At 42.6% G+C, this 144,179-nt stretch overlaps 2 protein-coding genes across 4 annotated transcripts in view; both read left to right on the forward strand.

The window, feature by feature from the left end:
• Window positions 1–21,638: 21,638 nt before the first annotated feature.
• Window positions 21,639–107,810, forward strand: RSPO3 (R-spondin 3). The gene is made up of 5 exons (XM_030556254.1): window positions 21,639–22,615; window positions 65,689–65,880; window positions 67,480–67,626; window positions 71,011–71,208; window positions 106,582–107,810. The coding sequence occupies exons 1-5, from the start codon at window positions 22,519–22,521 to the stop codon at window positions 106,773–106,775; spliced, it is 828 nt and encodes a 275-aa protein (XP_030412114.1). The 5' UTR covers window positions 21,639–22,518; the 3' UTR covers window positions 106,776–107,810.
• A 25,549-nt stretch (window positions 107,811–133,359) lies between these two features.
• RNF146 (ring finger protein 146) overlaps window positions 133,360–144,179 on the forward strand; it is a 13,968-nt gene continuing 3,148 nt past the window's right edge. Inside the window, exons 1-3 of one of the 3 annotated variants that reach the window (XM_030556252.1) lie at window positions 133,360–133,468; window positions 140,933–141,082; window positions 142,304–142,471. The gene's annotated coding sequence lies outside the window, so the exon portion shown is untranslated. The remainder of the gene's footprint in view (window positions 133,469–140,932; window positions 141,083–142,303; window positions 142,472–144,179) is intronic. The other 2 variants (XM_030556251.1, XM_030556253.1) reach the window with 2 other exon arrangements.

Here is a 144,179-nt window from a genome sequence, read left to right on the forward strand (position 1 = left end):
GTGACTTGTTAGTGAGATAAAATGAAGGGGAGGCAGCCTCCTGCCACTATGACAGTCCAGGCAGGACGTTAAGCGGTGCAGGGGAGAGGAGACCAGCATGCCGCTGCTATGACAGTCCAAGCAGAACAGAATCTTTTCTTTACACGGGAAAGGGAGAGGGCTGATGGAGCTCAGCCCCCAGTTGCTATGATGAAGACGGTTACCAGTCGTTCTGTACCATCTACTGGGAATGACCAGGAATCATTACTATTTTTACCCAGGCACCCCTGAGGCCAGCCAGGGGTATTCAGCAGTTATCAAGCATGGGCTGATGGTGACAACAGATAGCAATCATATTGTACCATCTGCCACCAGGAAGGGGAGAAGAGCAGATATTGCTCTTCACTGCTGCAACATCGCGTCTACCAGCAGCATTCAGTAGACATAGGGTGACATTGAAAAAAGTCAAGAAACGATTTCTTTCCCTTTTCTTTCACGTGGTGGGGGGAGGGAGTAAATTGACGAGCTATACCCTGAACCACGCTGGACAATGTGTTTGAACCTACAGGCATTGGGAGCTCAGCCAAGAATGCAAATACTTTTTAGAGACTGCTGGGGACTCTGGAATAGCTGGAGTCCTCAGTACCCACTCCCTCCCTCCATGAGTGTCCGTTTGAGTCTCTGGCTTCCCGTTATGCTTGTCACGCAGCACTGTGTAACCTGTAGATTTTTTTTTCAAACACTTTGGCATTTCGTCTTCTGTAACAGAGCTCTGATAGAACAGATTTGTTTCCCCATACAGTGATCAGATCCAGTATCTCCCATACAGTCCATGCTGGAGCTCTTTTTGGATTTGGGACTGCATTGCCACCTGTGCTGATCAGAGCTCCACACTGGGCAAACAGGAAATGAAAATCAAAATTTCGCAGGGCTTTTCCTGTTTACCTGGCCACTGCTTCTGAGTTGAGATTGCTGTCCAGAGCGGTCACAGTGGTGCACTGTGGGATACCGCCCAGAGGCCAATACCGTCAATTTGTGACCATACTATCCCTAATCCGATATGGTAATACTGATTTTAGCGCTACTCCCCTCATCGGGGAGGAGTACAGAAACCGATTTAAAGAGCCTTTTATATTGATATAAAGGGCCTCGTAGTGTGGACGGGTACAGCGTTAAATCAGTTTAACGCTGCTGTAATCAGTTTCAACACGTAGCGTAGACCAGGCCATAGTTACAGATGTTTCCAGGCCAAAACCAAGGATCTGAAGTTCTTCCTAATCTGAGCAAGTTTGAATATGGATGCAGATTCAAATCCATGCTGTTTCTTTCTACATTCTTGTTCTATTTATTTTATTATCCTTGAAATTTTACTTCTATGTCTTTTAGAACTTTCTTTCCATTTTTCCAAAAAAAACCCCACCTGCATTCAAAGATATGATGCACAGCAAATGTTTTCCTTACCTCACTTACTCTCAAATATAAAGGCCTTGGGATAGTCATTTTAAATATAAATTTCACACATAATGGTGTCCAAATGAAATATCTCGATTTCACCAGTTTCATTTATTACAAGTTTTTCTTCTTGTAAGATATCTTTTTATTTAAAAAAATCTGCAATAAATACAAGGTACCAGATCCTGCTCTGACACTGCTGTAAATCCAAAGTAACTCAGCTGATCTGAATGAAGTTACACTGGTATAAATCTGGAGTAAGTCAGATCAGACTCTGACCACACTCTCTGGGTAGAGGTGCCTGAATTTAATTTTGTCATGAGGATGACGGGTTCTCCTTTTGTTTGCTTTATACTTTTTTGCTGAGTGGAGTTGAATTTGGAGCTTTAGTTCAGACAATTAAAGACTGATAATATTAAGGCCATTTCCAAACAACTCTGTCAGTGCTCCTCATTTCTAGCCCACAACACCCTATCCTGAACTTCTCCTGAACAGATTCTGCCAATCATCATAAATTGTGCAAAATTTGTGATGGATTTGTGATGCAGAAAAAGAGTCCACGAGGGACTAATTTGGCACCATCAAACTCAATTTCCCTTTATTACCCTAAGGCAAGATTTAAACTAGTTTCCAGAGGTGAGAGGTCAGTACATTAACCCACAATGCTCGCCCCAGCAGGATTCTACTTATACAGTCTTGAGCACTTTTAAAGTGCGCTTCACTACACACTTCCTCTTGCTTTCTACATCCTTTTTTTAGTTTTATTGTAGGGTTACTGGTCTAGTCTTCTTTTTTTTTTTTAACCTACCCCCTCCTTTTATATTAGTACCTAACTTTCTTAGGGCACAATTCTGCAAACCATTTCTCATATAAGGCGGCCCACTGAGTTTGACTTATTTACTTTAGTGGCACTATTATTGATGTAAATGGTGCTCAACATGAGTTAGTGTGGCAGAATCAGGCCCACAATGATTTAGGACCTCCTCCCATTAAAGTCAATTGTAAAACTCTCAATAGCTTCAATCAGACTCGCTCTAGTAAGATAACTCTGGTTGAACACACACTCACTCCTCTTCTGAGTAGGCTTTGCAGTGGGCTAGTTTAGTTCATGGTCCTTGCGTTTCTATTTTGTTCATAAGGAATGACTATTTTTCGGCAACTATACACGTGAGATAGAGTTTGCTGCAATATAAGAATTGAAAGAGGAGATAACTAGAATAAACCACCTAGCAACGACAGGTGAGGTGTTACTTGTATGACATTTTGTAGTGGAAGTCTGAGTATTTCCAGTGACTAGTAAGACCGTGGCTCAATGCCATTTGGGGAGGTAATATTACTATGTTGCTAGAATGGGGGATTATCTCAGCGGGAGACAATTGTGAGTGTAGACACATGCATAAATAGGTTAAAGCCTTTAGTTTACAGAGTTTTGTCAACAAAAGGCAGCTTTTGTCAACAAAACAGTGAATGCATACACACTGTGATGTGACTTTTGGCACAAAAATTCCCTGTTTTGGCTACAAAATAAAACCAGCCCAATGAGAGACACAAGGCTTTTTGTACAAAGTTTTTGTCTACAAAGTGCCAGTGCAGACACCACCATGGGAGGTGTGTGAACCATCAGCTGGAGGAGGCTAGCCCCCAGCCCTGCCCATTCCATGCCCCAATTGGAGCCCAGAGCCTCCCCGCATCACAGCTGCCAGGCCCTGCCCCAGGCTAGATCCCCCAGCACTGGAGGACTGGGAAGGTGGGTGATGTGGTCCAAGCAGCCAGGGCCATCCCACAGGGAGATTGGAGCCATGTGGAGTGAGAAGCAGGAGGTGGGATCTAGGGGCAGAGCCATGCCTCCCTTAGCCTTTAATAGCCACCACTCATGGACACCACGCTTTATTTTATCTCTTTACTTGGCCTCCAGGAAGTGTCCCACAATACCCATCCTGACCACTCTGATCAGCAGTTTGAACTCCACTGCCCTGCAGCCAGTTAAACAACCATCCACCACTCCCATAGAATAATAAATGGAGATAGACCTATCTCATAGAACTGGAAGGGTCATTGAGTCTAGTCCCCTGCCTTCACTAGCAGGACCAAGTACTGATTTCGCCCCAGCTTCCTAAATAGGCCCCTCAAGGATCGAGCTCACAATCCTGGGTTTAGCAAGCCAGTGCTCAAACCACAGAACAATCCCTTCACCCAGAGAAGCCCATGCAATTTTTGAAATTCTATTTCCTGTTGGCTTGGCATGGCACAGTCTCATTTCATCTTTCAAGGTGACCATGGCAGGTTATTGCAGCAAACGCTCTCCTGCTTGGACCACTGCAGAGCTGCTGGAGCTGCTCAACATATGGGGAGAGGAGGCTGTGCAGTCCCAGCTGCACTTGAGGAGAAGAAATTTTGATATCTCTGGGCAGATTTCTTGAGGCTTGTGCGAAAAGGAGTCTGATCAGGACATGCTGCAGTGCAGAGCGAAGTTAAAGGAGCTGAGGCAGGCATGCCATAAGGTGAGGCAGGCAAACCATTGCTTCGGTGCTGCATCTAAGATCTGCTGGTTCTACAAGGAGCTGGATGCTATCCTCAGTGGTGACCCCGCATCCATCACCAAGAGCCCAGTGGATACTTTGGTGGGCCTGGAGGTGGAGAACGAAAAACCACAGACAAAGTCATTGATGAAGAGGTGGAGTTAGATGACAATGCAGAGCTCCCAAAAGGATCGCCCGGTGGGGCAGGCAGTCAGAAACCATTCACCACTCCAGAGGTGTCTAGCCAGTCTCAGCAGTTGCTCTCTGATGAGTAAGAAGCAGGAGAGGAGATGCCTGGTAAATGGCTGTGGTTTGTGTAGTGCGGAGTTGGGTTCTGGGTATAGAAATATAGAAGGCTGGCTGTGTTTCTGTGTGCTGGACATTCCCCTGTGCAGCTAATCAGTACTGCGGAACAGGGTCTTGATGCATGCTGAGATCTCATGAGAATCCTCCAGAGAGATCTTCAGGAAAGTTTCCTGGAGGTACTCGGCAATCTTCTGCCGAAGGTTCCTTGGCAGAGCAGCTTTGTTTCTTCTTCCATTGTAGGAAACTTTCCCATGCCATTTGGCAATCACTTGTGCAGGGACCAAAGCGGCAAACAGGCGAGTAGCATAGGGACCAAGGCGGAAGCTACAAGTGTGTAGTAGGTTTGCCCTTGCTTCTCTGCTTATTTTCAGCAGTGAGATATCTGCTAGAATGACCCCCACCTGTGGAAAAGTGTTGGAGAATTTTAATTTTTTTCCCCTAGTCGGTTGCAATGCAACCCTTGCGAGTGATCTTTTCCCCAAGTGGAACATCCCCCGCCACCCTCTGCAAACGCTCACCATGCTTTGGATGTTCACAGAGATGTGTGGTTGCTAAGGGTCAGTGAGAAAGTGATTAAGTTACCAGAGATGTATTTTACTGAAATGTTTCAGTGCTTCATGTGAATTTAACAATCATGCTTCTGTGCATTGTTCCTTGTTCTTCAGCAGATGTGGCCTTGAGGAACACCTCACATACACCAGCTGAGCGTCTCCACCAGATAAGAAAGTGCCCAAGATGGAGCAAGGAAGACATTGGAGGTACTGCACTCCAATGCAAAGAAAAGGGAAAGCAAGGAGTGGTAGGAAGCTGAAAGGCAGGACAGAAAAGAAAACAAAGAGTTTTTTAAGGACACTACCAAACAATGGTTAAAGTCATGAAGGAGCAAACGCTGCTGCTGAAGTCCTTAATAATGCTGCAGCCTGAGCAGATGCATGCCTGCCCTCCCCTGCAGCACATTCAGAACTTTTTTCCATGCTCCACCTCAAACTCCACCCACACAGTCCTTTCCGCTTTCCAGGACTTCTCCATTTCCCCTTCACGCCACTCCCTCGGACAACTTTCAAATGATAGATGGACCGACACACAGCTCTGAAAGTCTGCCCTTCCCTGGTACCTCCTTTCCCAACAAGCGTCTTCGTGTGTGTTGTTTCTCGTGTAATAAAAGCAACGTTTTTGAACGATAACTCAACTTTATTTGAGATAGCAGGAACTACCAATACATACACAGGCAGTTTATTCAGTTATTCATGGAATGTCAGGCCCCAGATTTCACCATTGCTTCTTAGGAAAACTACATGTAATGTAACATTGCAGCACCAATCACAGCGATATTCATTACTCGTTCTCATTTTCAAAGCGTTGCCTCAAAGCCTTCCTGATTTAACTTACCTCCTTCTGGGCCCCTCTGATAGCTCTGGTATCTGGATGCTCAAAATAAGCAGCCAAGAAGTCTGCCTCAGCACTCCACCCCATAGCAAATCTTTTACCCTTAGCTTCACAAAGATTGTGCAATGTACAACATGCAGCTATGACCATGGGAATATTATCTTTACTGAGGTCTAGCCTGCCATAAAGGCATCACCAGCGTGGCTTTAATCTGCCAAAGGCACATTCCACTGTCATCCAGCACCTACTCAGCCTGTTGTTGAATTGCTGTTTACCACTGTTCAGGTCTCCCATGTAAGGTTTCATCAGCCATGGCTGTAAGGGGTACACCAAGTCTCCCAGTATCACTATGGCGATTTCAACATCCCCCACTGTAATCTTCTGGTCTGGAAAGAAAATCCCTGCTTGTAAGGGCCAGTGTTGCTGAAGATGCATGTGTCATACACCTTCCCAGTCCACCCCACATTGATGTCAGTGAAACGCCCACGGTGATCCACAAGCTCCCGCAACACCATGGTGAAGTATCCCTTCCTATTGATGTACTCCGTCCCAAGGTAGTCTGGTGCCAAAACTGAAGCATTTGTGCCATCTATTGCCCTCCACAGTTAGGGAAACCCATTTCTGCAAAGCCATTCACTATTTCATGTACATTTCCCAGCGTCACGGTCCTTCATAGCAGAATGTGAGTAATTGCCTTGGACATTTGCATTAACACAGCCCCAACAGTCAACTTCCCAGCTCCAAATTGATTTGCGACCAACCTGTAACAGTGTGGAGTTCCCAGCTTCCACACAATGATTGCTAAGCTCTTCTTCACTGATAGGGCTGCTCTCATTCTAGTGTCCTCATGCCACAGTGCTGGGGTGAGCTCTGCACACAGTTCCAGGAAGGTGGTTTTCTGCATCCGAAAGTTCTGTAGCCACTGCTCATCAATCCAGCCCTGCATGCTGATACAATGCCACCAGTCTGTGCTTATTTCCCAAGCCCAAAAGTGATGGTCCACTGTCTGCAGCTGTTTCACGAATGCCAAAAGCAATCTAAAGTTGCTTCTATCCATATTACATAGCATGTCAGGTGACTGGGAGTCTTCTTCAGTTAGGAATTTCATGATTAACTGCACTGCCATCTGAGATGTCTTCATGACAGTTATCAGAGCATATGAGAGCAGTGCAGGATCCATCCCTTCACACAGAGATGGTGGGGTGAACAGCAAAAAAGGGCCATTGAAAAATGCCGTGAAAGAAAGCTGGAAGCCCATGGAATGCTGGGACAGAAATCAATGCATTCTGGGACATCGAGCCACATCCCAAGATGCACTGTGATCTGCTCTGCCTTCCCACAAGACCTAGCGGCAGAAGGTATCAAGCTGGACTGTGGCATAGGTACCCACACTGCATTGCTCATACTGCCGATGATAGTGCCCCACCTGTGGACATGCTCTGCCACCAGAGAGAGCGAGTGTGAACATGGAATACCAAGTTTTATTATAGCGCTTTTTGAGTGGCGACATCACTTTTGTCAATGACAAAGGACGAGACCTAAATAGAGATAATGTTTGTGTGGGATTCTGTGAGAAGTAATTAGTTAATGTTTGTAAAAGTTGTTCGAAGATTAAAAGTGCTAAGAGTTAAGACCTGAGGGTAGTTACATCTAGGGGAGCACTCAGCCATCTAAATCAAATAAAGTGCCTAGTCACAGTGTTCTAAAGATGCTGTTTCTTGGCTGTAGAAGAGGGCACATACAGTCCATAAATTACACATGATAACACACACAGACTTCAAAGCACTAGTTGTTCTTGGACTTTCAGAAACCTAATTTATCATTTTTAATAAAAAAGGTCTCTAAAAAAATACTTGCTGATCATATTTGCTGTTGGATTTAGGGACATGCTTCATATTAGCCCAATCCTGCTCTCCACCACTATCAGTGCTGATTATTTTGCAAGGCACATATATGGTCTTTCCAGCAGTCATAAGGCCTTACTTGTTCCTCAGTAAAACTCAGTATCGTGACTAGAAGGAGTTAAGAAGCCAAGTTCACTTAAGACTGTAACTAGTTCCCTAAAGGTATAAGAGGAGGGGGACAAGATCTGGTCGTCTTCCATTCCCACCACCCTCATCCAAATGCTAGACCAAACCTGATTACAATGGTCAGCATAAACAGGCTCTGTTTCCGGAATCACATTAGGATTAATTTCTCCAAGAGTGCAAACAGTTTGGTGACCTCCTTACCCAATATACGCCACTAGTAATAAAAATGTCCAGCCCATAATCACTGGGATATAAAGGTCTCATTTAATTATTTTAATAACTTTTATATTTTTTATACTTTAGTGCAACATTTCTCAAACTGAGGTCCTTCTCCAGGGGGTCTGCGGGCCTCACAGAACAACTCCTCTGCATCTTTCCCTCATCTACTCCCGCTCCCTTTCAGTGCCTCCTGCATGCCAGGAAACAGCTGTTCAGCAGCATGCAGGAAGTGAGGGGAGGGACAGGCAGGAGTGAGGATGGGGCGCACTCAGGGAAGGAGGAGGAAAGAAGTGGGGAAAAGTAGGGGTAGGGGTGGGGCCTCGGGGAAAGGGGTAGGGTCTGGGGCTGAGCATGAGGATTGGGGGTCTTCAAAAAAAATTAAATCAAAATGAGGGCCCTCGGGTTGCTAAAGTTTGAGAATCACTGTTTTAGTGCATCTAATTTAGATTACTAGTCTCTTCCCAATGGCACTTGTATGATTGTCCTGGTAAGATAATTTTTGAGGATTTTTTTTTTATATAACATTTCATACTCATCATATTTTGCTTTATAAAAGAAATAGGAAGATGCTAATGCAGTGACTGTGGGGCAAACTTGGGGACTGATCATATCCCTGAAATCCACGCAAGGAGAATCTCCCTCCTGTAGAGATACCTGTCACCTACACAGAATGAGAGCTTAGACACTTCTGTGGCCTCCCCCTCACCCGCCTTAGACCCAGAGTGTGTCAGAGGATCCATGTGTCTGGCAATGGGGCAGGCTGAAAAAGAGGCTGTGAGGGACATTCATTATTCCCCTGCAGCTCTAAAGAGATCAGAGAAAAAATGTAACACAGACTAGGGCTGTATTATTGTTCTCTGGCTCTCCCTCTGTGGAGAAGATCCTTTCTGGGAGGAGTCCACAGATATCCACCGGCTGCAGAAGCCCTGTGCTTGGAGCTCTGTTAGAACCATGGAGCTAAGGGAATCTATAGAGTTTCTGTGGGTTGATCATACAGCCTGTTCCACAGGCTGCCAAGCCCTATTTTCTCAGTGACTTGGGAGAAATCTCCATAAGGGGAACCTATGAGCATTGCCTGCCTTTAGTTCCCTGCTAATGAGCTTTTCTGCTGGATGAAAAATTGAGCCCGTAATTATTGTTAGAGACGGTTATTTCCTACAGTTGTTGAAGTGCAAGAGATCTTTAACTTCCACCTGCACAGCTACTAAACAGAAACGGAAAAGATTCCAGTCTAGTAACAGATGGTGTGGGTGTGCAAAGTGGGGAAAGCACAAGGAGCCATGGCTCTGCCCTCTCTAAGTCACATTCCCTCCTAAAGCTCCATCTAAGATGATGCAGTTCTTCATCAACTCCCGCATGGGCGTGGGTCTTAAAAACACAGTCAAGTGATCAATGTCTCAGGAACATCTAATGGTGCTGAGGCACTTTACTATGATCAGCATTAGTTACCAAGCCATGTTCTATTACAGGACTTGAATACATAGCTTCTGTTCAAGAGGTAAGTGTGTTTACTGACAAGATAATGTTGACAGTTTCTATCCAATGGTAAATTAGTATTACAAATGATTTGACATGTAATAGCTTGAGTAAATTGTAACATGGCCCTACATGGTTATGTGATCCCAGAGATTAATTTAGGCTTTGTCTACACTACCTCTTTTGTCAGTAAAACTTTTGTCAGTCAGGGGTGTGAACCCTTCTTCCCCAACCGACATAGATTTCACTGACAAAAGTGCTCATGTGGACATCGTTATGTCGGCAAAAGAGGCTCCCTTGCTAACATAGCTAGTGCTGCTCATTGGGGTTGGTTTCATTATTCCAGCAGAAGAGCTCTCTCCTGACAGCAAAGAGCAGCTACACTGGAGACCTTACTGCAGCACAGCTATAGTGGTACATCTGAGCTGCTGTAAGGTCCATAGTGTAATACAGGGATCAACAACCTCTGGCATGCGGCTCGCCAGGGTAAGCACCCTGGTGGGCTGGGCCAGTTTGTTTACCTGCTGTGTCTGCAGGTTGGGCCTATCGTGGCTCCCGCTGGCCACGGTTCACTGCTCCAGGCCAGTGGGGGCTGCAGGAAGTGACGCAGGCCGCAGGATGTGCTGGCCGCCGCTTCCCACAGCCCCCATTGGCCTGAAGCAGCGAACCGCAGCCAGTGGGAGCCGTGATCGGCTGAACCTGCAGATGTGCCAAGTAAACAAACCAGCCCATCCCACCAGGGTAAGCCGCATGCCAAGGGTTGCCAATCCCTGGTGTAAGACATAACCTGAGTGTCATCAGAGGACAATATAGTGACTGTTTCTACCTCGGGATTAGATGCACATGAATCAGTTTAGGGGGAAATATTTTTTTTAACTTTTATTATTTTTTAGGCTCTGTAAAACTTACCCAAAGTCTCCTCAAGAGCACCTGAAAAGTCTGTGGTTCAATGCTTCTCAGATACTAGAGGCATACAAAGCACTCAAAGAAATGATCTGACTCAGAAACAAGCTCTTTCTCAGTCTGTTTAGTTTATAAAACTTTAAATTTACTTTCGTTTCTTTTTTAGTCGCCAGAGTTCTGTTTAGTTAAAAGTTAAAACTGATACTTGCTGGTTTCAAAGAATATTTATTCTTAAGACAGTGACATATGTTAAATAATGCTTTCTAAGTGCCATTAGCACACATCTGATCTGAAAACGTACAAATATATACAAACAAAAGCTCTATATTAATAGGCATGCCTAAAATAGATAAACAGGAAGCAAATAGAATGTTTCCAAAGAAGAAACAATGATTGAAATGTATTAAACATAAATAAGCTTTCTTAGATTTGACTCCCTCTAGAGTATTTTTAAGGAAAAGACTTGATAACAGAGATTTCTTTTCTATTACAGAAACTCTCACACATTAGTCCACAACAGTGCAGTTCTTTCTAAATGCAATCTTTTTATGGTGAATAGATTCTCTTACACAGAGCGTTCCTCTCAGCACCATTCAGAGTCAGCCTCCCGCAGGAGGTCCTGCCATGAGGGCAGGGGACTGGACTCGATGACCTCTCGAGGTCCCTTCCAGTCCTAGAGTCTATGAGTCTATGAGGACTCAGAGCAAACAACAACACGGGAGCAAAATATGAAAAATAAAGCAATGTTCATTTTGAATAAAAATGTGAAATAACAGCAATGGTATATGTACCCATATTTACCAGCCAGGTAGGCCTAAGACTGCTTGTCTCAATTGTGTAAGTGGTCCTACTGAAGTCAGCGGGCTGCTTCCATGAGAAAAGGGAACAGCATTTGGCTGATAATGACTGCATTAGAATATAAAGGATGAGTTCTTATCAGTCCTTTATGTGCAAAACCCTCATTGACTTAAATGAGAGTGCCCTGGTAGAATGAGCTCCTGAAGCAACCTTTACCTAATCTTGGATAATAAAATGTTCCCAGTGGTTTCCATTCATGGTGCCTGACTTGTCAATTGTCAGGCAATGGTGCCCAACTTGTTAAACCACCAAAAAGGCCACTAGCTCTTCATGTAAATGCTAACAGGTAACCTCTCACTTTTCAAGGACCATCTGTTCAGGACATGTTTACATGACACAGTGATAAAAATGTCGTCTGCTAGTGGCACATCGTCTTTTTAATGCTGCTACTGTTGGTACCATTGGTGGAGCTGCCATGGATATGAGCAATGGTAACACATCTATCAGAAAAAGGCTAGTGTAGAAAAAGCCATTGATGCTGGGAAGTGGTGTTTAGCAAGTTGAGTTTTCTGTAGAATTCCTCTTTTTGTTTTTCTGGGTAGCAAAAAAAGACTCACGTAAACAAGGTGTAGGGTCTTTCAAGGCAGATTATATCTTAATTTATAATGTAAAAACAAGCAGAATAACACGTGACACTCTTGTCAAACTTCATACAGAAGCTAAAGAGGGCACAATTTATTCACACCACTACTCCTTTGCAGGTCACTTTGAAATGCGGTTAGGAAGGTACCCCAAGAAAAAATGCAAACATGCTATAGCTGTCTGGGTACTGAAATAAGAAATAGCATTTGAATGATGGAACGTAAGCACAATTGGTGCATGATTCACTGATTACTCCCCATCATAAGATGGATCCTTAGCTAGTACTTCCTTGAGATTGGTTAACACCCAGTCTTTGAGCACTAAAGCTCCTTTTAAGGAAACACTGGGAATCTCTAGACTGCCAGACAAATGATTACTTACAGGGATGTGTAGATAGATTAATTTCTGCTGCAACTGCATTGACTTCATGGTAGTCACTCCAGGAATAAATTTGGGCCATTATGCCTCAGTATCCAAAAGGTCAACATGACATATTGCATATCTCCCTACATTAAAAAAATATCCTTAATGAAGTATTTAAGTGCTCCTTTGTTCCCCTTTCATGTTATAGTTTCTTATGAAATATTTCAGTGAGTGATTTTGGTGGGTTTGCCATGTTCTGTGAAATCTATGTATGAATGTTTTGTTGAATAGAAGACAAGCTCTATGAGAGAAACCCTTTATAAACTGCATCTATTTTCATATAATACTTGAAATGAAACTGATTTTGTTTGTTTGTAAAAAACTTCACATCTTGGTGTATGCTGACACAGAACTGTTATGTTTTTTAAAATGTAAAACAAATTCAATAGAAATATAAACCAAGCATTTAAACCTAATCAATAAATAATAAATAAATAAATAATTGCTTACTTGTTTTATAATAGCATTAAAATACTATTATTTGATGAGCAGTCATGTGACTCTCAGATGTGCTTTAGGTGTTTAATTCATCTAGTCTATCTGTACCTCATGGGTAGCAGCCCTTCAGATCATTGTTATTTAATTATTAACCTGACTGAGTAGCATCCCACAGTACCACTGCAGAAATGCATGAAGATGATAATGGTGTATGAGATTATTTTTTTAAATCATGAATAAAACAAATGTTTCACATTTAAATGGCTAGATTATATCTTTTGCAGGTTTATTAAGAAAACACAACTCTTGTTTCCCACAAATTGCAAAATGTGACAGCTAATCTGAATGCTATTGCAGTGGATGGGTCCGTGTGATGTCTGCTAATGGACCCTTCCTATCCCACAAACTGGAGTTACTTGCCTTTTTGTTTATTTAAATGACACTGTTGTTTGAAAGGATGGGGGCTTCTTATCCTCTTGAGTCATGCATTCTTTGTCTGGGATCCTCTGTTTAGGCACTTTTAGCACCTCATTAATTACTAACTACAACAAAGTCATGCTGTTTTGCAACTCTAGTGCCCTTGTTAAGAAATCACAGTCCTGTGTTAAAATGTGAAAGGAGACTGTTAACTCCCATATACCCTGTGTGACTCCATATTCTAAAGTGGACCACTAATTCCTGTAAATGTGCATACATCTACACTATATAGTAATTTAGTATATTCTACTTGGGTTAAATAGCTTGCCAAGAGCATGAGGAGAAAACAAGATTCAATGCTTTGATTCCAGACATTATGAATAATGTTGTATCATAAGGATACAATTTCTTGATGACTATCCTGCAGTTCCATTATAAAACACACTCTGGTTGCCTTGTCATGAATCTGTGACCATCAAAACCCTCCAATTTAGTGAATTATTTACAGATTAAATAGCTGGAGACTTAATTTCAGTTTCAAAAGCAGTTTTAGAGGATAATATGACCTAAGAAACTGAGAGGCCCTTCACCTCTATGTCTCAGATAGTAGTAGTATTTTTGTATCTATTTTGTTTTGCTCCATGAGTATGTTAGGTTGGTAGTAACTAAACGTTGTAACTGTCTGACGACTGTGTTGTGGCATTTGTGAAATTAGTTTACTGATGCCAATGCAGCCCCAGTTGGTAGATATCCAACTCACAAAATGCTTCATCACCATTCAAGTATCAGAGGGTAGCCGTGTTAGTCTGGATCTGTAAAAGCAGCAAAGAATCCTGTGGCACCTTATAGACTAACAGACGTTTTGGAGCGTGAGCTTTCGTGGGTGAATACCCACTTCCTCACATGCATCTGAGGAAGTGGGTATTCACCCACGAAAGCTCATGCTCCAAAACGTCTGTTAGTCTATAAGGTGCCACAGGATTCTTTGCTGCTTGAGGAAGTGGGTATTCACCCACGAAAGCTCATGCTCCAAAACGTCTGTTAGTCTATAAGGTGCCACAGGATTCTTTGCTGCTTTTTCATCACCATTGGCAGGCTGAGAGGAAAGGCCAAGGACTGAATCAATGTGGAATATGAGTAACTCCTCTCCACATTAGAGGGGTTCCCTCCAAGTCATAAATTAAGGATCATGGGTAGGAAGTAGTGTCATAAAACTTCAGTAGGACATGCTGAGCCCTCGTCTACACTTAACATTTAGATTAACCTAACTATGTCCCTGAGGAGAGTGAAAAATTTACACCCCGGAGTACTGTTGTTAAGCCAACCTAACCCCTGTTGTAGATGCAGCCAAGTCAATGGAAGAATTCTTCTATTAACCTAGCTACTGCTGCTTGGGGAAGTGGATTAACTACATCGATGGAAAAAAACTCTTGTATTGATGTAAGAGGTATCTACACCACAGCGGCATAACAGCTACAGCACTGCAGCTGTGCCACGTAGCATCCATAGTGTAGACATGCAGTGAAATTTATAACATCTTTAAGGCACCGATTCAGGAAAGCATCCTTGCCTAGGAGACCACAAAGCACATACTTAAATCCCATTGACCTCAATGTGTTTAAGTGCTATCCAGCATAAGGATAGACTTAAGCAAGGAGTGCTTTCTTCAATAAGACCAAAGGGCTTTGTTGCATCAGAGCCACTCTTCAGATCTGCTATTCCAGAATCTTTCTTCAATTTACACCTTTAAAATAATGAAACGGGCCAGTTTAGTAAAATAAGTGTTAATTGATTATTAAAGGTATTCACTGAGGTATGCCATATGCATTGTATAATTACTAATGACTCTATGGGTAGTGATCAAAGACTCTATGTCTAGTTGGCAGTCAGTATCAACCAGAGTGCCCCAGGGGTCAGTCCTGGGTCAGGTTTTGTTCAACATTTTTATTAATGATCTGGATGATGGAATGAATGCACCCTCAGCAAGTTTGCAGATGACACTAAGCTGAGGGAAGAGGTAGATATTGTGGAGGGTAGGGATAGGGACTAGAGTGATCTAGACAAATTGGAGGATTGGGCCAAAAGAAATCTGATGAGGTTCAACAAGGACAAGTGCAGAGTCCTACATTTAGGAAGGAAGAATCCCATGCACTGCTACAGACTGGGGACCGACTGGCTAAGTAGCTGTTCTGCAGAAAAAGACCTGTGGATTATGATGGATGAGAAGCTGGATATGAGTCAGCAGTGTGCCATTGTTGCCAAGAAGGCCAATGGCATATTAGACTGTATTAATAGGAGCATTGCCAGCAGATTGAGGGAAGTGATTATTCCCCTCTATTTGGCACTGGTGAGGCCACACCTGGAGTACTGTGTCCAGTTTTGATCCCCCCACTACAAAAGGGATGTGGACAAATTGGAGAGAGACCAGCCAAGAGCAACGAAAATGATTAGGGGGCTGGGGCACATGACTTATGCGGAGAGGTTGAGGGAATTGGGGTTATTTAGTCTGCAGAAGAGAAGACTGAGTGGGGATTTGATAGCAACCTTCAACTACCTGAAGAGGGGTTCCAAAGAGGATGAAGCTTGGCTGTTCTTAGTGGTGGCAGATGACAGAACAAGGAGTAATGGTCTCAAGTTGCAGTGTGGGAGGTCTAGGTTGGATATTAGGAAACACTATTTCACTAGGAGAGTGGCGAAGTACTGGAATGGGTTACCTAGGGAGATGGTGGAATCTCCATCCTTAGAGCCTAGCTTAAAGACAAAGCCCTGGCTGGGATGATTTAGTTGGTGTTGGTCCTGCTTTGAGCAGGGGGTTGGACTAGATGACCTCCTGAGGTCTCTTCCAACCCTAATATTCTATGATTTATCTAAATTTAACAAAGCATCATCCCTAATGACATTTTAATAGTCATCTTCATTTAGCAATCAACACTATTTTACAAAATCCTAATTAAGGGCCAGATTGTGGCAGAGACCTTCCAATGTCTCTTTAAGTAGGGATCAGCCACTGTGTCTACAGAAAGGAGCCACTCTTACATTCTACTGTTGGCAGTAGAAAAGAATGGGGTGATGGTGGGATTATGGCATCAACACCCATGCATCAGTGAGCACAGTTTGCTGAGCAGAGGGTGGGAATGTGTGCTACACTTGTTTAAAGAGCAGTGGAGTTGCTTTTGCAGTATGTGCTTATAAGAAACCCAGCAGGAATTCTGGCTGAGTCAGCCAGAATTCTTGTTGAGGGCTCCCATTGCAGCACAGCTGCTCTAGCATGGGACATTGCTGAAAGGCCACAGTCCTGCCCTCTGTGTGCAGTTGAGTGCATTTAGGGACACAATTCCAAGTGTGTCCCATACACACACCAAAAAGCAGAGATGCCAACTTTCTGCTAAATGCTAAAGCATTTTGTCTACAAGCACTCAAATACTACAAGTGCTACAGAAAAGCAAATAAATAAGCAAACAGAGTCAGAGCCTGGGGTCCCCATGAAAACTTTTGCTCTATGTTAACCATATCCTGCAGTCTTACTCCTTCAAAACTCCCACTACCTTGGGGGCTTGCCAACATGGGAAAGTTATACCGGTATATAGCAAGGTGTGAATTTAATGCAGTCAAAGTATACTGGTGTGTCTCCCTGCATGGTCCCACTTATTCTGATATAAGAATGCCTTTTTTTGGTCTAGCTAATATAGCTTTGAAGGGATTTAAGAAAAGCCGCACACTCACAAAAAACCTGACTCTTGTTCTGGGATGTGTCCACGCAGGGAATTATAGTAGTATCATTACATCAGTTTATTTATTATTTATTATTTGTGTTATTGTAGCAACTGGGTGCCCCAGGCATGGACCAGACTGGGGCCCCCAGTTGCTACAATAACATAAATAATAAACATAGAAACAAACAAACAAACAAAGTCCCTGCCCCAAAAGAGTTTGCATCTAAGCATAAGAGGAGGCAGATGAGATACAGACAGATGGGGGAATACAAGGAAACAATGACTTAGCAATGGTTTAATCAGATATAACTAGTAAAACTTTCCCATGCAGACAAGCCCTCAGTTTTATTTAGGTACTGATAATGGGAGCTCACCTGCTTGCACTTTCTTAACTGGGCTGCTTACTAAGCATTCGCACTACAGAATCTGCCCACGTTTCCTACAAATACTCTTTTATTCTTACATACCATAAAATAGAAAGTCAGCTAATTTCCAAAGCATCTAGATGGCCTGACACCAAACCCACTGACACTGATGGAAAGACTTGCACTAACTTTAATGGGTTTTGGATCGGGTCCAAAGTGAGGGACACTCTGAGCTAACTTGCTAATTTAGGGCCCAGGGCTCCAGATTTTACACAGGCAAAACTGCCTTTGGCTTCAATGGGCTTTTATTACAATGACAGAATTGCGGACATTAGAGATGGGAAAAACCAATTAGGTCATCTAGTCTGTCTCCTGCCAATGTAGGATTGTTCCCTATTGTACATTTTTACTAATACCCTGTCATTACATCTGTTAAAATGTCTAAAGTATAAGTTGCTTCTCAAAGACTGCAGGACTGGAGTTTAAGGAACCAGTTAATTTAAAAAAGTGCAGCAAACAAACCATTGTAGCTCGAACTTACTTCAAGTAAATCATTTCTCATCACTCATTTCTTCCAGTTTATTTAAACTATGAGATCATAATTCCCTATTTGTGATATTAACAGCTATTGAGAATGCTTGCAATGTTACAGTAGATTAAACTTCTAAATTGAACATGACTCAAGAACAAATGGGTTATTTTAGGAAGCACACACACATATACACACACAATCCTAGTTATTCCCTTCTGTGTGCTTCCCAGCAGCATGTCCAGGCTGCTCTGTGTCTGTCTTGTTTAGTTTGTAAAAACTCTGGGACAAGTACTTTACTTTGGGTCTTATGTCACCAAGCATATTGTCAGTACTTAACAAATAGTAATAGCAGATATGCTGGATTGTGACTGGGAACTTACCCAAGGTGTCCTGCAGCCCTTCCTCTCTTTGGTGAGCATTACTCACTAAAGTAGATGTGGTCCTTCTGCGAGTAAATGCTCACCAATGTGAGTGTGGGTTGCACAGTCTTAGTGCAGTGAGCACACTTGAAAAGGAAAGAAGATGATGGTTCATACCGTAGGTTTTATTCCCCTTGGGACTAAGCATCAAAATTACTCTAACTCCTTCATTTCTTGTGCTCTCTTCTTCTAAAAGAAAAGACAAGTTGATGATCCTTTTGTTCACTTTTAGGCAAACTGTCTATTTCCAGTGTGGCGAGGAATGACAGAGGTTCGAAGTCAGCAACCTTTGTTCAAGTGGGTAGTTTTTGACCAAAATATTTTTAAAATGCAAAATATCAATTAGTAATGGATTTTTAAAAGAATATCATGATTTTAAACTCTTATTTTGGATGTAATCTGAAATTCTTGATACTGGCTCCTTTTTATTCCAAGATAATTTGAAAATCTAATCATGCGAATATTACATAAAATGGAGCAGTTAGCTCTTTTTAAGTCTAAATTTTTAATTCGTTTTATATCAATAGAAAATTCTTAAATAAATGTACAGTAATATTTGCAATTTGGAAACCAGGATGCTATTCCTCTTTTGATTGCAAGATTTATTTTGATAAAAAAAACAAAAACAAAAAAACCTACAATGCACAGCTGACGTTGGAATCCACTGCTGCTGGTTTTAATGATAGATCAATAACACAGCAAGCTAAGAAATCTTTCACTTTCCTGAAGCAATAGAGGTCCTCAGTCAGTTTTTTCTTTAATAAAGTCAAATGTACACACACATACACACACACACACACCCCTAGAAACTGCATCAGTTGGTTTCAGTTGCAAAGAAATATTACATTCAACTCTCTTTGCTGTGTATTCTTCTGGCTCTTCATTTCATAGGACCCTGGCAATAGCAGCCTTTTAAAAATGATTCGCCTCCATGCCTGCAGCCCCACCGGCTCTGACTCCTGCAAGCACCCTGTACGGCTGCATAGTTGAGCACCTAGACCGTGCATGTTGGATTTGTGATAGAATTGATGTCCGCATGAATTTTGCCATTGATAGCTCATCATGATGAGTGACATTAAGGTAAAATCTCATGCCAGACTTTCCCTCTGGCACAAACTCCTTCCACACGAGACAGCCTGAAACTAGCAATATACATCTTCTCATTTTAGCACAGAACTGCAGCAATTGGTAAAAATAGTCGGTCAGAGGAGTTGATTTGAAGCAGTAACCTGGGCTCTCTGCACATTGCACACTAGTTCAGCTTCCCTATCGCCTGGACTCCGGGCGATCTTTGCAAATCCCGTTTCTTTTCAAGTTAAGACCCAGCTTTTTCTCGCTGCCCTGTGACCCTGAGCCTCTTTTCCCACGGCCAATCATCAGACCTTGCTCCCTGCGACTCCTGGTTTACCTCTGATCACTCGTTCACCTCAAAACTAACCACTGAATCTCCCTTCTCTTTGGCCCTACATGAGGATGTTGTGTCTTGCTTTGCGTCCATCTGCACCTAGGGAGTGTGGTCCGCTGCGTAGGACTGTGGGATGCTTTGGCATGACACATACAGTATCTGAGAAATAAAGGGGAAGGGTGAATATTCTGGTAAATCTGTGTAATGCTTCTTCCATCGTATAACGGGAAGAAGAGGGAATCGGCTTGAGGCAGGCGAGCTCTGGTGAAAGAAGTTACTCTGACTGTCAGAGGAGAGCGGGAATGTACTCCCTGGGTGTTTAATGTTTTCCTTATGTTTCCCCGAGGATCGTTTATTTCTTGACATGCTTTCTCTGCCCAGTGGCACTAACGCCTCTGGAGCTGAGCTGTTCCTCTGGCTGCAGGTTAGCTCCAACGCGCATCCCCTCAATTCTTCCCAGGCGTGTTTATTTACATCTCACATCCCACCCGTCTGGCTCGTCCTGAAAGTTACACGCACAGGAAAGCTTGTATCACAAACAAACCAAAGCGAACAAAAAGCGAAGGCCCCTTTTTTCATGTGAGCGTATGTATCCCCTAGGCTGTCCATTGAATTGCTTTTTTAAAAATTTTATGTCTCTCTGGCAATCTCATCCTATCCGGCTCAAGTATCCTGGATTAGAAAGACTTTCCCTGGAGTTCTTTTCAAAGGGAGCCTCCCACAGACCTTGAAATCCCCCACCTTTTATGGGACAGATATTTAACAGCTCTCTGAGCGGGGGCAAAGGCAGACGGAGAAAAACAGTTAAAAATGGGACTTTTATAAAGATCCCTGATTGAATCAAGTTGTTGTAACTGGTTCTCCTTTTCAGAGACCTACAAATAGATAATTTGCAAAGCGAGAAAGGGAGTCGTATGTTTTAGCCTTTCACAGCCCTGATCTCACAGAAAAAATAATTCCCTGCAGTAGAAAGTAGATATTATTCTGCTAAATAATAAAATGAGATTTTAAAAAGATCTGTATAATCTTGGTTATGTTTGGACCTTTAGCCATCTAGTAAAGGTCCCAGCATATCTGATTGAAAGGCAAACGGGATACAAACATGCATGTTTAGTGGGAAATGGTCGTGGGTATGCAAAAACTAAGCAGAGAGTAACATGTTTTCCCGTTGAGAAAGCTTGCATCAAACCATACATATTCCATATGTTCTGTTCCCCCCCAAAGCTAGCAGTCAATCACAGCGCGTTCCCACTGGAGTTCAGACGCTGAGTGCCAGGTTATACCAATCAGTTAAATGGGCACATGAGGTTTTTAACTCTGAAGGTTTGTGGAAAGAGACTCCTCTGCGCCTCCTAATGATGATTGTTTATTGGACTAAACCTCAACATCATTAATAAGAAAGGCTCGTAAAGGGACGAGAGCTCAAAAAACTATTCCTAAAAAAACCCCAACCAACCAACCAACCAGTTACCTTTCCTAATCCTACAAGACCTCTGTTTTCGAGGTGGAGAAAACCGAGTGTGTAAATCAAGTCCCTTCTTCAAAGGGCCCTCTGGGGGGTAAAAAGTCTAATCCAATGTAAACTCAGTCGGATGGGGAGAGGCAGAAAATAACACTTAAATCTTGTAAAAGCAGCAAAGAATCCTGTGGCACCTTATAGACTAACAGACGTTTTGGAGCATGTAATGCATCTGAGGAAGTGGGTATTCACCCACGAAAGCTCATGCTCCAAAACGTCTGTTAGTCTATAAGGTGCCACAGGATTCTTTGCTGCTTTTACAGATCCAGACTAACACGGCTACCCTCTGATACTTAAATCTTGCAGGACATTTCTCTGCTACTGAAATCCTGCCAATGGGGTGCTCTGTTTTGTCGCTCTGCCAGTGTCCTCCTGGAACTGACAAAGCCAGACGCTCAGTATTTCCAGAGAGGGAAAAGTGGCATCTTTATTGCCCCCTCCCCCGCCCCAGTTATCTTCGTTTTGGGGCATCTTCTGAGGCAGTCTGTGGTGAGGGCTGGTCGCTCTGGGGAAGGAGGCAAGACACAATGGCATTTCCACAGAGAGGGTGCTGGGCGCACACCCACACCCGCGCGCATCTCTCCCTCCCTCTCTAATCTCAGGCAGAGCAGCCAGGCGGCGATTGGAGGCTCCGCTTAGGACTGCCCCACGGCCTATTGGAGTCCGCTTTCCACGCTCCATGTGGGCTTGAAAAATCCCACCGCGGAAGGGGGGGCGAGAGAGGGAGGCAGAGAGATTGCAGTCAGCCAGCCCAGCAGTGCTGCCAGGAAGGAGGCTGCAAGCAGGGCGAGTTCCCCTCACGGTGCAGCAGAGGGAGGAATTGCTGAGGCGAGCTGCAGCTGTTGCCTTTTGAACTCAGAGCCGCTGAAACGACCCAGGTTGTCCATATCCTTCAACCCCACTGTGCTCTGGGCGGGCAGTCCCGGAGCGCTCCTCATCCTCGCACCCCAGCCTGCGGCTGCTTCAGTTCCCTATTGCGCTCGCCCTCGCATGCCCCTGGAAGATGCTTCTGGTGCAGACTCCTCTGTGAGAGCCATAGGGGAATCCTTGACTCCATCATCCGATCTGCGTGGCTTATTCACTCCCGCCCCCCGACAGCTGTCTTGCACGGAACCCCCGCATCCTGTGCCACTCTCCCCGGGAGAACTTCAGCAGACTCAACCAGCAGCTCCTGCATGAGGCGTTGGGGGTTCAGTGGCAGCCAGGAGAAACGGCGGGTCCCCATCCCACCTGCCCATGGAGGCTGTAGCCGAGGTACTGAATGTGAGCTAAGCAATCCTTGGCTGTAGCGGAGTTTGAGTCCCCCCCCTTTCCCCCTCGACGCCGCACCCCCTAGAACCCTGCAACATGCTGCCTGCCTTTGCAACAGCATGGACCCTCGCAACTGCTTCAGGGCTCCTTCTCCTCGGTGACATCCCTCTGAAATTTGCAGAAGACAATTGTTCGGACAATTTGAAAGTGCAATAGAGGAGGAAGGACCTGGATCTCAGTGGGAGACATCAGTGCAGGTATCTCTACTGCGGTGTTATTCCCCACCCCCCAAAAAAGAAGAGAAGGCGAACTATCCCGGGGTTACTATGCAATTGCGACTAATTTCTTGGTTTTTTATCACTTTGAACTTGATGGAATACATTGGAACCCAGCACGCCTCCAGGGTACGGCGACAGGGAAGAAGTAAGTGCGCAGAGATTTATACCTGCTAACTTCTAGTCCCTTCCTCTGCTAGTCACCTGTTCGGTAGCCTCCTGTCTCCCCAGATTCTGCTGCCCTGGCAAAAGATATAGACAGGAACAGGAATTAAACTAACCCTCAGGTATTTCAGGTTAGATTTACTGAGACTGTAGTCCTTTCCTGTAGCTCATTATCATTATTATTGTTAATTATTAATTATTATTAATTAAGGCTGGTCTGGGAGGTGATGTAACGCGCTGGAATGTTTTCTTTCTAAAGGGAAAAAAAATCCCCCGAATATCCTCCCTTACAAGTGGATCAGATTAGCTCAGAATTAAATTGCAGTTACCTTTCTGGAGCAATCGCATTACCCCACCCGCTGCCATCACTCAGGGATGAGGAGAAGGACATTTTTCACTCCCGATATGGACTAACCCTGTTGCCTTCTCAGGCATCTTTAACATCACCGGTCCAGCGGTGAGTTACTGGTGCTGGGCTGCTGATACTTGTCTTTAGTCATCAAGATTTTTCACCTGAGTTCTTGCGAGTCCTGCCGAGAAAGACCCTAGGGGTTTTTGCACCACGATTTTTTCCTAGAGTACTGAGGAGACCGCTGGTTCTAGTGTTAAGCTCGCTATTGTGAAAACCCCTGGAATGAAGAAAGTTAATTTCTGCCTTCTTATCCCGACTCTAACAAATCAGACAGGAGCCACATGGCCTTGGGGTGGGGTGGATCTACAGGGAAAGTCATGGAAGAAACGCAGCTGACGAGAGTGAGTGCGCACTGCGCCGAGAGGGGATGGGTTTGAAATGCTGGGCGCAGGCAGGCGGATTTTGATCGCCGCATTGTTCGCCCGTCCAGGTTAAACTGTTCTCTTCTTTTGGTTTGGCCAGTGAGGAGCAGAGCAATTCGGGGTCACAATCCAGACTCAAGGCAGAAAAAACCAACCACCCAATCAACCAGAAACCCCCTTAGAAAGCAGCTCGCAAAGAGGGGCCTGCCCAAATCTTGGGCAGTGGTGGGGAGTTTTATAATTTTCTTGTATAGTCTTCTGGGCCAGACTTCTCCCAGTCTACACTGTAGGGACCTTAGGATCTGATCCAGAATCAAGGGAGCCTTTCGACTGACTTCTGTGGGCGTTGGATCAAGTGTCTGATTCCCCTCAGAATAAACTCCCACGAGAGGGGGAAGGAGGGTGTGACTGACAAGTCTGGAAAGGACGATGCTCGCAGAAGAGAGTCAATTAGCGTAGTAAGGACCGTTCTTCTCGTTCATTTCTGTCCAGGCCCCCTGATCAGGCCCCCTGATCTAGAGCGAACCCAGCTTCCTTTGACACTTTCTAGCCACGCTGCTTGAAAATGGGCTGTTTATTTCTGTTTGCCCCGACAGCTCCTGATATGAGCTGGGAAGTGTCCGAACACAACCGCCGCCTGTATTTCATCAAACAGTACTCGGGGTTATTTCCTAGCTCTTGCTCCGCTTTCCCCTCTCCACCTTGGCATAACTGGTCCTTGAAAGCTTCCATTGTATCACTGGCCTCTTGAATGCGAGCTTTGATTCACCTAAAGTGCCCTTGAAACGTAGCTCCGGAGTGACAGCCCCGGGGGCTGAAGTCTGCCCAGTCCCCAGGGCCGCTCAGAGAGGGAGCAGGGCGGGCAAAGTAAAACACATCAGGACGCTCGATTTATTATCCTTGGCGAGGGAACTGCTCGTGTTCTGATAACTCCCCACCCGCTCCTGGAGCTCCTAGCGGGCACAGTCCCAAAAGGAGAGGCTGCCCTCCACAAATCAACCAGCTTCAGGCCCGAAGCAGCCTCCCTCTGCCCCGCCAGACAAGAAAGGTGGAAAGAGCGATCGGTTTAGGCTGGGGTGGAAGGGAGAGGCAGAACACCCGCCCTGCTCAAACTGCCCCGACGGGCTCAAACCCTGGGATCTCACGCTGGCAAGCTCCCATGGAAACAAGCACTAACTCAGGGAAGGCCGCGGGATTTGGCCTATGAACACCCAACACTTGGTCCTTAGCACTGTCTCCTCGGCTCCGTGCATTTGAGCCTCCTGTGGGTCGCTCGATCTGTGCCAGCAGCTGTCAAGTGGGTGGGAGGCTGTGTGCAGGTGGGAACCTCCCTGAGGCTTAGACTGTAGCTGAGTCCTTAAACTCTCCGGGGGGAGGCCTGGCCTGGCAGGGGTAGGGTTGGCTGATGAGCACAGGGCATCACAGTCTGTTCTCTTTGCATGCACTCGCTACACCGTTTCCCCCTTTGTGAGGAGTGGGGGTGCTTAGCGGGCTGTCCCACAGAACCGAGGATCCGGGCTCATAGTTTCTTTCGCCTTTAGGGGTGGCGGGGGGAGAAGGTTGAAGGTGGGGGCAGTAGCCACCGGGCAGTCCCAAGGGTCTTTGCCTTTCTCCCTTTCTGTGCACCTTGCCTGCGTTTTCAGGCGCTCGTGCTAGGATCCAATGCCGGGGGAGGTGCGACCCCTTGTGTCCTCTGCAGAGACAGACCCTCTGCAGGTGCAGTTTTGAGCATGGGGCGTGGGGCCAGGTCTCGGCTACCGCCCCACAAGCTGCTGGCTCAACAGCTACCGAACAGGGAGGCGGTAGGGTCCACAGAGCGGCCCCAGTTCAAGGCCTCGATTTTGCTCCCATTGAAGTGTTGCTGCTGATTGCAATGGGGGCAGGATGGGTCCCTAAGTGCTTGTCTCTGGAAAGAATAAAGGAGAGTAAAGCGAGCAGGTGAGGTAGAACAGCTGTTTACCCCACATGGTGGAGATTCATTTCTTATCCTTTGGACAAACTAATCAGGGAAAGCAAATTGGGCAAAGGATTTGTATCAAAGGTGGCCAAGCCCACTGGGTCTTTGTGTTTCAGTAAGGGCCCAATATTCACCAAGACCCAAAGCCATAATTTTCAAAATCAAGTGCCTAAACTAGGCTACTAAATCTCTGCTTAGGCACCTAAGTTGGAGTGGTCTTCTTTATCAAGCACCTGTAGCTCCAAAGGGATTTGTGGGTGCTCAACACTGTTAAAAATTGGGCCATTTTTATCAGAAGTCTATGATAGATTCAGCTGCCTAACTAGGTAGCCAGGTTTGAAAATGTTGGTTCAGATGTTTAACTGACAGTAAAACACAAATTATTTTTTTTAAAGAATAGATTCATTTCTGCAATTTTTCATAGGTCTAAAATACCATAGTTAAACTAGAGACATGCTAGAGAGCTCTTTTACATAGCATAAAAAGATCAGATTGGTGGAAATGGAAGCTAGAAAAATTAATGCCAGAAAAAAGGCATACATTTTTGATAGTGAAGATAATTACCCTTGAAAGAGCTTACCTAAGGGATTCTCGTTCCCTTGAAGTCTCTAAATCAAGACTGAGCATCTCTCTGAAAAATCTGGTCTAGTTCCATGACCAATTATTGGGTATAAAGGAGGAGATACTGGGTGAATGTATAATTTATGTATTATGCAGGAGGTCAGACAGGATGATCACAATAGTTAACTAGCCTTGAGACCTATGGTTTGACACCAGTGAATCTTTGAACTCTAAAATGATTAAGTGTGCATAAGGAAAACAAATGAAAAACCAATCTGTCTGGTCCACAAAAGATTTGCTCTAGACTTGTCATCTGCTTTACACTTCAGGGAAGCCTGATCTTTAAATCTGTTATTAGGAAAGCACTTTCAAAATTCACTTCTTTTTTTTTTAACAAAGGACAGAATACTTACAAACTATCAATCAAACAATCAGTATTTTCTCCTTTTATTAAATATCCAAACCCCTTTATTAATTACATTTTAGATTTGCACTTTTTAAAAAACAGATAATTCAAAATATGTTCAGCCAGCTCCTCAGTTGGTATAAATTGAGGTAGCACCACCGGTGGCAACTGAGCTATGCTGCTTTAGAAACAGCAAGATCTGGCCCTGAAACTCTAACTTATTTTATTTAGTAAATACAAAGCTCTGTCAAGTGTTTTTACCAGCATAAAAGCTTGATCCTGCATTCCTTGCACAAGTAAAACTCCCACTGAAGTTAATGGAAATTGAGAGTGTTCAGTCTATTTCATGATCAAGTTAAATGCCCCGTCCTGCAGGACATAGAAAGACAAAACTCCCATTGAAGTCAACAACAGAGTGTGGACAAGGGGCCGGGTCCTAATTCAGACATTTGGCACACAGTGGATAACAGTTCAAACCCGAAGACACAGTTAGCAAAGGGATCAGTTGTTTTATTCTGATAACACTAACGGTTAACAAATTAAGTTGTTTATTCAGGCTCTGCAAGAGACATTAGATCAGAGTGTAGACTGACATAGATAATAAAATAACATTATAAACATGGCAGTAGATACAGAATTTGCACAAAAAAGAATAGGATTAGGCAAAGTGAGTTATAAATTCAATGATTGTTCCACGGACCCTACATATGGGACCAGGGATATTTGTTCTGTGTATAAGAGGCAGATAATGATGCACAACTAACATGCAGATGTGGATTAGTGGGACATCCCTTCGGCTTCCTTTTTTTCTTCACTGGTATGATTGTATGTTCACAAGAGCTAGTGGTCATGTAGAATTATAGATCTCCCTTCAGTGGACCATGGTAACCATTGTTAATTGAGGCCTCAGTCCTGCAAACGTATGCAAATGCTTAACTTTAAGTACATGAGTAGTCCCACTGAAATTAATGGTGCAAAGCACATGCATTAAGGGTTGGCAGGAGCAGAGCATGGCTGCATTTCTACACCAATAACAAAATGGTGACACATAAAGGAATTGCCATTTAAAACACTCCAGCATTTTGTTGTATATCTGCATTTTTAACTCCCTCACTAGAGGACACCATTCATGTGGAAGTAAAATGTACATTTTATGTTTTTGATAAGAAAAGGCACAGCTTCTACAAAGCACAGTATGATAAAAAATGTGCAGTTGCATATTGGAAGATTAATTTATTTGAATAGATATTTCCACCCATCAAATATTGAAATACATTTTTTTTTTTTAAAAAGCCAGGACGTATTGCAGTTGACATGGAAATTTGACATGGCCTTCACAGCTGTAATATGCCACATGTTCACTAGGCCATAGGTGCTGTCATTGTAGACGCTTTATGCTTATTAAAGAAAGAAAATAAAGATTGTCACACCATCATTTTTAAACAGCCATTTGATGAGCAAACAGCCATCAGGCAAGCTGAATCTGTCCTTGAGTGGGATTAAATTATCCATTGTGCATTTTCTTTCAAAGTATACTTTGTGTGCTGACCTGATGATGTTTTCTCCCTGAGGATTGTACCATTATACTGGCAGAGTAAATGATTTGCTGATGACAAGCCCATCTTTTTTTTTTTTCGGTAAAAGTACATTCCACATTTTGGGGGGTCAGATCCTATTCCTCTTGAGGCAGACAACAGAATTCCCATTGTGTTCATTAGAAGCAAAAGCCAACCCTCTGGGAAAGACCCATAGCAATGTTTCATCGTATTTTCATGAAACACAGCCATCTTCAGCAACAGCCGCATTTAAAACAATAGACTATATTGCTGAAGTCAGTAAAAATATTTCTTCCCCAGCATTCTAAGCATGATTTCTTTGGCTTGATTAGTTTCCTGTTTTATATATATACATATATAAATACGTTTTTAATATAGTTACACGTTGTGAAATTATATGCATTATAATACTGCTGCTTTTTAAATACCAACATCTATCCCAAGAACAGAGGTTCAGTATGAAGCAATCATAGTGTCAACATAATAGTATGTAGTTTAAAATTTAAGCTACTGAGGCAATCACTTTCTATAGTTAAAATTACAATTGAACTGAAAAAATATTTATATACTTACAAGTTCTTGATGCCCCTGAAATAAGATTGTGTACCAAGATTTTTAAAAAGCCTCCATCTTGCATCTGAAATGTATTAAATACTCTATTTACAATGGTTTTAGAGTTTGAACCTGCTTCCATTGAAGGCAACGGAAAAACTCGAATTGACTTCAGTGGAGCAGGACTGAGACCTTAGTATTCAAGATCTTAAGAAAGGATTTTGGGGTTAGGAGAAATCCTGTATTTGGGTACTTGCAGAGTTTCCCAACCCTTATGTGGGAGTTACCCATGTAGGAGGACATAAGGCTCTGTCCTTTTTGTATCTATGCTTGTAGTACATCTGGTAAGCTGAACTTTCTCACACATAAAAAAGAATAACGATTTTACCACCTTAGCCCATTGTACCAACTCATCCACTGAAATTTCCACTGATGTCAATTGATTTAGCTCAGTGATGAATTTGTCCCTTTAAGAATTGATATTAGTGTGGCAAATCCTGAAGTCCTCAATCAGTTTTTACTGACTGACTTCTTACTCTAGCAACATTCTCACTGAAGGCACTGGAAGTTTTGCCTAATAAAATAGAAGTAAGAACTTCAAGATCTGGCTATTCATTATCCATTGCTTAGCCTGTTTGGATCCTTTTATCGTGAATAATACAAACACTCTTTTCATTTCATCATAACTATCACCCAACCATTCACTGAGATTATTGAAACAAATTTTAGTTTTTAACATGTCAGGACCAATGGCCACTGGGAAATCTCATCGCTAATATCCAGGGATCTCATAAGAACTTTTTTCCATGCCCAATATTTGAGTAAATTGCCTTATCTTGGTCTTGAAATAAATGATAAAAACGTAATGGGCTGGTTAAAGATATCAAATAGCTGATAAAAGAAAAATTTATCTCATTTGCAATTTTGGAGTAAGAATGAAACAGCATCATTTTGCCATCTTTGTACCCATATTATCCATAACAAAATGCTCTTATCAGATAACAGGAGGCAGCTGAAACCATACACAGTTATATTAAAGTCTGTCTGCCTGCTGTTACCACAAGGAATGCCTCAGAAAAAAATTATTCTGAAGAAATTCCACCATGCAAAAACAGTCCAGTTTTCCAAGAAATGCTTTGTAGATAATTTAAAAAGTTGGACTTTTGGCAATGGGAAAACTTTTCATCCTGGGCATTGAAAATAATTAATTAATTATTAGACACTTTGTCAAAGTAGAAAATTCCAACAGGATTTATTTAAGATTCCCTTAACAACAACATTTTTGTAGCAAATAGTAATCAGAGTCATATATTGTGCTGTTGTTCAAAAATAAATAGATAGACAAACTTAATTGTATTCTATGATAAACTGGTTAATATATATATTTTCAGCTGGTACATTTCATTACTAATTTTTGTGATTAAAAATAACACACATCGAACTAAGGAAACTCATCATTTAAGCCCCTCCAGTCATGCAGCACAATATCACTACTAAGGAGACTGAGACTGCAGCACCAATGAAGTTAATCAGAATTTTGCTTTTGACTTTGGTTGAATGAACCCATCCTGGTCTCCACAGTAGCATTATGTTACCTTGGTATGTTACAGACTCACTGAACAAAATAATGATTGGTGACAACAGAAAAAAAGTATATATTTATATTTAAAAAATGAAAATAAAACCCTGAAAGATGTGTCTAAACTAAATAATGTTAACATATAGCTATAAACTTCACCCTCCCACCACCCAGCCTCACCCTGTTGTTTGTCACCGTCACCCCTTGTCATGATTTATATTTAGACTTGAAAGATCTCTTAGACAGGGGCCATGACTCTTGACATATTCTATGCGTGCATAGAAGATTCTTGGGCTTTTATGTAAAATAAAATAGCTTATAGGTTTGGTCTAGACTAGTGATGGGTGAATCCCTTCGGTCTATAAATTGGGCTGGAAATCTCATGAATACAGACTCATGATTTCCGTGGCTTCCCGGCATATGCCAGGTTAGAAACACCTAGAGAAGAGATCTCTCTAGGGCGTGGGGACTAGTGACTAAGAAAAGCTGTAATCATCTTCCATTGAGGCAGCTGCTGAGGACAGGAAAATGCTGGATGAGGATGTGACAAACATAAAGTAGGAACTTTGAAAACAGCACAAATCTTTTGTCAAGACATAGGGCATGTCTACACAGTGATTAAAAACCTGTGGCTAGCCCATGCCAGCTGACTCTAGCTTGCGCGGCTCAGGCTAAGGGGCTGTTTAATTCCAGTGTAGTTGTTTGGGCTTGTACTAGAGTCTGGCCCCTAGGATCCTGCGAGGTGGGAGTATCCCAGAGCTTGGGCTGCAGCCTGAGCTGGAACATCTACGCCTCAATTAAATAGACCCGCAGAGTCCAAGTCAGCTGGCATGGACAAGCCACAGTTGCAGTGCAGACCCTAAAAGTCTTTCTTTCATTTGCCCCTCTGTCACCAACACAAGGCCTTGCAAGCTTCATTATCATAATTCACCAGTGCTGCAGCTCTACTGGTGGTAGCAATGATGGGAAGCTGCAATATTGGTAGGACTGAAACATTTTTACAACAGTGTCATCTAAGCCAACCCTGCAAGATCAGGCCCTGTTTTAAGTGTATAGCTGTAACTGGATGAAAATGCAAACCAGAGATGTAGGAGTAACCAACTGGTATAGCAATACTTGTAGTACATCTGTTGATGCTCACATAAAATATCAACACAAAACAAAACTGGTAAAACATGACACATTAATACGTTTATAAAGTTTATGTCTGTTATCGGCACACCCAGTAATCCCAACCAGATTGATGATAGCTTACTTTAATAACAACATTTTTGATTCATACCAGTTCAGCCAAACAGAGGGAGGAAAATCAGCCAGTGTCTGCACAGTGTGCCTCCCACACACACTTGACTGCATTATTGCATTGCTTGTTCACTGCGGTTACAAAGATCAGTACTGGCATGTAGTTCCTTAACTTTTTCTAGGCTAGTGAAGAAAGGAGGTTTACTTATTTTTTTTCATCTTACATTGCTGAATAGAATATTAACCTACATACTCAATATAGAACTAAATGAGACCACAGGATATTCATTTCACATGAGAGTTGGAGGGAAATATTTGTATATGCATTTGCTAAACAGCAGCATTACTAGATCAGCATGACTATTGCAATAAATATTAATATTAGAGTAGTACCTAGAGGCCACAACTGAGATCATCCTTTTTTGTGCTAAGTGCTGTACACACACATATTAAGAGACTGTCCTCATCCTGAAAAACTTAAGATCTAAATAAACAAGACTGACAAAGGATGGGAAGGGAAACAAAGACTGTTTCTGCAAACATTTGCTTGAAATTTGAAATGAATTGGCTTTGTCTTTAGTCATGCCGGCTTTGTGTTTGTGTTCCATTAATGTTCTACCAAGCTAGCTTTGCTAGTGTTAATACTTGTGAAAAGTGAATTTTAAGCGCAGATGCTCCAATACAATCAGAAGTGAATATAGAATTCTATGTTGTAACATTTGTAATTCATGCTGTGTTACGGCCGAGTGTGTGTGAGACCTGGGGCCCTGGTAAGATATGTTACTTAAGTCATCCATATAGGGGACTAAAACAATACCACATGGTGTAAGTAATTAACCAATATGATGCACTTTTTAAATATTTGCAGCAAACCATTCATGAAGGATTTGAAGGCCACAAATGATTTGTTAAAGAAAGTGACAAACAATTTTGGCTAAAGAATAAATTAAGCAAATTGCTAACTATTCCTCAACAGAAAATGTCACAGGATAAATTGTCCATTCTGAATCATTCACCCAACTGTAATCATACATTCAACGCACTATATAATGTTGCTCTGTCTGTAGGAGTCACTACAATTACACTTTCAATTACATTATTCTTCTAGAGAAAACACTAAGGCCTGGTCTACACTACACGTTTAAACCGATTTTAGCAGTGTTAAACCGATTTAACGCTGTACCCGTCCACACAACGAGACCCTTTATATCGATATAAAGGGCTCTTTAAATCGGTTTCTGTACTCCTCCCCAACGAGAGGAGTAGCGCTAAAATCGGTATTACCATATTGGATTAGGGTTTATGTGGCCGCAAATCGACGGTATTGGCCTCCGGGCGATATCCCACAGTGCCCCACTGTGACCGCTCTGGACAGCAATCTGAACTCGGATGCAGTGGCCAGGTAGACAGGTAAAGCCCCACGAACTTTTGAATTTCATTTCCTGTTTGTCCAGTGTGAAGCTCTGATCAGCACAGGTGGTGATGCAGTCCCAAATCTAAAAAGAGCTCCAGCATGGACTGTACGGGAGATACTGGATCTGATCACTGTATGGGGAGACAAATCTGTTCTATCAGAGCTCCGTTACAGAAGACGAAATGCCAAAGCATTTGAAAAAAATCTCCAGGCTATGATACAGAGTCCACAGCACAGTGCTGCGTGACATGTGTAACGGAAAGCCAAAGAATCAAATGGACGCTCATGGAGGGACGGAGGGGATACCGAGGACTCCAGCTATCCCATAGTCCTTGCAGTCTCTGAAAATTATTTGCATTCTTGGCTGAGCTCCCAATGCCTGTAGGGTCAAACACATTGTCCGGGGTGGTTCAGGGTCTATCTTGTCAATTTACCACCCCTCCCCCTCCGTGATAGAAAAGGGGGAAAAATCGTTTCTTGACTTTTTTATATGTCACCCTATGTATACTGCATGCTGCTGGTAGATACAGTGCTGCAGCAGTAAACAGTAGTATCCTCTCTCCTCGCTTCCCTGGTGGCAGATGGTACAGTGCAGTAGGACTGATAGCCGTCCTGGCCATGAACCCATGAGTGCTCCTGGCTGGCCTCAGGTGAAGCCGGCCGGAGGTGCCTGGGTAAAAATAGGAGTGATTCCCGGTCATTCCCAGTAGATAGTACAGAACGGCTGGTAACCGTTCTCATCATAGCAACTGGGGGCTGAGCTCCATCAGCCCTCTCCCTTTCATGTGTAAAGAAAAGATTCTGTACTGCCTGGACTATCATAGCAGCGGGATGCTGGGCTCCTCTCCCCCACACCGCTTAATCTCCTGCTTGGACTATCATAGCAGCTGGAGGCTGCCTCCCCCTCATTTTATCTCACTGGCAAGTCAGTGTTTCTTATTCCTGCATTCTTTATTACTTCATCATACAAATGCCACAGTAGCCCAGGAAGGTTTGGGGAGGAGGGAAGCAACGGGTGGGGTTGTTGCAGGGACATCCCCTAGAATGGCATGCAGCTCATCATTTCTGCAGGATCTGACACAGAGCGGCTGTGCTCTCTGAGACACTGGTTCTCTAGTACGCTTGCCCCATATTCTAGGCAGGACATGACTCTATTTTTAGATACTATAAAGGAGAGATTGACTAGAGGAGTCATTCCCATTTTATCTTTGCGCTCCCGGTCGACCTCAGCCAGGGGCACCCATGACAGCAGCAGACGGTACAGAATGACAGATAACCGTCATCTCATTGCCAATTTACAATGGCGCAGCAGACAGTACAGAACAACTGATAACCGTCTCGGCTGTCATGCAAAGGCAAATGAATGCTGCTGTGTAGCACTGCAGTATCGCCTCTCTCAGCGGCATCCAGTACACATATGGTGACAGTAAAAAAAAAGCTGAACGGGCTCCATGGTTGCCGTGCTATGGTGTCTGCCAGGGCAATCCAGGGGAAAAGGGTGAGAAATGATTGTCTGCCGTTGCTTTCCCAGAGGAAGGAATGACTGACGACATTTACCCAGAACCACCCACGACAATGATTTTTGCCCCATCAGGCACTGGGATCTCAACCCAGAATTCCAAGGGGCGGGGGAGACTGCGGGAACTATGGGATAGCTACGGAATAGCTACCCACAGTGCAACGCTCCAGAAATCGACGCTAGCCTCGGACCATGGACGCACACCACCCAATTAATGTGCTTAGTGTGGCTGCGTGCACTCGACTTTATACAATCTGTTTTACAAAACCAGTTTATGTAAAATCGGAGCAATCCCGTAGTGTAGACGTACCCTAAGGGTCCAACACTGCTAAAAGCTGAGTGACCTCATTTCCCAGTAAAATTAATGGGATTTGAGAGTTTTTGACCCCTTCATTTCAGTTTATCATAGAGAAATGACCCTTTACATTTTTTTTCTTAAATATTGAATGTCTCAGAACAACATACCTTGTAACATAACAGAATGGATGAGCTGGGTTCTCAGCCAATAATGCAACAGAGACCCAAAATATATTTGATTATTTCATAGTTGTGTGATCTCTTCAAGGGCCAGATTGTGTCTGATCCCTTCACGGTTGCAAAAGGTAGAAGGAGGTCTCAGCGATTCTCCCTTCCTGTATCTCCTCCCTAGGCAAGGATTGGTCACACAGATGAGCACAAAAGTAACTAGAGTTGAAGGCCTGCACAAGTGGGCATGGCATGGCAGGGAAAAGATAGTCCTGTTCCCATTTGTATCAGCAGTGTTGACTGGCCATCTGTCAAGATGTGGTGCAAAGGCGAACACATTGCTTCCTGAAGCACAGTTCTTACCCTGGCTCCCACTGGAGCAGGGCTACTCACACCAGCTCACCAGCTTCAATGTAAGCCACAACAGAGCCCAAATTAAGTAGATTAATCTGAGATTCCTTTTTGTTTTCTTCATTTCTGTGGTTCATTTGTTACATAAAAGAGGCAGCTAACCAAAGTGAGAACCACCACTAAAGACCACAGCAGATCATGAATTTCCAGAGTTATTTCACAAACCATCAGTAAGTTATTGAAAAGGAGGCTGCAAGCCTTCCTTGATGAGTCTTCCTAGCTAATCCTACAGATGTCTGTAGTTGCTGCTGCATGCCATTCCTGCCAAACCGGTGCTTTCTAAGATGAAGAATTTATGACAGCCTGTTTTAGCACCATTTGCCGGTAAGTATTATATTGTTTATCCAGGAGACATTGAGGTCTGCCTTTTCCAGGGAGTAGTCCTCTCCAGAAGAGGTTGGTCATAGAAATTGCAGAACGGCCCCCAGGGAGGAGAGCTTATGCCGAATGAACTCTTTCAGCCCATACCCAATAATTCCTAATTCTCTGGGCTGTCTGTCTCTTTCAACCCCTAGGACCACTCCATTGACTATCAAAGGGACTGGATCAGGGTGAATTACTTCACAAAGCTGAAGAGTCTGATGCTGCTCTCAAATCCATGGAGCTATACCAGTAAAAAAAACCTGTGTGAGATCAGTGTCCTGCCCAAGTGCTCATACATTACCAATGACATGCACCCTCATAAAGCATGGTAGTTGCTGTGGGATTTTTGTTCACAGTCAGTGGTGGGAAGACCAGCAATATATTCAATCTGTATTTCCTTTGAGAAAAGTGCCAGTAAAGGGAGGAAGGGTATCCACCCACAACAATTGTTGTAAATATGACATCTGCAAATTGTCATTAAACAGGGTGGGAGCAACACTTATGTTGCTTTCCTCCTGCTATACTTTCTCACTTTCCTCACACAGCACAGTGTCGATGACTATAGCACGCTCTCTGATCTTTCATGCTTTCTCACTGTGCCACCTTCCCAGTCCTAATTAGCATCCAGCCTTTCCGCTGCCCCCAGGAATTTACATGTGTTGAATTTGGTGACTGTTTCAGGGCTGGTCTACACTACGGGGGAAAATCGATCTTAGATACGCAACTTCAGCTACGTGAATAACGTAGCTGAAGTCGAAGTATCTAAGATCGAATTACTCACCGTCCTCATGGCGCAGGATCAATGTCCACGGCTCCCCCTGTCGATTCCACAACTCCGTTCCGGTTGGTGGAGTTACGGAATCGATATAAGTGCGTTCGGGGATCGATATTTCACGTCTAGATGAGACGCGATATATCAATCCCTGAGCAATCGATTGCTACCCGCCGATACGGCAGGTAGTGAAGACGTACCCTCAGAGAGTGCTGATGTTCCCAGAGCAAGAAAAATCTTTTGACCTCTTGCCCTGGGATCTCCAAGCAGCTAAGCGTGTAAAGTTGCTCATGTGCATGTTTGATGGATGAGGCTGACTAAAGGACAAGGTGCAATGAGTGAATGTACCAAACAGGAGAAGTGGGGCAGGTGGGAGGGTGGGGGAAGCAATAATAGCATCACGCTGATACTTAGGCTAAATAATAATGTGCTCAGCTTGAGAGTTTTTGTTCCTTTAAACATTTTAAATTATTTAAAAAATTCCCTATCAAACCACTATTCTTTCTTAAATACCCATTACCGCCCTCCTCCCAGAACAAGTGATCCTGAGTTTGCTGCTGATTAGTTTCTGTTAACTAATATCCATTAGTGCCCTTCCCTCTGAGGTATTGTCCCATCATGGAGCATCATACCACTGAGCCCAGAAGGGACCACTGAGACAGAGACTACTGTCTCTGTTGCTGTCCAGGAGCAGGATGGAACATCCGTTGATTAATTATGGAGCACATGCACTGTAACTCAGAGCTCTGAAAATTGTCTTTAGGCCTGCCTGCTCCATAACCACTTCAAATTCCTGCACCTTCCCCCGCAAGTGCCACAGAACACCTCAGTGCCCAGAACTGCTGACCTCAATGTAGGTAGCCATCTTTTTTCCACACTTTGTGCACATCTCTATTCTCTATCATGACTGCAACTGAATAGCGTCCATTAAAGGAAAAAGCTACCTCCACTTCTTGGCCTGCTATGGAGCAGTAAAATATAACATAGTCAGTGCATGTGAATTTACTGGAGAAATGTGTTAGTTTGAAGCCACTGAAATAGTGGCTCACTAGTTCTCAGCAGGAAGTACTGTATTCAGTATATTCTGGCCAGTGTTTTTCCACTTTCTTCTAGGTAGCCTGTGCTGATGAGGGGGTAGTTGAGACTCCAACCCATTCAGTCTTTGTCCTCTTGCTGAGGCAGCCAGCAAGATTGCCAGTTCTCAGAGCAGTTTTTATAGTGTGGACACATCCAAACAAATATCAGATGACAGAAATCTTAAGTCAAAACCAGCCAGGGCTGGATTTCAATTGGTGATTTATTGGTAAAAGTCATCAGCTCCTATTACCTGTTCACTGAGTCATCTGGTCCTGTGGCTTTCAACAATTATAGGGAGTATTTTTATTCCTATTGGTGTTTTGTTGCTGGCGACAGTGGGAGCTGGGGAAGGCCTTTAGCTTTCCAACTTTCTGTCCATGTGCATCCAGGTTTCCATGAGTGTCTGTGGTTCGCCTTTTAAAGTAAGTTAGACATTAACAAATTGTCTGGGCCCACACCTTTGGATATAAAAAACTGCAATTCTGATTCTGCTCTCGCTTACACCAGTCTTTATAGCTTCAGTGGAGTTACTCCTGATTTACACTGGCCAGAGCAAGAGCAGAACCAGGTCCAATATTGCTTATGCCTGTGTCATTGCTGTAGAATCCTGAAAGCATTCATGCCATCCCAGCATTCATATGGATATATTGGAGTTGTCTGGATGCTTTTAAGTTATTAACCATTGAGACAGTCTTCAAAATTTCAAATTCTAAAGTTGAAATAACAAAGAAAAAGAAGGGATGGGAGGAGAAGGGAGCCAGCTGCCAGGTGAACCACCATTTTCACCAGTTCATGGGAATCTCTTGTATATATTTTACTACCTCTTGTGCACTTTCTTTGCTTCTTCAATAAATATATTCCCCATGATGTAAATGAATTGCCTGCAAGCACAGTAAAGTTAATATAGAAGAATAAATCTCAACTACCTAATGTCAGGTCAGAAATATAAATCTTATCTAATATGCCAGGTCAGAAAGGAAGAATACTTTCAGCTGAAAATAGCAAATACTTTCCAGTACAGAGCACTAACTTTTTTTCCTCTAAAAAATGTGCTGCTACTAATAAGACGAGTTGAACAGTCTCCTTTTAGAACCTCCAAAAGAAAAATAAACATGCAGAACAGAGTTAATTTATAAAATGCTCCAACATTTATCTTGGCAGCACAGTTTCAGGCAGTGAGATTTCTCTCTCTCACATATGCACACACATACATACACACACACACATATTTGCATACACTTCCTATAACAAGGGCAAATCCTACGAATAATGGATATTTGAGCAGGGCTCTCCTCTGCTTTGAGTTAACAGGACAAATCCCCAGATTCTTATTCAAGCAAAACTTCCAGTTTGAAATTAATGAAAATTTTACCCAAGCAAGGCCCTGACCCCACAAATACTTTTGCAAGGGACTGATCCAAAATCCACTGAAGTCTTTGTTTTGACTTCAGTGGGCTTTGTGTGTATCTTTACTCAGGCGAGTAGTCCCATTGACTCTCTGAGACTGTTCCTGGGAATAAAGTGAAGCATGTGCATAACTGTGTGCAGGATCGAGGCCAAAGACCCAAGGGCCCAATCCTGCAAAGTAGCGAGCACCATGGTAAATTCAGGGCACTAAGCACCCTGCAGGCCTGGGCACTAAGTAAACAACCACAATTGTCTGGAGTTCTCTCATCTCTTGCAGCAGCTGCCTTCCTTACATACAGTTTATTTACTCCAGGGTCTACAAAACAAACAATCACTTCCCTTAAGACTAGCAGTGAGAGCGAAGTTTTTACAAGGGTAAAATACAAAAGTGGTTCTCAACCACTGTACGTGAATGACTCTTATTCTAGAAGTACCTTTTTGTTATGCAATCCCATCGTGTTACAGAAGGCAGACCCTGAAATATTAAGATCAACATAAGAGTGTAGCAACAAAGCCGTATTTTTCCCCTTTCTTTTTTTTCCCTCTGGGAAAATGCCAGCAATTTCCAGCACTCATTCTGACAACTGTTCTGCTGTAAATATTTAGAAGAATCCTTTCCATTAGAGATTAAACAAAGTGTAAGTAACTGTTCCTAAGTGATAGCTCTTATTAATGTTTGTAGCTGTAGGCACTGTACAAACTTATATGTGGTGTACCTCAACACTCCACACAGAAAAAGACAAGATAGAAGGCAGGAGCCAGAACGAAGTGTAATTTGAGCTTCACTCTGTTATCATTATAAATAATCAGTGCAGAGACAGCATTCTGTAATGTGTGCACACAATGTTTGGAGATCTTCCTAGATAGTAACTGGCAGATCATGCTAAGGAAGTACACCAACCAGTACATTCTAAAATGATATATATCAAGCTGAAAATATACTCCTGTACAAAGATTTCACAGTCCCGGGTTGAATTTTTTCTTTATATGGTCAGCATCTGTGAAAAATAAAGGGCAAAAAAAGTCTTCGCATGAACAGAAATACCATATCTTAATGTCACACATTAAACCATAAAACAATTACTCTATCAGCAAGGTCTGTGCCTTAGGAGCTCTAATCTGGTGGAACACACCACGTGTATCATATTCCATGCTTTCCTGTTTGAACAGCGTTTGAAGTGTTTAAGGTGTGCTCTGATATCATAGACGGTGAAGTGGTAAATGGCATAAGTGGCCTCAGGATGCAAGTGAGGCACTGTAGTAGTAACATTCACAGAGTCTTCACCACACTGGAGCCAATTCGGAGGTGAGGGGAGAGACTTATTTACAGTGAGTGATTTGGCATTTGTGACGATCCATAGGCCCATTACACTGGGGAATTTCATAGGTGAAAATATATATAGGGCTCTGTGAAGAGGATGAACATCATGCATATTATATTTCTATCATTGCAGAATTTAGTTACCCCAAACAGTGAAAGGTTTTGATACCGATTCTGTGGTCTTTACTCAGTTTCTTACCTCAGTTTGAAAACAATGAGAGTTTGCCTAAGTAAAGACTAAGTAAAACACTGCATAAAGAAGGACGGTAGGATTGGGCCCCAGGTTTACAGTATTGCACTCCTCACTAGGTGGTTTTAGTTTTCATTGGGACCCCCCCCTTTCTCAGTTCCCTGCACTGTGTGACACTGCCATTCACTATTGGATCATAATTTTCTTGGTAGTGCTCCAGTCAGAGTAGATGTGCGTAGTAAAGCTCGCAGAAGGTGCAAGTGCTCTGTACAGTGTCTCAGGTCCCCAAGGCTGGAAGGCCTGCGGCTGACCGAGGTTATCTGCTTTTCGAGGTCAGGTATGCAGGAATCATCCATGTAAGGTATTTCTAGTGCTCCTATCATCATAGTATGTAGGTGTCAAAGAGGCAGGCTGCTCTCTCTTTTCATGGGACTCCTCTCTTTCTTAAGGAAATGTTCTTAAACATCCTCAGCAGGTCAAACTCAAAGGTGGGCTTTCAAAAGAAGTCCCTTGCCCTCCTCTCTGACAGAAGAAGGATGTCAAGAGGGTGTCAGGCAGTGGGGGCGAAGAGGAATACCACGGTTACTTCAGTTTTGTTTATGCTGGGCGATTAGTAAATGGGGCTAATGGAGCAAAAAAACCCACCAGTGAAGGACCTGCAGCAAGTTGCTTAAGCATGTAATTGACTTTAAGCATGTGAGTAATCTGACTTCATTGAAACCATTCACATGTTTAAAGATAGGCATGTGCTGTAAGTATCTTGTTGAATCAGGGCTGATGTCACAACTATGAAGTGTGGCTGAGGTATTGCAGGGTGCAATACCACCTGCTGCCATTGAGGGAATGCCTGGTGGGATTGGAGCTCCTTCTGGTGGGACTTCTGGCCCAGCCATTCCCAGACTTTAGGTGGCAGAGGGAAGAGGTCTACAGTAGCAAGGGTTTCCGTAGGGCCAGCTTCACATAGGAAGAGCACAGGGTTGTCTGATATGCTTCCTGCTGCCTCTGCTCCTGTATTATCATACTCAGCAACAAGTAAGGGAGATTTCTGAGCCTCATGGCAGTGGTGGGTATCAGGTAGGAGGGGAACAGTTTTGAGCTTGGAGATAGGTTTTCTAAGCTGAGTGGCCTGTATGTGGGTGGGTGGGTGGTGTATTTGGGGTCTGTGAGTGTCAGACAGGAAGGGTACAGAGCCCAGGGAGTGGTTCTGAATGTGAAGAAGTTACATGGGAAGAGGATGGGTTCTCAGTCTGGGGAATAGATACATTGGTGAGGATTGGGTTGAAAAATGCTAAGGAGAATTAGGGTCGCAGATAGCTAGTCAAAAAATATCAACATTAAAAATGTTGATGCAATTTTTGGCCAAAATTTTGGATTGTTGTCAGTGGAAATAGTTTCTTGTCTGAACTAGTGATCCAATGGAAATAAGGCGTATGTTTTTAACAGTAAGAGTAATTATCTATTGGAACAATTTATGAGGGGTCATGGTGGATTCTCCCTCAGTGACTATTTTAAAATCAAGATTGGATGTTTTTCTAAAATATCTGCTCTACGAATGATTTGGGGAAGTTCTATGGTCTGTGTTTTCCAGGAGGTCAGATTGGATGATCAGAATGGTCCCCTCTGGCCTGGGAATCTATCAAACTAAGGTGATCTTCCAGCAGCAAGTTAGGCAAAGACTACCTCATTCTAGAGAGATGTATTTTTTTTAATATATTATTTTTGTAGCATAGTCAAATTAATGTATTATTTAAGGTTGAATTTGGTAACACAGACATCCTCAGTGTTACTGGTAGTTTTATAATTTATAAAAATAATTTATAATAATAATTGGTACATATGTAGCATTTTATCTTTTCAAAATACCCTATCCAAATATCAGTTAATTATTTCTCTAATTATACTCATGGCAGATTGGTAAGAAGATATTATTGCCATTTGACAGATGGGAAAACTGAGGCAGGGAAGTTAACATCTAAGACCAACATTTACCAATGAGAGTGTCCTAATTTTCAGAGATGCTGAGTACTTACAATCCTTGCTGAAGTTAAGAAGAGCTGTAGTGCTCAGTGCTTCTGAGAATCAATGGTTTAGAGATGTGACTAAGGGCCTGTCTACACTGGCACTTTACAGTGCTGCAACTTTCTCGCTCAGGGGTTTGAAAAAACAGCCCCCTGAGCGCTGCAAGTTTCAGCGCTGTAAAGTGCCAGTGTAGGTGGGTTTTTTAGAACGCTGGGAGAGCTCTCTCCCAGTGCTGTGCCATGATTACACAAACCACATTAAAGCGCTGCCGTGGCAATGCTTTAACATTGCCAGTGAAGACGTGCTCTTAGGAACAAATTCACTATTGCTGTAATTTGGTGCGACTCCATTGACTTCAATGGAATTGTTCCAGTTTACACCATTGACTAATTTGGCCCTAAATATGGATTTTGGGCCCTAAAGTTGAAAATATGGGCCTAAGCAACTTGCTTAAGGTCCCAAAGTAAGGAAGAGGCAGAGAGGAGGTTTGAATTCTGGAGCACCTAATTCCCGGATGCTTGCCACTCAAGTTTGGCCCATCTGCCCTTCTGTAAATTGAAATAGAGGGACAGATGAGCCACACTTGAGTGGCACTGCACCCGCAATTGATTTGGGCGCCCTCTCAAATGAGGAAGCCTGGGGCAAACTGCCTTTCCCTCCCACCCCCTGGGCAGCCTTTAATGCAAGAAATGTTCTGCTGCAACAAAGATAGGGGGCTTTGAGGGGGGGTCAGAGTAGGATAGTCTCATGAAATGCAAGAATGTTGGGAGGTCTGTAATACCCATTCTTGCACTCATTCCTTTAGATCTTAAACCTTCTGATCATGTGGACCACATCTTAGTAGAGATTATCTGGTGGACCAGTACCCCTCCCAGTCATGATTCTGCAGTGAAAACTGAAGGAATTTTTTTCAGTGATTTTCTCTACCTCTGCCTTTTATCTTGTGCTTTTATTTACAACAGTTCAGAATGGTAGCCCTTTGCACTGGTGTAAATGACTTTGCGCAGGTGTAAATGACTACGCAAGGAACAGGGTAGCGAAGAATCCAGACCTGCATTTCCATTACAGTAGCAATAGCCTGAAAGAAATGCAAAAAACTATGAAAAGAAAGTCCAGAAAATTGAAGTTAGACCCATTGGAGGGATATGCTGATTTCTTGTTTGGACAAGTCAGCTGTGCATCAAACTCACTGACCTTTTCCCTACGCAAACACTACTTAGAAGAAAAAGATTTCTAGTGCCAAGGTGAAAAGGAACAACATATATGTGACTCAGAGAAGAAGGGATATATGTGAAAGATAGATGCTATGGCTTTTAGGCTCTTAACTAGAAAAAGTTGTTCCTTCTGCCTTTTGAAAGGACAGGAGGACTTTTGCTGTTTCCATTCCACCTATACAAATCAGCTTTACATTCCCTCAGTAAGACACTCATTAATTAATGCAGCAAACTTACATGGTTTGAAAAAAGGAGCAAAGGGCAGCGCAGATGTGTGATACTGAACAACTGTATGGACAGATGTTCAGTATCTGGAAAAAATACGTAGCTTTAACTTTTCTTTCATTGTGCCAATAATTTCATGCAACAGGAAGGAAAATCTGTTGAATTGCTTCAGAGCAGTTGGTTAGACACAATCAGAAAAATTTCGTGAAATCAAAAGGATGGTTTCTAATCTAATTTTTGAGATTCCCCCCTTGTTCTACACTAATGTATTGTGATAAAATCAACAAGCACCTTACCATTAGTTTGCCTATACTGAGTTTCAATCAGTGGGTATGCTACATTAAAACCCATGAAGATCCAATTTTGTTCATAAGGTAGCAAATGTGGAGTTGGTTTTAAAGAAACCGGAGTTTATTTATGACAGAAACCTCCTGTGAGGCAAGCAGTTCTCAAATTGCAGAGAAAATAGTGAATCATTATGCCATAGTAAAAGCATTAATTTTTTTGTATTTGCTTTTATCCACAATTATTTCTTTCTCTCTTTTCTATTGATCTTCAGAGTGAGACTGATGAGCATCATAAAGCTCACTGTTAGTGACGAGACCATAATACTGCTGATGCTATTCCATGAAAAGTGCTGATGCCATCCACTGACTCAACAGTGTATACTAGTTCCAGCCACATGAATTATGTTGGGGAACAACATCTAACTATCTGAAGGGACCATAAGGATTATGTTACTGAAAACAGAAATAACCCCATTGCTTTCAATATCTCCAGGTTATTCTGCATAGTGTCAAAGAGCTCATAGTTGTTCTATATATTTCATACATTTTAAGTCCCAAAGAGATCACTGTGATCATCTGGTCTGAACTCCTGCATAACACAGGCCATAGGATCTCGCCCAATGATTCTTGCATCTAGCTCAATAATTTATGGTTGAACTACAGCATACTTTTAGAAAGACATCCAGTCTTGAGTTAGAGACTCCGGGTGGTTGAGAAGTTACAGCTTCCTTTGGTAATCTGTTACAATGATTAATAACCTTCACTATTCAAAATTTGTATTTTATAAACATTTTGAACTTTGCTGACTCCAATTTCTGAACATTGGATTTTGTTATGCATTTTTTTTGCTTGATTGAATAGCCTTCTAGTAACCTATGTTTTCTCCTTGTGTAGGTACTTATAGACCTTGAGTTTTACACTGCCTAGAGTATAATAGGTTTAATGGCAAAGGAAAGGATGTGTGCAAGGGTTCATTTCATAGTGGAGTTGATTTTGGAGAAAACACAGAATATTAAACTGGGTCCACATTTTAATGTGCTCTACTTTTTTGGTACACATGGGGTATGAAGACAATTGACTTTAATGGAGTTGTTTCTGATACTGGTATAATTTAGAAAATAATCATGCTTATATTGTTTACACATAGAAGAAACTAATCCCAACATTTTCAAAGTATTGTGAGGCCTATCAGCCAAACAGTTACGTCTGATATAAATGGAACGTGCATGGCTCCCTGCTTTGGAAACGTAGAAAAAAAACAGCCTATTCTAACTTTCCAGCACACATCTATCATCCTAATGGCTATGCCACCTGCTGTTAGGTTCTTACATGTTAAGCAGGACCATACTGTCAGTACTCAGATGGAAGATCTTCAATGAATGTCAATGTGCTGAAAACAGTGATGCTGGTGATTCCATAAGTGTCAATTACCCTTCTGAGATGGGTCTTTAACTAGAAACACTGCTGTAACAGTTCACTATCACCATTCACAAAAGCAAGGAGAGGGGTTCTCCCATAGCTTTAGTTAATCCCCCTTCCTGAGAGGCTGTGGCTACATCAGCTGAAGAATTCTTCTATCAACTTAGCTGCATCTACACAGAGGGGATGGGTCGACCTGACTACAGCACTCAGAGCACAAAATTTTTCACAGCTCTCCCCCCCCCCCAACAACGTAAGTGGGTAGACTTAACTTTTTAGTGTACACCTGGCCTTAGTACTGATGTAATGTCTCTGCATGGGGCATTGTCCTGCTGGAGGTCTGTCTTTCAGTTGAGCTGTAAAAGTGAGTGATCACTGAGTGGTCAAAGCCTGATCACTTGTGGATGTTAACAATCTCATCATTTTTTAAATAAGAGTAGGAGTACTGGAAGAGCTGGTGCAAGGATATTTTGCGCCCTCCCTCCCCCCACTTCTGCACATCAGTTCATTGAGGGGCAAATCCCAATGAGCCTTTATAGACCCCAGGGGCCAGCTGCCCAGGGGCCAGCCATGCCCAGAGGCTGCTCCCCAGACCAGGTTCCCTCCTCTCCGCCCCCTGAACTCCCCTGGAGGGTGCACAGCTCCCCCACGAGCCCTCCCCACCCCACCCAGGCAGCTCCCGCCCTGAGTCCACTCACTGGGTTTGCCAAGCTTGGGCCATTGCAGCAGCTTAGCAGGGAGGAGCCACCTTCAGGAGGTACCAGAGAGCCAGAGTGTCCTGCTTGTGGCAGCAGTGAGCCCCAGCCATGGAAGAGCCGGCGCGGTGCAGGGGGGCAGCAGCCCTGCAAAGGCGGCAGCGTGGCTAGCGGGGAGCAGCAGCGCCCCCTGCTGCTCCTGCCTGGCACCACCCCCAGGGGCTCCTGCAGGCTGCAGCGGATGCATGCAGGCACCGACCTCCCATGAACCCCCTGACTGCCCCCTCACCATGCTCAGGTTCTGCAGCTCCCGGGAGTGTGAGCCACCACCACTGCCCCTCCCAGAGCAGGCTCAGGGCCCCAAGCCCTAGCAGCTCACATGCCCAGGAGCCGTACAGCCTGAGTGTGGTGAGGGGGCCGCCGGAGGCGCACAGGAGCTGGGGGGCAAATGCATCTGCTGCAGCCTGAAGGAGCCCCTGGGGCGGGGGTGCCAGGCCGCAGCCTGGGCAGGAGGGGTGGGGGGCATAGGTGGTCCCTGCTAGCCATGCCACCTCCTTTGCAGGGCTGCTGCCCCCTTGTACTGCGCCGGCTCCTCCATGGCTGGGGCTTGCCGCCCCTGCAACCTGACGCTCTGGCTCTCTGGTGCCTTCAGAAGGCGGTTCCTCCCTGCCGAGCCAGGGCACCGCTTTTTTAGGATTACCATATTTCAACAATCAAAAAAGAGCATGGGGAGAGACCCCCACCCAAGCCTTGCCCCCTTCCACTCCCTCCACTTCCTGCCCCCCTCAAAACCACAAACACCTCCACTCCTTGTCCCCAACTGTCCCCTCCTGGGACCCCTGCTCTAATTGCCCCCCAGGACCCTATCCCCCACCTAAGTCTCCCTGTTCCTTGTCCCCTGACTGTCCCCTCCTGAGACCCCCCACCCTAACTGCCCCACTAGGACCCTACCCTCTACCTGCCCCATTCACACCCCCACCCCCAGACAGACCCCCAGGACTCCTACTCCCCATCCAACCACTCCCCACCCCCTGACAGAGCCCCAGAACTCCCGACCCATCCAACCTCCCCTTGCTCCCTGTCTCCTGACTGCTCCAATCCCTCACCACACTCCGTCCCCCTGACAGGCCCCCCCAACACATCCAACCATCCCCTTGCTCACCCACGGGACTCCCCTTACCACCATGCTGCTCCAGCCGCTGGCTCCACATGGAGCCAAACTAAACAGGCTGCGGAGCACACAGCTCCTCCTCTGCAGAGTGCTGGTGATGCCACGCTGAGGCAGGGGGAGCGGAGGAGGGACTCTTCCTGCTGGAGGCCAGTGGGATCAGCTAAATCAGGCCCAGGTGCCCAATCAGCTGTGCCACACTGCATGAGGGAATGGAAGGGGAGGGAGGAAAAATCCTGGATGCCCCCAACCACTTGGCACCCTAGGTAGGGTGACCAGACAGCAAATGTGAAAAATTGGACAGGAGTGGGGGGTAATAGGAGCCTATATAAGAAAAAGATCCAAAAATCAGGACTGTCCCTATAAAATTGGTACATCTGGTCACCCTAACCCTCGGTGACTGCCTAGTTCGCCTAGTGTTTGCACCAGCCCTGAGTATTGGCCACAGTGGGCTGTGCAAAGTTCAATTCAATCTGGTTGCACTCATTCTCCCTAAAATTCCACCTGCAGTTTCAGCTGCATTCAGAGTTTACTTCCTCTCACAACCTAGTGTGCTGTTAAAGAGCTCATGCATTCACCGAAGAAGTAAGAGATACTTCACCTACCTCTTGGGTGAATGCAATAGGTCTTTAACAGTACACAAATTTGGGAGGAAGCACTTTGCAATGATGAATTATGCATCCCAGCTCTCAACATAATTGATCATTATAAAGTGCGTTGAAAACCTCCGCTAAAGGGTCCTATAGATTTGCATATTTTATCTGGAGTATTATTACTATTATTGGGTTATACCAGGGGTTGGCAACCTTTCAGAAGTGGTGTGCCGAGTCTTCATTTATTCACTCAAATTTAAAGTTTCATGTGCCGGTAATACATTTGAACGTTTTTAGAAGGTCTCTTTTCTATAAGTCTATAATATATAACTACACTATTGTTGTATGTAAAGTAAATAAGGTTTTTAAAATGTTTAAGAAGCTTTAGTTAAAATTAAATTAAAATGCAGAGCTCCCAGACGGGTGGCCAGGACCTGGGCACTGTGAGTGCCGCTGAAAATCAGCTCGCTTGCTGCCTTCGGCACCCGTGCCATAGGTTGCCTACCCCTGGGTTATATTGTACTGTAAATTTTTAAGCAGACTTTAGGTCACAATATGGATTATGATTATTAGACTCTTTTTCTTCAACTGAGAATTAAAAATATCTTCACATAAATTTTCCTGATTATTTAGCCTCAAATCTGTTTGATTTTCATTTAATCTGTGTTGTTAATTTTCAGACACCTTTTGTTGTTATCATGGGGAAAAAGCAAGATGATTGCCTCTGAAAATATTAATAAACAGTAAACACCAGTTATAAGGTAGAAGAGATAGTTCAGGGATGGTTTTAGGTCACCAGTTTGATTCTAGCTGAAACTGTGAGTAATCAAATTCTTTACCCCTCTGAATGTTGTTCAGTAACCCTTTAGTGAAATTAATTAGTTGTTTCAAGTAGGAAAGAATTTTGGTGTGTTTTTATGATATAAATAATCACGTGTTCTGTCTATTCAGCAACGAGGCCTAGGCATCAGTATTGCCAAACCAAAGCATTAAAAAAATTAAGAGTCAAGCCCTGCCCCTCTGCAACGAGTAAGGCTAGAAACCTATTTTTATAAAAAAGAAAGAAAGCTGAGATTTCCACATGGGAATCACATGGTTGTCTCTTACCACTGCTTGGTTCCATCCTTTGGCCTGAACAGGGGGCAGGGTCTCAAGGGGAAGAAGAGGAGCAGAGGCGGGGCCACGGAGGGGTCAGGGCTCTTGCATGTGTCCCCGTTTAGCATTTTAAAAAGATGGTCATTCTGCACAAAGCCCTTTTAAAAATACATTGTAATTGGGCTTTGAACTAGTTACAGGGCTTGGAAATTGTTTTTACATTTATATGCAGGCAAATTCAATGTAAGGATTTTTGTTTGTTTGTTTGTTTTACAGTTTAAGAAAATGTGTTGGTTTTAAGGACTGGGGCCCTTATTCAGGAAAGCACCTAGGCATGTGGTTAATTGTAAGCAAATATTTAAATTTCATGGAAATCAAGGGACTAGAACACATGCATGAAGTTAACCATATACTGAAGTACTTTTCTGAATAGGGATGGATTTAAGCATGTATGAATTGGGGCCAGAGTGAGTACTGGTAAATGTAAAAGGGAGAGTAGACATAAGGAAGTTTTTCATGATATCCCAGTAACTGCAGCATAAATTAATGCTGGGCTGGCTAATGTTGGTGCTCAACATAGGGAATGAGAGGGACCTTTTGATTATAAATTCCTCCTCTATCCCTGAAATTTCTGACCCTTTCTGTTATTTTTCTTCTTTCCTGCTGCTCTTGGCTCACCAGCCACAGTTCTAGTTTGCTGGAGACAATTCCCAAAGGGTACATTCCTTGTTGGAGTAATTCATCCATCCTTTTTGCTTAATTTACAGGAAATGCAGCACCCCTTATAGAGAGCAGAACAGATTCCTTTGTCTGTATGCCCAGTCATAACAGCCTCTTTTCCAATAGTCTAATCCAGTGGTTCTCTGTCTTTCCAGACTACTGTACCCCTTTCAGGAGCCTGAAGTCCAAGTCACGTCACCTGGGACTGAAGCATGTAACTCAGCTTTGTGGGGACCCCTATGGCATGGGGTCCCAGGCAATTGCCCGCTTACCACCCCCTCATGCATGTGAAAAATAGCGTGCGCCAAATTAGAGGCCACTTCTTGAAAATTTGGGTCAAAATTTTCAAATGAGACAGCCTAAAATTAAGCACCCAAATCCATATTGTAAACATTAGTGTATTAAGCGCACAACATTTGTATGAGACAGGTGTTATTCCTATTTTGAAGATGAAAAAATCTGAGAAGATAAAGGCAAAATTTTCAAACTTGGGTGCCTGAAGTTAGGCACCTAATCTCATAATTAGAGCAACCAAGAGGGAATGCCCACATAGCCAAACACAATTCAACTTTTCCTCTGTTTCTTTCCTCTTTCTTGTTCTTGGAGCTGACTGTGTCATCTAAACACAACTCGACTGCGGCAGCCCAGTGTTAGGAGTGGTGATGTTGCGGTCATTTCAAATACAAACTCTGGCTCATGGCAGCCCAATGTACTGCCGCAAGCTACTGGCCACCATTCAAGCTGCCAAACATTAATCATGTTGGACATTTAAAAAATAGCTGCTGTGATTTAATGTTTTTCTAATATCTGAGAGGTGGTTGGTCTTCACCAAACCCATTCTGCATTCTCTGAAAGTAAGTATTTGCAGCATGACAAATGTGCCAATTTTTCCAATACCATTGCTACTAGAAAAAATGCTCCTCCACAGAGCCCAGTTAGGATACTTCTGAAGTGCCAAGAATATTTTGTAAGTTGGCTGAGTATTATGTCAACTGAAAAGTCGTTATCTCACGCTATGAAATATCCAATTGACCATTCCATCTGACATGTTTTGGGCAGGGAGAGATGTTTTTGAAATGTGCACTTACCTAAATGAGCACTGTTAGATTATAACTCTCTGTTCTTAGTGACACTGGTGTAATTCTGGATAAATTATTTGACAAATATTGTTATTGTTGGTCAAATAATGTATTAAATGAATAGTTTTTAGCCAGCTAGTTGAATTGGCAAGAAAATTATTTGTCACATATATTATTCAGTGTACGACAGCAATATTCATTAGAGTATCTAACAAATAAAATTCAACCACCTTTAGGAAACCATGAGCCTAATACATAGAACAATGATCATGGTAATTAAGTGTTTATGGTCTGATTAACTTAAACTGATTTTTAAAGACACAATAGCTTTTTTCCCCTATTTTTCCTCCTCATGGTGTTACTATAAAGCAAAGTTAAAGTTATTTGGGTGCCTTAACTGTGCATTTCTTACCTTAAAATATTTTGATATCTTCAAGTATAATCTTAACACTGAATTTCCTGGGTTTGTAATGCTTGATTGTAGTAAGATTACAATATCCTTGTAATTTTTTTTTTAACCTCTGAGTTACCAATGAATACTCTCAATCTTAACTCCATTTTAATTTGTGCTAGGGGACGAAAGCTGACTTTGACTTTCCTTGTTTTTAAAAAAAGAATCACTGAAAATGTTATACATGAACTCTAAACGAGGAAACCAAGGAGAATTCTAGCTTGTGATACTTCTAATGATTTGAAGATACACCTCTACTGTGATATAACACTGTCTTCAGGAGCAAAAAAATCTGACCACATTATAGGTGAAACCATGTTATATCGAACTTGCTTTGATCTGCTGAAGCGCGCAGCCCCACCCCCTAGAGCACTGCTTTACTGCGTTATATCTGAATTTGTGTTATATCGGGTCACGTTATATTGGGGTAGAGGTGTATGTATTATCAATTTAAATCATGTAAAAAAATTTAATTAGAGCTGATCAGAGAAATTTTGATGGAACCATATTTTGTCAGAATATACGTTGGAATAAGATCAATTTTTCCAGAATTTCATTTTAGAAGAAAAATCGAAAGAATTCTGACAATAGCAAAATGAAATTTTTTCATTTTGAAAAGACTGTTTGTTTCATTTTTCTTTTGCATTATATATTATTACACAAATTTTCAAAAAGGTAGATAATGAAAACCAGAATATTTCAATCAACCTCAAACATTTTAAACAAAAATTCCTTCGTAGAGACTTTGTAATATCTTGGTTTGTTATAATTCAGAATAAAGCAAGATTTCAAAATCTCAAAATCCTTTGTGAACTGAAATGTCCATCCTCTGCACAGCTTTACTGTTCCCTCTTAAGGTCAGACTTAACCAATATACCAGAGTAGTGCAAAGCGACCAAAGCACACTAACCAATTAAATTGTATTTGCAGTTGCTTCACATTGCCAGAGTAGCACAAAAAACCTGAAGTATACTGGAGAATCTGGTTCTTAGTTTGTAGCTGATGTTGGTTCAGAGAGCTGTGCTGAAAGGGTAGGGGGAGGAGCCCCTTTTGAGTGTATGCTTTATGGTTCTTCCCAGCACTCATCCTTCAGTTGCCCTGGCAGTGCTATAACGGAGCCATCAAAAGTCAAGGAGTCTGTCAAGTACCAATGCCCAAGCTGACATGCCGCCACAAAACCTTTGAAGAATAGTGACAGTTGGGTTCAGTTGTCTACTAATGAGAATTTTTGATACTTGGGCCCAGTCCCCCTCACATCGCTGACTCACTACAACCAACAGAATTGTTGCATGCAAATTAGCTTTAAAGGAAGAGTGGTGGTGTAATTAGTAACCTCTGATGTTATAATGGCGCCACTTAAGAGTTGCCTGAGCTGTTTACTTGACTCTGTTGTCTCAATAATCATAATAATTAGATATATTAGCCATTAATAATTTAGTTTAATTGAAACTTAATTTCTCCCAATATAGCTTATGAATAATATTTCAATTAATGTTAACTACATTGAAAATTTGATGTCACCATCATTCTGTTATTAAGATCATTCAGAACAAAGAAAGAAGGACACAGCTGTTGAATTTCTCAAGACCCATTTTAAATCATTTTCATTAATAAACTAAATAAACAGAATTGATTATAAATTTTCAGAACAATGATTCTGGGCTCAAAGAGTAAATGCCATAAATTTGGGGAGGGCATGCCGTAATTTTTATACAAAACAAAGGATTTGAATCCTTGCCTTCCGTGCAAAATGGAACTCAGCTTTAACTATGGAATTGCAACTAGCGCCTCCAGAATTCAGCTCTGTTAAAAATGAATGTATTCCAAATGGTGTGTTTTAGCAAGATTGTAAACCATCTGGCATGGTTTTGTGCAGTGATAGATGTGTTACAATCATTTATGGGGAAATAAATGGTACTTCATGTACTAAATTTCTCTCATGTAGAGAATCTCACTTCTTCAGAAGCTCTTTACACCAATATTCCACATGAGGATGAACTACAAGCTGAGAAGAACAGTATCCCTGATGAGGCCATGGCACACCTGGTGGCTGAGCTTTGTGACTTTGTCCTTACACACAACCATTTCAGATTTGGAGATAACTTATACCTTCAAGTCAGCAGCACTGCTATGGGTACCCACATGGCCCCACAGTATGCCAACATTTTTATGGCTGACTTAGAACAAAGCTTCCTCAGCTTTCGTCCCCTAGCACACCTCCTCTACTTGCTCTACATTGATGACATATTCATCATATGGACCCACAGAAAGGAGACCCTTGAAGAATTCCACTGGATTTCAACAATTTCTACCCCACCATCAATCTCAGCCTGGACCAGTCCACACAAGAGATCCACTTCCTGGACACTACAGTGCAAATAAGTGATGGTCACATAAACACCACCCTATACCAGAAACCTACTGACAGCTATACTTACCTACATGCCTCCAGCTTCCATCCAGGACACATCACACAATCCATTGTCTACTGCCAAGCTCTAAGATACAACCGAATTTGCTCCAATCTCTCAGACAGAGACAAACACCTACAAGATCTTTATCAAGCATTCTTAAAACTACAATACCACCTGGGGAAGTGAGGAAACAGATTGACAGAGCGAGATGGGTACCCAGAAAGCACCTACTACAGGACAGGCCAAACAAGGAAAATAACAGAACACCACTGGCAGTACACACCCCAGCTAAAACCTCTCCAGCACATTATCAACGATCTACAACCTATCCTGGAAAACAATCCCTCACTCTCACAGACCTTGGGAGACAGGCCAGTCCTCATTTACAGACAGCTCCCCAGCTTGAAGCAAATACTCCCCAGCAACTACACACTACACCACATAAACACTAACCCAGCAACCAATCCCTGTAGAAAACCTTATTGCCTACTCTGTCCCCATATCTACTCTAGTGACACCATCAGAGGACCAAACTACATCAGCCACACCATCAAAGGCTCATTCACCTGCATGTCTACTAATGTTATATATGCCATCATGTGCCAGCAATGCCCCTCTGCCATGTACATTGGCCAAACTGGACAGTCCCTACGTAAAAGAATAAATGGACACAAATCGGACATCAGGAATGGTAACATACAAAAGCCAGTAGGGAGAACACTTCAATCTCCCTGGACATTCTACAACAGATTTAGAAGTAGCTATACTTGAACAAAAAAACTTCAGAAACAGACTTCAAAGAGAAACAGCAGAACTAAAATTCATTTGCAAATTTAACACCATTAATTTGGGCTTGAGTAGGGACTGGGAGTGGCTGGCTCATTACAAAAGCAGCTTTGCCTCTCCTGAAGTGGACACCTCCTCGTCTATTATTGGGAGTGGACTACATCCACCCTGATTGAATTGGCCCCGTCAACACTGGTTCTCCACTTGTGAGGTAACTCCCTTCTCTTCTTGTGTCATTATATAATGCTTGCATCTGTAATTTTCACTCCATGCATCTGAAGAAGTGAGGTCTTTTACCCATGAAAGCTTATATCCAAATACATCTGTTAGTCTTTAAGGTGCCACCAGACTCCTTCTTGTTTTTGAGAATACAGACTAACATGGCTACCCCCTGATACTCCTCATGTAGAGAAATATATGTCTGAGTGAGAGAGAGAGAGGGAAGGGCACATACCTCAAAGGCAAGAGATAATGCACAAAGAGTGATGGAAGAAGTCCCAAAGTGAATGCCAAACATATTTGCTCCACAAGAAGATCAAGACATTTGGAAAAACAGAACTGAGTACATTTAAGATGAGTAAGAAAATTATTTAAATCATATTCATAACATCACTAAAACCTAGCAAAATTGATTAGCTAATGGAGTTGGTATTTAAAGTCAAACACTTGTACTGGAAACCACTGGCTACTTTAAAATGGCTGATTTTAAAAAGAGGGTGAAATTCTGGCCCCATTGAAGTCAATGGGAGTCTTACAGTTAGCTGCCATGAGCAGTGGATCAAGCTCAGAATGAACAGCAATCAAGCACAAGACCAGAAGGTAGGTACATTACATAGAGCTTCAGTAGGACGTGTGTGTGGTTTTAAAAATAATAAACCCCACGCCTCTGGATGGGGGAGAAACCCTGTGATTGGCTTAATGGAAAAATGTATGTTGAAGAGTGATCTGAAGGAGGAAAGAGTGGGTTCCTACCAGAACAGGAAGCAAGAAAATTTTGCTTGTACAGTACTGTAAGGGGCAACACAGAAGTCCCAGAGAAGAGACTATGAGATTCATAGGTTCTAAGGCAAGAAGGGACCCACTGCATTAATCTAGTCTAACCTCCTGTATAATACTGGGCGTAGGATGTCCCTAAATTATTTCTTGTCTGAACTAGAGAATATTTCTTTTGGAAGAACATCCAGTCTTTGATACAAAGAGAGTAGGTATTTCAGATGAGTAGGCAGAGCAAATGGCAGAGTAGGAAGAGATGAAATCAGAGATGTATGCTGGGATAGATTTGCTCAGACCCTTGAATGTGAGGGCCTGGAGCTTAATCTAGATGTGGAATGTGAGGAGCCAATATGAGATACTGTATGTGTAGTGACTGGTAAAGATGTGACTGTGTAAAAAGTGAAGCAGCCATTACAACGCTTATGTTCAACAACACAGTAGAACACCCCGTTTACGAACTAATTGGGGAATGAGGCATTCATATTATCATGAACATCTCAAATTTACCATAGATAAAGTGCATAAATTGCAGTTTGGTGCACTGCACTGTTTTCTTGTCTTACAAAGCACTGCACAGAAATGTGAAGTGCATTGAAAACATTAGACTGTGAAGGGATTTCAACTTGTTCTTCATCAACATCACTTTTGTTATGTGATTTTTTTCCCCCAGCCCCAAAAAACTTGATTTTTATAACTGGTTGTTTGTAAGATTGGTGTTTGTAAAATCAAGGTTGTACTGTAGTTGAAATGAGGAATCTTGGTCACTAGAATTTATTCACTGGAAGATGGAATGTTGACTCAACATTTAGAATGTTCCCTGTGTCTTTTAGAAAAGTTTGATGAGATCTTAATTGCCCCCGAGACAGAAAGGAACTCAGTTTAACAGTATCTCTAATAATACAGTATCCCTTAGAATTACACTACCAGCATTGCATAGAACAGGGGAGGCCAAACTATCACTCGTGAGCCACATGTGGCTCTTTTACCGTTACCTCCATGCCCCCACCCTTTCTTCATCTACCAAAGGAGGGTGTGTGGGGGACCTTGGGACCTCTGCTTTGCAGCAGGGTAGCGGGGTAGGGGCTTCTGCCCAGCAGGGAGAGGAGGCTCAGGGCTTCAGCCCTGTGGGGAGGTCAGGCTCAGGGCTTGCAGCTTCAGCAGGAACATGGCTGAAGCTTCAAGCCCCATCAGACACCTCCTACAGTGCTGAAGCCTCGAGCCCCCGCCCCCAGCAGATGTACCCCAGCTACTGAACTTCTGAAGATTGTCGTATGTGGCTCAGATGGCCAGTAAGTTTGGCCACCCCGCACCCGTGACATAGAAGTTCAAAGGTTGATGTACTCATGAGGTAGATTCTGATTTAATATATACTGTGGTAAATCCAGGATAACTCCATTGAAGAAACAATAGATTTTGATTTACATTGATGTGAGTGAGATATGGATTTAACCCATAATCATAATCTTCTACTTCAGAGATGAGAGTGCTACTAACTGAGCCATACTCCTGATAGTTATTATGCAATATATTATACAATTAGATAATGTATGGAAATATACAGATGGTTTTACCTATATCCTATAAGGATGTTACTCCTGTAAGAATATTATTGCACAAGAAAACACTCTTCCATTCACTTTAAACATTTGATCCATGCCACCGATCAGAATTTACACACAGGATTGGGAAGAGGGTATTGATAGAAAACACGTCCATTGAGTAAAGCCAAAACAGTAGGCTGGCTGGTTACATGACTTATTAATTTTTTTTAACATTGCAAGCAGGGTGGTAGAAAATCATAATTTCTATATGGGGCTATGAGTTCTTGCTGTTTATGCCCTTCTCACTATTCCCCAGCATGTCAAGAAAAATCTGTTATTTCCTGCTGTTCTTTCTGTGGTTCCTGAAACAAACGGAGAGAGAAAAGCTCTGGTCTCAAAAGACCGTGTGGGAAACTTTCAAATGCTACTGTAATTGTGTAATGTTGACAGTCTGAGCTGAGTGATCCTTGTACAGCTTGCAAGTAAAGGAGCATCTCTTCAATATTCAACAATAAAAGTCTCTAGTGGCGTAAAGTCACTGACAAGGAAACAGAGCTCTGGGGCCAGGTTCTGCTTTCATTTCTTCCTGTGCAACCCCACTGACTTAAAGGTACTTTCTCAGAATTGGCAAAGAGTTCTGTAGCACCTTATAGACTAACAAACAGTAGGTACCCAACGAAGTGGATATTCACCCATGAAAGCTCATGCTCATGCTCCAATACGTTTGTTAGTCTATAAGGTGCCACAGAACTCTTTGCCGCTTTTACAGATCCAGACTAACACGGCTACCCCTCTGATATTTCTCAGAATTGCAGTCTTTAATACCAGGCATAATGTTAGTGGCACATAGAGAATCCTACAGTGTATTTATGATTCAGAGGTTCTAAGGCCAGAAGGAACCATTGTGATCAGCTCCTGTATAACACAGGCCATAAGATTTCCCTGTATGAATTCCAGTTTGAAATAGCATGTTTTTTTGAAAAACATTCAGTCTTGAGTATATATACAGTATGTTTAGGCATAGAGGAGGTAAATAAACCTTCTCTTTTGTCCGGGAAAGAAGGTGGGTTGATGGGGGACACATCTCCAAATGGCATTCCGTGGTCCAGTTTGAGTTTTATATGTGCACCTTTTAGGGTGACCAGACAGCAAGTGTGAAAAATCGGGAGAGGGGGTGGGGGATAATAGGAGCCTATATAAGAAAAAGACCCCAAAATTAGGACTGCCCCTATAAAATCGGGACATCTGGTCACCCTAGCACCTTTGAACTGTGTAAAGTGATTGGGTATCTTCATCTTGCAGGATTAGGCCATTAAAGGGAAACCCTGGGACTAGACAGTTTTCAGAGTAGCAGCCGTGTTAGTCTGTATCCACAAAAAGAACAAGAGTACTTGTGGCACTTTAGAGATTAACAAATTTATTTGAGCATAAGTTTTCGTGGGCTACAGCCCACTTAATCGGATAGACAGGCACCAAAATGACCACCTTCCAAGATTTATATTTTTCCCCGACCTGATGAAGGGCTCTGTGTAAGCTCGGAAGCTTATCTCTCTCACCAACAAAAGTTGGTCCAATACAAGATATTATTTCATCCACCATGTTTCTGTAATATCCTAGGACCAACATGGCTACAAACACATTGCATAAATTTTTCCCTTCCTCTTTTTTACTTCGCTTAGCATGAACACTTTCCCTACTAGTAGCTGAAAGAAATGAACTGGCTGGATTTTGGCTGGTGGTGACATTTGTCTTCCTTATTATAATAGCTTATAAATTCCACACTGCCTTTTCTATTATAGACCATCCTGTCTAGAAATAAGGGGAGGTAATAGACCAGCTGCAGTCTGTTATGCTCAGGAAAGATTTATGGACCTCTTCTCTTGAGGGATAGGGTCAGATAGGGATTTGGAAACAAATACAGCTACCTATGAAAGTGATATCTGTGGATGCTTTGAAGGACTTTTCTAATATTACTGCTTTATGTAGGGAAGATGGTTTTTGGCCTGGGTTTTCTGTTGTCAGAACAACCTTTTACTTAATCTAGTAATGTAGCTTTACCTTGTAGATCTACTTCAGCCCCTGCACTGCCTGAATTTCCCATAACCCTGAATTTTGATGGAGATATGCAGCCTGTATGGGAAAACAACAACTTTCATTCCATCTCCATGCAAAGAATTTTTCAGTTTATTTACAAAACTCCTTGGAATGAGAGTGAGCCATTTGTGGTTCCTGTGGCTGATTCGGGGGTTATTTCTGCTGTGCTGAAGATGCTAGTCAATAGAATTAAACTCTCTGCTCCCCCCTGGTGAGGTTTTACAGTCTGTTGATCCTGTTTCTAACCAAACTAAGGGGAAATGTTTCTGGCAGCTAGAGTATCTAATGATCAGGCTCATTGTGCCAGACGTGTTTAATAATGCTGAGGCATTCCCCGGTGAAATCTTGCCCTTGTGTGATGAAGGCCTGCTTGTTGGTTGATACCGCTATAAAATGGTCATGGATACTTTTTGAGGCTGCTGTCTAATCCCATACTTATGTTTCTGTTGCTCTTTGGGCCGGCTGACACTTGATGTGCAAAAGCGGTTGGTTTCTTTGCCTTCAGATGCAGAGTACCTCTCAGGGGAGGAAATGCTCTGTCAAGCCAGACAGGTATCTGAGGAGACTTTTTTCCATCCTTTTGGGATCTCATTGTAAAACTATTTTAGTAGTCTTGAGACTGTTCACCCTATGCTTTGTACCATGAAAGGCAGCAATGTTCTAAAGACCAAAGCTGCTTAGAGTTGGTTGGGCAACTCCCACGTTTTCATATTCTCTGTATGTATATATATCTCCTCACTATATGTTCTATTCTATGCATCCAGTGAAGTGGGCTGTAGCCCACAAAAGCTTATGCTCAAATAAATTTATTAGTCTCTAAGGTGTCACAAATACTCTTGTTCTTTTTGCGGATACAGACTAACTACTCTGAATCCTTTGACTCTGAGGAACAGACCCCTCGTATACCATCCTCTTTTGGAGGAAATCTTCAATTGCTTGTGGATTGTGGAGAGGAAGGAGAGAGTTTATCTTGAACAAGGAGACCTCCAGACATTCTATTTTTGTGACTACATTTCCTTTCCAAGTAAGAGTTACTAAGGTTTCTCCAAAAGTGGTCAAATATGAGGTTTGGTTTATATGAAGCTCATAGCTTCTCCAGAGAAGAGCTACATAGAGGATTCCAGATTCCAGAATCCTCTAGCTTGATGGGGGATCTGGTCCATTTTGGATCACTTGTGGCTGACCAAATTTAACATTTGCCTCACATGAGAGATTATTGGTCCAGGAAGCCATGAGTAACCATGTCTCCCTAGTGAGGATTGGGACTCACTTCTATAGCATGTCCATTTTGGGAGCTGGCCTCTACATTTACATCTTGGAGTTGAAGGTGATAGGCTCAGTAAACTGTAGGGCAGAGAGACTAACTGATTTGTCCTAGGCTACATTCCAAATCAACTCAGAGAACAGGAAAAGAATACAGAAATTCTAACTTCTGGCCTTTTGTTCTAATCACTAGGCCGCACTCCCACCCAAATTCTATCTATCTATCTATCTATCTATCTATCTATCTATCTATCTATCTATCTATCTATCTATCTAATTGTGTTTTTTTGTTACATTCCATATATCTACAAAATCAAATGGCAAATCAAATTATGGGCAAGATGTACAATTTTATTTGCAAATGTTGTCTGTCTAGTTTAAAAATCTTTTTTGTTTTTCAAGTTTTAGTTGCTGCACATTGTTGAAATCTCCACATATCATTTAAAATTAGGATTAAATAATTTCTTGTTCTTAACTCTCTATTTTTAATAGGCAGATTTCAACTCACTTTTTCCAGAGTATAGCTTTGGAAAATACTAAGAAAAAGGGAAATCCTAGTGATTTTATTTGCTTATAATACTCAAAATGATCATCTGAACAAACATCTTGCACTAAAAAAGCCTCCAACGCAAAAAGGCTCTAAACTAAGAAGAGAAGCTGAATAGTTCACAAGCAGTTCAGTTTCTTCTCTGGTTTGTTGTGGTTGAAGTTTCACAAAATTAAAAACAGAGGGCCAGATTCTGCCTCAATACACAAGCTGGTGGGCTTGAGGCACAATTTGAATCTCTATGGTGGATATTTCATCCTGTGTTCCTTCCTTGAGAGTGCAGGATTTTAGTAAAGGGTCAAATTAACCCATGTTCAGACTGAAGGGGAGATGAGAGTGTGCTCCTACCTCTAGTGGATAGACCCATCTCTGCCCTGGATTACTTTTATTCTGGTTCGTAAAGATAACTCAGAGGAGTGTGGGTTTTCTTTCTTTCTTTTTTGTTGTTGTTGTCTGTTTTGCCTTTGGAATGAATTAGATTGCTCCAGATGCCATGTGGTTTCACAAGAGAACATTTCTTGGACTGGTCTACAAGGCTAAAACCCAAATCTCTTAGCTCTGCAGCCAGTGCCTAACAAACTAGGCCACAGCACCTCTCAGGCAAGACAATGGACCTCTCTGTGCCTTAGACACCACAGCTCAACACAGTGGCTCCTAAGAATGCTTTGCACTTACCTAGCACTTTTTCACCTGTAGATCTCAAAGCACTTCCCAAGGCACGTATGCATTATTTGCTCATTTTCACAGCTGACCTAACTACAGACATAAGATTTGAAGCAATGTTTGTGTCAATGGCATTGTGATCAGGTTGTCCCACATTAGGATTCTGTTCCCAGCTTTCCTGTGGCAAGTCACTCTGCTATGCTGCAGCTACCCTGTCTGGACAAGAGATACCCAGTAAAAGTAATGGTGTGAGGTCTCACTAAGCATTCAACTGCAGCTTTAACACAGAGGCAGAGTAAGGGGCAGCGCTTAGCTTCACAGTCCCAGGAGCAGACCAGGAACTAGAGTGTGACTAAAGGGTCTAGTCCCTAGTTACCCTGTTGCTCCAGGGGAAAAGTAATTTCTGCCAGTTTTATACCTAGTGTAGATTATTTCCCCGCTCCCATGCCAGCTCGGCTATACTGGTCAGTGCTTTGGAGGAAAAGGGGTATACCAGAGCCTAAGCTTTGACAGCTTTCTGTCTGCTCACTCCCTACCCCAGTGTGCTTCTCCTTCGCGCATAGGCCATTGACCAGGGTAGCACATGCAGAGGAGTAAGGTGAATGGAGAGGAGGAGACCAAACTTTATCACATTCTGGACTCAGAGTGTCCTTTTAGTTTAGTTTTTTTAAAAAACTTTTTATTAAGGCAAAGCTACAATTAAATGTTAACATCCAACATAACTTGTTACTCATTCAGGATCACTTAATATTCAAAAAACCCAGATAAAGATTCTGGCTTGCTGGCTGGGGAACTCTCCTCTTCTGAGTACGCTAAACGGGGTGACCAAATTTCTAAATACCGAGCCTCTTTTTGGCACTTCTCTTGTGTACGTACTTGGCGTGAAAGCTTTTCCATCACAAGGATAGTCCATATTTTACCCTACCACAGCTCCACAGGAAGAGGAGTCACATTTTTCCAATAACATGCAATACAAAGTTTAGCCCCTAACAATAACAGATAAATGAATTTGTCATTCTGTTTTAAAAGATAGATCCTTTACTGGAGCATTAAGTCAGCAGGTCAGGGGATCTCATTTTTTCATAAGATGACTCTCTAATAATTTCCTCCCCAAACTGTCTAATTCCTGGACACAACCACCACATGTGCAAGTATGTGCCCCTTTCCTCACAATCCTTCCAACAGAGTACCTTGCTAGTAGCAAAAATATAACTGGAGTCAGATGTCATCTATACGGTAATTTATACAAATTATCTATGTGAGCAACGCAAATTGAAGATGTAAATCTCCTTTCCCATATAGACACCCACTCGTGCAGATCAATTTCTTTGTTCAAATCCCTCTCCCAGCTTCTCATCTGGGTTGTGTTCTTATCAACATCTTTTTCAATCAAAATTGTATATATCGAGAAATTAAACCTTTTGTTCCAGTTTGTTCCTGTGTCAATTCCTCAAATATTGTTAAAGGTCTAGATACAGACATGTTGTATCCAGCTATTTTTGACTTTAAAGGATTTGAAATACACAATCTTTGTATTATTTACTGTATTATGTATCTATTGGTGTGATTTCAAGTCAGGACCCAGGAACAGCTGTCCGAATTGAGTAATCTCAGCTCTTACCCACAATGAAGAGTTGCTTTGATAGTGTCAGTTTAGTTTTGAAAAGTATTCCAGACTAGTTTGGAGATCAATGACAAAAATAGCGTCCCGCCTACATTTCTTTTCTCCATCTGGTTCCATGGCAAAGCATAGTGTTGAGTTTTCAAGTAATATTAATTTCTGAAACACTTTACTGAACCTGCTCTTAAATACTGCCTCTTACATAAGCCATTAGAACAATCTACCTCTGGTTCTAATTTTGAAATGTAATGCAATTTCATTAGGTAGCTATAGGGAAGACAATAAAATTAAAAAAGGATCCATTTTAAGGTGTTTAAGCTAAAAAAAAAAGACTTCGTTTATTCAAAAACTTCCAAGCATCTTCTTTTCAATGGATTTAACACTGTATATTTGAAAGCAGGGGCGGTTTCTTTGTTTTTCTGTTGTGTACAGTTATATCAGGGTTCAAAATCGACATTATAAAGCAGCCTGAATTACAGCCTTAGGCTCTGTCTACACTTAAATGCCACAGAGGCACAGCTGCAGCTGCTGTAGACCCTAACTACAGCAACAGGAAGGGGTCTCCCATCGCTATATGTAATCCACCTCTATGAGAGGCAGTAGCTAGGTTGATGGAATTCTTTTCTTGTCATAGCACTGTCTACCCTGGGGATTAGGTTGGCTTAACTATGTCTCTGAGGAGTGGGGAGTTTCCACACCCCTGAGGGTTGTAGCCATGCTGATGTAACTTTTCAGTGTAGACCAACTCTTGGGAAAACTATTGGGGTCTCTTCATGCTAACAACAATATGATTACTTGTGCATGCTTTTATCATGCTGCTTGTATAGCTGGTACATATGAGAAAGAGGAAGAAAATGAGGAAGTGGCAATGCATATTTTCCATATTTGTAGTTAGTGGGGAGCTGAAAAATTGCCTTTGAACGGATCTTAATTATGGATAAATTATTATATCTGCATAATAAAACTTTTTCCCTGTCACAAGGGCTCATATATATAGGTTTCCCTAAGTGGAGCTGCACATAAGGCTTTCTCTGTCAAGATAACTTATTCATAAAGATCTACCTGTTACTAGTGTTCACACATATTTCCTGTCAGAAGTGCTCATGTATTTTAGACATTAGCTTTGATGACAAATATTTCATATCTCAGCTTCATTTTCTTCTCTTTGTTAGGTTCAGTGAAGGAAAATCATGGATAATTTTTAAACAATTTCAGTTTCTTAATCACTTGACTGTTCCTGCCTTTGAAAATGACCTCTTTATGAATAGTCACTTTTCAGAGTAGAATCTCATTTTAAGTATGTGCCTCAGAAAAAAATTGAAAACATGTAAGTACTTCTAAAGCAGGGGTTGGCAACCTTCGGCACGTGGCCCATCAGGGTAATCCGCTGGCAGGCCACAAGACATTTTGTTTATGTTGACCATCTGCAGGCACGGCCCCCCACAGCTTCCAGTGGACACGGTTCACTGTTCCCAGCCAATGGAAGCTGCGAGAAGCAGTGGCCAGCACATCCCTGCGGCAAGCTGCAGGGGGCCATGCCTGCGGACAGTCAATGTAAACAAAAGGTCTCACAGCCCACCAGCGGATTACCCGATGGGCCGCATGCCAAAGGTTACCGACTCTTATTCTAAACTGTTGAAGGATGCACAGTGCCGTGTTCTCCCCGCCCCATCACTGTTACCCTGTATCACACTGAGAAATATTTCACTGACCTCTCTCTATTACTGAAAGGTATGTTACAATATCTTCCTATTGTCTTCTTTAAAAACAACTGGTGCATGTAAGTACCACAAGAACCAAATATTTTTAAGCAGAGTAAACACGTATATGTCTCTATAGTGTGAGGCAATACAGTTTTTCTCTCTTTTTCCTGAAGAAATAGAATGATACACTTGAAAGTGGAGTAGAACGTCTACCTCTGTTCCATGCTGGAATGGGGGTAGTCTAAATGTCACAGTTAAGCCCAAACATCAGGTTGTAATTGCTAGAGAGTAAACATGCCAGAGTGAACATTCCAGTGTAAAAATGAAAGTGAGCAGGATGGTTCTTTGTGTCTGCTTATCAAGACAATTTTACATCAGATCTAACACTGCCATATTCCCGCACAGCAGAATTCAATTAAAAAAGATACTTAAACAATAAAGGAAATTACAGACTAGAGTGGGTTTTTTTTAATCATTTAACTATGAAATAAAAAGCACAAGTAAATTAATGCACAAAAACTATTTATTTTTGCTCTGCTGTCCAAACACATACAAGGCCTACACAAGCACAGTCAGTAAAGCCATTACTACTGAAGGAAAATCCTGATTATCCCCCAAGTTGCTGCTGTACCACAAAATCAATTTCAGATGTAATTTACTGTTAGTTATTCTTGCAAGATATGAACATATCATCTGAGCTTCCCATTTTAATGTGTATGAAGGCAACTAAGAATATCATTGAAACAAAATGTCAGGTCATAAGAGATGGAAGCAAAAATGAACCAGCCCTTGAAGGCTGTCACATAAGATTTTAACACAGCACTCAGAGTACAGAAGCATCATCATACCACCGGCTTGTCTAATCTCTTTTCTCCTTTTTAAAATAATTTGTCTTTTCAGTGCATCCCAATGTGAGCCAGGGTTGCCAAGGAGGGTGTGCCACATGTTCCGACTACAATGGATGCTTGTCATGCAAACCCAGACTCTTTTTTGTTCTGGAGAGGATCGGCATGAAACAGATCGGAGTATGTCTTTCTTCATGTCCAAGTGGATACTTTGGAACGCGGTATCCAGAAATAAATAAGTGTACAAGTAAGTGCTGGGGAAAACAATGCTGTACCTATATATTTTATATTTCTGATATGAGACTAAACCTCATATTGTGTATCCCTATGAATCAAGGAAGTTAAATATTAGATAGATAGATTCTTTAGTTTGTTCAGCCTTTTTATGCTGGTGCAATTAATATTCAACTGAGTGGAATTTTAGAGTGGCAAAGCTTAAGTAAAATATCTTTGTATGGATGACCTATCCAGGCACTGGGGATGGACTCCTCTCCTACATCCTTATTCAAAGGTAAAGGATACCATTATAGTCCACCAGTGCCACAGCTACAGATCAATGGCTGTAGCAGCAGACAGGGGCCACTGCAACTGCACAGAGTGGAACCTGTGACTATGAGATCCATACCATTTATACACTCATTGACAGTGCTCTTGTCAATCCCCCAGCCTGACCTCTGTTTCCCCATGAGATAGAGATTGATACTGAGGAGTACTGCTCCACATTGAGGTTTCCAGAGCTACTTTGCATGACCTCTCTGTAGCTATATACTATGCATAGCATAACCACAATGGTGCTTTTGCAATTTCGGCATGTTACTATATTCTGGTCAACTGTCAATTTATGGGGAAATGCTGAACTGTCATTGATTTTCTGTGGGGTTAGATGCCTAACTTCCTTCCTTCCTCCTACCCATCAATACTTTTTGAATTTTGACAAAATTTGACATTTTGAAATTTGAAACTAAAACCTGGAGAAAAACCCTTTTTTGACCAACTTTATTTACTAGTCACCTACGTGACTAAATAAAACATAGGAATTACAGCTAAGTAATTCTTCTTACTTATTGATGAGTGGATGCTGGAGCATAATCCTATATTCATGTAACCTCTGAGCCACTAAACAACTTCAACTAACTGTGCACTTTTCTCTAACAGTATCTCTAGAGTAAATGTAACCATGTCCTTTGTATATCACTTGCACAATAGTATACATACAAGTTTTATCCTATTGTTAAAAATCCATGTCTGGTAACTGGCTTCTGTCCTGTATGAATGATATAAACATAGTAATTATGGAAAATGCTGTGGGACTGCAACAAAAAGTAATGGAGCAGAAATCAGTCAATCAATCAATACAAAAAGAAAAAATAATAATTCTAAATTCTGAAATATGTTTTTAATTCTTCCAGAATGAATAGCGATATACTTGATGGACCTGATTCTCCACTGACTTGCATTTTAGCCAGGGCCAGCTCCATAGTTTTCGCCGCCCCAAGCAGCGCACCGAATTGCCGCCGTGGATGGTGGGGGCATTCCATGTGCCCTTAGGGCAGCAGGCGTGTTTCCACGGCGGCGGCAATTCAGCGGAGGGGCTTCTATGTTTAGCTGAAGCCGCCGCGGACAGTTAAACATAGAAGTTGCCACAGAATTCTCATTTCCCGCAGTGTAAAGGGGACTTCACATGGATATGAATAAAATGTACTCTCACTGGAAGGCCCTTATACATTGCCAGAGTGGCATAAAATATAAACCTAAACCTCGGCAAACATGTAAATCAGGGACTTAGTGTCTAACTGGGGTAAGTGAAAATGACACAGGATACAATTCTTCCCGTTTTGTATTACAGAATGTAAAGCTGACTGTGATACCTGCTTCACCAAAAATTTCTGCACAAAATGTAAAAGTGGGTTTTACTTACACAACGGAAAGTGCCTTGAAAACTGCCCTGAGGGGCTGGAACCCAACAATCACACGATGGAGTGCACCAGCATTGGTAAGTAGAGTCTCCAGCCTAAGCCCCAACCCAGCAAGTCCTACAAGTGTGGCACTCATATTAACCACATGGAGTCCGCGCAGGGGAGGACTTGCAGGAATAGGTTTAGAGTTAGGAACAGGAAACCCAACACGGTATCTGAATTATTTTAAAGAAAGGTTCAGTCACAAGAAGTGTTCTCCCTGCCATAACCTCAAGGTGTTTCCTGAATCTACCCTCTGACCCCTTCAGAACAATCCATTGCCCTCTGATGAGCAACTTCCAATTATTAGGGACTCTCCTGTGCCAGTTAAGCATAGGCCAATGTTTGGGATGATATGGAACACCTCAGGAATTCTACCTCAGGGATTCCTCCCCAAAATCTTCAGCATGCTGGTGAATATTGGTTGTACTACACCCCTTCAGGAAATGCAACATGCTTTCTCTTCCACACCGGGTCAGCTCTGCCAGCTGGTGCTTGGGAGTAGAGGGCAGAGCCATTGCTCCTTCCCCAACACTTTGAGGTGTCTTGCAGTATTGATAACTTCAGATGTTAAAAAATCATGAGTCAGCCCCTCTTCACCTTCCCCTCAATCATGAGATTTTTATACAGATGTTGGGTTTTTTATTTGTCTTCTGGTTTATGAGCCTTTCAGGTGCCTTCAGGACATATTTTTTAAGCTTTTGTTCACAGCCATGAGGAGTAGAAACTTACTTAAAAACTAATGGAAGCTGAGATTCTGATGTAATCACTTTACTCCAGGAGCTATGGCTTTAATTGAAACTTCAAATATTGTTGCAAAACAAGATAAATTCATGGAAATAGGCAACATTGATCCTGTTGCACTCAGAAAGTGCAAAGAGGGGAACAGTCCTTATGCTTCTTGTGCTGCCTATGTTGTGCAGCCACAGAGCTCTGTGCTACCACCTGGCACTGGTAGAAATCTGCTCACTCCATGAATGTGGATGTAAATCTCATGGTACCAGTGGAAATTGTGTGCATATTTTGAGAAGGAAGCAAAGCTTGAGCAGATTTGAAAGGAATTAAAATAATATACAATAGTTTTGCAGCTCTCTTCCCAAATATATATTTACCTCAGTGGTGGTGATGGTTTTCATAGTTTGATTTCCAAGCAAGGACTTTCATCACAGCAAAGAAACCTGAAGAATCATTTCTGCTTCTTTGGTGTGTGTTTCAAGCTGCCTAAGACTTAGCTGCTTTAACAATGAGTCAGTCTTGACTAGGAAAAGTCATTAAAAGCTGCAGAGAAAAAACAGACCTTTGCTGTGCATGTAAAGACCTATTATTTTAACAGGAGAGCCTCACATGTAATATGAAAAGCGAAGTGAGCCACATAACAATTAAGTGGAGATTTTTTGAGATCAGCAGTCTTCTAGGGTTTGTAAAATTTGGAAATAAGTTGCAGAGATGGAAAAATCTATTAGGCTATTAAATCCATCATCCTCATATTGTTGTAGGGTGTATTCCTCTACAACAGGGGTGACCAACCTGAGCTTGAGAAGGAACCAGAATTTACCAATGTACATTGCCAAAGAGCCACAGTAATATGCAGGGGTGACTCTATCTTTTTTGCCGCCCCAAGCACGGCAGGCAGGCTGCCTTTGGCTGCGCGCCTGTGGGAGGTCCCCGGTCCTGCATATTCGGTGGCATGCCTGCGGGAGGTCCACCGGTCCCATGACTTCAGTGTATCCACCACCGAATTGCTGCCAAATCCATGGGACCAGCAGACCTCCCGCAGGCATGCCGCCGAAGGCAGCCTGACTGCTGCCCTCATAGCGATGGGCAGGGTGCCCCCAGCGGCTTGCTGCCTCAGGCACGCTCTTGGAGAGCTGGTGCCTGGAGCCACCACTGGTAATATGTCAGCCGCCTCTCATCAGCTCCCCACCCCACTTCCAGCGCCTCCCACCTACCGGCAGCCTGCCAGTCAGTGCCTCTCCCTCCCTCTCTGCACCTCCCGATCAGCTGTTTTGTGGTGTGCAGGAGGCTCTCAGGGGGAGGAGTGAGGACATGGCAGGCTCAGAGGAGAGGGCAGGAAGAGGTAGAATGGGTACAGGGCCTGTAGAAGAGCCAAGGGTTGAGCAGTGAGCACCCCCTGGCACATTGGAAAGCTGGCGCCTGTAGCTCCAGCCCCGAGTCAATGCTTATACAAGGAGCTGCATGTTAACTTCTGAAGAGACACATGTGGCTCCAGAGCCACAGGTTGGCCACCCCTGCTCTAGACAGAGGATGTATATGGTATTAAACGTACACTACATTTAATCTGGAGGAGAAAAATTAGGAGATGGGCCAAACTAGGACAATTATTCAAAAGCACACTCCTAACCCTAACCCTAAACCTTCGCCTTTCCCTGCAGCGTGGGGCATGGGTCACTTGCTGGTGGATTCTCTGCAGCTTGAGGTCTTCAAACCACAATTTGAAGACTTCAATAACTCAGGCATAGGTTAGAGGTTTGTTATAGAAGTGGATGGGTAGGGTTCTGTGGCCTGCTTTGTGCAGGGGGTCGGACTAGATGATCACATTGGTCCCTTCTGACCCTAAAATCTATGAATCTATGAATAAACATTGAGAATTATCTACATAAGCATTACAGAAGCACACAAAATGCACTAGGTGATGTACAAGTCTAGGAAGGCACTCTTTGCTAAAGAATTTACAATAATAAGGGAGCTGGATCCAAATGTCCCTGGTCTGGGCTTTGCAAAAGCAAAACCCTACAAATGAAGTCCTCCAAACCCAACGTCTCTCCCAGTTTTCCCCACCTTTACCTGGTATGTGTTACAAATAGCATCCCTTTCATGGCTCTTGACTAAGTTGTTCAATACCAAGAGAGTGAACAACATGGACCTGATTCTCCTCTCACCTGGGTGTGAATCAAGTTTGATTCCACTGAAGTCTGAGGAATTATGCTTCTGTAAAAAGCAGTGTGAGATCAGAATCAGGCCTAATGTCTCATTTTGCCAAAACCTTTTTTTTTTTTTTTTGCTATAATTCTTGAATGGAATTGGCAAAAGCAGTGCAGCTAGTATGAAATAATCCTACTAGTACATAACTGATTAGCATTGTTTTACAGTTGCAAGCATTCTGGACAGGCCAAATTCTCCTCTCGGTTATACCTCGGTAGATCCAGAGTAACTCCATTTAGGTAAACAGAGTTACTCCCAATTTGGACCCGGGAAATTGAGAGCACTATTTGGCCCAGTTTCTCATCTGAGACTGGCCTTAGAAAGAAGATTTATTTGCTCAAGGCCAGCCTGCTTTTCAGTTTGAAGATGAATTCATTTTTCTTACATTTTGGTTGATGCATAATAAAATGAATATCCTGTATGCATTGTGTGCTCTTAAAGTTTCCAGTCTGGCTCAGCATGTTGTATGTTTGTTACAGTGCATTGTGAAGCTAGTGAGTGGAGTCCATGGAGCTCCTGCACAAAGAAAGGAAAAACATGTGGCTTCAAGAGAGGAAATGAAACAAGGGTCAGAGAAATTGTACAGCATCCTTCAGCACAGGGCAATCCGTGCCCAGCTACAAGTGAAAACAGAAAATGTATTGTACAAAGAAAGAGATGTCAGAAGGAAGGAAAAGGTACCATGTTATCACCATCATATGAGCTTGACATTGGGTTTGTTTAATAATTCACTTCTGAACTCCTGGGCCTGCATTTCTTAAGCCACCAAAACTCCCACTGGCATTAGTGTTTGTTTGGCCTGAGTGAGGAGATGTGGAATCGTGTCCTCGCACAGAGTAAAAACTGCACTGACTCCTTACGAAATCTGCCTTCTGTCTGATCAAACTCTAGAAGTATCTCCTCTCAATGGGTTCTGCAGGCAGAACTGCCATTGGCATTAGTGTAAGACCTAGGTGCGTAGTTAAAGGAAACCCATACAGATAAATAAGCTGAGGCCAAAAATGTTAGCCCCATTCTCTAAGCTGTGAATTCAGTGGGGAAGTGCACTGCACCAATCCCATACCTGGCACAGCATTCTTCCCCCAGTGCATTGCCACAGCTACTCTGGCTGTCACACGGGAGGGGATGGGAACCCATGCTCCTCCAGTTCCTGTTTCTTCCTGCCCACTCCTCAACCACATGCAAAGAAAGGATCACAGCCCCATGGAGACTGCTCTGCACTGCTACTCATGGTATGGGTAGAGCACTGGGAGTCAGAGAGGGTCTTACACCTCTCACTCTCTGCCTGGACACACAAAATGGGCCATGCTTTGAGTCCAAATTAGTTAATTAGTATTTAACCAGTAGCTGAAAACCTGTGCTGTCCCACAGGTATAACTTGTAGTCATGTCTGTAAAAAAGCCCAAAATGGCTGAGAAATGAAAAATTGGACATTAACAGACTGCAAAGTCCATGGAAGATTGAACCTGGTGATTTTCTGAACAAGAAGAGCCCTTATCGGGCTTGTAGCTGTTTCCATCGCTTCACACTAACTCAACAGACACTGTAAGCTTCAGAGTGATGTTTGGGGTGATTGTGTGCGCGAGTTGTGTGGTTGATTTGTGTCTGGGGAGCCAGTTATTGTGTGTGCTGTGAGATTTGCAGTGAGTTGTGCAGGTGCCAGTTGGTCACATGAGTACTCCACCAACTGGGCAGTTTCCCTCATGTAACCAATGAACTTGTTGCATGCAAATTAGCTGTAGAGTTAGGGTAGTGATTGGCTGAATTACCTCTGATATCACAACGCTCTAAGACTCTTAGTATGACATAGACACATGCTTACGGTCGCTGTACACCGCATGGGTGGAATTCGTAAAATCAAAATGGCTGAGAGTTTAAAAATTGGATGGTAATAGACGGTGAAATCCAGTGATGAATCAACCTGGTGATACTCTGAACAAAGAGAGCTCTCAGCCATGCTTGTAGCTGCTTTCCTCACTTCACATTAACTCTACAGACATTCTAGGCTTCAGAGTGACACACAGAGTGACATTCTCAGAATCCTGTGTAGGTTGTTATCAGTTACCAATCGTTTGTTGCAAGTTACTCATAGAAATGGACAAACTTTTTGCTACTACTAATATTTTTAGGGCTGGATTGTTTCATAAGGCCACAGGCAACAATAAAAGATGGGGTGTTCCTGCCCCACGCAGGATATGGCAGAGAAGGACTGATGACTCAGGGCACTACAATTTCCTTCCTGCATCCTCTTTGCTGCGGGAGGTAGTGTTCAGGGCTGGCCTATGGAAGCAGTAGATTGTACTTTCCCCCACCCTGTACTAGCTTAGCTTTGCTGGGCAGTGTACTGAAGGCAGTGGAGCCAAGGCTCCATCCATTCCCCATCCACACCCTATCCATCTTCTCTGGGGACAGCAAACAGCAAGAGCACAGCATTCATTTATTCCTATATACCAGCAATTCACAAACTGGGGTCCACGCATCCCTGGGGGTCCGCAAGGGCACTCCAGGGGATCTGCGAATCAACTGCACACCACGGAATACCTGTGGAGTTGGGGCGTGGTCCTGGGGCTGAGCACTTCTCTTGGAGCTAGCATCTGCACTGCTGCAAGAGGAGCAGGATCGTCCCACCCGAGCCTGCATGCAGAATTCACATTGTGTTTTCAGACACATCGGCTGGCTCTTCCTGTGTTTTCCCTCTGCTGCTGATTTTCACAGCTCCCAGGCCACCGGCCCTGCTGATCAACTCCACACTCAGCACCAGGACCTGCCCCCCCACTCCACAGCTGTTCCGCAGTGTGAAGTTGATTAGCAGGACCAGTGGCCCCAGGCATGACTCGCGGACCGCCTGGAACCATGAAAATCAGCAGCAAAGGAAAGCACAGGAGAAGCCAGAGCAAAGCAGCCTCTGCCAACCGGCGGGTGTGTCTGGAAGGCTGGTGTGAATTCTACAGGCAGCCCTGCTGGCTCGGGTGGGACAATCCTGCCCCTCTCGCAGCAGTGCTGATGCTAGCTCCAAGAGAGATGCTCAGCCCTTGGACCCGCCTCCACTCCACAGCTGTTCTGCAGCATGCAGTTGACTTGCATCCAGAGACATAAATAGGTTCTTACTTCCTCTGAATGCTGCTACGCAGTTGCACAGCTCGAGAGACAATCTAGCTAACCTTCAGTAACTAAGGATCATAATCAGTTTTTTGGTTTGGGGGTTTTTTTTTTGAAGAGGGGTAGGGGAATTGTTTTGTTTTGTTTTTTGCTGCCAAAGCTTGAGCAAACAACACAGGACTGAACATTAATGCTGAAACTGTAAATAACATTTTTCTCTGGGTGATGATGATATTGTGCATGCATATGGTATTTTGGCAGCATCTTCATATTGGTCAAGACATTTCATTTTGAAAAATGTCTGCTGTTCATGTGTAGTAAGTACTTTAAAAGAAACTCCTCACATATTTTACTGTCAATTCTTACTTTGTGCTTTATGGGACTTGTGCCAAACCATATTTGCAAAATATTGTATGCCACAAAAAGTCCTTTAAGGTAATAAATCTATTTTTGCAAAGTGCATAAAGTTGTTTCTTTTGAGCAAGTAATGGACCATAGTCTGCCCTGTTTTACACCCAGTGCTCAACCCCTTTGAAACTAGTGTGGTTGGATGAAGTATAAATTACAACAGCATCTTTCCCAGTGGGATTTGTATGTGTGTGTATGTCTGAAGGCAAAATGGAGCCCTTTGCTCTTTTAAAAGTTTTTAAATCCATGGCTACACCTAACTCCTGTAACAGTAGCCATGATTCTCTGTCATCTCCGCTATTATATACCTCCATAAAGAAGATGGATTATTTTTTAAAAAAAATCTTTAATAAAACCAAGGAAATTCACACAAAAAGCCAACTAGGTTAAAATAACATTAAGGACTGGATTATGGAGACACAAGCCAGGAAACTGAGACTTAAGGCTAAAAGTCTATACTTACTTTTCTACTGGAAAAGGGGAAATGAAGCTTTTCACCATAATCTCCAGGCCACTTCTGCCTCCTCACTCTGACCTCCCCCTCTTCCACAAAAAGAAAGTTTTGTTCCTTCGTGAGTGACACCTGAAATATACAAGAGCTCCACAGCGTAAATTCGTTCAGTGAGCTACACAGTAGAAAGCAGGGGGAAAGAAAGTTCTAGAAAAGAAAAGAAAAAAACAAGCAAAACTGGGTTCACTGTTAAGAAAAAATGAAAACCACACTTAAGTAACACAGAAAGCTATTTTGCAATGCATATGTTGTTACATCTATTATATTAAAGGTCACTGATAGATCTAGTAGTATCAGCACTGATGTTGGTCATTCCTCCATGGTCATAAGCAGATCATTAGCTAGTTCAGCAAGTGCTGTTTCCATGCAGAATCTAAGTCTGTATTCTGACTGTTAGGGATTTAGAGCATTGGCAAAGGACAAGTGATGATGAGTTTGTTTGCCACAATTGTCTCTGTGACTTGGCTCAGGAAGGTGAGATTAGAGACAGGGTGTTAGTCAGCTAAATTGCTGGTATCTCTCATAGGCATTTGCCTATGGTGAGTAGGCAGATTCAGATAAAGCGCATGGAAAGATTCTTTTGTTTCATTTGTCTATTGTGTCCTTTGGTCTGTCAAGATGGGTTGTAATTCTGCTTCTGCTTTTTTCTCACTGAAGTAGACTGAGAGATCTTCATGGGAGAAGGTGCTAGGTTCTGAGACAGAATGCAAGCAAACTGAAATAATTAGGTGAATCGAACCATAAATAGTTCTTCCAGCCTTGATTTAGCAGGCTACAGCTGCCCACATTAGCCTAGATGGACCATTGTTTAATCCAACATGGCAATTCCTATGCTCTTGTGTCCCAGGTAGGACACTCTAACACTTCTATCCTCACCTAAACCTTCTGAGGGTTTATTTCGGTATTTTCTACCCGTTCCAAGCCATGATGTCCAAATTCATCCAATCTGCAATATACTTGATCCTTTGCCCAGCAACTGATCCTGCTTCCCAACTGATCCCTTTCCTTTTTCTCCCTCATCTGTATTTTCTGTCTTGTAATCCATTCTCCAAGACACAAGCACCCTCCAGTTTAATAAGATGCTTCTTTTCCCTGCCCATGTTGAGATCCTTCTTTGATTTTGACCTTTGAATGAAAATCCCACTGCATGAGAGTCAACTGGTGCACTAGTTTGCTGCAATCACTGTCATGAGACTGATGATGATACCAAGTACTGCTGTGATTTCCTGAGGTGCAAAATGCATTATGGGACACAATGGAAAAAGAACTGAGCAAATACTGTGTATTATCCAGAAAGATTTGCTTACAGTTTTTTCATAAATGTGCTTTTGGCCATACTCGTGACCTTTCAGTGGTTGCTTTCTGCAAAGGTACGTGAGATTGGCTTTTACTGGCAGGAAACCAAACGTCAAAGTTGCATGCACAAATATTTGTGGAAAATGAATTTTAAGTTTTCATACATGAGTACCTGTATTTCTGTCAGAACAGCTCATCCAAATGTGGAAAAACTATACCATGTGATTTATCTGACTAATCACAACTAAACAATACACTTGGCCTTGCTAATATTGAATGCTATCAAAGGACATTTCATCATCAATCTGCCAAGATTAAAATAGTCACCAAAAATGGTCTAATAATTATGAATAAGGAATATATCATGGGAAACAGTGTTTATTATGCAAGAAAATATGCAGGCTAAAGTATCAAATATATGTATTTGTTGTGGAACATTAATTAATGTATTAATTATTATTATTTATTTGTATTACTGTAGTGGCTGGGAGCCCCAGTCATGGACCAGTAACCCGCTGTGCTCAGTTCTGTAAAAACACAGGAAAAAAAAGGACAGTCCTTGCTCCAACATGCTTACAATCTAAGTATAAGCTAATAGACGACAGCAGATACACTCAAACAGATGGGTTCAATTATTTCTAACAGCAGTTTAGTGACCATCAACTCAGGGCAGCCTGGAAGCATGGCACGACTGTGCTGAGAATTGCTTTTGACCAGGCGGAAGAGAGAGTGCTCCTTGGAAGCAGGTTAGCCCAGTGGGTTTGATAGGTAACACTTTGCTACAGAAAACCAAGTGGGTGCTTTGTGATTCTTCAATGCACCCCAGAAATGGGGAGGGAGAAATCTCCTTGGGCAGGGGGTGATCTCTAGGTGAAGAATGGAAGAGACAAAGGAGTAAGGGTGGGGGGAAGAGAAGGCTTTGGACAGGAGTAGTTTTAATGAAGACGGGATTATATTGAAATAAGTTGATGGAGCTAGAGAGATGGAAAATGTTGCTATTCTCCACTTTGTATATCTGAATCTAAAGGTTCATGTTTGGTTTGAATAGCCAGGAAGGCCAAGATTCAGGACAGTTCTGTTGTTTTATTAAACTAGTTCATCCATCCCTAATTAGTATGTGTGTGTCCAACATATTTCCAGACCAGATCTGATAAATATGCAGTTGGCTCCCATAGATATAGTTGGAGTCCTATCAGGCTTTCATTAGATTTCCAAAAACACTACTCAGCTAAAATTCCCAAAGCCATTCATCAAGGTTAGAGTAGCTGTTACTTTAGCTGAAGACAATGTAACATAATACCAACAGGCTTAAAATATTAAGTGATAAATTCCCCTTCCTTACACTCACTCACACGCCACAGAGTCACACACATCAATGGAACACAAAGTAAGCTGCTCATTTAGTAATTCTCTTGAAGAAAAAGTTGTGTAGCTGATCTCTGATCACTTTCTTTTGTCTATAAGCCTGGCTTTCATTAGCATTCAATTAAACTGTTCCAAGCAGAACTGACAGAAAAATCACATGAAGTTTGTAACAAAAGACAAACAAAACAGGAAATAAAAAGAATTATATTGTGTATTGAAAATACAGCTCTCTTGGAGTTAATGGCAAATTCTCTGACATCATTGGGGCCAGGAATTCATCCTTATTGTTTAGTAACCAAAGGGAGCACTGATGAGGGGCCCGATGCAAAATACACTAAGTTCAACATGAGTCCCACCAGTCATTTGATCCTATCAGTGTCAGTTTGCATGTACAAATGTAGTGTTGGGCCTGCATTGTGAGGACCTCACTTGTGGAACAGGATGTTGCAATTTTGGCCCCTAATGTCAGAATATCCCAGGTTGCACTGATTACACATAATCTTCTTTCTTATTAATGTAAAATAAAGAAACACGCAAATACGTTTTAAGGGGAGGTTTGCTGTTTGAGAAGTTAGCTCTATAAAAGGATATATTGGAATTTCTGGCTGGGTCTTCCTCTAGGCTTAGCAAGAGCACTTGGCTAGTAATGAAACCTTCTGCTAGTATCTAGGCCAGTGTTGCCTAAACTGTGAGACTGGCCTCCCTGGCAATACCGTAGCTTCTTTCAGGAGAGTCACAGGCAGCCCAACAAAAATTGACAGGAGAGGGAATGAAATAGTAGATTCTGTTCTCCTTAAGTCTTGACAAAGCAGTATTATGTATTAGTGCTATTGTATTTGTTATTGTAATGGACACCCTGCAGTACAGGAACACCTGCTTAGTCCAAAGTGGAAGCAACCCATGGGTAGGGCTCTGTGTCTGTCACAAAAGTTGTGGAAGTCACAGATTCTGTGACTTTCCATGACCTCCATGACTTCTGCAGGAACCAATGTGGCTAACTCCAGGGCTGCCCAAGCAGCTGGCTCTAGGGCCAGCTGCTCAGGTGGCCCCCAGAACAGCCACACCAGTCGCTGCTGGGTGGCCTCAGGGATAGGCACACTAGCCTCTGCTCTGGCGGCCCTGGCAGTGGTCCCTGGGCAGCCGGCCAGAGCAGTCACAGTCCGCGGCCTGAGCAGCTGGTGCTGCTGGCCACGAGTGCTCCCCTTCAGCAGCAGCCCTCCGCCATGTCCCTCCAGCGACCACCTCCCACAATTTAATCACAGGCATTTTTAGTAAAAGTCATAGACAGGTCATGGGCCGCGAATTTTTGTTTATTGCCCTTGACCTATCTATGACTTTTACTAAAAATACTCCTGACTAAAACTTAGCCTTACCCATGAGGAATGGGAAATTAAATAGGTTGGCTGTCCCTGTCCGTTCCAAAAGTTAAAAATGAAAGGCCTGGTCCAAAGTCTATTAAAATCAATGGGAGGCTTTTCATTGATGTTAGTGGGTTCTGGGTCAGGCCATAATTCTCAAATAACTGCCCTTCATCTAAAAAAAGAACAGTCCAGGAACTCTGGCCATGTTTGGTACTGACTGCTCAGCAAGGTTCCTTTTTTACTTACAGCGTTTTACCTAAAGGTACATGGGAAGGTGTGATAGTTCAATCAAAGATAATGTTAAACCCCTCCCACTGTCCCCTAGACATATATAGGCAAGTGACATTTAAAACAAGGACCAAAATGCTCAAAGCTGAGACATCACAGTAATACATTTCTCTGGTGCGACAGTAATGAAGCGCATTCTGTGTGAAAGAAACCAGTGTGGCTATGGTTAATGACCTTGCTGCATGATTAGTCACCAGGCTTCTGAAGCTTCAAAATTAACGTGAAGCTAATTACTGCATCCTTGTGTTTACATTGTGTATATGCCACTGGGTCATAGCTTTGGCCTCTCGCGAGTCCAAGCTACTATAATTGAGGAATCTGTTTTGTGAAGAGTTTGATTGTTTATTTTCTGTTTGTTTCTGCCAAGAAAGCCCTTTGTTTCCTTTCCTGGCTGGGGTTTTGACTCTTTAACTTTAACACATTTCTATCCTTCATTAGTAGCATTGCTGAGACTAAGGGTCCAGTTCTGTGTCCCTTTTACAGCAGCTCAGGGATTGCAAAACCAGTTTAAATGTCCTCCTGCGGTTTTCTCAAGCAGAGAGCAGTGTAGACTGCATTATGTTACCCCAACTCATAGCCCCAGGCACATACAAAGTTAGGCGGGGAAGGACTGGCCTGAGAACTTTGCGTTCTGGCTATTCGAGACTGCAGAGCAGCCTACAGATGGCTGAGTGGAGCTGGTGTAAGTTAGAGCAGTGGCTTGCACTGCTATAGCTTACAATCAGAGCTGCACTGGTCCCTGGACCAGCCCAGAATCTCAGAGGTGCAAAGCTAGCACAAAATCACCTGTGACCTGCCAAACCTGAAAGGTGTAGTATGGAATCTGACCCTTAAAGCCAGGAGTTGAATGCTCAGAAGGAGTTAAACACCTAAATCCTAATTCAGGGGTTTTAGTGCCCATTTTGGTTCCACTTAGATGCACAAAACTCTTGCCTAACCCTGGTAGGTGCCCAAACGGTCAAAATTTTCAGGGTAAAAGTTCCCTCCGTGCCTAAATTTCTGCCTCTGGGTATGCACACTGCTGCTTCACTCTAAGGGTGTCTGCACTGCAATAAAACACCCATGGCTGGCCCAAGACCTTCCCCACTCATGAGGTCCCAGAGTCCAGCAGCCAAAATCGGAAGGTGACCACCTTTTCAAAAGGCAAAAGCAGGACACATGCAGGACCCCATCCACTCTGAGGCCCCATCCCCTGCTCCACCTTTTCCCCCTGAGGACCCACCCCCTGGCCAGGCCAGAAGCCAGAGCCGGACCGTGGTATGAGCCGCCCAGGGAGCCTGGGCTGCTGTGGGAAGCTCTGGAACCTTCACCTGCCCTGGACGGTGGCCAGGGTGCTCAAGAGCAGCCCCCGTCCCATGTCCCTGCCTCTTGTGGTGTGCCACCCAGGGCAAGTGGCATGTCCAGGGCTCCCCACAGCAGTCCATGCTCCCTGGGCAGCTCTTATTACTTCTTGGCCAGGGGGAAGCACCTCAGGGGGAAAAGGAAGAGCCAGGGTGGGGCTTCGGGGAAGGAGGAGGAGCAGGTGGCTGGGGACTTGGGAGAAGAGCAGAAACAGGGACTGGGCCTCAGGGGAAGAGAAGGGTCAGGGGGCTGGGCCTCATGGCAAGGGGGAGGGCTAAGGCTCACCTCAACCAGCCCCTTCTACCAAGAAGAGGCTGGCGCCACCCTTGAGCCTCAGGCAGGTTCAGAGTGGTGCCACAGGGAATCAGGGACAAATGCTGTCCCGGAGTCATTCAGCCTAGATCAGGACTTGAATTCTGCATTTTCAGACTGTCCCACTCATTTCTGGATGGATGGTCACCTTAGCCCGAATGTCTATATTGCAATTTTATAGCCCTGTAGCTTGGTCCCTGCAAGCCAAAATCAGCTGACACGGGCCATCCAGGGGTCTTTTATTGCAGTGTAGACATACCCAAAATGTCTGGACACCTATGTCCCACCTAAGGCCCAGAGCAATTCAGGCAGACAGGCATTTAAGACACATACGTGGCCCAACCCAGCAGCCACCTATAGGATCAGGTTCCATTCAGAACTCAGCTGGAGGAGGAGGAGCAACAGCATGCCTTAACAGTTTTAGCCCACTGGTTACAGGAGTTGCCTGGGAAGTAGGAAATCCACGTTCAATTCCTCTGCTTAGGCAAAGAGGGAGAAAGGATTTGAACTCAGGTCTCCTGCCACTGACCTATGGGATTTTCTGACATCTGTCCTGTTGAAGCTGTTCCACTATGGCTTAAATACTTAAATAATCATTGGGCCAGAGAAAGAGAGCAAGCAAAAGACAGAATGACTTGGTAGCCTGGTGGGCCCTCTACTCTAATTGTTGTTTCGTTTTATTATTTAGCCACAGTAGAATAGCTTTAGCAAGAGAAATTAAGGAAGCCCTGTAGCAGAATATCCCATAGCTTCGAGGTTAGAGCCCGCACCTGTGAGATAAGAGATACCTGTTCAAATCCTTTCTCCCCCTCTGTCTGAGCAGTAACTGAACCTGAGTGCCCAACATCCTATGCAACTGCTCTAAAAGTTATAAGGTGCCTACCACCATGAACCTTGTGAATTGCTATGAAGAGATAGACACCCATCTGAAGTTAGTTGCCTATCTCCAAGAGAGAGAAGGGCCTTAGTATATAGCTTGCTTGTGGGTATCTTCCATTGCCTAGCTTAGGCAGCTTCTCACGTAACATGCTGGTGTCTGAGAATCCCAGTCTCATAGTGTATGGATCCTAGTTACCAAACTTAAGCTTTATGGATTGCAGGGTAGTTCCTGTGATTTTCCAGGTGCCTAAAAGTTAGGTGCTATGTCACAACACCAAGCTCCTTTTCATCATTCAGCCCCAGGTTTTTAAAAGCATTTAGGCACCCGAAGACGCAGATAGATGCCTAGTAGGATTTTCAAAATTGCAACTAGGTGCTATCTACATCTTTATGCACCAAAAAACCTAACCCTTAGAGCCCAATAAAGATTAAAACTATTTCTTATAACAACTAGACCTTTATGCTATCCCTTATTTTCTTATGTGAGCGTTAATTCCGCATTATGCCTAATAACTCCAAGAGGAAAGGAGACACAGGCCAGGATTGGGCAACTATATTACACACAAAGGCCCACATTATCAAAGACCCTTTGCATGTGAAGCTGAGCTATTCTGTATGCAGAAGATAACACATGCTATGCACCTAGGCAAGCTGAAAATGGCTGCTTGGCTGGCCGCTGCCTCTGTGCCTCTTTTGGAGACACTCACCTCTTCCAACTCCTCTCCTTTGCCTTCTTCCTCTCTTCCCTGTTCTGGCAGGACAGAGAGCAGTTGCCGGGGTCACTCAGTTGCCCTTAGCTCTTCTGGAACATGCTCTAAATTGTGCTGGACTCACTGCGAGTAAACAACCTTGATACTTGGTTAACGAGGACATAAACCATTTTGAAACTTAAAAACATGAAGTGCATGGTCAGCTGCTCCTGTGAAGGGAACAATTCAGAGAAAGCAGTTAGTGTTTGCATGTTGAAATGCTGACTGCACTCTAGCCACCCTCCCCACATTGCTAAGCCAAGTAAATGAACTCATTAAACTGTTTTTCTTACCATTAATGAGTCTTTATTGTGCCCCCTTATGTTCCCGGAGGACTTTATCCTAGATGCCTCATCTCCGCAAGGGAAAACAGAGGGTGAAAAATACAACAACCTGCTGTACCACAAACCTCTACCCCTCTGCCCCCTATAAGCTCCCTTCATCTTGTCTGCCATCCCATAATCACCAACACTTCTGAACTCCTCCTCCCTGCCACAAAAATAGAAAGGGCCAACTTGCCAATTTACTCACTCTCCACTCACTAGCAGAGCGCTGCAGACAGGTCAGTAGTGCCTGGGTAGCACTGCCACATAGCGGTAATGAAGGGAACTGGCTAAGCTGGCAGGAAGGTTAACTAGCACATCCTTTCTCCAAACCTGGGCCCTTCCCCATTTTGATCTTTGGGTCTTGGAAAGAAGCATGAGAGAGAGAAAATAAATTCATTAGTACATCTAACAAACAGGGTCAAAGAATGAAAAACGTTTGGAAAATGTTGGCCACAGAGTAAAAGAGGCCGTGGATGTTTTCAAGTTTAATGGTGACGCATACAGCACTGTTTAATCAGAGTTAAATCCTGGTCCATGGAATACTTCCATGTATAGCTATGCTGTTATGGCATTGTAAATCAGGGAAAGCTATAGTACTCACTCACTGGTGTATAATTTGCCATATTTGTGATGGGCCTGATCCAAAGCTCATAGAAGTCAGTGGGATTTGAATGAGGCTCTACAGGGTTATTTTCAAAATTCCTTTATTATAAAATGAAAACAAAGAAAGACTTTCCAGCTGCTGTTCCTACTCATCCTGCTGAATCATTGTCTATTCATCCCCACCCAGGCAGCTCCTCCTACTCCTTCACCCTCAGCTCTCTGCATCTCTGGTCCTGTATCTTCTCAATGAACTTCCCCAGCTACATCACCAGGACTTCCATCCGCTTTGCTCAAGCCAGCACCCCATCCCTCACTTCCCAGCACCTTCCCCACAGCTTTTAAAAAGAAAATACCTTCAGCTACCATTTTTATTACAAAGCTCTAAGAAGAGCTTTAGAATGCTCCTCATTAGGTGTCAACATCAAAAAATATTACTATAGATTCATAGGTCTTGCAGCCAGAAGGAAACATTATGGTCATTTAGTCTGTCTTGCTTCATAGCACAAGTTATCAATGTCATGCAGTCAGGGGAGGCTCTAGGCATTTTGCAGCTTGCCTGCGGAGGGTCCTCTGAAGCCACGGGACCAGCAGACTATATGCAGGCAAGCCACCGAAGGCAACCTGCCTGCCGCCCTCACGGCGATCAGCAGAGCGCCCCCAGTGGCTTGCCGCCCCAAGCACGCACTTGGAGTGCTGGGGCCTGAAGCCACCCCTGCATGCAGTGATTCCTGAAGCTTGCCAAACAACTTGTGATTGAATTTGAGCATACCTTTTAGAAAGACATCCACTCTTGAGATAAAGATTCCAAACAATGGAGAATCCACTACATACCTTGGTATTTAACCTACTGAAAGTCACAGCTGAGTAGCAGTTTAAATTTGGCTTGTGTGTGTGGCAGGGGGTCTGTGTGTGGGGGTGTGTGAGAGAGAGAGAGAAGTTTAGCACAGTTCATTTGACAATCAGGAATTTTATATTACACGCTTACAGTTCCTTAGAATATAATAGAGAGTGAAAAATATTTCTACAGATTTGTTAAGCCAACCTATGGAATTATATACAACAGTAGGGGCATAGTAGATGCTATAGATTGATTTCTATAAATATTGTATATATATATATATATATGTGAATATCAGTATAGATAAATAGATGTGTGTGTATAATATGCACACACACACATTCCTATGAAATACTATAAGCAATTATAATAATTTCTACAGAGTTCTATTAAATTTCCATAGAACTCTACTGTTTTCATCCCTAGTAAATTCTATAGGACTTCTCCGTAAGGACATGCTTGATCCACAAATAAATGTAGAGCCTGATCCTCTGCCCATTAAGGTCAATATCAAAACTCCTGTTCTCCCGGTCCAGCCAAACTTGCTCTTGGGCCAGACAGCCCTGAATCAGGGACCCACAACCAGCTCCCTGTATCTCACCCCCTCATTCCACTTTGTCCATGCAAATAGAGAAGCAAGTTATGTCTGGCTCAGTTTTCTACAGCTCTTCAGAAGCCCAGGATCGCTATGGTAGGAGGCATGCAGGACTTGGCTGTATGCCTGTATTTCACAAAAAGTTTCAATGAGGCTGGTGGGCCAGATCCCCAGATAGAATAAATTGGCATAGCTCCATGATCAGTTTACAGTAGCTGAGGGTCTGACCCACTGCGTTTGCATATTAATATATGTTAAGGCCATGGAGAATTTAATTACTTTTTAAATTAATTGCAACAAATAATATTAATGTTTAATTCTCAGTATTTTTTTTTTAGTTTGTTAACATAATTTTTTGCACTAGCAGGAACTTAATAAAAAACAACCCTAAGAACTAATTATTGATTAAAAATTCAGTGACTGCAGAAATCATGATTCATAATATATTCCAAAAAATCAGTGTTAATAATCATACCATTAGTTCCTTGCAATAGAGAATGACGGCAAAATAATGAGCCAGTTGTCTACAAGTGAAACATACAGTCCATGATTTTAATTCCCCCTCTCTGTAGATTTTAATTATTAACCATAGAAGGTTTTTTGTCCCATTGGTTTTTTGGGTAAAGAGTGAAATCAGCCATTAGTGACATTTCAGCCAATATCTACGGCAAACAGTAGCCCCAGTAGAAAGATTTACAGCTACATTCGTGTCTCTACTTTGTTCTTAAGCTTGTATTTACTTTTACCCATTTGCTTTCTGAAATTCTCACCCCCCATTTGTCATCTGAAGAACTTGGTTTAAAAGGAAAACAGGCTTCAGACATGAAACACAGCTACATTCCTGAAACACGAGATGCACAACCTTTAATTCATGCAACCTTTCATTTACAGTTATGTTCAAGGGATGGCATAGTGTCATTATGGACAATGCCTCTCCTTGTTATTAGCCTACATAAAGGTCTAAAATGTTTAAACATTTGAAGGAATACTCTCCTAGGCTTCATTTTCTTTCCCTTTCCCTTCCCCCATTTCCCATCACCCTTTCGGATTGCTCTTGTTCTAAGTGCATAATCTAAATGCTGTGCACTGCAAACTGCACTTATTGTTGGCTTCAAGCTTAGAAGGATCCTTCTGAACACTTTTTATACAAACTCTAATGAGGTCAGATTTGGAAAAATCTCAGCTGCTGGACTTGGATCCCATGCAATAGTGACCATTTATAATTAATATTAATGAATGGCAGATGTTTATTGCCTAAGTAGAAATGTGGATTGCTAAACCAGAAGGATTTAGTTTAAACCCAGAGGAACTGACTTTATTTCTTCAACAGTTTGGTGGGTGGGTGCATGGGGAGTATGCCAATGGGTAATCCAGCCACTGCTACCTTCAAGCATGAGCAAGCAATGACCCTCAGGAAAAGAGCACCATGAGTTTCCTACTCCGCTTAATAATGATACTTGTTTTCTTGTGGGGCCTGATACAACATTAATTGAAGTCAATGAGAGTCTTTTCATTGACTTCAATGGGCTTTGAATCACACCCAGTCATCTGTAGATCTCAAAGCACTTTACGAAGTAAGGGAAGTATTAATGTCTCTGTGTTAGAGATGGGGAACCAAGGCAGAGATGTGACGTGGATACTGTATTTTAACATGGTTCACACATGGCCAAGGCCATACTCCCTAATGTAATGCATATTTTTGTTACTTTCTAATGGTCTTAAACCAAACTGAAACCATCAAGCATATGACTCAGCAAAACCTGACACTGGCTCAGATGGTAGACCCCAGCCCTGCAAGGTGCACTGTGTCAATGGAGTCTGCCGTGCCTACATGGCTTTCCATTGACTTATATGGGTTTTCACATGAGTACAGGGGCCCACCTATATGAAGCACTTTGCAGGATTGTGGCCCCAGGGTGCCTACATTTTCTCACTGAAAATCACTCTCATCCCATCAGGTTTAACTGAACCCTTCACCCTTTCAAGATAGATACAGTCCATTTATTGTGTGTATGGGGGATTTCTCTAGAAAGACACCTAGGAAATGAAAGTCCTAGGTAAAATTTCAAAAGTGCATAAGTGTCATAGGAGCCTAAGTTCCATTTTCCAAAGTCACTTAGGTACTTCGGGCTAGACTTTTGAAGGTATTTAGGTGCCTAACTCCTACTGATTGTGGTTTCTAACTGACTTAGGAGCTTTTGAAAATGTTATTCTCGATCTGCTCTGCTTGTACTCCCATAGCACTTGCTGAAGAGTATGGAATTCTTGGCCAAAATGTCCCATTCCTCTTACTATCATAAAGTGTGCTGTGCATTAGATGGTTGGTGTATTCCTACTCAAGGGTCCCTACATATCAGGAGGGCTGTAGGCATACAGCTTACAAAGCACTATGGGGTGAAATCCATATGGAAAATATTATCATTCATTATTATCAGCCACTGGTGACTAAAGGAGTTAGACTGGTGAATAAAAGAATAATGTAAGTGTAGTGCCTGCCCCTAGCAAAAGCAGCTGTGTGACAGGGCATTATTGGTGGCACTCTGGTCACTAAGGTTGCTGCAGCACTGGGAAGAGTGCAGGCATAATTGAAGCCAATTAATCAATTACTGTTGGGGAAATGCTGACACTTGGGTTCAGTACACTGGGCAGCAGGCAGAGGCACCCTGCATAGGCGCTGACTTCACCTCTGCCTGGTGGGTGCTCGAACCCACCCTGGCCCTGCCTACACCTCTGCCCCACCCCCATTCCACCCCTTCCCCAAAGTCCTCGCCCCACCCCACTCCTGCCACCTTCCTGCCCCCATTCCACTCCCTTCTCCAAGTCCCTGCCCCTGCCCTGCCTCTTCTCCACCTCCTCCCCTGAGCGCTCTGCGTCCCCGCTCCATCCCCTCCCTCCTGGAAAGTTCTAAGCACCACCAAATAGCTGTTAGGCAGCGGGGGAGCGGGGGCGCTGGGAGGGAGGGGGAGGAGTGGGGATATGGCACGCTTGGTGGGGGGGGGGGAGGCAAGGAGGGAGGAGCTTGGCTGCCAGCGGGTGAAAAGCACCCACTAATTTTTCCCTGTGGATGATCCAGCCCTGGAGCACCCACAGAGTCGGTCCTTATGGCACCGTGTGAGATGCAGGAGCTCATCTGGGAGCATTAACTCTCTCAGCTTAGAGAAGAAGACTTGAGGGATGACCTGCACGAAGGCCAGGATCTGCACACAATGGGCAAGGTGTTGGGCTGGCTAGTGGAGCAACAAAAAGAGATGCAGAAAACCTAGCAAGTAGAGAGGCAAGCACTTCTGGGTTGACAGGTGGAACAGCATCAAACATTACAAGAGTTCACCAAAGAATAAGCCCAGGTACAGCAACAGCCTAGGGACTGAAAATCAAGTGGTGAGCCTAGATTATGTAAGATGGCCCCAGAGGATGACCTCGAAGCCTTTTTACTAACTTTTGAGTGGGTGGCTATTACTACCAGATGGGATAAAGTGTTTGAGAACTTCGGCTAGCCCCTTATCTGGCCAGCAAGGCTCAAGGGTCCTATGTGGCCCTGAGTGAGCACCAGACCAAAGATTATGATAATTGAAGGCTGCTATTTTACATCGGGTGGGCCTCTCAGCAGAGAAATACCACCAAAAATTCAAGGTGGCAAGGAGGAACTGCAGGATATATTCCTGGGTCTTTGCACAGAAATCGTCAGACTAGGCTACTGTATGGTTACAGCCAGATAGCCAGGACATTGAGGCCCTAGTGGACTCCATTATTCTAGAGTTTACAGAGAGCCTCCCTGAGACTACATGGCTCTGGGTCTGGAGACATCCATCAGAACCATTAGGGGCAGCAATAAAATTAACAGAGGAATATGTGGAGGCAGATTTCCCATGGAAAGAGCTCTGTACCCCTATGCTCAAGAACAGCGGGAAAGAGGTTGAAGAACCTCATGCAATAAAGCTTGGGAAGGAGATTCATAGGATGAACAAGGCTGCCCCAATTGCCCACACAGTAGTTTGCTACCAGTGTGAGGACAAAGGGCACATAAAGAGATACTGCCCCTGCATGGACTGAGGGTTTGCAGAGTTCTGTGGGTGAACAGATGTAAAAGAGGCAACCTGGGATTAGGACAATTCCTGTCAAAGTTGCCTGAAGAATGACAAGGGGTATTGTGGTTCAGTGGAAGCATGTTCCCTTGTACGAAGCATCCTGGTTAAACTTCAGTGGCCACAGGAGGGTGCGATGATAATGATTTATTGTATACAAGGGAAAAGAGCATTTACGCCCCCTGGCTGTCATCCTCTTGGAAGTAGAAGGAAAATTTAAGTGGCAGAGAGTAGGCGTAGCAAAGTTGCTGCCTTCCTCAGTAATTCTAGGAACTGACTGGACTCCCATCCCCTTATGAGAAAAGGAGAGCTCATGGGAGAAGAACCCCAGTCAATGGGTCCACATAAAAAACTCATGAGTGTAGACCCTCCAGGTAGTCCTCCAGGTGAAGTGTGTGATAACTGTAAATATATGGCAACAAGCTCAGAAAGATGCGACACATTGGAAAATTTGTGGGGAGGAGAAAAATACAAGGAGGAGGCGGTGGTGAGGCAGGGAATGCTAGATCAGGGACACTTAGAGGAAAAGGAAGGCAGCCGCTTGGCTGACTCCCAGGAAGAACAAGCCCTGGACAAGGCATAGGATCAAAAACAAGCCAAAGAGAGAGAGGGGTCCTGACAAAGAAGCCTCAGTGGGCAAACCTACCCAAACAGTCCTGAACAAGGGGCAAGATAAGTCAGGGAAAGAGAGGATCCCTAGACTGTGGCTCTAGAGGGACAATTCACGAGGGTAGAGATAAGCCAGAGTAAAGACCTGTGGGATATGATTGGTGTGATGATCAATGGGCCAAGATGGAGATGTGGAGAAACCTCCACCCTCTAGGTGTACCTTTTTCAGGTGGAATCCAGAAGCCCCTCACCAATGGTCAATAGAATGCCAGCCCCAAAGGGCAGGAGAACCCCCTGTAGAATCCAAACTCCGTAAAGAGGGCAGGGTTCTGGCAGCAAAGAACCCTGCCAGAGGCAAGAAATGACACAGTTGAAATAAAGGGAGGAGGAGGTGTGTGACAGGGCATTATTAGTAGCACCCTGAGTTCCTGAGCAGTAGCTGAGGTTGCTGTAGCACTGGGAAAAGAGCAGGCTTTATTGAAGACAATTAATCAATTGCTGTTGGGAATTACTGACCCTTGAGTGACGATTGCTAAACTATTGGGGCAGTTAGCTCAGTATTGGAAGGATATAAGTGGGAGGAATGGGAAGCAGCGGAGAAGCTCAGCGCGTGAGCTTGGGCTGAGTAGTGAAGGTTGTGGGGATACCTCCTTTTGTGGTAAGCTTTGTAAGGAAAGAATAAATGCACAGGCGGTGAAAGGGTAACAATGGGGTGTGTATTTGTGCCTCTGAGGCCACACAAACTGACCAGGCAGTGCAGTACACTGGGTAGTAATAGAGATACCAGGTAACAGGCTAATACACTCACATTTGGGGAAATTGTCAGTGATTTCTCTTTTTTAGTAGGCCTAAGGCCCATTCTATAGTGGGATGGGAAACAAATTACCCATATGTAGCCCAGTCTATAGATTACATATATATTATATTGATTACTTAAGAATTATCAGGGTTGACAGGTTCTTGTCCAAAGATCAGGCCCAGTATTATGCAAATTATTATATAGTTAAGAACACCGATGTGCACAGTTGCAAAACTCACACTATAGGAACTCCTCTGTATTTACAAATAGTTTATTAATAAGTTTAGCACACAAACACCCCAACTCAGTTAGGTAGATAGAGATACTACAGAATGTACATCTGCACATCCATATACCCACACTATTCCTTGCAGAACAACCTGATATGCTAGCCATCATCGTCCTCATCACCGTCACCTTCCCCCCATCACTAGTGGCCATCATTCTGGCCCCTTCCTTCCAAAGACTACATCTCCTCCTCCAACTGCCCCTAGGCTGGAATGCAACTTTTATAACATGATACGTTGACACCACTATGTTTGATGCATATTGAGTAGGCGTTTTTTTTCCCTTTCCCTATTTGTGTATCCTCACCTTACTAATGTTGCAGTGTCCTTCTCCTTCTCCATTAGCATATCAATGATTTCAACTTATTATTCTATACATCAGTTTGTTACCATGGCCCTCTTGTGGTTAGAAATCTGCAGATGTAGCTGTTTTGTTCGTCAATTTGTTGTTATGACATTTTTAGGGCTGGACTCTTGGACACTCTTGTGGTTGGTTGTTCTTGTGATCAGAAATTCCCCTTAACCACTCTGTTTTCAGCTCCCCAATACTTGGGGTTTCCTGTTGGGCCATTTATCTATTCCAAGTTCGTAGGCCTCAGCCTTACGTTAACTTGCTGAAGCTAATGTCTTACAGGATACAGGCCTGTAGTTTCCTTTCATTACTGCTGAATATAATGCATAACAGTGAATACAATAAAGCCAAGTGAGCCTTATGGGTTACACATAGCAGTTTCAAACCTGGTTTGAAAATGTTTTTGTTTATAGATGGACAGTGAGCAAACTTTGCTTAAAATTGAGTTATCTTGGCTTGGTTTTAAACTGGTTCAGGTAACAGTTTTTGGACAGGTGTACATGGGCTGCAAGAAGAATTCAGCAGTACAAAAACGTGGGTGACCTAATGAAATTAATAGGCAGCAGGATCAATACAAACAAGGAGCACATAAAGCGCACAACTAATCTGTGGAACTGGTTGTGATGGGATGTTGTGGTGGCCAAAAATATAACTGGGTTCAAAAAAGGACTGGATAAGTTCATGGATAGATCCATCTTGGCTAATAGTCAGGGATGCAACCTTATGCTCGGGGTAACTCTATACCTCTGACTACCAGAAGTCAGAAGTGGAAGATGGGTGGATCACTCCAACTGCCCTGTTCTGTACACTCTCCTTGAAGCTCTGGGATTAGCCATTTAATGGGGCAAGCTGTATCAGGGTCAGATCCGGTATAGCCATTCTTATGTTGCTGTGAACATTCTCACATTTCTTGCCCCATATACTCCTTCATTGTGCTTCTAAGGATAAGGACATAAAATAATAACAATAATTCATTTGTATTGCAATAATACCCTGAAGCCTCAATCAGGATCATGGTGCCCTACTGCTAGATAGTGGACAAACCCTTAGGCCTGACCTATAGACTTTGGAGGGAATCTCCGACCTTTGCACTGCCATCCACCATTCTACCACCCACTGGTGGCAGTGCGAGTGCTGATAGGCCATCAGCCATGTTTCAGCTCAGCCTGCTCTGAACAGGTCTAAGGGATATGATTTTAAATGACTAGTACAATATTAAATAAACTGGACTGGATTTTTATGTTATTATGTGGATTAATGAAAGTATTCATTCTTTACATTCCACTATGGTCTATTCATAAAAGCTTGCTGTTAATTACAGTGTACAAATGCTGCTATTACAAACAACTTTAGACCCAGTGCTTGTGCTTTTGGGAATTTAAATAGAATAAACTTGAAAAATCCTGGATAAAACCTACATATAGGAAATCCACTTAGTATCTTGGGTTCATTTTAGGTTGCAGACTTCCACCCCAGTGCAAAAAATCCTGATCCAAAGTTTCATGAATAATATCCCTCAGGATAGCATGGAACACTATTCCATTAGAGGGAGTGGGTAAAATGACTCTGACACTTAGGCTTGTAAGTGTTTTAGGTGTTTTCTAAAATTTTATCCCATAAGTCAATGAAGAATTTTGGCCCTAGAACATCTACTAATGTTGAATGCAGGAAGTAACAGTTGGGAGAAGAAAAGAGGAGTAAATGTGTAAAAGAGGATAGTATGAAAGGAGAGGTAGTAGAAGAAAGGGGAAGTAGAGTAGAATGGGGTGAGAAGATGAAGGCAGAGCGAAAAAGGAGAGGAAGAGAAAACTAGAGATCTAGAGACTTGAGAAAAGAAAGACAAAAGCTATTTATTACATAAGAAATATCACCTTTTGGGGGGCATAGACAAAAACCCCTGGTTTCAGAAAAGTCAGTCCAGATCAGGGTGACCAGATGTTCTGTTTTTATAGGGATAGTCCCAATATTTGGGGCTTTGTCTTATATAGGTGCCTATTACTCCCCCACTCCCTGTCCCGATTTTTCATCCTTGTTAGCTTGTCACTCTAATCCAGGTTTCAGGGAAGGCAGAAAAATCTGCCCCAAAACAAGAAAAAAAATATGGCGTATGATCCTTACTGTTAAAATGCTAGTCTCTCTATTTTATAGAGCTGTTTAGAAATTTCCCCATGGTGCAATTTTCCACTGGAAAATGCCTATTATTCAAAATCGAAACATTCCACAGGAACCTGTTGATTTTGATGAAATTCCAGCAGAAACCAGGCAAATTTCTAAACCTCCTTGCCAGGTAAGTTTCCATAAGAAGTCTGCCTGGTTTCCTGCCAGCTCTCCTGGTTCCATGGCAACCGGCCTGGTGAGCGGATGGGGAGCCAAGAGCCTGGGAACCCCAGTTACAGCTCCTCATCAGCCAGGACTCCCAAAGTCCCAGCCTATCAGGTGGACTGTCAAGGATCCAGCACTTCCAGGCTCCTGATCAGCAGTCTGGGAGCTCTGACTCCCTGGCTCCCCATGTTCCAGGCTCCCAGGTTCCCTGTGCTGCTCGGCTTCCTTTTGGGGCTCCAAACAGCTAAGAGAGCCTCATAAATGTTTTTGAAAATGTAGAAATAATGCATTGACTTTCTGAATTAAATCTCAGAATTCCTGTTCCAGAAGAAATTTCAACTTTCATTCCATTTTGGAATGCTTTTGTTTTATTTTGGAATCTCCCTCAAAACAGAAATGCCTGTTTCCAGCCAGGTCTAATATTTTACTCATTTTGGTGGAGGAGGGAGAGAGAGAAACTGTCCCACTTCAACCCATTTCTGAAAAGAACCACCAGGAAAAATCCTCATGTGTTTATACCAGTGACTTCATTGGGTTTGCACAAGTATAACAGAGGGAAGCATTTGGCTCCTTGTGGCTTTGAATAGTCTACTATTTAACAAAACCCAGGTGAGTCCTGAACTGATTATTTTGATGAAAATGTCCATCAGAGAACAGCTTTCCCAGAATCTATTAGGCACTGACTACTGGGTGACTAGTGAGAAATCAGTCAGATTGTATTGGTATACTGGAAGTCAGCCAGACACCAATCAGCACGTGCTACATTTGATATGAGAGAGCAAACAAATTAGCTTAGAAGACCAAATGAATGAACCAGAGACTTATCCTGATCAATCTGCTCTGTGGCACTCTAACATGGGCAACAGAGGTTCCCCTTTGGATAAGGAAAATGGCACAAAGGGCTTGTCTACACTTGAAACCCTACTGTGGAAAAAGCTGGGCTGCTGTAGCACTTCAGTGTAGACACTACCTCTGCCGACAAGAGGGGTTCTCCCATCAGTGTAAGTAGTCCACTTCCCCAGGAAGCGGTACCTAGTTGACAGAAGAATTCTTCTGTTGACCTAGTGCTGTCTACACCAGGGTTAGGTCGGCTTAACTATGTTGCTAGGGGTGTGGATTTTTCACACCCTGAGCAATATAGTTATGCTGAGGCTAGTTCGCAGTGTAGCCAAGCCGAAAGTCTCCAAGTGTCATAAAGCCAATGTAGCCAGCTCCACACTACGCATTCCCAGCCTCCTTGGTGTAGGGGGCATGTTGGGAGCAGAAAGGGGTGTGGCTGGAGTGTTTTTCATTCTGGAGAGTCTTTCTGCTCCCCTGTGTAGCAGCCTCAAACGAGCATTTCAAACAGGTACAACGTAGAGCAGACTTTAAGCTGCTCTAAATTTGCACTAGGAGCAGAAAGTTGGTGGAAAGCCACCTTCCCTCCCCCCTCCTGCCTTTGCACCAACTCTGGCACATCTGATGATCCGATATACAAATTTTATCAAAGTTTAATCATCACAAGCATATATACCATCAGTCCTAAATTAAGCCCCCACTCGTGCAACAGGATCTGATGACTTCTCTGGGATTGGAACAAGCTTAAGGGTCTGCATTAGCGACCTGCCTTCAAGATCAGGTCCTCCATCAACTAAGGGCACTTGACACATGCCCATGCCAGACCCATAGTCAATTAGGGAAATAGCATACAGTTGGTGCTATAGCACTCCATGTTTACAGATGCATTGGAAATTTTTGGCTGTATGGATATTCCAAGAATTTACACACTGGTTTATTGCAATTATTTTAAGTCAAAGTTTTTTTTAAAAAGCTGCCATTGTTCATCCCTCACTTAAAAATAATTTGATTACAAATCTGATAAATCTAAATGAACAAAAGTTTCTTTGTTCATTTCTCCTTTTTAGTATTGTACTAGAAAGAGTTCAAATATCTGCCGAGGCAGTAGCATCTGTCTCTTATCATGTATAACTTTTCCTGATTATTTCTAGAAAGGCAGACTAAACATGCAGTTCTGACATAATGCAGCATCACATTTTCATTTCTGGTTTGCTCAAATGCCTGCACCAGCTGAACTAAGTCTCTGAAAAGGGCAATATCCATGACCTCAAGCAAGGCTAATGGGAGGCTTGGATTATTCTTGCCTGAAACAATAGAATAAGCTATTACAGATTCCTGCTAATACTTTGAAACCACATTAGGGTGAGGAGTTTTGTGCCAATAACACATATCTCTATTTAAAAAAAAAAGTTGTGTTTTCATATAATTCCATTAGTCTTAAAAATGGTTATGCAGTGGATCCACCCTAAATGAACTTATGTCTAATTTATGCCACCTTTTATGTAAATATAAAATTGCTATTGTCGTCATACCATTAGTCATGAGCCAAAAAAGGAGGACTAACACATTCACTTGTCTCAGCATACATGTCTCATGCAAAATAAAATAGGCCCCCAAATGCACTAGTGTGCAGATCAACGTACGGAAATAAAATGTAGATAGAGGAAAATACAAATAGACAGAGAAATCTGCCACTACTAATTGAGTACTTGACAAGAAGTTACTATTTATTATTTTTTAAACTCTGACAGTGTGTGTGTGCGATTTCACAAGACAGAAATATCCAGACAGTCTACTTTAGGATTAGATTGTGACTTTGCAGCGAACCCTGTCCATGAAGAGGGTATATAGCTGCGCCAGCCCACAAGCAGCATAGGGAAGGAATTATGCCTGAGAAAAACACAATTCTTTCCCTGCATCCCAGTCACTCGAGCACTATAGAAACTTGCTGCTTGCTTATAGCAGCAGCAAATTGACACCCCATGCAATGGCTCAGCTAAGCCAAGGTTCCCCCCACTCCCTGCCCCTTTCTGCCCACCTGCTTGAGGTAAAAAGAACAGGAGTACTTGTGGCACCTTAAAGACTAACAAATTTATTTGAGCATAAGCTTTGCCACATGTACTCCTGTTCTTTTTGCGGATACAGACTAACACGGCTGCTACTTTGAAACCTGCTTGAGGTAGTGAGTAGTTGGGGTGCAGTGTCTGATGATTCCTGCCTGCTCACTCCCAATGTCTTTATTCTTCCTAATATCCCTGCATGGCCATGCAGTCAAAGGGATGATTTAGCCCAAAAGCTAGACAAGGAAGACAAGGGGCAAATTATTCAAACGCAAATAAGATACTTAGAAGCCTAAGTCCCATTTTCACAAATGCCTAAGTAATTTAGGAGCCTAAGTCTCATTGAAAGTCAATGTGACTTAGGCTTCTAAGTCACATAGGCACTTTTAAATTTTTGCCCAAGAGTCACTTCAGCAATAAGTGCAGCTTTAAGAGTGATTTAAATAAGTGTGAGAAACGCACAACATGCTGAACCATTTAATATCTGGGTAATTCATAAACTGTGACATTCATGCGTTCTCTGCCCATCAACATTTCTAGTGGTTATGTTGACCTGTGACTCTTTCACACCTTTGGTAATAACACTATAGGGACATAATATTGATAGGTTTGAACTGCTTGAAACATGCTGGGGATAGGGTGACCAGACACCCCAATATTATCGTGACTCTCTCGATATTATGGGCTTTATTTTATATACACAATTATGCCCCTCCCCCTCCTGAAAAAAAAAGTATCCCAATTTTTCATACTTGCTATCTGGTCACCCTAGCTGGGGGGAAGCAGGCAAACACAACTCATTGGGTTGTTAGGCTTTGCTATGACAAAGGCCTATTTTATTAGTCTGAGGCCTAGTGTGATATGCTCATGCTAAGGATTTATTTTAAGTGAACCAAGCAAGGCCCAAGAGCTTATCCCTAGTATATGAAGTATGCCTTCTCATTCTGTGTAACAAGCAAGTGACTGCAGAAGGACAGGTACACCACAAACTTGCAAGAGGTTATCTTGAAATAGGGGGACAGTTGGGAGCAGACGATTTTGCAATACTGTAACAAGGCAGTTAGACCATGTTCTTATATATGATGTATTAAGAAACTGATGGATGCAAATGCTTAGGTTAGTGATCAGAAGCATGATTATGGATACCTGGAATGTCACTTATGGATAATGGACCGGTACAAACCTTATTATTGCCACAGAACATCGGCACGTATGGTTATGTTTCTGAATAATTACGTATTTTTATATATATATATAAGATCTGATTTAGTTCCCTAAATTTGGGGTACATTGGGCTCCTGAAATGATGTCAACTGATTCATGGCCTTCAGAGGTGCTCCATTGACTGTTATTTCTATCTTTGTTTTCTCATTAATCTTGTGTGAGTATATTATGCTAACAATCTCAAGAGCAATTGCTTTGTTTATTACTTTTTTTTGTGGATTATTATAATAAGTAGACATTTTGTTTTTATGTAAAGACCTTATTGAGAGCATACAGCTCTGTCACAAATCACATCAATCCAACAATAAGCAAGAAACTTCTGTGTAGCCAATCTGAGAAGAACCTGTGATAATCAATAATTATGAATGTGGTGAATTAACACTCATTATTTTACAAGTAATAACCCATAACTTGGAATAAAATGATCACTGAAGAGAAATTTGAGCTGTTTAAACTTTGAAGGGGCTGAATAGATGAGTCATTTGCTAATGGGTTGTGAATGAAAAGATGATCTCTTTTGGATTGCACAGGATCATTTGGACAGGAGTCCTTAATATTGTTTTTTTGGCAGACATTTGTGAAGTTCAGTGGGTGTATATTTTAAAGTTTCACTGTTACAGAAAATGGGTCATGCTTCTTGGAAATGAGAAGGGTCCTAGGAATTTACATAATATTGCATTAATGGATTGTAGGTGACTTGAAACAGACCCAGGAACAAGCAATAATTGGCAGCAAAGATTTTTGAGAGGTTGGCTCTTCCAGTCTCAACTTTCTCCATTGGGAATTCCTGATCGAATTTATAGCACACATTCTTTCTCCTATCCTTATGATATTTTTCATGATTATTTTTTTTAACTCCTTCTATGAAGGTAGAAGGATTCAACATAAGTTAAAATGGAGTTACAAGTTTAACAACTGTGCTCATGGACAAACATGAAAGAATGGTTTGTGCTATTCTATGATTAATTGGCAAATGTTACACAAATTAAAGTGTCATTCAAATGACTGAGATCCTGCACTCCAGTAACTTTGGAGATATCAAGCAACAGCATCTTGAAACAGTTCTACCTCTGATCCAGCCAATTACTTAGGTATGTGTGTAACTTTACGTCCATGAGCAGTCCCACTAAAGTAAATGAGGTTATTTATTCACTTGCTTAAAGTTACCAATGTGCTTCAGTGCTCTGTTGAACAATGCTTTGCTGTATCTTGCATGAATTCCCCCTGTGTGACATGAAATATCCTGTGAAGAGGTCTTCTAGGACAACCACAGTCAGGGAACTCCTAGCAGCAGTTCTTGCAGGAACTGTATAGACCAGGACCTACAGGAAGCTAGGAAAAGGGGGATGGGGCATCAGTGCAAAAGTAAATGCCTGTGCTCAGATGTCCTTGCCTGTGATGAATCTCCCCAGGTTTGCACAGGTTGCAGGAGATCTACAGGCATAGAGGATGGACTATCCAAGTCTCATCATTAAAGGATAGAACTTTATCCCCAACACAGAGGACATTCCATAGAAACTCAAGTCAGTTGAAATTCATAGGCCCAGGTCCTCCAGCTGAGGGTCCAGCCCCTGGAGTTTCCATAACCTTACAGAAGAATAACCCTGATAGTGGAGATCTAGATCTGTGATGCAATCATCAAAGCAAGGCAGTTCAAAGGATGAAACTCTATTCCTAATGCTTCCTGTTGTGTTTAGGTATTTCAGCCCATACTTTAGGAATATGTAAACAGACAAGTGCTCTGAGTCACCTGCAGTAATTACAGGTGAGTACAACAGGACTGAAATAGATAGGATAGTCAAGTTTTCATCTTTGGAACCTGCATTGCTTAGTTTGCTTGTGTCAGCCTTGATGTTTTTGGTGTGGTGCATTTTCTTAAATAGTATTTAAAATACCAGTTATACTCACTTCCCCCTCAGGAAATGAAAATATTTATCACCCGAAAGCACAACAGTGGATGTAATAATGTAAATGCTTCTCTGGAACAATCTATGATGTGGCTACATATTTAAAGATGTTTTCAAATGTGGATTATATAAATATATGTTTGAGGGATTTCTTAAAACATGGATTACAAATGAGATTTACAAAAACACAACACCTTCAAGCAGTAAAATCTGTTGTGTAAGCAGATACACTAGTGTACGCTAAATTTCATCATCAGAATTCGATTTGAAGTATTTCTCAAATTGGTAGCTTATCTGTAGACTTACTTACTTCACTATATAAAGTCATTTATTATTAGTAATAATAATCTACACGGGGAAATGGACCAGAGTAGCTATTTTGAAATAAACTATTCTGGAGTAAAACTCCTTTTAGTCCATAATAGCTACTCTGCAGAACTTTTTTAGATTTTGGTGAACTGGCATTTTCAGATGGAAAAATGTCTTTAGAAAATTTTCAACCAGCTCTAATTACAATTATTTATTCTCCTTGTTTTCATCACATGGATTTATTAACCAATAAGACATACTAAGCTATGTTGTGTTAAGGCCTCACTACAGCAGCATGCTGCAACTAGCTGGGAAGTGGTGATATCAGTATGTCCCAGCACAATACACCACCGCCTCATATCCTCCTGCTGGAGTTGTAGACTGTCCCAATAGACATACAGTACTAAATAGGAAAGGAAATATAATAGTGAATATAATGCTGGGGAAGGGTTCTGGATTGGAAGCATTTGAAACTGAAGTCTTCAGTTTAATCCAAGAACAGATATAGCTGAGGCAAAGAAGCTTCCTCTACACTACCATGCCTACTTGCTTCAACTCTGGTCTGGAGGGATCCCCCTCTAGGAGTAACAGGATTATACTCCTTTTTACAATGTAAATTCCTCTTTTTACAACCTAAAAACTCTTCCTTTCAGCAGCCAGAAGAATGACCTAGGAAAGCTCAAAAGTGCCCCCAAGTGGAATTTTACTTGTAGTTCACCAAAACAAAGTGTAATACAACTACTTGATTAATCAAAGCAGTTCTCTATTGAACAGAAAATTATTATTTTCTCTCTCTCTCTGTCACACACACACACACACACACACACACATTTGAGCCCTAGCAGTTTGGGGTGGATGCTGCTTTTATTTCACTCTATCTTCCTTCCACAATTTGTATATATATGCAAACATGCATATGTAATTTTGAAAGAGCTGTGAAAACTTTTTTGAAGGGAGAGTTTCTATTTAAGTTACTAATGCAAAATGAGCCAATAGGCAGATACAGGCATGCCGTTCATCAGGAAATTTCTGCTTACTGGAGCAATCAATCTGTCAGATGATACACCAGCTCCTTGCGGGAACCAGTGTAACTTCCTAAAGAGATAATATTATTTAGCATATGTATACTACTACTTATCCCTAGATCTTAAGTGCTTTACAAAGGTGCTAAGCATTATTATCCCCATCTTATAAACAGGAAAAGAAAGGCACAAAAAGGTTAAATGATTCATCTAGGGCCTCACAGTAAGTTTAGGGGAGAGCCAGGAAAAGAACTGCATTCTACTGATTACTAGTGTAATGTCCTGTCCTCTAGACCACTGTTTGTTAATGCATCATGGGAGTTTCTGTACAATGAAATAATCTGCATACCAGAAATTGAACATTTTCTTATGGGTTTTCTTATTCATTCTAATGTACATCATGATTCAACATTAACTTTTCTTTTTCCCCTGCCTTTTGGTTTTCTTTAGATGCAAATACTGTGCATGTCATCTATAAAGACAATATATCTATAAAGACAATATATTTCATGTAGCACCTTTCGTTTTATAGAATCCCTTAAGCACTTTGCAGCTATAGATACAAAGCTCTAATGCAATGCCACCACTTCTGGTCTGGAGGACGGTGCATAGTACACTACATAATATCTGGGGAGGAATTTTTTTTCTTGGGCATAAAAGCCTTGTTTTCACCAAAAGTGTCACAGGATGTTCACACAGAACAGAGAAGCTATTGTTCTTGTTCCTTGTCACCGTGAGAATGCAGCAAAAAGCATCAACTTGTGTTTTCTACTAAATAAGTGTCCAAATATCAATACCAGCTGTTGCCCATGTGACTAGGTGGGGGTGGGGGTTAGGGAGGGAGTGGAAGGGTTAGGGAGGCAAAGAGAAGGGCAGCAAGCAGCAAGAGGCATTCACAGTAGAATTCAGCTACTGCTAGTGGAAAACTAAGAGAGGAGTAACTTTCCCCTTCTCCCCCTAACCTTTAATTGCCACAAGAATCTATACCGCAGAGAGGATGGAAACAAAGTAACACAATTATATACATGTTTATAAAAAGAGTAGTTAAAGGAGCTAATGAACCAGCACTTCATGATGAAAGACTAATGCCTGCTTTACAAAAACTGCAAAGATTAGTCATTTTGGTTGAATTGTTTTTCTAGAGTAGCAGAATGCAACATTCTAGTGCAGAGGCTCCTTCACAAAAGATTGCAATATGTGGGCATATGTGGTAGGCTGTGTTAAGAGCTTCACATGAAGAACTATGCAGAGGAAGCCATTTGCAGTGCAAAACAAGTTTAAGGGTCCTACAGAGTTAGGGTGACCAGATGTCTCGATTTTATAGGGACAGTCCCGATTTTGGGGGCTTTTTCTTATATAAGTACCTATTACGCTCCACCCCCTGTCCTGATTTTTTATACTTGCTGTCTGGTCACCCTATACAGAGTCCAGGAATCTCTTGCTGTCCGAAGCATGGAAATTTTATTTTGTGAAGGATTTCCAAATTTGCCTCTGTTCTGAATCAGGGTAAAACCTGAAAACTTCCAAAAAAAAAATTTGGTTTGGGTTGATTTCAATGTTTTTTGTTTTGACAAAATTGTTTCATTTTGATTTTGACTTTTGATTTTGTATTTTAAAATATATAATAGAATGCAAAAGAAATAAAAAACATTCAAAAGAAAGTAATTTTAAAGCAAAAAGTCAAAACATTTTGTTCCAAATATGTTCAAAGAGACTGGTTAGACATTGGTGGAACTTTTTTTCAAATTTTCTTCTGAAAAGAAATTCCAGTGAAAATGACTCAGTTTCACAAAGTGTTATGATTTTGATGGAATTGTGAATTCTGATGTGTTATGTTTCCACTGAAATTTCTCTGACAAGCTCTATCCAGGAATGATGGCTTAGTTGCTAAAGCACTGCTCTAGCCAGCTTGATTTAGATCAACTCTTACATTACACTGGGAATTGCTGCAACTCCTAGTCAGGCCAATGACTGGGGAACAGGAAGTTATCTTAGATCCACCCTCTCCCTTACCCTGGGTCCTACACCAAGTGCAGGGTGACTGGGCCCAGCAATCTGCCGCACTGTGTGCTAAGGGGCACCAATGCAGGTTTTTCTCAGTCATTACCAACACTGGCTTTGGTGTAACGCATTAAGCGTTGATTGTAGCTTTTAAGCAATTTCCCTCTCTGGAAGGGTGAGCGGAGTGGCTGGGCTGCAGAAGGACCCTCCAGGTATAACTGGCTGACTCAGCCTGATTTTTCTCCTAGTGCTCCTACAGAGTGCATGTTGACACAGCAGCTCTACCACCCTTTCAATAGATTCCCCTCCACATCCAGCCAGCTTTAGGCTCTATCTACACTAGAAATGCTACCGCTGCTGTAGTAAATCCATCCCCTTGAGAGGCGATAGCTAGGTCAAGGGAAGAATTCTTCCATTAACCTAGCACTGTCTACACTAGGGCTTAGGTCAGCTTAACTACATCTCCCAGGCATGTGATTTTTTTTCATACTCCTGAGCAACATAGCTGTATCAACCTAACTTTCTAGTGTAGACCAGCCTATAGGGTAGTGAAGCATTCTCCACTGGGATTGTGCCAAGCCCTTCCACAGCAGCACAAAAAGGAAGACGCTCCATGTGCCCCTTACTCCTCTTGTGCATCCTACATGGCCAGTCACAAGGGACGCCCCCCACCCCCTTGATTTTTGTTTAATGCTATGTTGTGCAGGACTAATATGTTTCACAGTAAACTCATGCTGTTACTTTAGAGCACTTCTCAGACCAAATCCTCATTCTTTGGGTAACAGGAATATTACTGAGTTTCAAGCTCTTTCCAAAAATATCTCTGCCTGTCGTAAGTAATAATTACATCAGTTCACTTTAAAAAAAAATCCCAGGGCTAAATCACTGAGTTGCCATGAGCAGCTAAAAAAAATCCAAATCAATCAGCGACTGAAGAGGAGGGGAGGGAGTGCCTTTCCAATGTGTCCAAAGCATTGCGGTTAGGAGGTCACAGCTGTGCAATATTGGACCATCACCAAGTGAACAATGTCAAACATTGAACGTCTGGATGATTTCCACCAAAACAACATTTAATTTGGGATCACTAGTCTTCACAGAGGTTTGGAACTGAATTAAAAATGGTCACTGACACATAGATATATAATATTAGAACTGGGCTTGATGCATGTTCACCTCCAGAAAGGAACTCAGCATGGAAATGGTATGTAACTCAACACTTTCAGACTTCTCTCTCTGAGACCTGGGTGCACATTCCACAAGTCACCATTTCATTTCTGCTGTCCTTCACACTGTGTGCTGATCTGCCATTCAGGGAGCACCCGGTGCTGCTAACAGGGTTGTATATTTGTTTTGTTGGGCTATCTGAAATCATTTGAAGTAATTTTGGATATTTCGAGTTTCTGAAGTAATAGAAGAGAAACTCAGTTATTCATCCATATTTAACTTAGGAAGTGTAAATATCTTAACTTTCATCGGAATCTTTTATCAGCTAGAACCTATCACGAATGGACTGATTGGGAAACAAGCCAGGAAACTTTGCATAAAGCTGTGTGACTTTCCACGACTTCCGTGACTTCTGTAGTGGCCCCGCAGCCAGCCAGACCGGCTGCTGTTGGAGCAGCCTGTGGCCAGCTGTACCAGCTGCTACTTGAGTGGCCCCAGGCAGCTGGCCCCGTGGACTTCCTGAGCAGTTGCCAGTGGGGCTATCCCCGGGGACCACCTCAGCAGTGGCCAGTGGGGGCTGGCCCCAGGCCTCCTCAGAGCAGCGGCACCCCAGATGGTGTCTACAGCAGCATCCCCCTGGAAGCTCCCCAAGCATTGCCACCCGAGGGCCACCCAGATAAGACTTAGTCATGGTATTTATAGTAAAGATCATGGACAGGTCACAGGCCATGAATTTTTGTTTATTGCCTGTGACCTCTCCATGACTTTTACTAAAAATACCCCTGACCAGCGGGGTATTATCACCTAGGCCAACAAGTCCTAGGCCTAGGGCAGCAGATTTGCAGGTTCAGCAAATTTGCTTGCACTCCCTCCCCAACTCTTCCCCTTCCCCAAATCCCTGGCCCGCCTCCTCCCTCAGGCGCACCACACTTCTCTCCTTCCACCTCCCTCCCAGGCTTGCCACGCGAAAGCACTGGGAGGGAGGGAGAAGCGAGTAGCATGCTCAGAGGAGGCGGAGCAGAGGTGAGCTGGGGCCCGCGGGCACAGGGAGTAACCCAGTGGGGGGGGGGACCGGTCCCAACTCACCTCCACTCCATCGCCAACATCCCCCAAGCACGCCACAACTCCCCTTCTCCCTCCCAGGCTTGCAGCACAAAAGCGCTGGGAGGGAGGGAGGAAAAACGATAGCGGCACACTCAGGTTGTAGCGGAGGTGATCTGGGACCGGCAGGTGCTGGGAGTAACTCTTGGGAGCGGGGGAAGGAAGTGCTCCCTGCCCCAGCTCACCTCCACGCCACCTCCACCATCCCATGAGCACACCACTACTCTCCTTCTCCCCGCTCCCTCCCAGGCTTGACATGGGGGAGAAGAGGTGAGCTGGCATGGGGTGGGGGCGGCAATTTTTTGAGGGCCTGGGGCAGCAAATTTGTTAATCCGCCACTGCCCCTGGCTTAACTATGTTAAGGCTATGTATCAAGCATGGGCTACAACATACCCCTCCTCCTTCATTCTCTAGCCTTACTCCTTGCCTCTCTCCCTAACCTCCAAAAAACCTTTCATGCTGTTCTGTCTCCTCCTCCCTTAGTCTGACACTGCTGACCTGTTCTCTCATCTTTCCTTAGACTGAAACTACTCCTTCCCTCCATCCTGAACTGGCTTTCAATCCCACACAAGTTACCAGAGACACCTTTATTTTCATGCCTGGGCTGTACTTAGTTCCCTGTATTGGTCACCCTCTCCATTGCAGACAACACACAGATCTATAACCTAGTAACCGGGTTTGGTTGACTCTGTTTTCCAGATACTGATGTCAGGAAACCCAGAGTATTTCTAATGATATACAATTATGAGACCTGGACCAAAGTATTTTTTGCTGTAATAAGCAGTGATTGTTGTTCTCAGCATACAATATTTGCTATGATGCCATAAAACAGAGTTAACTAGGTGTTTTTCAATACTGCACAAACAGTGACATTCTCCCCTGTGTAGGCAGCTAGCACAAGACTCATATGTTACTTACACCTCAGTTAAAATACTCTTTTGAAGCATATGTGGGATTCTTCTGCATATGGGTAAATTTAACTCTCAGGACTCAGTATATGGACCAATTCTCACATACAAAGAAAACACTCAGCTTTAAGTTAGTGTGTAAAGCCAAGTTTAACTGTCAGTATTTCATATGTGGAGCAGTTTCTAATGTAAACGTAAGAAATAGAAGAATAAATGCATTGCACATCTAATTCACAGCAGTAGCAATCTTTTAATATTCTTTAAGGGAACAAAAACTTTACTCATGAGACCCTTGATGGTAACAAAAGCCTCAGAGTTCTACCCTCAGAGATATTTAAGGAAATAAAGCAAAGTGATTGAATTCATCAGGTTTGTATCAACGGGTGAAAGGTTCAGCACTTAAGACGTTAATATTTTGTCTTATTATGGTCACATACCAGTGCTGGAGTCAATATTATTCAAGGGAGTTCTCCCTGCAGGGAAGGAAATCCTCTGCAGGAGAGGGAGAATTTTAAGACTGTGGATCCCAGATCTTCTCCTGTGCTGAGCAGAGCTCTGGGACAGAGATGGGGAATAAGCAGGGAGCCAGTTACAGCTCCGTGATTTACTAGCCACATTTGCTCAGGTTCCCGGCTCAGGCATAAGTTACAGCATCCTAGGGAGTACTTTAATTTACATCAGCTGGAGCACACACCAAATGAGAATTGTGGGAGTGCAGGTCATTCTGCCATGCTCACAATGACCTCTGTTGGGGGGCAGTTGGTATAGAAACCAACTATGCCGGCTTTGTACCAGCTAAGAACTTCCCCTACACAAGAGGAATTCTCAGCTGTCTGGTTATGGCCAGACTCCAGGCACTTTGTTCAACTCAGGGATAGAGAATCTGGCCCTAGGCCAGGACGTTACCCGATGACTTGATTCACAGATGGATACCTATGATTGCTCTCCAGACGACTGGGTTAATGTTTGGTTTTAACCCTCAGTATCATGAGCTTGTAATAAAGGGTGATTTTTCAGGCTGTGGCAAACTGACGGGATTCAAAGACTGGGATGGTCTGAGTATTGCTTATAATGTGCCATTTATTTTTATTTCAGGGAAAAAAAATAGAGATGAGAAAGGGAAAAGGCCAAACAAAGAAGAAAGTAGGGAGACAAGGCAGGAAAACAAAGGCCGAGAATCCCGAAGACAAAACCGAGAACAGCGGGAAAACAAAAACAAAATGCAGCCGAAGAAAAGAAAAGCCCAAGATAAACAACAGAACCCAGTACCCATCAGCACTGTTCACTAATGGCCTTACCTGATTGTTTTAGACTTATGATGCTGCTATCTCAACCAGATCCCCGTGACAGATGCTCAAGCCATTCAAACCACAAACGGACAATGCTATCAGTGATTGTTAAACCTTAAACAACATTCCAAATAGTTCCTATATTCTCCAGGCAATCATAGTTTATTAAAAAGACTGACATGAGCCAAGAATTAAAAAAAAAAAATCTAAAAAAGGGATACTTTAAAACTGTTACATTATATGCTGCCATGCATCTGTAAAAGGCAATTAAGAAATTTTGTATATACTTATTAATAGGATATAAAATATAGCAATATAATGAATGACATCTGGATGAACAACCTGCTTCCTCTGTAAAATATTTGTCAAGCTATTGTTTAAGCAAAGTATGAGACAAGAGAGATGTCTCAATCAGAGACAAAGTATCCCATTGTATATCGTACATAAATATTCAGAGAGGGGCAGGGTGGAAACCATTTTTCAAGAGCCAGTAGGAATCTAAGGTTTTGCACCCTGTGGTGGATCTGAACTGGATTACCCTGGGGTTCCCCAGTACTTGTTCCAGACTCATGTGAGAAATACCAGGGGGAATGCCTGCAGGGTGCTGAAAGTTAAAGAAGGAAAAGAAGTGGAAGCAACTGCAATTTCAGAGACTGACGTTCCTAAAGGAGAAGTGGTGGCGCTTTGCTCATATAGCATTCTTAGCTATGGGACAACACAATGTTTTCTGGTTTAAACAGTGGTACAGTGCGTGCTGTTCTATGCTTTTTATAACTATGTGTAATTTAAATCTACATTTCAAATCTTCCAGTGAATGACAAATCATATTTGTAGGAGACAATGCTGAGTTAATAAAGAACAGAAAATAGACCACGGAAATATGTGTCTTTCACAGTCGTGGGGGTTTTCTTCTTCTTTTTTACTGGAAGAATCTACTGCTTTATAATCAGATTTATGAAAGTCATGGAGAGAAAGGGATACTACATCTTTAACAATGTATATGTAGTGAAAGAGAAGCCACTACAATAAATATATTTGTGGATAAAGTGGATAAAGTTTGGTCCATTTTTGTTTGCTTGAAAATCATGATACAGATGCTCCACTTATTCCCTTTGACATAGCCAAAGTGAAATTCACCACTTGTCAGAAGGCCAGAAAAGGCCCAAGCACCACTTGTGTCCTGCTTACGCCCTAGTTTGAAGGCTATCTGTAAGTGGCGGGTAGGCTTTGTGCTGGATCTCTGCTCAGGGATGGATTTTATCCTTACAGAATAACATAAAGATGGAAAATACCTAACAGGACATTAGTGAAATCCTTACCCCATCAAAATCAATGACAAAACTCTCCTTGATTTCAGCAGAACCAGATTTCACCCCGAGAGTCCAATCCAAAAGCATATTGAAGTTAATAGAAAGATGTCAGTGGCATTTGGATAAGGACCTTGGTAATGCAGGATTATTTCCTACATTTTCTTTGGGGCAGGGACCACTCTTTTAATTCATGAAGAGTCCCAACCACAAAGAGGCTGTAATTCCCGACTGGGGCCTGTGGGTGCTAATACAATGCAAATATTTAATAATAATATTTTCCCATGCTTTGTCCAGTTCTTCAAGTGTCCCAGCTGCTGGCACTTCCGCCATTAATTTGGGAGGTTATTACGCAGATTATAGAAGTCTATATTAGGAAATGTTCTCTGATATTCAGCCTGAGTAAAGCATGATGCCTTAAGAGATCCCACTGGAGCAGTGCATCTCCATAAACCTCTACCTTGAGCAGCGGCTAATGAGGCACAAGTTAACCGATTGGGTATTGTTGCCTTTGTATCTGATGTCAAGCTCCTATATACTCCCTGTTCACTTATATTCCAAGGGTTATCTTGGCGCTACCACTTTCCCAGTGTCTCCCTTTCATCAAATATCTATTTCATATTATTATTCCCCAAGTGTGCTAGCTTCCATTTTTCAGATGCAGGCTATTCCTGTTATTTCAGTTAGACTTTTCTAACCACTGTGGGTGCCAAATTCTGCCCCCTTCTCTGTAGCCAGTGCAGAATGGGAGTCAGGATTTGGAAAGCACATGTGGGATGTACGTGTGTGTGCCAGTCATTCTCTCCTAGACAGAGGAGCACACAAAACACAGAGGCTAGCTCTGTGGCTTGGGAGGGAGGATTCCTTCCCCCATAGCCAGTCATTGTGGATACCCTCAGATAACAGCCTGACTAGTTAGGTAACATAATTGTTCTGAGATTTGACCATAAGCCCCTCTGTATTATTCTCTGTTTCCACTGGTATTTGGCTCACTTCCTAATATAATGGCGACTGGAATAAACATGTGGTTTAGCTTTTCTTCCAAAATACTAATGACAACGTTAACTAAGGCTGAGCCACTTACCATTCCCTGTGACTCTATACCTAGCACTTCCCCGGTCTTGACACATCCCCTTTATAGTATGTTTCATTCACAGCCCTTCAGATAATTTTCATGCAAGCTAATACTCTACTTTATGTGGGTTCTTATATCATGCTCATCACCATTGTATCTGAGCTCCTTCCAGGAGTGCATTAAACGTCATAACTAATATCTATCATGTGTGGTTTGTTCTCATTCTCTCTCTAGACATATTACATTTGCTGCTTAGATGGAAAGAGAAGAGAGAACCTAGTACATTCCTCCTTTAGAAATTCTATTCAACAGGCAAATCAATGCTTTGTTTTGTTTAAAGAGGGAAATTACCAAGTAAGCCAAGTTCAAGCAGTTAAGAAAAGAATGGCATTTTAAAAGTAAGAGTTAAAAAAAGTCAGGTGGGCACCATAAGCCAAGACTATTGTTCAGGGGTCGGCAACCTTCAACATGCAGCCCATCAGGGTAATCCGCTGGTGGGCCTTGAGACATTTTGTTTACATTGATGTCCGCAGGCTCAACCCCCCATAGCTTCCAGTGACAGCAGTTCCCCGTTCCCAGCCAACAGGAGCTGCAGGAAGTTCCACACATATCTTTGTATATCAGTTAGACACAGCATCAATCGTTATCAGGCAACAGCTTCTGTTGAGCCAGCAGAGGGAGCACAAAACATGCTTGAGCAGTTTTCCCAAAAGTTAGTTCATTTTATTTACATATTTCTCAGTGATGGAATGAGAGATTTTAGACACCAGAGATATTGAGAAGCCTGAGTATTTTCCATTTTGGGAAAGCAGCTCAAATTTTGAGCTGAAATCTGTTGACAATGCCCCTTTAAAAAATAATTGAAAAATTAAGAAAACAATTGGATTTTTTCTTTTACAAGATCAGTCAAAACTTTGGTTTCAAAGCTGTATTGTTTTCAAATTACTAGCTTAATTTGAGCAGGGTACAGTGTGCTACCATGCTTTCATGAGTCATTCAGTCAGGGATGAGGAAACGGAAAGATTTATACCTTTGAGCAATAACTGACCTGCCATAGCATGGTTTCACCTCAGCCATCTAAAATATCCAAATGCCTCTATCAGCACTAAGTCCCAGATGATACACCCTCTGCTAAAAAATGAGCTCCTTGAAATAAGACCATAGAATATGAATTGTAGAAGAGATCATATCATACACTAGTCATTTAATATATATCTGGTTGGAAAGCATACTTTAGTACGATATTAAATAGAGTTGGTCAGGAATTTTCCAATGAAGTAATTTTTTCCATCAGAAAATGCTGATTTGTTGAAACCGAAACTGTTCACAGGAAAGAGTCAGTTTCAATAACAATCCTGATTTTAAAAAAATCAGTGTGTCCCATTTTGACATTTTATTAATGCAAAGTGTCATTTTTTTCATTTGACTTTTTAGTTAATTTATACTAAAAAGGGCAATTTCTTTTTTAAAAAAAGGCTGAAATTTAAATTAAATGTTTTGAAATGCTCAACATGAAATGTTTCAATTGACCGATCTGCATAGTTTTCCAGATTATTGGTGTGTGAAAAGTTTTTGACTTTCTTGTTCTGATTCAGAAAAGGAAATGTTTTTTGAAATCTCAAAACTTTCTCACATGTTGGGAAACCCATTTTCCATCTAATATTTAAAGGAGAACTTCACTGTTAGAGTGTTCTCATTCAATTGAGATGTTAAACCAAGTGTTTCTTATCTTTTCTCAAGTGGTTACCCCAGTGGAAGTTAAAGATCCCATGAGTGTTTTGAAAAGAGAAGATAGGTAAAATTTTCAAGAGCACCTAATTTTGGAGCCTAAATCCCATTTTCAAAAGTGACATGCGCACTTAGGAGCCAAAATCTCATTGAAAGTCAATGGAAGTAAAATTTTTAAGTGCCTAGTCATTTCTGAAAATGGGACTAAGGCTCCCAAGTCACTTTGACACATGTAAAAATGTTACCCTAGAACTACATAGTAGTACTCTAGTAGTCAACATTACAGCCCATTGATTAAACAGACTCTAATGTCTAAGGCTGAATGTGTTATAACAGTGGTTGTGCATACAATGCCTAACCATGTTTGTCTACACAGCCATTGCACTACCAGTATTATGGGAGATAACAGAATATAGTGAAGAACTGTCAGTAGCAGGGGCAGCTCTATGTTTTTTGCCGCCCCAAGCATGGCAGGCAGGGAGCTTCCGCCGCTGAAGTTCCCCCGAAGCCGCAGGACAGGCGGATCTCCCGCAGAAACGCTGCCAAAGGCTCCTGGACTGCCGCCCTCCCAATGACTGGCATGCCTCCCCCCCAGGCTTGCCACCCCAGGAACGCGCTTGCTGCACTGGTGCCTGGAGCCGCCCCTGGTCAGTAGCCCTGGATGCATCCTGTGAGGAATGGGGTGAAGAATCACCGCTGTTCTGGTCTCCACACTCCTCAATTGGAAAGGAGGGGTGAATAAGTTCAGTAACCCTGGCCCTGGAACTAACATGTGGTACAGCGGCATAGACTGCTGCCCAGAGGAGAGATGCAGCCAATAAAAGGGCAGCTTGAGCTGGGGAGGAGGGCATGGAATCTGCCCAAAGAGGGTAGTTAGAGAAAGCTGTGAGAGAAGGAGGGAAAGAGAAGAGGCTGGATGTTGAGCTAGTGGATGAACCAAAGCTGGGATAAGAGGCAAGGGGTTAAAATAAAAGACGAACAGGAGAATGAAAATAGGGGACTGGGAAGTGAGGAGGAGAAAAGAAGGAAAATAGGAAAGGTTTCAGGTCAGGAGAAGCAGAAAAAAAACTGACCTGGGTATGTGAGCAGGCACTATTAGAGAAGAGAAATAGTAGTGAGAAATAAAATCTACAGATGTGCTGGAGAGAGAGTATCAATGGGAAAAAATAAAAGGAAATGTAATCAGTGAAAAAGGCAATTGATCAAAAGCTGTGTTAGAGGAAAACAGATCCTGAAAACAGTAACGAGATACCCGCCCACAAAGGACCTAAAGTACATGGACCAAGAGAATGACTGTTTGAACATCTATTGAAGGAATACATTTCAAAGGTATCTAATAGACATGTGAGGGCCCACTAGGAGAAGAAACCCCACTTGTGAATAAACTCAGTGCAAAGATGTCAGCCACAGGAACATCGAAGCTAAGGAGCACTTCAAGCCAAAGAGAAGCAAAGAACAGGACACCAAGAGTGGAGCAGGACTTACAGCCAAGGAAAGGAAATGTTGATTCTTCTGTGAAGTGACACAATATATTGTTGAGTAATCTCTTTTGCGCTTGTTTATAACAATGCATTTGGTATTAACTGCACAGAGTGAGGAAGAGTAGCATGTACAAGTTTGTAAAGGTTATCCTATAGTTTATTATTATAAGTAATAAGAACTTGGTAACATATATTATTTATGCATCTGTTACAATTGAGGTTTTCCCTTATAAAGTTTAAAAAACGTAAAATTATTCTTTCTGTCTTGGTTTGCCTCTGTCTCTCCTCTCAGTTAGCATAGCCTAGCCTAGCTGAGTCAGTGCATAAGGACCTGATCAGGAGGAATGGAGGACCAGGAAGAAGTACATGCCACAGGCAGGATAGAAAATTTGGTGTGAGCAACACAGATGAGACTTTTTTTAATGTGGAATTTTATTAACATTTAACATGGCTGATGGTATTTTTTTCCTGAAAATTTCTATTGCAAAAAGAAAATCCTAGCCATCACGCTTGACTCTAACCCCCAACACCCTGCTATGATTTTGACAGAATCACTCTTAGCTTTAAATCCAGGCCTGGTATCTGAGCAAGTAATTATAAATTATGAGTGTTATACATTTTTTTTCCTGACACAAAACTAGTGGGCTTTTATTGTTTGGTTTTGGCTTTTTTCTTTAGTGGTCAGACATGTTAGTGTGTGACACTGAATTCCTTAGCTACATATCTCTCAGATTTTTTTCCTTGGGTCGTCCATTGAAGGAGTTGAAAAGATGCTGAAGTCTCATCACTGAACTTCTGCCTAGCTTCTGAAATCTTTTGTGGAACCCACTCATCCTAAAAATGCCTTGTTTTCCAGTTTCATGACAGAATCATGTCATATAGAAAATGAAGGCTGTAAACTTTTGATATTTATAAGGATTAGAGTAATCAAATTTTGATCCATTTGTGGCAGGGTAGATAACTCTTCAAGGGCTGTCCAGTCACATACAGTCAGCAGGGAGCTTACACCCCAACTGCTACAGTCTCTCTGACATCTAACCCACAAAAGAAGTTTTGTCAGAGTCCTTTGGGCTACCCTGGCTCCCAGGGCAGTTGGTTGGGCTGCCACTCAAGATCTAAGGCCCTCAAGCAGGGTACAGCAATAAATCAACAGTCTGCGGTGCCCCAGCCCTCAGGCAGGGCAAAGAAGCAAACAAACAGTCTGGGGTGCTCAGGCCTTCAGACAGGGCAGAGAAGCAGCAAACAGTCTGGGTTGCTCAGGCCTGCAGATGAGGCAGAACAGCAAACTCACAGTCTCAATAGTGTAGCATTCTGACTCAGGTGAATCGTAAACAACCACAAGCCTCTAGGCCTAAAGTAGGGAGAAGCTGCCACGCTGGTGTGAAGTTGGCAGCAGGGGAAGACGGGCCCAGGCCCGCCCGCTCCACCAGGTCCCAACCCAGGGCCCTAACAGTGGCACTGGGGTCCCATCACTGGGTCAGCAGGGATCCCACTGAAACATGCTGACGAGTCTCCTGGTCCTACAACCAGACTAACATCTATTTCCCCTTTCCCTGGGCTGCTTCCTACCCAGTCTCCCAGTACAGCAGTCCATGGGATTTCTGGGGTCATCTGGAGGTGAAGTCCACCGTGGCCCAGTCTCTTCCCAGGTCTCTACCAGCCGGTGTCCATATGGGGTGCAGTGTGACTGGCCTCTGTGAACTGGGGCTCCCGCAGCTTGGGTTGGGGGGGCTAACAATATGCATCCACCCTCCTCAGTGGTCCGGCCCAACTGAGCTGGGCTGCTTCCCTTTATACCTTGTCTCCAGGCTGAGCATGCCCAGCAAGGATGGATGGCCATGGCTTCCTCTGTCTGCAAGGCACAGTTAACCCCTGTGGGGCCAGTGCAGGATAAACACACCCTTTCACACCATGTGACAATACAAATATACGAAAATCTTATATAATGTGTCAAATATATCAAATTGGAGATGGACATTTAATTATCAGAAAAGCTAAAATTACTGCACATGGATACACACAACTACGATCAGCAGTACGCAACTATATTCGCAGGTCAAATCTTGAGCTCCTTACTATGCAGACTCCTAATGGAATTAATGCCTTAGTGAGGACTGAGGAAGAACTCAAGGTAGATCACTACCCCCATGGGGAAAAAATGCAGCTGATGAGGAGGAGGATGAAAACTCCATGAAATTCCTCTCATGAGTTCACATCAAAATATTCCATTATGGGTTGGGGGTGCCCTACTCATCCAATGGTATGGGCAGGCCCCAGAATCTGAAATCACTGTGGATATGGGTGGATCTGACATAGACCAGTCAACAAACACATTTTCTCTCTAGTGTAAGCCAATTTTTGTAGGTGTAACGGATTGTACCAGATCTTTGTGACCCCCTATTGGATGCCCTGCTGCCCCCTGCCTCAGAAAACAGTTATCTGTGAAGAAAAGAGAAACCATTTTGGAAACCAGCGAGATCTGGTCTTCTAGCAGCCGGAAGGGCTGCAGACCAGCAATGGTGAATCAAGGCCCAGTATGCTGAAATAAAAGCAGCTGCCTGGTTGCAGCAAATCAGTTCCTAGCTGGAGCCAAAGGAGAGAGGAGGGGCCAGGCCTGTTACTGGCCCAAATCAGTGGCAGGGACTAAGAAAGAACCCTGCTCATTCAGTCCCAGAAAGGGAAGTTAAACCAGAAAGGATAAGAAACTATTTTGTTTAGAATTGGCCCTGAAGAGCAAGATCCTGTTTCTATTTTTTGTTTGTTTTTCCCTGGAATGGGTTTGGAGTGTATGACCTGACTGGAGGGCCAAGTCGCAGAAGACCCATAGAGGCCAGATGACAGCCCCCAGGGATTGCTGCTAGCTGAAGAGAATGGCAGCACCATGAGTCAAGGGCCAGGGGTGCTCAAGAGGTGAGTACAACTCACCACAACATGCTAGCAAACGCAATTTCTGTTGTGCTTTGTTGACTTCCTGTATGCTCAATAATATTATTGGCAACTTGGCCCATCTTTTCGCAACAGGTACAGAGGATTGAACTTGAAGGGACAAATTAAAAGGCAAAGAGCAAATGGAAGTGAAAACAGTAGTACATACAAGCCATGTCCCCTAATAGTCAAGGAAACAGAGCTCAGCCCACCCCAAAAGCATTTTTTTCTCACCACGGGGCACAATCTGTCTATCTGCAAGATGGCTAATATATCTTGAAAACATTAAGCATCTTGTTCTGTCATTAAATAAGGGCTAGACCCTGCTCCCACTGAAGATGCAATGGATCAGAGTTTCAGCTGAGGCCAAGAGATGCACAGTGCAACTCAGGAGAAGGGTGCAAATTTGGCTTTAAACCATTTTTATTGAGCCCCCAAAACCTGGGACCACTGTGCACCAGGCTGACAGCTGCTTTAAAATACCCTAACTGCCAATATCACCAACAAGGCAACTGAGGACCTTTGTGATGGAGAAGAGTCTCAAGCATGTTCCCTCTCCCCCAACCATGCCTCTTACATGGGAAGGGAGTGATGTAAGAACTATTACAAAGGCTTCATACCGCTCACTACACTGGGGCCTCGTCCAGACTAGGGGAGGAAAATCGATCTTAGATACGCAACTTCAGCTACGTGAATAACGTAGCTGAAGTCGAATATCTAAGATCGAATTACTCACCCATCCAGATGGCGCGGGATCGATGTCCGCGGCTCTCCGTGTCGATTCCGGAACTCCGTTCGGGTTGATGGAGTTCCGGAATCGATGTAAGTGCGCTCGGGATCGATATATCGCGACTAGACTAGATGCGATATATCAATCCCTGAGCAATCGATTTTAACCCGCCGATATGGCGGGGTAGTCTGGACGTGATATTCCCATGGCCAGTGGAGCTGTGCAAAGCAACCGTAACATGGGGAAAAGGTGGACTATTGATTTAGCGGGTACAAGACTTGGCCCTGAGACACCGAGCTAAATCATGGCAGTAGAAGGACTGACACTTTGTTTCGTGAATCCATAATAGTGTTTTAATTAGATTTTTAATTTTGGAAATACAGATGATTGCTCTCCAATGCATAGGCCAGACAGATAATGATTTCTTTGTTGCAAGTCTGCCAGGACACAATGCTTTTTGTTTTATAATAGCGACTAGATAATTTATTTGCACAGAGGGAGGTAGTTTCACTGGCTAGTTTCCTATTGTTTGGAAACAGCATCATATAGATATTACAATAAGCCTTCTATTACTGGATAAATCAGTTTAATCAGGCGTGAACGTGGCTCATGCACAGCTACAATTACCTATTAAGTTATGGGCACTGGCAGTTCACAATAATGCCCTTTCATTTTGTTTTGAGAAACTGAATTCCTTAATTTAAATACATTCAGCCATCAACAAGCCTTCTATTGTTAGAGAATATTATGGTAATTATTCTATTACTGTGTTATTCCACCTTATTGCACTAAGAGAGACAGTGGCCAGATGGAAATTTTAATGTCCCTTCTGTACATTGGAGAATGTATGAATTCCCCTCATCTTCAAGGAATTTTCATGTGTAGTTCTCATTAACTCTAAGGGACATCTCAGACATGTAAATGCACAGGACCTGATCCTCCACTAGGTACAAACTTAGTAAGCAGCACCAAAGGGTCTTAGCAGGGGAGGCTCTAGGCATTTTGCCGCCCCAAGCATGGCAGGCAGGCTCCCTTTGGCAGCATGCCTGCGGAGGGTCCGCTGGTCCCGCAACTTCAGCGGACCATCCACAGGCACGCCTGCGGGAGGTCTGCTGAAGCCGCAGGACCAGCGGACCCTCCACAGGCAAGCTGCCGAAGGCAGCCTGCCTGCTGCCCTCGCGGCGACTGGCAGAGTGCCCCCAGTGGCTTGCTGCCCCAAGCATGCGCTTGACGTGCTGGGGCCTGGAGCCACCCCTGGATCTTAGCAGCCCTGTACAGTGCATAGCAGTAACAGACCCTATTATCAGCAGCATCTCTGTTGCTTACAAATACTTTGAAAGAGTATTGTCCCTTCTCACTCCTTACCCCCTAACAGTTTTCTGATGTGTAAGCATCATTCCCACTAGGAAATTACATTAAAATATTATCAGATCACTTCCATCATCCTACTCCTCTGGCTTCATATTTATTTCAGGGTCCCATTCAATTAAATTACTTTCTTGTTTTTCAGACTGGTCATGGATTCACCCCAGTTTAGCTCAATTACCCTCTTTCTTTCTGCTGCTCCTGCTGCCAGGGCTGGCCTTAATCAAAACTAAGACCAATCAGGACTTCAGGCTCCAACAGTAGACTCAGTAACTCTTCATCCAATCTTCTTCCTCCAGCAGCAGGACAGAAGAGGGTAGCCTCATGCCTTTGGGACATCAGGATAAGCTGTTGATTTGATTTAACCCCCTAGTGTAAATTATGAGTGGAAGATTATTTTAGCTCGCTGAGCTCTCTCCTCCCCATCCATACAGCACACATGTACATGAACGCCAACAAGGTTGTGGAATTATAGGGAGGTAGCATCTGTTAAGAATGATTCAAATGATTTGTTTAGAGGCCACAAAGTGACAATTACAAGTTCTGGCAGATGCCAGGCGGGAAGGAGAAGGAATGTTCATTCCTCCCCTGCAACTAGACCTGTAACAGTCTGAAACTCTGCCTCCACTCAGTGAAAACAACTTCCAACTCTATTAATGTTGTACATTTCTATAGCATCTCCCACACAAAGGGTTTTACACACACTAATTTATTAGTCCCCACAATATCCTGGTGAAGTAGATAGATATACCTATTTATTAGATGAGGCAACAGGCACAAAGAGGACAGAAAACTTGTTCAAGTTCATAGCTAGGAACAGAACCCAGATTTCATGATGCCTAATCTTGTGCCTTACTCACAAAACCATCCTTCCTGTCCGAGTCATTCTAACAAGGATAATGGAAGCTTTGCCAAGTTCTTATGTGTAACTTGGTTAATGAAGATGCTTGACAAAATTTGGCAGTTGTTTGCAGTGTTAGTCAAGTATGTCTGGTAAGAAATTTGCCTGCTGAAGCTACTGTCACCTCCATTTCTTCCTTTTGATGATGCTGGCTTGTGCCCAATGCATTATGGAGGAGAGGAACTAACATGGAGCCCTCAGCAGCTCTGTGCTGGGAGGCAAGGCTCTGGGCATACAGGCAGCTGTCTTGAGGCTGTCAGACCTCTTGCTGTTCATTTACTGAGGAGTACATTTATCTTCAGGCTCTGACTGCAGAACACTGAGGATGAGTATATGTGTCCTCAATGTGTTAAGAATGAAACGACTGTGCTTTAAAAATAAAGCATATTATTTAAATATTGGACTTTAACGGTCTGCTGTAAACATTGATTTAGTTTTCCAATAAACTCCAGTGTAGTGGCCACTTGATCCTATTACATGGTGCTCCAGTTTCATTTATCCATTCTGGATAGTGCGATCAATGGAAGCCCTTTAACCAGGTTTATAAATTGTCTTGTCATTTTTTACTGCTTGGCAGCAGTTCAGTTCTTCAATTAGAATTTTAATGTCAATACCTTTTCTTGGCTGATCTATCTATAGAAATATGCTTTTCCGGCATGTTATCCCAAAGCCTGTACAAGTATTCTTATAGTGCCAAATTTAACATAGTTATTCTTCTTTCCTGTTTATTCTAATAAGAAAATATTATGGCCTGAGCCCATGTGTTCTGCAATTCTGCAGCCACATAATGTGCAGCAGATTCCACATTTTGTTGCAAAAATGTGTTCTAGAATGGAAGCTTTAAATAAAAAAAAAAGAAAAGAACAAAAAATCATGTAAACCACTTCAGTGGTGTCTGGCTAAGTCTGTGGACAGTCTGAAACATAAGAACATAAGTTACCTGTTCTGTTCATTCCCTCTGGGGCACCTGGCATTGGCCACAGTCAGAAGACAGGATACTGGGCAAGATGGACCTTGATCTGACCTAGTATGGCCGTTCTTATGTTCTTATGTTTAATTCTAGGCCATGGCTACACTGGCGCTTTACAGCACTGCAACTTTTGCACTCAGGGGTGTGGAAAAAAAAAACCCCTGAGCGCTGCAAGATACAGCACTGTAAAGCCTCAGTGTAAACAGTGCCACAGCGCTGGGAGCGCGGCTCCCAGCGCTGCAAGCTACACCTGTAGAGGATGTGGAGTATGCGCAGCGCTGGGAGAGCTTTCTCCCAGCGCTGGCACTGTGACCGCACTCGCACTAAAAAATGTTGATGTTTCAAGTGTAGCCATAGCCCTAGTGTAACCTGGTGTAATTGCATTGAATTTAGTGGAGCTACAGTTAGTTACACTAACACTATATCTAGTCCATATTCAATAGAACTACCCATGTAATAAGATACTGCTCAACATGAGTGATGGTGACAGAATTGAGCTTGTATGTAAACAGATAACATCAATTGAGTCCTAGTCTATATCCATGAGTTTAGAGCGAGGATGATTTTGGCCCAATCAGCTTGCTGTTCACAAAGTCTGTAATTTACAGACTTCACACTAGTGCATGTGGATGCAGCTCTGTTAAATTCAGTGGAAATACAATGTGGTATGCCAACAGTGAATGCATCCCTATGGCTTTACCCAAGACATGGTTATGGTCAACTATATTGAACATTGACATAAAATTGGATAGACATACAGGTGAGATCTTCAAATCCCATTTCACAACGGAAACTGCATCCAAATCTATTAACTGAATTTAAAAAATAAAAATCCCACCACAATTGTCCTGAAAAGAAAAGAATAGAGATAGAAGGAATTGTGATAAATGAGAATGAATTAATTGAAATCAATAAGACTACTCATGGAGTAATATGCTCCTCAGTATGAGTAAAAGTACCAGAATAAGGCCTGAAATATTGTATTATTCATGCAGAATGAGGCCCCTAATCTATTTCTAATACTCTCCCACCAGTGCACTAGCTAGGCACCAACAACAGGCAAGAAATGAAAAACATATTACTTAATTTCTTTTTTCCATTACTTTTCATATTCCATTTAATCTGAAATCTTTTCTATTAAAATTCATGTGATTATTTAAAAAAATTATAAAATACATATTGTTTAAGTTAGCTCTTTTTAAAAAAAAATAGAGAGCGTGCCAAATCATGCGTCTTGCCGTATTATTGAAAGGGATTTAAAAAACAATGGCTCTTCAAGTTACCTAATCTACAAAACAAGCACTTTAGCAGAGTTCACTCTCACTTTAATTCCATAAGGACCAAGAATGATTCATTGATATACAGACTCACGCTGAGAATCATTGTAATGATTTCCCAGAGTAACACCCCACAAACTGGGCAAATCAATTTCAGTTTTAGCTTCAATCAACCAGTTTTGGGGAAAAAAAGTTAAGTCATGTACATATAGATTTATATGCATAGGGTAGATAACAAATGATAAGCAACTGTGGTTGAGGAATAAATATATATCTCAGAGGGTCCTCTGGTGACATTATAAACCTCAAGAGGATTAGGATGTCACCATAATAATGCTACTTTGCACTTTTCATCTTCAGAGAGCTTTAATTAATTAATCATCACAAGGCTACTGTGAGACAGTAAGTACTATTATCCCTCTTGTAGATGGCGAAGTTGAGGCAGAGAGATTAATCAGTGACCTGGAAAGTCAAGGTCAGAGCAGAGATTAGAACTCAAGAGTTCCTGGCCCTGAAACCCATCTCTCTCGAGAATCACAAGGTATCTTTTGTCCTGTTGTGTACTGTTCTTCAGCATAATTTCTTTCCCTGACACTCCTATTTCTTTTACTTGAGCACTTATTTACATTCTTTCCTGTTTCTCCATTGCACCCACTCAGAAATTTAAAAAACAACATTTTAAACTGGAAAAATAGATTCCTAAAACTCCCAAGCAACTACAGATCTCCAGAGTAATTCACCAAGAGAAGGCTCAGATTTCCCTTGACCTCTCATTGCAAAACCTTTGCTAAAAATCACCCAGACTCCTGATTACCAGTTCACTTTTGCCCATTGAGAAGTGGAATTACATGCCCTACCATGTCCCTTGTAATTCCAGCTAGAGTACGTGTGTGTGCCAACATGGGAGCTGGTTTTCGAAGATCTTGAACAACGTGTGGTGGGTCTGAGAAGGCTGGGTCAAGCTCTACAACAAAAAATGTCTGCCTCCAAAATGCCAATCCCAGCAACTGTGGCTTTTGTTTCATGGTGAGCTGGTTAATCAAAACTTTGGACTATAATTTACATAAAGGGACCTCACAAGGTGAAGAACGACCTCAACTCCCTTTGACTTCAGTAGGCAATGACTGAGGGTTCTTAGAACCTTTGAAGAGGTACTCAGCTCATGTCAGAATTGGGCCCAAAGAGGGCAACCTTTAGAGAAATTAAAATGGATGCTGAACTGTAGGCCAGGCCAGCTGCTGAAACACTGCCCTAATTGATTCTAAATGCAGCAGAGAACCTGCCTCTTAAGGGCTAATAGTCCATTGCTTGGAGAATTGCTTTACCCCACCAGCATTGCTCTTTGTCAGGCTTCACTCACCTTTCCTCCCACAAGCTGCTGCAAATGTAGTCTAGACTTATCTTGTTAACTAGGCACATGCAGGAGGAAAATCAGTGGGAAAGTTATTTGGTGCTGCAGCTGCCAAGAAAGGGAACAGTATGTGAAAAGAAGAGCTCTCTATTAAGCAGGTGTATTCCATAGAGCCTACAGTGGTGGCAACATATGATGTCACAAGTTCAAGCTCTCCTCCACATGCAACCAGATCCATGTCCAGTTCTCCCAAACATGCTCACTAATGCATCTTAATGTCTCCTGTGCACCTTCACTCTTATGCATCCACGTATACTCACTGTTGTGCAGACATACATACATGATGATGTATATTCCTTTTTCCCCCATACATGCATGCTACTGCTTAAAGTATCCGTTCTCTTCTACATTGATGTACACACCCTCCATTTCTCTCTCACAGGTACTGAGACACAGTACTGATGGGCACAATGGAAAAAGACATTAGCTAGATGGAAGCTTATTCATTTCTCCCTCACATGTATTTCTTGATGCCTATTAACGTCCCTCCATAGATTTGCTCCTTTGTAGATTCACTGATGCATGCCCAGTTCTCCCACACACTTGTTTACACATTTCCAGTTCTTCTATATACACACTCGCTTATACTTATCCATGACTCCTCCATAGACTCACTGCTGAATATCCAGTTCTCATAGCCTTGCAGAGGCATATCTAGTTTTCTACAGGGTCACTGGTACATTACATATACAGTGCCGCTAGCTTTAAATAGTGAGTCTGCAAACTAGACGTGAAAACTAATGCATGACCAGCTCCTCGCAGAGCACCAGTACCCAACCTATGGATAGGGGGCCCCTTGTGGGTCTCAGTGGTGGCCCTCAAGGGGCAACTGTGTTAAGAAGAAAATGCTTATTTGATTATTAATTCAAAATGCACTCCTTGAGCGATGCCCTGTGGTTTTTACACTGAAGTGTTTGAACGAGTGCCAAGTTCTATTTGTTTGTTTTTACTCACTGCTGTAAGTCCTTGGAAATATGAAACTGAATTTTCTTTATTGCTTTCATCAACTTCCATTGTGTGCACTCACTGGTATGATGCAGGGTTACTCAGAGATGCTAGTGGTAGTAATGAACAATTTGTTCTGGGAAAAAAAAACATGTAAGGTGTACACGAGGGCCTGATCCCTGACATACAAAAAGAGGACCCTGCAAGTGTGGATCTCTCTATCCACATGTGACGAAGGAATTGGATCAGTCACCTCATGGCACTGTTCTCTCTTTCCCCATGGTGGGAAAGTACAGCTCTTTCCAGCCTCCTGGAACTATCCAGAATGGACTGGAATTGATGAACTAAGAAACATATTCACCTGCCTTTCAGCAACCATGCAGGGGATCTGCAGAAGGGTTAAAATGGCCAGAGGCCATGTTACTCTTTCTGTGGAGCTGCCCCTTTGCTATAGGCACCTCTGTCAGAGGGTTTCTGGGACACTAGCTTAGTGAAGATTCCCTAGCTGTACAGCTGCAATAGAACCAGTGGGAATGCAGCCCTCACCCAGATTCATCCAGATCTCTATGGAGCCATGAATTCTGGACCCCTCCTGTGTTCCCATTCTGGGGGAGGAAGCAGGAAAACTCATCCCTGCCCTCCATTGAATAATCTGGAGGAAAATGGCACAAGAGGAATCTCACTGAGTTTTCCTGGCCCTTTCCTATGAGGTTTTGTTTTTCCCATGAGAGGGGTGATAAGGTCCAGAAACTTTGGTAGGTAATATATATATATTTGAATGTTTGCTTTGTTTTTTTCCTTCACTCAACTTTCCTTCTGTATTTTCTATATGATCTAATTAGTATTTCCTATCCTTACTTTGGTGTCTGATTCTGCTCTCTTTGAAACCAATGGAAGTTTTGCCTTTGGCTTCATGGGAACTGGATAGATTGAGCTGCTGGGCCGCAATCCTACGAGTATGAAGCATGTGCTTCACTTTATGCAGGCGAGCTGTCCCATTGTTACCAATGGAACTATTCACCTGTGTAAAGTTAACCATGAGCTTACGTTCTTGCAGGATCAGGGCCATGGTAGGTAACTATAATCATTAACGTTCAAATTTTTAAAAAAGTGTATAGCTACTTTGCAAGTTGTCCTGCACATCACAATATCGCCTGATGGATGCTATTTCCCCTCACTGAATTTGTTAATTAAAGAGTAAGATATAACAGACGGTGCAGCACTGCTGATTAATGCATGCCTTGGGTGCATAGCAAAATCCTATAATCTCATAGAGTCAGTGCCACTGTGAAGTTCATTATTCTGCACTGTAGAGCAGCACCATCTGGAGTGACTCATTATGATTAGAAAATGGACATCAAAGCAGAAAATGGTATATATTTTTAATTTTCAGAATTGTTCTTCTGTAAAGTATCTTGCACTCTGTAGTCCTTAAGGAATGCATTCATAAAAATTACAATTATAATATTTAAAATTGAGTTATGGAAGTTTTTTCAGGTTTTTGTGAGACCAACCTTGTCTTCCCTCCATACCCTATGGGGAAAAGACCAGACAAGCAGTTAAAATGTATTTTTTTCCTCACTGACTTAAATTATTTTGCCACACTGGTTTATGTATTTTATGATTCACATGAGGTTAAAATCTACTACTGCACGGTAGTGCTAATTATTGCATTGTTGTTAAATGCACTAAACCAATGGGCTGATGCAGTATTCCATGCACACTGCAAAGTCTTCTGAACATAAAAATGTCTGACCAATGGTCTGACCAATGGTCCATCTAGCCCAGTATCCTGTCTTCAGACAGTGGCCAATGCCAGGTGCTTCAGAGGAAATGAACAGAACAAGCAACCATAGAGTGATCCATCCCCTATGATCCACTCCCAGCTTCTGGCAATCAGAGGCTAGGGACTCCAAGAACATGGGGTTGCATCCCACATCACCTTCGCTAATAGCCATTGATGGATCTATCCTCCATGAATATATGTAATTCTTTTTTGAACCCTGTTATAGTTTTGGCCTCCACAACATCCCCTGGCAATGAGTTCCACAGGTTGACTGTGCATTGTGTGAAGTACTTCCTTTAGTTTGTTTTAAACCTTCTACCTATTAATTTCCTTGGATGACCCCTAGTTATTGTGTTATGAGGAGTAAATAACATTTCCTTATTCACTTTCTCCGCACCAGTCATGATTTTATAGACCTCTATCATATCCCTCCTTAGTCACCTCTTTTCCAAACTGGAAAAGTTCTTCATTTTAATCTCTTCTGATACAGAAGCTGTTCCATACCCCTAATCATTTTTGTTGCCGTTTTCTGTACTTTTCCAATTCTAATGTATTTTATTTTGAGATGGGTTGACCACATCTGCACACAGTATTCAAGGTGTGGGCATACAATAGATGTATATAAAGACATTATGATATTTCCTGTCATATTATCTATCCCTTTCCTAATGGTTCCTAACATTTTGTTAGCTTTTTTGACTGTCGCTGAACATTGAGTGGATGGTTTCAGCTGTCATGGATGTATCAGGGGGGAATTTGAGTGCGCAAAGAATGAGGGACTAGACTCCAAACTGGAGCATTTTTCTCTGGCCCAGCTCTCTTCTAAAACACGTCATCGTTCCTTTTTCAAGGGATTCCGTCAGCTTACAAGCTATATATATTGTTAAGAAACAAATTTCCTCCATGTGTTGCTAATTTTAAAACTGAATTTTTAAAAAACTCTGACATGTATTTCTTTATTTTGCTCTTCACTGAGCTGTCCAATGGTTAAATTCTGAGGAGGGAGTACAGGCCTCTTACTCCCACCCAGGGGAGTGTCGATGTAGAGGTGATACAAAGTAGCTCTTCATCCACTGTACAGTCTAGACCCAAGGAACCCAGCTCCCTGACCCCTGCAGCAGACTTCCATGGGTCAGGCCCCTCTGTCTCAGGGCCCACCTTTGAGTTGCAATAATCTGTGAAGAGCAAGCAGCGAAGGAGACGCAGAAAGGTGTAGTGACTGAAGGGATTACTCTGAACCTTCGCTAAACTGATGCTTGTGGTCGGAAGGGAGGATTGATTTTCAATTTTTCTTTTTCTTGCAGGGTCGCCCAAAGGATTCAGGGGGCCTGGGGCAAAGCAATTTCGGGGGCCCCTTCCATAAAACAAATTGCAATACTATACAATACTATATTCTTGGGGGGGCCCCTAAGGGGCCTGGTGCAAATTGCTCCACTTTCCCCCTCCGCCACGGGCAGCCCTGAGAAAAATAAACCTTTTGCATCTCGGCACAAACCTAGTTTTGAGAAAACTTCTTTACAAGGTATCACTAGTTCTCAGCATCAGCTAGTACTAAAAGGCACTAAAGCTCATTAAAAGGATTGGACAAATATTTTCCTTCAAAACTTTTTCTGGATCAAAAACTAGGGGTTTTTAAAAAGCAGAAAAAAATCACAGACAATGTCTGTTTTCCTTCAGAATTTGTTGTGTTTTTTTTAATTGAAAAGCTGAAATGAGTCTGCCAAAACCTGAATAAGGTTTGAGGTTTCAGAAGTGTGTGGCCAAATATTTGCTGCCTTCTGTGTTTGATTGTTTGAACAAACAATAAAAAAATTCTGCATTAAAAAAATCCAAAACTTTTGAACCACCTCAGCTTATGACCAAATGCCTGAGCCCATCCAGTCAGAGAGTTTTCCAGGTTTCTGATACTCTGCTGGCTTCCTTGACTCATATCTGTCTCCATAACTTTGGGTTCATTTAGGTTAGAACATAAGAACGGCCATACCAGGTCAGACCAAAGGTCCATACCGGTACAGTATCCTGTCTACCGACAATGGCCAATGCCAAGTGCCCCAGAGGGAGTAAACCTAACAGGTAATGATCAAGTGATCTCTCTCCTGCCATCCATCTCCACCCTCTGACAAACAGAGGCTAGGGACACCATTCCTTACCCATCCTGGCTAATAGCCATTAATGAACTTAACCTCCATGTATTTATCTGTTTCCTAGAGACTGGCTCCATGAGGTCCCTCACAAACTGGAGATGGTTACTGTGGATTTGTCTTTAGTATAGCTTATGTACATACTCCATGAACTGAGCATTTGAGCTTGTACCAGAATCTGGGATGAGCCTATGTTGTGAAAACTGAAATGCTCAAAATAGCACATGCATGTGAATGGACACAGGGTGCTAAAATTAAATTAACCCAGGGGTTCTCAAACTAGGGATCAGGACCCCACAGGGGGTCACGAGGTTATTATTGAGGGTCGTGAGCTGTCAGCCTCCACCCTAAACCCTGCTTTGCCTCCAGCATTTATAATAGTGTTACATATATTAAAAAAGTGTTTTTAATTTATAAGGGGGAGGGTTGCACTCAGAGGTTTGCTATGTGAAAGGGGTCACCAGTACAAAAATTTGAGAACCACTGAATTAACCCCTCTGAAGCCTCAGAGAATGTAGGGGGAGAGGGATCTCCCTTGGTAGGATTGGGAAGGATATTGCTCTTCTCATGTGATCCCTCCCTCAGTGGCTAATTTTAAATGAAGCTATCCTCCCCTGACATGAACCTTCCTATGGCACTGAAATTAAATATAGACTATAATTTGGCATTTGAGAAGTGAAAGGGATGGTAGCCCTAATGGAAAAGCTAACAGCTTGGCTCTTCTGCGAGCTTCAAACTGCTGAATGAGCTTTAGGGTAAGGAAGACTGTGCCTCCCAAACAGCCTTGCCCTGCCCCCTATCTGACCCCCACCCACTTCCTGCCCCCCAACTGCGCCCCTTCTCCCTCAGAATCCCTGACCCATCCTGCTCCTTGTCTCCTCACTGTCCCCCAGAGACCCCACCCCCAACCACCACCCTGGTACCCCACCCCTGCTCCCTGTCCCCTGAATCCCCGACCCCTATCCACCCCCACCACTGAGTCCTGACAGACCCCTAGAATGCCCACGATCCAACCCCACAGTTCCCTGTCCCCTCCACTCAGCCTGGAGCTTGCAACCCCACCCCGTGACCATGCGGCTCTGGGCGAGGAAGAGCTCAGGCCCCGCTGGAGCCACGCTGCAGCTGTCCAGGGACACTCCTGGATGCGCTGAGGCTCCGGGAGAGGAGTGGGGGTGGGGTTGGGTCGGGCTGGGGCCGGGGAGGGAGCCTCAGCCATTCTCTTGGGGACCCCTGTGGAGCCCAGAGCAAATTGCCCCACTTGCCCCCCCCTCCTCTGGGCGGCCCTGTTTTCTTGTCATATGAGGACACTCTAATACAGCACGTGTCCAAGTGTGTTCTCACTTACATGAGTTTTAAAGGTCTGATTCTATTTTCAGTGCAAATGTGAAGAAATCCAGAGAAATAAACAAAGCCCCAGTTTTACAAAACCAGTGCAAGAGACTTGATTCCCATATTTCTAGTGAGGAAAATAATCAGTTCAGGCAAAGAGCAGCGAATTAATTTAACATGAAATATTATTATTTTATGACAAGAGATATTGGGCTAAATCCAGTGGTGTAAATAAACTGCACAGCATGCAACATCAGGGTGGATGTGCAGAAGTTGCTGCATTTTGGTGCAGTTCTGTAGAGCTCTGATCTGCCTGCACAGAGTTAAAGCAAGTTGAAGGCAGAGTGCTGCTCTAATTTACACAAATACAGTTGCCACAGGGGCCAAAAACGTAGCCTCAGATGATGTGCAAATAGAGGCATCCCAGCAACATCTCCTGTCCTCTGGCCTCACCCTATTTTTCCCTATTGTGTTAGCAGGGGATTAGGCCAGAGTGGCATATTAGTCTCTACAATGGCATTATACCACTGGAGCACCACCCTGGTACTGAAGGCATCATCTCTAAGACTATACACATACATAACAAAAAGATAGTCCTTGTCTCAACGAGCTTAGAATCTAAGTACAAGACAAGAGACAAATGTATACAGCAAACAGATGGAGGAACACGAGGTATTAGTGAGCTAATTATGATTGGCATACTAAACAGCACTCACATGGTACAGAGTATGGACTTGTATCTTCAATCCTTATTCACGTGAGTAGTCCTAGTGAAGCCAATGGAACTGCTCACCTGAGTAAAGGCTGCAGGAATGAATCATCTATGAGAGCATATGAACCATCCACAGATGTTTTAATTAAAACCTTCAAACTGAAACAACTTCATTATCATGGTTACATGCAGCACTATCACATTTTTTTTTTAAAAAAAGAGCCGTTTGAAAGTTGAGCAAATGAAGCTGTGTGAAAATGTCCATAAATGCTTTATAAAATAACAGCAAAAACATTTGACTCATAAAACAAGAAGCACAGAGGCTTCTCAGCTGGTTTGTTCTTTACCAAAGCACTTTTATGTCAGAAGGTTTTAATTTCACCAGAGCAATGTGTGGTGTTAAGAGCTCAGGAGAACAAGATTTTTTGGCACTCCCAGGTAGCCTTTTAAGAATTACTGTTCTTTAGAAACAAGATTGTTTTCCTTTTTTTCTTAGTTGCTAATCTGGTTTTAATTTCAGGATGGAAACAGATTTTTTTAAAAAATGTATTTGGTTCATTTCTTCTTTCTTTTTGCATGTTCCTCTCATGCTTTCTGCTTTTCATCTTCTCAATTTCCCTCATAAAGTCATTGCACGGAGCTGCTACTGCAGTGTTAGTGCAATTGCAGCACTCGGAAATATTGTATCCCCCAGTGTAAATATAACAACGTGCATGAGTAGTAATACGGCTTTCAGACAGAACTGGTCAGAACACTAGGGCTATATATCCACTATTGTCTCGTTAAGATCTGGAACTCTGCAGAAAGGTCACCAGCACACAGTTCTGGTGAGTGTGGTCTGAGCTCCTTCCAAACATCTCAGCAAGCAACTGTGTAGTTGGACTCTTACAAAAGTTTCAATACCCTGTTCCAGTCTTAAATGGGCTGGAAGTCTAAAATGCTGATATGTATTTTCCTGGAAAATGCTAAAATGATGATGTAGATACACCCTGTGAGTTCTAGGAGCAAAACACGGCTCAACAGAAGTTAAATGGGAGTTTTGCCATTAACTACAGTGGTGTTAGGGTTTCAACCTAAGTAACTTCCAGTAGTAATTGTCAGGAATAATTTTGCATGGATTTCCTATGTAGTTAAACACAAGTCAGGTGTGTCTGATCCACGGCAATAAAGACAGATACTGTAGCACTGCCTAAATTCTAACTAGAGATTCCTTGACACCTGAGCTTCCCTACAGCTACCTCATATACCATCTAGTGATCCAGCAAGGAACTGCAACTTTAGCATTTGTGACACACGAAAATAAGAACAAACTAATTTTGACAATTTAGTGCCAATGCTTACTAAAATAAAGTGTAACCTCTGTTTTAATTTTAATATCTGACATGTCTTCTGTCTAGGGACTAAAGAGTTGCCAACTCTTGTGATTTTATCATGAGTCTTATGATATTTGGTGATTGTTTTCACAGTCCCAGCTCCTGGAGACATGTGATTGAATTACAGTCTCAGCTATTATTCAAATAAAAAAGTAATTTTGCTTTGATTAATTAGGTCCCTTAAGGTCCTGGCCTCCTATACTTTTTTAGGTCAAAGTCCCATCAAGTTCAATGGGAATTTGGCCTCATTAACAACTACAGGATCAGGTTCTGGATGAGCAAAGGACTATGTCTATTGTTGCTAAAAAAAAACCCCATTACCAGTAAAAGTATTTGTTTAATTTCCAATTATTATTTGGCTCAGGCTGACAGGAAGCACTTTATATAGCAATACAGGCTGCCATATTAACAGCTCCTTGGATATAATTATGTCAAATTTTGTTGACTAGGGTTAATGATATATAGGGCTTTCTCAAATCTTACAAGAGTTTGGTGATTTAAAAAAATCTTTGAATTTTTGTTTAAAATCTTTAGTATCCTTCAATTATCTTTCTTGCTGAGAGATAAGAAACAGATACTGATTTTCCCCCAGTGTCCCCATTTTCTGGTGTAAACTGAGTGTTATCTTCAAAAAAAGTGTGGCCTAAAAGCTTTGTAGTCTATCAAGCTCTGACTGCATATTCTGAAGTGTATTCAAAATATTCTTAGATTTGTTAAACTTTTAGTTTTGCCAAGATTTATTAAGTGAAGGGCAAATGATTCATTACCTATTGCAGGCTATATGTTTGTGAAGTTGCACTTCCTCTTACTGGTTCAACATTCACCAGTCTTTTGTTGCAGAGAGGATGTTTGTACAATAGACTTCTTGGTCCTATTTGACAACAGGACCTAAACACAGTATCCTACATTTTTATTGTCTCATTGGTGTGAACAGGATCAACTGAATTTTATATCCATTTGGAAAAAGTGTGGCTGACCTTTGTATGAATTTCTCCACCCCCACTATATGGCCATCATCCTCAACTCCAAAGATGGCAGTACTTCAATGATACTACATGCATAGAGTTTGTAAGGTGGGGTCATTTGGGTTGAAAGGTCCCATGTCTACACTGGAAAAACTAATCCCCAAATTCTCACTAGTTCTAACTTTTGATTCAGATAATGTGATGTTAAAGCTGGTCTACAAAGGGTACTGGTGGCTGGAAGTTTTTGCCACAAATACTGGAGTCTTGCATAGACTGGCTCCCACTATATTCACTAGTTCAGATGAACTAGTGTCAGATCTGACTGGAATTATTTTGATAAATTTCTCCAGTGCAGGCAAGGCTTTAGAGCCACAAACAGAAGTGGGCTAAAAATTCAAAGTCTGGATCTGAACCTCTCCCAAGCACAGGGTTGTTCAAATGTGGGGACAAATCATCCTAAAGACTAAGTATGATGGCTGAGAAGTTCAGATTCAGAACAGAATTTCTCAAAATTTTAGATGTTTGGATCCATGGTCTGGTCTGGACTCATAACTTCAACATAAAATATTGTAACAAATCAGTTGCTACTTAGAAAATTTCCCATGGGAGTTGGGGCTGCCTTATGTATGCTGCGTGCCAAAGCTGCTGAGAACTTCAGGGAGGCAATGGGAACAGAACTCATTTCCTTCTGGTGCAAAAATAGTACTTTAAGCTAAAGGCAAGTTCCCTTTTGTAGTCAGCACTGCAGGACAGTATGGTATTACTCATGGCAGGGTGCTCCTGATCCCATCCTGCCAAGTAGTACAAACACACACATGTGCTTGCCAGTTCAGTAGTGTTATGATTGGTACAACTTCAAGTGCTCAAAAATCATGTGCTCCACCAATCTTGACTGTGGTTTAAAAAGAATGAGATTTTAAAACACATTACATGTGGGTACTTTTTATTTGGTTGTGGGACTGTTATCGTGCTCTCAGGTTGTGTTTTGAAGCTATTCTCTGGCTAGAAATTCACCCCTTTTTAATCAAAACTGAGGTTATCACATTATAATCACTTCAGTCCAGGAGCTGTGGCTTTATGAAAGCCACCAAATACTGTGAAACTCAGAATGAAATTGTGAGCCCTAGGATGCACTTCGGAACTCAGCCCATGTAATTTATAGCGCTGCTGATTTTCATTATGCAGCATAATTGTTAAAGATTATTATATAACATTTATACTGTGGTGGCACCTACAGCATCAACATATTCTGGTGTGTGTAAAGAGGAGAGTAGTGAGTCCGCACGAGGTGATTTTACTCCTGTATATAGCACTGGTGAGGTCGATACTGGAACACAGTATACACACCTGGTGCCCACGTTTTTAAAAGGATGCTGAAAAAATGGAAGTGAAGAGGAGAGCCACCAAAACGATCCAAGAGCTGGAGAAAATGCCTTATAGCAGGAGACTTGAAGAGCTTAGCCGATCCAAACGACCACAGCGAGAAAATACCGGGTCCACAGGGACTCGCTAATCCAGCAGCAGGAAGCGTGACAAGAACCAGGGCTGGGAGCTCAAGCCGGACACAAGCAACATTAGGTATTAAACAACAGTGAAGGTGAGTCACCATTGACGCGAACTACGAGCTTCTCCACCTCCTGCTGTCTGCAGATCCAGGCGGGCTGCCCAGCTGGAAGATTCGCTTTGGCCAAACCCTGGTGCCGGGGCTCCCTGCGGGGCTGCCCGGGCGCCGCTGTGCACGAGGTCAGACTCCGCGAGCAGATGGTCCCCGCTGGCGCGCAGCGCCGGAGCGTGGGGGCGGCGCTTGGTGCTGTGGGGTCCCCGCCGCAGCGCCAGGGGCAGGGGCGGCCGGGTCCGGGCTGCTGGGCACCAGCTCAGACACATTCCGCGGCGCGTGCTCCAGGGGCCGCGCAACACCCGCTGGGGCCTAAGCAGCAAAAGGGAGCGCGCGGCGGACACGCGCAGCAGTAGGAGGGAGGCGGCTGAGAGTATTGTGGGCCAGGGGGAACTCCCCAGGGAGACACCGCGGGAGAGCGGCTGCGTGGCTGCGCGCCAATGGGGGTCTGCTTTGTCGCCACCCCCTCTCAGGCTTCCACCGTGGGAGTGTCTCTGACCGCTCCTCCCCCCCCGCCACGGTGCGTCCCCCCTCCCCTCTGCGCGCTGACGTCGTCGCGTCTCGCTCTCTCGGCGGCGGCAGGTGACGGTGGCTCGGGCGGGTGTTCGCTTGTCGCTCAGCGGTGAAGCGACGAAGCAGCGCGAGCCGGGCCCGCGGGTGAGTCCGTGACGCCGCCGCGTTCTAGATCCCGCCGCTCGGGAGCCGGGGGCCTGCACGCGCGCGCCCGCTGGAGGAGGGGGGGGGTTCCGCTCACCCACCCCGCAGGCTCCTCACAGCGGCTCCCGCTGGGGCCTCCCCGCCCCGGGGGCTGGAGCGGATGCCGGGGCCCTGGACAAATGGCCACAGAGCCCCCGAGGTGGGGTGGGTGGTAGCTGCCCAAGGAGAAGCAGGAGCCCGCCCGCCACTCAGACGGAGCGGGGCCCGCACCGCTTTGCCGAGAGGGAGCGGGGCTGGCGGAGCCCCTGGCAACCCCCCACTCGAGGGATCGGGCTGCGTTGTTTGGCAACTGCGTAACCCCTCGGTCACGTGACGCCGGTGTGTCTGCCACCCCCCCCCCGGGAACTGTGCTAATTTATCCCCCTCGCCCCCTTGCGAGCTCAGCCCACGACCCCTGGGGCTGGGGGAGGGCAGCGCATCGGGGCAACTTGACCCCGCTCAACGTTGTATTTAAAAAAAAAATCTTAAACCCCCTAACCCGCAGTAAATTTATAATTTATCCACCGCTTTGAAAGCCCTCTGGGGAGGGGACCTGTCTCCTGACAAGTGGGAAGCCCAGGGTGGGGTCTGATGTAATTAGGCTTGGGAGAAATTTTGTTGTTGTTGTTGTTGTTGTTGTTTTATGATTTGCACGGATAATATCCATGTCTATTTTTCTGCATTTTTTTATTGATAGAAATTTTCATGGTTGTGGGAAATTATTGGTAGTCAGACGGGTTCAGACAATTGTTTAATGACAGTAGACACTGAGATTCAAGAAGTTAAGTTTTTATAACTTAAAACACAAATTGTCAACATCACATGTCAAAACATAAAACCTAAATGTTCTCAAATCAAGCTCTAAGAAGGTCTCAAGCAGCATTTTTCTTATTTTGTCTCCATAAATTTCAGTTATTGATGGAAATATTTTTCATGGGTTTATGTGTATGGTGAAATTGATGTTTAGCAACATTTACTGATAAAAATCTTACTTGCAAGCTTAGATATAAGTAATATACAAAATCTGAGAAATAGCTGATCATCTTTCGTCTGAATCTTGCATTCATGTGTCTTTTGATGACTTCACAGGACTATTTTGCTATGTTTTAGGTATTTGTAGTGTTTTCCACAGTTTCTTCTGTGGTTGGGTATTTTGAACAGTTAGTGGAGGCAGAATTGACTTGCAAATATTAAAATATATCTAAGTTTCAAAACTCTAGACCAGAGGTCTCCAAACTGTGGGGCATGCCCCTATAGGGAGGCATGGAGGAATGTTGGGGGCAAGGGCGGAAAGGGAGAGCGCATGGCTGCTCCTCAGAGCAAAGGAACTGCGTAAGTGTGAAGTATTAATTTTTAATATCTTATAAATAATGCTGTGCAGTGTTTTATATATCCTGTTTTCAAAATGTCATCTCTGTAGCTTGTAATGTTCATTATTGTAATAAAAAATTGAGCTAGGAAATTATATCAAAATGCTTACGGTACTTTAGGAGGTCTAAAAAGGGGGCACCCAAAAACTTTTCACGAAAATGCTTTTTTTGGTAACTAATAGGTTGGGCCCTGGGATTTCCTTCCATTGTTTTTAGCGTGTTTAAATGGAAGGTGAAAATAGATCTGTGGCCCACTTTTTGGTACAAAGAACAGATGACACAGCTTCTCCACTGAAACTAATAGACTACTAGGAATATCTGGTAAATATAATTTTTATGTAAGAGCAAGAGATAGTAACCTATATTGGCATGATCTAACAAATTGAAAGTGTTTTTAGTTCACAATAAAAAGGATAAAATGTTTACTATTTGACTGAATCTCATGGTAATCTTCCTATTTTACAGACTGTAAATGTTGTTTTTTTGCTTGTCTGCTAAAACAAATTCCAGACTATTTAGTAATTGTTAGGAGGAATAAGATGCAGAATTTATTTTTGTGTTTCTCAAACTTGATATCTTAAAGGAAATATTGCAATCAAATACAAGTTTGAAAACAAAAGCACAGTGGCAGCAGTCAAGTGTTGACAGTTTGTTTAAAACTGGTCTTTGGAACTGCTCTCTAAAATGGATTATCAGAATGAAGCTTTTGTCAGATAGTATTGAATTAACAGTAAAATCTGAATCTTGATTTGGTCAAAATGAGAGTAACTTTTATTTAATGACTTTTATTTACTGATAATTTTCCAGCAATTTACTCTACAATCCGTTGGACAGAACTAAATTGGTAACAATTACAGTAGTTGTAAGAAATAAAAAATGCTACTCTGACTCTATTGATATGGTGCAAAATCTGTGCTGAATGAAGGAAGGAAATTGTGCCCATTTTTTTACTAATGTGTAAATCAATTGATGAAATATGGTTTAACTTGCATCTTCAAATTATGCAGCATCAATTTAGCTGTAATTGACTGTCAGTTACCAAGATAGAACTGCAGAATTTTCAAAGCGTACAGGAACAATTGACTTCTAGAATTGGTGGTAGAAACCAGCTTAACAGAATCATACTCTTTCTCTGCTCTGCATTTTAGTAAAAGTTATAAAGGTGTTGCTGTATCCAGCACCTGTCTCTACACAGCAATGGTAATTTGGGGCTCAAACCTGCTTCCATGGACATCACTGGCGAAATTCCTGTTGGAGTTAATGAATATTACATTGTTTTGGTTGTGAATGGTGAATCAAAGTTTAGATATATTAGAAATAAGTCCATAATAGGACTGTTACATTTGGCAGTTGTTTATCCAATATTAGAAATAATCTTCAACTATGTTAAGAGCCGTTCTAAAGAGGACTGTGATCAATTGCTCTCCATGTCCACTGAAGGTAGGACAAGAAGTAATGGGCTTAATCTGCAACAAGACAGAGTTAGATTAGATATTAGGGGAAACTTTCTACCTATAAGGGCAGTTAAGATCTGGAATAGGCTAGCAAGGGAGATTATGGGAACCTCATCATTGGAGGTTTTCACAAAAAGGTTGGACAGTCGCCTGCCAGGGTGGTCTAGGTTTACGTTGGTCCTGCCTGAGTATAGGGGGCTAGACTTGATGACGTCTTGAGGACCCTTCCAGCTTTATGTTCCTATGATCCTATGAAATTGAAACTTCTGTAACGTATCTGTTGTAACTGGAGCTTAGAATTAAGGTTCCAGTTGTAGCAGAATAAGAGGAGGAAAACTTTTATTTTTAACATCTCTTCACCAGTTTTGATAAAAATGTTTGACCATTTAATACTATTTTTTTCCCTGTGATACAGTAGTGAACGGATGTATCTGGTAACTAAACATCAGCCCTTTTTATTAAGTGATCATGGAATGCATAAAAGGACTCTTATCAACTTGAAATGTAATCCCATCACTATATATATATATATGGGAAAGTGACTGGTTATATGGGGGAGACAGTGAAACTGTCTGTCACAGTGTGCTGTCAAATGCACAAAGAAGACAAACTAATTTCAGTTATAGTAATATCATGTCAATTGTAACAATGGCAAGTAACAAATTTTTAGACGGTAGTATAATTTTCATTTTTTAAGTTGGAATATCTTTAAAAAATTCTTCAGTTTTTATAACTGCTTCCTGAGTATTAAGCAGAGGCACTATTCAGACAGGGTTTTGTTTAATGTCTTTTGAGTCGGGGAGCCTAATGAAAAATTCTAAAATTGGCTTTTGGTAGAGCCAGCTGTATTTACAGAAGAAAAGGTTTTATGTATCTTAAATTATGTTTATTGACAAGTTATTGAATGAGGATTTCATATCTTTTTAAGCATATAGGGGCAATCTTAATTTCATGAATTAATCAATGTCTTAATTGTATTAATTATTTCAGAGTACTCTGTGTAGTGGTACAGTACTCGCAAGGTTGGCAGAACTACAAGGCTTTAAACATCCACTAGCCTTTGGCAAGCAGGAAGCTTTCCTTCTGTCTGCTTTTGCAAAATATAAGCTTCTATCTGGAAATAAGTTTCTAGCCTTTATGACTGTGACGTTCATCTTCCAAATATGAACAAAGTAGAAACTGAAAGCTCTGTGTTCCTAAATCCGCAGATTTTTAGTTCCTCTTTTGCTGTTCAGAACTCAAAAGCAGCATCCAAGCAAAAACTGACCAGAGCATTCCCAGTCTTCACTGCTGTGAGAGAGTACTCTGGGGGCAGCAATTAAACTGACAAGAATAATCAGTTTCCCTCTGTTTCAATCTGGGAAAAGCTCTGAGCAGTAGAGGAGGGTGCCAAAATCAGATGTAGAAGGGATGATGCTTTTGTTGAGAGAAGCTCACCATCACTCTTGCAACAACCAGCGGGGTTTTGAAGGATGCAGGAGACACCTGCTAGCCAGACACTTCAAAAGATGGAACCCTTGAGTATAGACCATGGACATCAGCTTGGTAGGAATCCCAGCACCTTTCACTTTCACAGCAGCTGGTATAGGATGCGGCTTTCACCTGGATGTTGCTCCTGGCCATTGGAGCTGCTTCTCTAGTTTAATAATTTGGCTGTTAGGTGTTGAATAAATGTTTCAGCCCCTGTGTGTGAGATAATTGGTGAATGAAATGAGGTTTTATGTGTGTAATGGGAGAGTTGAGGGTGGTAGAGGTGGGGAAGAGAATGTTAGGTACATAGGGTGAGAAATTACTTTAAAACATACAGAAATTCAGAGCAGGGGCAGTTTGGGGAAGGGTGCGTGTTTCAGCACAGGCATCTTTGATCCTGGCTAGGTAAAATTTTCAGGTCTTGCTTAATGTGGAAATAACAATTTAATGAAATGTAGAGGTTTCCTGAAGTCAGTTTCTGAACTAATTCACTTTAAAGGTACAGAGAAGTTAAAAAGCTGCTTTACCTTAAAGTTATAATTATATCCCTGACTAGATATTTTTTTTAGGGATAATTATTCCCAGAGCATACTCTTTTTAAGACTTGAAAAGAGCTGACTTATTTTCCTTCTCCCCACTCCACAGTTAATTAATTTGGGTTATGATGTGTATCACCTCTGACAGTGGATTTGGAAAAGGGTTAGACAAAAAGCTTCTTTAAATGAGATGCAGCAGCCGTAATTCAATGCCAGCTTCTAAAAGGTGATAGATCAAACAGCGCACCCAGGACCTTGAGTTTTGTTACAACTGACTCTTTGGTCACAGTAAACCCAATATCTTGTCTGTTGGCTGCTTAAGGAGGAGCTGGAATTTTAACATTGTTGCAGCTCTTCTTTTTGGAAGCTAATGGGTGGGAGACGACCAGAGAGACACTGAAAATAACCTTTGCCTTTAAAAGGGTGTAAGTACATATGTTGAGGCCTGTTGACCTTGGCAGTATTCCTTAGGAATAATTTCTAAAATGTCCCGTGCTCAGTTGTAGCCAGAGAATAACTTTAGTATGGTGATTTATTACTCAGACACGTTAACTAAAAAGTCATCTAAACATTTACAGTCTGTGTTATCAATGATGTATGTTCTATAGTTATGCTAAGTATTCAGCTCTCTCTCAGGAACCTATCGCTTTTTAACTTCACTGTGCTGCATACATGTGAGTCTGATCTGTGCACTAAAATTTCGCTGAAATAGCTCTTTTCTTGAGTGAATGGAAACACATGACACTTTCTCACGTTCACTTTAAAATGAACCTCAAATGTAATACATGATGCAACAATTGAAAGGTGTAGTGCAAATTGGTTAAATAAATGTGATTTAACAGTGCTTTAAAAGCTGCAGCAGAGGAGGAATGTGTAACTCATAGGCACAGGTAAGGTAACGAACGGTTTAGTCAGGGTATTTTTAGTAAAAGTCATGGAGAGGTCATGGGCAATAAACAAAAATTCATGGCCTGCAACCTGTGCATGACTTAAACTAAAAATACATATGATTAAATTTTGGGGGGCACCCAAGGCCAGCAACATTGGCTGCCGGGGCCAGCGGACTGCAGCTGCTCCGACTGGCCAGCTGCAGACTGCTGCCCGAGGCCGTGGATGCTTTGGCCGGGCAGGAACCACTACTGCTGCAGTCAGCTGGCCAGGGACCGCTGCCCAGAACTGCGGGAGCGGTGGCTGGTGTGGCTGTCGCCGGGGCCAGCTGCTTTGGCACCCCTGAGATCAGCCACACTGGCCCCTGCAGAAGTCCTGGAGGTTGCAGAAAGTCATGGAATCCATGACTTCTGCGGGCTCTGTGACAGACACGGAGCTCTACCCATAGGACTGGTAATGCTTTAGAGCACAAGTAAGACTGTGTCTACACTCCCACTTTCAGCGCTAAAACTTTTGTCGTTCAGGGTTGTGAAAAAACACATCCCTGAGCAACAAAAGCTTTAGCGCTGAAAAGCACCAGTATAGACAGTGCAATAAAGGTACCACCACCCATTCAGGATTTTTTTTTGTTTTTTGGGTTATTGCCAGGAGAGCTCTCCCCTGACAATAAAGCGAGTCTGCATTGTCCACGTTACATCGCTGCTGCGCCCGCGCTGTAACATGGGTAGTGTAGACATAGCCTAAGAGTTATCAACTATTCCTATATTTCATCTCCCTTTTTTTATAGTAGGACCTGAACTTGCTTGATTTCAGTTAGGGTGTGGGGACAATGTGATCTTGACACCTTGGTATCATTTTGTGACCTCCTGGGGGTTGCAGATCCCTGCTTTAGAGTTATTTGCTTACAGGTCACTGCTTCAGTTCCAGCTTCTGTCATTAGTAAGACAGTTATTACCATCTGATGGCTATTTGGCTTGTGTGACATAAATTAGTGTCAGTCTAGTTTCTGCAGAACAAATCACACATTGGAAAGTGTATCATGACTGGCATTAACTGGTACCCTTGGCACTTTGAAGGAGGCATTTGACCAAATGGTTATGGAAACTGAACTACCTTATCATCCTCTCTCACAAAATGCATACACACAATTTATTATGAATGAATCCCAAAACATTTTATGAATGTTAAAGCCCCTCTGCCTTCCCAAACTTCCTGAGTTTAAGAAGGGACTTGTGATCACACAACTTCCTAGAATTATGTAATGTGTTGAAAGGCTTGGGAAGTAGAGAGACGAGTATTGGGTATGAATATAGTTGCTCTTGTTTCTCCACTGCTTGTCATTACATAGTAAGCAGCAGTCTTAAGAATCACCGTTCACTCGCAGTTACCTAGTTCTTATATACCAATGCAGTTGCCTTTATAAATACCTTAGTAAGTGAGGTAGATTTGTTGAAGTTTGATATCACAAAAGTGGATGACAAAATGCAGGCAGAAATTGGGGATTTTAAAACAAGACAACCACCTATTTGAAAACTGTATTTCTAGATGTTGAAAATATCCTGCATAAAATGGTAAGAGGGTGGTATTCTTCCATTTGCTGTAATGAGAACATAACACTGTATTTTGTTTGCTATTAGACTGCTAAATGAAAGGGAACTCTGTTCAGTGTTCCTCTAATAATGATGTTTTCTTTTCCTCAACTTGCAGAGAAGTTGAAACGCTAGTAGTGTTCTCTTGTGTAGCGCAGAAGAATGAGCCAACAGTGGGAAAGAGTACACTATATTCTGACTGGATACATTTGAAGAGGACAATTTTAGTCTTGTGGCATGCGTCATCAGGAACCATACTAAAAAAGAAGTAAGCTCAACATCATTGTTTTATTATGTTAATCGACTTGAATTTATCAGTTACTTAGAGATACTGAATTGAGGTTCAAAATCTGGCCTTTACTATTAACAAAAATAATTATCTACTGAGGTAAATCCAGTTTCTCTCTTTGAAGGGACCCATAATGCCTGAAGGCTTTTTATCTAGATTTCCTGCATCACCTGATCCAAATTTTGAGTGCTAATGAGGATACTTCCAGACATACAGCCAAAGAATGTGTGAAATTGTATGTATGATTTAATGATAATACATTCCTATAAAAATAGGGGATAACAGGGACAGATATCTGGCAGAAATGTGGGTTGGGTCCATCTTAAGTGGTTTATTGCATTTCAGCGTGCATTGTTTCATGTTCAAATGCCCAGTGTTCTTTGAGCATTCTTTTCACACCTGAATTTTTGGTCCAAATGTTTCAGATAGTTTTATTTTTAAAAGTGGTGTTTGAAATGAACGAGTATATTTTCAGCTGCTTTCTGCAACAGTGGTAAAAAACATAATTCTTGCTGTTTATCAGCCATTTTAAAAAGTGAAAATAGAGCTTAAGCAATTAAAAATAAAGGCAGTCCTACAGATTGACCCCAATTAGTTGTTGATCAAACTTCAAAATAAAAAAATTACCATTGGGCTAAGAACAAACATGGGAAATTTCAGCCCAGAGCAAGCTATCCTTTACTTATATGAGTACCTGAAAGGAAGCTTGGAATGACAGCGCCTTCTGAACCATAACTTGACCATTGCTACTGTGGTCTCTAAATATTTTTTCCTTCTTTTGAAGTGCCATTTACTAATTTTGAAAACAAATGTTTTTTGTTTGTCCTACTGGATCTGAATAATCAAGTAAACCCGTAGAACATGATTATTAAAAAAAAAAACCATTAATGATAGGATCTTCTAAAAATGACATGTTTAGATTGTGTTAGTTTTATTGAATTTAAATGTTCTGAGGCCTGATTGCCCTCTAATTTGTGCATATGCAACTCCAGTGGACCTCAGCTGTTATAGGAACCAAGAAGCTGATTGGGCCTCTGGGGAAATGGATTAAATCTTTAGCCTTGTTAATTTAAAAAACAGGTCTCTTTTTATCGCTCTAAGTTATGGAATAACAGTGCTTGTTTGAATTTTGAGATAAGATTGTCATGCCCTATCTACCTGAAATCATTCCCCCTCCAAATAATTGTCTTCCTCTCTTAGCTCAAGCCATGTGAATAAGCAAAAAGTCCTAGATAAGCCAGTTCCACACTTGGAAGTCAAGAAGCAGAATTTGATTAGTTTGGCAATCTCTTCGAGAGACTACACACATCTGTGTAAACTAGGAATGTCTCAGTTTCTCTCCTGAGAGCCAGCATTCCAAGACTGAAGGCAAGTCTAGCTTCCTCGCCACTCCACCCCACATGCTTGCCCGTGGCAAATTAGAAGTAACTTAGCTAACAGTAAACCTATAAATTAACTCATTTGAACCATTGATTGGAGTGTCTAAGTGCTAATGCTCTTTGCATTGCTAAGCACCAGAATTTGTGATTTTTTCCAATACCAGGTGCATTTGTGCTTAGAGTTTGGTAGTCTTGGCTTTCTCTGAGGTGTTAATCAGGTGTGATATGAAACTTGTATGGAAAATTATTTATACAAAAGGGTGTTTAACCTCTTCCAGTCCTCTAAAGAGAGGACAATTTTAAAAAGAGCATTCAGAAGGGAGTCTCTTGTAAAACTAGTAGGGAAATAAGAATCTTTACCTAACCGTCTTTCTGGACAATAATACACCATTATTGAAGCTGTTGTTCCTGCTCTCCTCTTCAATTGTTGGCATATGGTAATCAGTACAAGGGTTTTTCTTTCAATTACTTCCCTGGGAAATACCAGCTCCATTACATCCTGTGGGTATTCTGAGAAATCAGTAGCATGTGTCCCTCTGTAATAAACTCTCAAGCACAAACACTAACTTGAATCTAAACAAATTCTATTCCGAAACATAACTTCAAGAGTCTGAGAAAGCTACAAAACAAGTTAATTGGAGGAAAATCTGTAACGCAACTGGTACAGTATCTTCTCAGATCATTCTAGGGTGACTCACTCAATTTGGCACATATTACTGTGCAGAAAGACAATTGCCAGATGGTAATTCTACTTCTGCATTCTGGCATGTCAATTCAGACACTATTATAAAGATTCCATTAATCTTTATCTTAGTTATTGATCTTGTCTAAGGGAGGGGGAAATTCTCAGATAAGAAACTGAAATATAGGTGGGTACATTTATCCACATGATCTTCTAAGTGCTCAAGTTGTAGTACTTTTAGTAAGCATAAATGATCAGGAAGTGGTTTGAAGAGATTAGTGTCTGTCATTCAGAAGAAAATTATGATGATAGTACCCAACTAACTGTTACCTAGCAGATAGGAATGAGCTAAAATAAAAGGCCTGAGATGCTGCTGCATACCTAATCCTTTTAAAATCCTTATCTATGTCTCTGAGTTCTGCAGGGGTTGCACATCCTCTGGGGAAGAAGAGAGTTTCTTGGTTCCTGAAGGAACTGAGTCCCAGGTAGTTTGATAAATTTCCTCAAGATAAACAATCTTGCTTTAGTAGGAGGAAGATCATGTTGAATTAAGATTCTCCCAAAGAGAGCACTTTGGATTCCACAACAGAATGAACAGGAAAGATCCGTTTATTAGTGTTCTCACCAATATTATTTTAACCCTTCAGATAGCTCTTTTGGAGTCATGGGAGCTATATGAAGGACCCTATCTAAATCTAAGGAAGAGAGGTTTGATCTTCAGATTTGTATTGTCAGATAGCCTGCTTTGTGTCCTTAGAGTTCCCTTTTTCCTTTGAATTCTGTAGGGGATAAATAAGTGAAACAGTTCTTTCCCCTTCTAACCTCACACAGCTTTCAATCTGGGTCCTCTCTTCCCCCATGAAAATTCCTTAACATTAACTTTCTGAAATTTTCACACCTTTGGGGTGTTTGGTTCCGAGAAAGATACATTGCTCCAAGAGAGAAAGGGTCTGGTAGACAGCAGTCTGTATATTGTAAAGAGGACTAGTATCAACCCTGAGGCAGCTAATATTTT

The sequence above is a fragment of the Gopherus evgoodei genome, chromosome 3, assembly GCF_007399415.2.
Source record: "Gopherus evgoodei ecotype Sinaloan lineage chromosome 3, rGopEvg1_v1.p, whole genome shotgun sequence".
Lineage (NCBI taxonomy): Eukaryota > Metazoa > Chordata > Testudines > Testudinidae > Gopherus > Gopherus evgoodei.

Excerpts from the sequence above, each read along its gene's own strand:
- RSPO3 (XM_030556254.1), top strand. The coding sequence starts at position 22,519 with ATGCAATTGCGACTAATTTCTTGGTTTTTTATCACTTTGAACTTGATG. Across the intron at positions 22,616-65,688 it reads GGTACGGCGACAGGGAAGAA|TGCATCCCAATGTGAGCCAG; the intron begins GTAAGTGCGCAG and ends TTGTCTTTTCAG. Across the intron at positions 67,627-71,010 it reads GATGGAGTGCACCAGCATTG|TGCATTGTGAAGCTAGTGAG; the intron begins GTAAGTAGAGTC and ends TGTTTGTTACAG.